At 55.4% G+C, this 107928-nt stretch overlaps 6 protein-coding genes and 1 long non-coding RNA gene across 14 annotated transcripts; 2 read left to right on the top strand and 5 right to left on the bottom strand.

Moving 5' to 3' along the window:
* Window positions 1-14857: 14857 nt before the first annotated feature.
* On the top strand, window positions 14858-17747 carry MANEAL (mannosidase endo-alpha like). Its single transcript, XM_059730318.1, is given in 6 exon segments — window positions 14858-14920; window positions 15791-15997; window positions 16424-16505; window positions 17122-17323; window positions 17325-17482; window positions 17485-17747. Coding segments are annotated over 6 exon segments (975 nt in total).
* Window positions 17748-20030: 2283 nt separating this feature from the next.
* Window positions 20031-23261, bottom strand: YRDC (yrdC N6-threonylcarbamoyltransferase domain containing). Its single transcript, XM_059729460.1, has 6 exons — window positions 23086-23261; window positions 22803-22998; window positions 22120-22234; window positions 21634-21753; window positions 20819-20961; window positions 20031-20411 (listed from the first exon to the last, which is right to left on the bottom strand). Exons 1-6 carry the CDS (start codon window positions 23222-23224, stop codon window positions 20348-20350), a joined length of 777 nt encoding a protein of 258 aa, XP_059585443.1. The 5' UTR covers window positions 23225-23261; the 3' UTR covers window positions 20031-20347.
* Window positions 23262-24251: 990 nt separating this feature from the next.
* Window positions 24252-25627, top strand: LOC102576453 (uncharacterized). The gene is made up of 4 exons (XR_363021.4): window positions 24252-24357; window positions 24524-24674; window positions 25061-25180; window positions 25387-25627. It is a non-coding gene; the product is annotated as an uncharacterized LOC102576453 (long non-coding RNA).
* Window positions 25628-27240: 1613 nt separating this feature from the next.
* Window positions 27241-53198, bottom strand: MTF1 (metal regulatory transcription factor 1). Of its 3 annotated transcripts, none has more exons than XM_019490254.2 (11): window positions 53136-53198; window positions 50996-51460; window positions 42205-42443; window positions 41651-41782; window positions 41048-41121; window positions 39931-40064; window positions 38863-38940; window positions 37082-37184; window positions 35874-36430; window positions 34851-34914; window positions 27241-33454 (listed from the first exon to the last, which is right to left on the bottom strand). In XM_019490254.2, exons 2-11 carry the CDS (start codon window positions 51407-51409, stop codon window positions 33075-33077), a joined length of 2175 nt encoding a protein of 724 aa, XP_019345799.1. In that variant the 5' UTR covers window positions 51410-51460; window positions 53136-53198; the 3' UTR covers window positions 27241-33074. The 3 variants fall into 3 exon arrangements, with proteins under 3 accessions (XP_019345799.1, XP_014463390.1, XP_059585444.1); XM_014607904.3 differs by having other exon boundaries at window positions 53069-53170; XM_059729461.1 differs by lacking the exon at window positions 53136-53198 and adding an exon at window positions 52005-52102.
* A 6230-nt stretch (window positions 53199-59428) lies between these two features.
* On the bottom strand, window positions 59429-83945 carry INPP5B (inositol polyphosphate-5-phosphatase B). Of its 6 annotated transcripts, XM_014607923.3 has the most exons (23): window positions 83743-83945; window positions 83393-83458; window positions 82924-83003; window positions 82469-82566; window positions 82232-82261; window positions 81641-81751; window positions 71758-71851; window positions 70506-70676; window positions 69630-69731; window positions 69173-69287; window positions 68662-68778; window positions 67924-68111; window positions 66990-67101; window positions 65988-66097; window positions 64980-65115; window positions 64197-64307; window positions 63164-63326; window positions 62743-62978; window positions 62168-62281; window positions 61647-61731; window positions 61147-61274; window positions 60817-60928; window positions 59429-60439 (listed from the first exon to the last, which is right to left on the bottom strand). In XM_014607923.3, exons 2-23 carry the CDS (start codon window positions 83447-83449, stop codon window positions 60315-60317), a joined length of 2595 nt encoding a protein of 864 aa, XP_014463409.1. In that variant the 5' UTR covers window positions 83450-83458; window positions 83743-83945; the 3' UTR covers window positions 59429-60314. The 6 variants fall into 6 exon arrangements, with proteins under 6 accessions (XP_014463409.1, XP_019345795.1, XP_059585446.1 ...); XM_019490250.2 differs by lacking the exon at window positions 81641-81751 and having other exon boundaries at window positions 83743-83942; XM_059729463.1 differs by lacking the exons at window positions 81641-81751; window positions 82232-82261; window positions 82469-82566; ... (1 more) ...; window positions 83393-83458; window positions 83743-83945 and adding an exon at window positions 81392-81458.
* Window positions 83946-85592: 1647 nt separating this feature from the next.
* Window positions 85593-89440, bottom strand: LOC109283785 (uncharacterized). The gene is made up of 8 exons (XM_019490228.2): window positions 89373-89440; window positions 89114-89176; window positions 88779-88840; window positions 88454-88552; window positions 88055-88220; window positions 87858-87928; window positions 87371-87466; window positions 85593-87093 (listed from the first exon to the last, which is right to left on the bottom strand). Exons 1-8 carry the CDS (start codon window positions 89407-89409, stop codon window positions 86833-86835), a joined length of 855 nt encoding a protein of 284 aa, XP_019345773.2. The 5' UTR covers window positions 89410-89440; the 3' UTR covers window positions 85593-86832.
* Window positions 89441-94038: 4598 nt separating this feature from the next.
* Window positions 94039-106314, bottom strand: SF3A3 (splicing factor 3a subunit 3). The gene is made up of 17 exons (XM_006264869.4): window positions 106190-106314; window positions 105373-105420; window positions 104479-104531; window positions 103339-103444; window positions 102695-102767; window positions 102237-102328; window positions 101740-101822; window positions 99683-99821; window positions 99334-99402; window positions 98920-98987; window positions 98437-98544; window positions 97990-98059; window positions 97151-97315; window positions 96939-97049; window positions 95307-95397; window positions 94774-94829; window positions 94039-94312 (listed from the first exon to the last, which is right to left on the bottom strand). The coding sequence occupies exons 1-17, from the start codon at window positions 106283-106285 to the stop codon at window positions 94235-94237; spliced, it is 1506 nt and encodes a 501-aa protein (XP_006264931.1). The 5' UTR covers window positions 106286-106314; the 3' UTR covers window positions 94039-94234.
* Window positions 106315-107928: the final 1614 nt, after the last annotated feature.

Consider the following 107928-nt stretch of genomic DNA (forward strand, 5'->3'; position numbering starts at 1 on the left):
CAGCCAGAGGTGCTTGACTGACGCTTCTGGAGGCTCGTGCTGCGGAGGGAAACGGTCCCTGGCACGATGGAGCGCATAAGAAACCTCCGTCAGGGCAAAAAGGAGCACGGGGTGCTTCTCGCTGTGGTCTATCCAGATTGCCCCGGGCCTGGCCTGGAACCCGGACCACACAGCGCTTGGCGCTGCACAAACATGGCACAAAATGGGGGTCCCTGCTCCGAGTCGGAGCCAGGAGAGGGGGCGGACGCTGGCAGAGAAGGGAGCACCAAGATGCAGGAGCCAGCAGGGGTTGGCACGCCAGCATGCTCGCTCCCTGGACTGCACACCCCAGGATGTCACCTCTGCCACGCACGCAGTGCGCTGTCCCTGCCACTGTTCCCCAGCAGTCCGTGGGCGCAGGAGAAAGCCGGGGCGAGAGCAGTGCAGGAACGCAAGTCCTGGCCAGGGCTGCAGGCATCAGCCTGGCACCGCAGGGGCTCCAGACCAGCGCTGCAGAGCAGCCCCCGGAGATGACCTATGACCTGCTGCAAGCGGCGGCAGAAAGAGAGCGGTGAAAATAGCCCTCGTGTCACAAAAATCGATGCCGGCCCCGAGGAACCGGGACCGTCGGTGCCCGAGCTCAGGGACCGCGCGTCTCAGCGGGGAGCAGGGCCGCCGCTGGCCTGAGGCACGCGCTCTGTCTGCTGCTGACAAACGCCGTTGTAGTTGGAAGGGTGAAGGAGCTGGGAGGACACAGACTTGGCACCATGATGGCAGGAGCTGTCTTTGGAGAGGAGGACCGGGCAGCCCCGTGCACCACCCCGTCGCTCTCTCTGGGACTCAGCGGGGAAGTAGCCAGGTGGTCCCGGGGCCTGGCCCAGTGCAGCCCAGATCATCGCTGTTCCTGCTCCAAAGAGGCAGCCTGGGATGGCAGAGGGTGCTGGGGGCAGATCAGGACCCGGGTGGACTGGCAGCGCCGTGGGACGCTGGAACAGCAGCGAGCCCCCCGGGTCTGGGCAGGCCGAGGGGGTGGCACGGCTGTGCCGGCTTGGCCGACGGAGGCGTGCGAGCAAAGCCAGCGCGGGCACAGGATTAGCAGGAACAAGGATGCAGATTTTGGAGGCGCTCCCCAGCCCAAAGACACCCAGCACCAGCCGTGACTCTCGCATCTAGCAAGCCTGACCTCCTTCCTAGGGGCCCGTGCACGGCTTTGCACGGCAGCACGGCCTGACCCCAGCAAGACGGTGCTGCCGGCAGCGCCAGCTCGTTGCTGCCACTCCTCGATCACAGCTAAGTGACAGAAATCCCGGCCAAAAGAAAAGCGAATGTAAAACGGGCTCATAAATCGGGGCTCGAAGCAGCACAGCTCCTGCCTGCCAGCTCCAGAAGGGAAAGGCACCCACTACGTATTAACTATTTTTACCTTCTCTGCTGTTCAGCTGGAACTAAAAGCAAGCCGAGCAATCTGTTTGTTTTTAATGACTTAATTTGCTGTCGGATGGATGCTCTTTGCTTAGGAATCTTTGTATTATAAATGTTTTGCAGCAGCTCTTCAGCTTTTAAAGTAATCATTTAAAAGATCCTTGACTGAGTAAAGGCAGCTAATCTGGGTAAATGCCTTTAAGCATCTTTACATCTCTTGCTAATGGATTTCTAGGCAGCCCGCAGGGACCCATGTACCAGAAAATAATGTAAAATACAGTAAGTGTCTTGTCGGGGCGGGGCGGGGCGGGGGGTTAAGTGCCGTGCGTTTGTCACCGAGCGAGAGAACCCCGGGCTGCAGGCGGGCTGGGATCGTGGCCCTGGTGTCATTAATGCTGTCCCGTGTCAGCCCTACAAAACCCGGGGCAGGGACCCCGCAGCGCAACACCTCAGCACAATCACCGGCGTTCTCAGCCGGAGCCGGGCGGGAAGGGCGCGCACCTTGCAGCCCCTGCTTGTATCTTCGGATGGGCGCTGGCTTCCGAGGCCCCGGCTGCCATTGATCCTGGCGGGAAGGCGGCAGAGCCAGCCAGCCGACCTCCGCTGGCCCCGCTGTGAGCTCTGCATTTCCCGGAGCCCCGCGGCCTTCCCTGAGCCCCTAGTCTTCTCCTTTCAGACGCGCCAGATGGGTGCAAGGTGAGCCGGCTCCGAGCCGCGCTGGCAGCCCGCTCCGGCTCAGGCCAGCGGCCCAGCGGCCCACTCGCAGCAGCCACCGGCCAGAGCTGGGGACTTCCAGAGTGACTTGTCTCATTCGCGACGCTGCCCGCTCTTTCCATGCCATCCCCGGCCTGCAGAGATCATTGCGCACATGCGAACAGCTCCTCACGTAGCCCTCATTTGTTCCACTAATAAAATCGTGCTTGCAGCAGTTTGAAGGCTAGTCCCCTCATTGCACAGAGCATGCACCTGCTGTTTCTTGTGTGTTGCATCCTGCTCCTTTCTGCAAACGCTTGCAAAGGTTTGGAGGGGAAGGAAGGCTCGCACTCTCCACCAGTTGGCCCCAATGCCCTGGCTGCAGGGCTGGAAGGGAGCTCCACTGTTGCATCAAGTCCAAACCCTGCCTGAAGCAGGATCAGCCCTGTCCAAACCACCCCATCAGCCGTGCTATGCAGTCATGCCCGACACAGCACCCCGAGCCTGCCACGGGCAAAGCAGGGGGACCACGGCACCCAACATCCTGCTGCTGCAAAGGGCGTTAATAGACACTCAGAAGATCCCAGGAAGGGACCGTGCCCCCTGCTCCTCAGAACAACCTCTGACCCCCTCAGCTGAACCCCAGAGCGGGGCGCTGGCAGACGCACCCAGAGCCGGCTGGCAGCTCCGGGCGTCCTGTGCGGCGGAACGATGCTCGGTGGCAGCGCCAACATCCAGCGAGGCTCGCTGAGCCTAACCAATCTTCATCGCCGCGGCGTCTCGTCTCATTCCCACCGTAATGGGCACATTTGTAATTCTCTGCCACGTCCTTCTGAAGCAGCCGAGAGGACCCAGGGAGGCTGCGGCAGCTGCTGGAGAACAGGGCCGTGGGTAAGCAAGGCTGAGCTGGGATACGAGACGCACGGAAGACCCCGAGCCGGGGAAGCAGCACGCTCCCCTCGTGTCTGGCTGGTGCTACCGGCCACAGAGAGCGGGTCACGAGGGCAGTCTGCTGCAACCCACGCTCTGCGCTTGGGAGTCGGGGGTGCTTGCGCTCCCACCCACAGCCGAAAGCCGCGGGTCCAGAAGCCAAGAGGCCGATTCTCCCTGGGACGCAGCGGGAACCTTCTGTTCCCAACCTGGAAGTGCTTTGGGCCCTGCTCCACGAGCCCAGGCAGGCCCTGGCCCTCCCTGTGGGCTGGGCTGTGGGTCCACTGGACAGAAGACTTCCCCGGAGTTGCGAACGAGTTAAACCCAGCGGTCAGACAGTCCTTGGGCTGCACTCGCAGGCTTTGTTCCCCTGTCACTTCGTGTCTGCGCTCGCGCCAGCCCCGCAGCCCCGTCTCTGCATCACCTTTGTTCTCTCTCCTCCACTGCCCTTGAAAGCCCGGCTGGAGGGAGACGGGCCGCGTAACCTGGCAGACGGCTCGTTCCGCTGCATTAGAGGCTGGGCGTGCGGGGCCCTGTCCCATCTGGTCGGGAGCGTCGCAGGCTGCGCTGGGTTTCGAAGAGGGTGGAGTGGAGCTGGCTCGGTGGACAGGGCGCTGGGATCCACCCTGCAGCAATGCTCCTTGCCATCCCTGGGGTCTCAGCAGGCTGGGCAGCCCCCAGGGAAGGCACAAAGGGGCACGATCCCCGGCCACACCTGCCCCTGGACCCCCAGCGTGCATGTGCCGGGGGTGTCAGGCCACGGTCATCCAGCCCCCGTCACTGCCAGCTCTCAGAGCAACACTGGATCGGGAAATGGGACCACGGTGGTGCCCAGACAAAAAGGACTGGTGCTAAAGAGTCTTGGCGTGGAGGATAGACCTGGAGCCTGCGTAGGTGCACACGCGTGGGCACACATGTGTGTGTGCATGTAATCCCCACCAGGCTCTTTCTCTGCTGGGGAAGCAGGGCTCAGCAAGGTGGACATCTGGGTAGAAACAGGCATTGAGTTTAACCCAGGTCTGGCTGTCCCAGGCTTTGACTCCATCACAACTGTCCTAGGGACAGTCCTTGACTCAGGCAGCTTGAACGCCAGCTTGTCCTGCGAAAAAGCGTCCTCTTGGATATGTCGCAGGCACATGAAGGGGGACCGTGGGCTTGGACCCAGGCTGTGGGATCCTAGGATAAAAGGTTTTGTCTCTAGAGAAATCCGACAGCCCGTGCTTAGCCTCCTTGTCCCAGCGCTAGGCTCCTCCGCGTTAGTATGCAAAACATCCCCTGCTTTCTCTGCCATACAATATATCAGCTCATTCGCTTCCCACTTTATCTGACATATGGCCCGTCGTGGCAGCCGCACGGCCCGAGCGCGGCCCAGGCTAATGCACAGCCGAGCGGTGATGAATGGAGAGCTGTGACAACGCGGCCATTTCTCTCCGCAATGTCTAGCTGTGCCTCGAGATGTCAGCCCGAGCGAGGGAGGCAGGTGAAGAAGGGATGTCAGTGCAGCCGGCCCCAGCCCCCGGCCTGCTTTGCACACAGCTGAGTTTCCCACGTGAGCAAGTGGGGTCCAGCCCAGCCAGTCTGCCCCCAGGCTCCGTCCCGATACCCCCGGCCGAGGCTCCAGCACAGCCTTGCACAAGCTGACCCTGGCTGAGCTGAGACCCCTCCAACCCCTGCAGCACCACGGCCTAGCGGCCCAGTCCGGGCAGGAGGGAGCTGCGAGGGTGATGATGAAAGCGGGTGAGCAGGAGCCATGGCGCTGCCACAGCCTCGCGGGGATGAGCGGGGCCGATGACGTGATGCTGCAGAAACACCAAGGGCCAGGACACCCCGCGAGCCCCCTGCTACCCGCAGGTGCCGTGGGACTCTGCAGACCAGCCCTGGACTCGCTGCTCCATGGGAATCCCAGAGGAGGAAAGCAAAGGATGGATGTGCGTGTGTCTGTGCACACGCAAGCATATGGGTGTGCACACGCGAGAGTGAATGTGAGCGCGTGACCTACCCCCAGGCCGTGGGGTCATTGAAAGCACCGCATGGCGGGGTTACGTCCTTTTCGCCTTGCACCTCCCAAGACCCAAGGCCTCTCCCTGGTGCCAGGAGGAGGAAGCAGAAGGAAGGACAAGGTCCCCGTACCAGCCGCCCCCAGCACCTCTCACTTAAATGCTGCTACCCGGGACCAGCCCCATGGCCCCCGCTGCCTCCGCCCTAGCCCTTATCCACTCCCGCCGCCCTGCCAAGAGCCACGTGCCCTTTCCTCCCCCGGCCGAGCGCCCCACCGCAGGGCACGCCAGGGCCTTCGCCAGGAGGCAGGTGGGGGACGGGGAGACCACGGGGCCCCGCCGAGGCATGCGCAGCCCACGGAGCTGGCAGGACAATGGAGGCCCAGGACAGATAATTAGTATCAGAAAGGAGATTTAGAGGATTAGGAATAAACAAAGGGAATCAATTATCTGATAGGAGGTTCAGTCAGCGCCGCACAATGGAATATAAATTACAGACGCCGGAGATCTCGGGCAGCCCAGATAGCAACAAAGCGAGACAAATCCCATTCCATCCCCACCCGTAATGGAGCGGCGGCTCCCGATACAGCCCTAAGTACCGGGGAAGGCTGCGATACTTGATTTATCTCCCTGCGAGGGAACAAAATGCATCGTTACACCTCAGCGGGCGCTGGGAACGCTCCCCGGCAGCCCGCTGCCTCCGCGCTCTTCGCTGGGGACGTGACAGCTCCCAAAGGGGGCTTGAATTTACTGACCGGCATTGGGCACGGGCGAGACGAATGCACAGGAAGGCATTTGGGTGAATTGATATCTTTTATTAAACCAACTTAAATAGTTGGAGAACAATTTTTAAGGAGGATTTTGGGTTCGAAAACCCTTTGTCAGGCTTCAAGGAACCTTGTCTGCCTATGTCCTTAGACCAACACAGCTACAATGAGGAAGTCTTTCGGTGCTAATAGACATGCCATTGCAGAAGGCTGATTTAGGGCCCGGCAAAGGCTCACTGCTGGGAGCGAACAGACTGGGGTTGGGCCCGCTGCAAGGCTTCCTGCGTGCACGGGGCCGGGAGCCTCCACCTCTTGCATTGCCAGGGTCAGCCCAGGAGCTGAAACGCCCTTGCTACATGGTCAGCGCTCGACGGCTCCTGGTGCTAATGATTTCACAGGGAGCTCTGGGCCTCCGGCTGTCGTGCCACAAAAAAGCAGCGGGCTCGTACCACCGGGGTCCTGTGTTTGCATGTCGACGAGCTCTCGAACCCGGCGTGGGGTGGAATAGCCCTGTCAGGCTGGGAGAACCGGGATGCGAAGACGAGGCGGAGAGGGAAATAGGTAACATCCCCCAGTACCTGAAGGATGGAGATGGACTGATCTGTGGCTGCGGGGGCAAGAGGAGCAGCAAAGGTCTCAGATGGCAGCGGGGGGATTTAGGGTGGAGGCGAGAAAGTGTGGCACCAGGAGCGTGGTGCAGCACTGCAGCAGGCTGCCAGAGAGGCTGAGGACTCTGTCCTTGGCTGTTTTTAAGAGCGATTTAGACAGACTTGTCCGGGCTGGCTCAGACAGGGATGATCCTGCCTGGAGCAGTGGTGGACTAGATCGCCTGAGCCCTGCCTGCCCGGCTGCTCTGTGATGCTCTGACCCTGAGAAGGGGCACGTCTACTACCAGCCTTTTCATATGAAAATCCCCGATCGCTGCTTTGTAGCCGGGCCGCTCTGGGAACGTGCCGGCGCAAGCTGCAGGACGCGCAGAGGCTCTGAGCTATCATCCTGCCAAGCTACATCTAAGGGCAGCTTTCAGCTCTGCCTCTGGGATGCGATCCAGTTTCTCCGACCCGTAAAAAGCTGGTAATTAGCAAGTCTCTTTCTTCCCGTGAAGCAGATGCGGAGGAGGTGAGAAGGGGAGTGAGTCCTGACCTGCCGTCCCGTGCAGCTCGGCGAGGGCCTGGGAAGGGGCGCGGGGGAGCGTGCCCCCCACTCGGTGACCTTGGTGCTGCAGTCAATCAAGCCATTTCACCGCTCCTCCCTTGCGCTGCTTTAATGGCACAACCTCCACCTGTGCACTGAGTCCTGGGAGAGCTCCGCGTCCCTCCTCAGCCCCTGCCAGGTGCCAGGGAACGGGCCCGCGGCCCTGCTGACGGTGCCCGTCTGGTCCCAGGCTCCTCTGGCCCCTCCGTCTTCCCGGCTCCAGCAGCCTCCATCGTGCTTCCCTCCATGCTTAGGTCCTGCTCCCACCGCGGCAGCACCCCAGAGGCTGGAAATGCCCGGTGCACCCCAAGAGCCGGTTGGGGGGACAACAGGCAGAGCAGCAGCAGGCAGGGCAGGGAGCAGAAAGCAGAGCAGCAGGATCCAGGCATTTTGATTTCTCTCTGTGACCCCTTAGCAGCAGCCTCCTCTGCAGAGACTCTCAACTTTCATGGGCCGGACTCTAAGCTCCAGACCCATTTACCCTGCTCTAACTCCTGCCTCAGATGCTAAGCTCCTCGCACGGCCGACTTTGGTACCTTGGATCTGGTCCCGGAGCCAGCACGGCCCCCAGCAAGACGAAAACCTCCCTTGACTGCTGGGCGGCTGCCTGAACCGACAGCCGGATCTGGCGTGTGGCGCTTTGATTTTGCTCTCACCTGGGATGGGATTAGAGGGGAAAACATGGAATAATGTTCCAGTGTCCTTCAGCATGGCTTGGCCCAGCGAGGACGTCGGGTGCCGGCGCTCGGGACTGGAGAGCAAGAGCTCTTTGCTTGCAGATGGTTGGAGACCCTTGGTGACAGCCCAGGCTTTGACACAATTATCCCGGGTGCAGAGCAGCTGCCAAGCAGCCGGACGTTGGAGCACGGAGCTGGCGAGCGCCTGCCTCCCGCGGGGCCCTCCATCCTGATTCAAAGCCGTGCGGGCGGGTGGGGCGCTGTGGCAGCACAACCCCCATCGAGGAAGGCGCCTCCGTGCAATGCAGGACTCTGCTTCTTCGGGCCCATTTGTATTTCCCGGCAGCGGGGGCTGTGGCGGAGCCGGCCTGCCTCCCCTGCAGCGTGGCTGGGCAGCGGGCTGCTCGGGCACAGGGTGGTGCGGTTCTGCGAAGCACCCGGGTCTCCCCAGGCTCCCCTCCCTTCCTCCCAGCCAGGGCCAGGCCTGAGGCAGGGCCAAAGGCTGGCGGACTGCCTCCCCACGTGGCCCCAGCACAGCTTTCCTCTGCGGACAAGGATGAGAACCACGGGTTGAAGGCTTCTGGTGCAGGCACTGTCCAAGAGAGGCCAGCTCTGCAAATGCGCTCGGGCCATCAGGCAATCCAATGCCGGTTCCTTGCCAAAACCCCGGGCAGTAGGAAAGCTGCCGTGGGCAAGCAGCTCCATGCAGACCCCGTGTTAGCAGGGCAGCGTCGTGCCCCTCAGGAGAGGCGGCTGGCAAAGGATCCCTCCTCTCTTGCTGCCTGCGGGTGGACCTGGGGGATCCCAGGCAGCCCAGGGCACCCGCAGTGCCCAACAGCCCCTTGCAGAACCGCGGCTGCGGGTGAGACAGAAGCAACGGGTCTTTCGGCGGGTGCTTGGACACGTCACGCAGCCCTTGGGGAGCAGGAGCCGCACTGAAACCTCGACTGCGAGCATCCCCGGGGTGCGCGTCGCATCCTGCTGCGCTCCATCCTCCCCGTCGACCTGATCCCTTCCTGCACCGTCGAGGAAGCTCGGTGCTGCCTGCTCTCCACAGCAGCCTCGGAGCATGCACCGGGTGGAAGGAAGAGGAGCAGTGTGAGGGGCAGGGGCTCCACCTGCCGCCCCCACCCCAGCCCAGCGTGGTCCCCCTCCCTGCTGCCCCTGGGCACCGTGCACGCGGCTGCGGCAGGGATCTGCGGTCATTTCATGCCACCTGCTGCCACGACCCGATTGATTCTGCGCTGCCTGGGTCCCGGTCCGGTGCCCCGGGAGCCCACACGTGCTTGGCTTCTGAGTTAGACCAGATTTGACCTCGCTTAGACCCCAGAAGACGTCAGTTCGGGCCTTGCTATTTTCTTTATGAAGGAGCACTGAGGCGCCCTATCAACCCAGCGCCCGTGGCTAGTTTGCCGAGACAGGACGACGTCTCGCTGCATTCGGCTGCACGACGCTGCTGCACACACGCGCCAGGAAGCCAGCAGCAGCCGGCCCACTCTCAGACCAACACCTTGCCAGCAGTAAATGACCGGAGGCACAGGATAAACTCAAGTCCTGACCAGCGCAGAGCTGTTTTGGTGGCGCTGGCAGAGCCGATGGCCTTTCCCGGAGATAAAGGATTGCAAAGCTTCGCCGGTGCCAGAAAGAATCGCAGCTAAGCACGTTTGCTGTGAAACGCGAGTGCCAGCACTGCGCTGCCGCCCCCACCTGAACCGCGCGAGGCCTGCCGGGGCCCTGGGCCAGCGGCTGCGAGATGCGGGCGCGCACGCAGGGCAGGGAGGGGAAATATTAATAGCTGCCCTCTTCCCTGCATCCAGACTCAGCCTGCTCGGGGGCTTCTTCCTTATGAGTCATTAATTCCTAATCAAGACAGAGCCTGTGATGGGCTTTGGATAGAAAGAGTTTATTGTATCAGAAACAATTCATGATCTAAATTACCCGCTATAAATCAGCTGCTGAAGTGTTGACATATCTTTAATAATGATAAATGAAGACTGGGTGGCCTCTGCTGAAGTTCATATCGCCAGCTTTGATTTATGAGCGTGCTGAGCTTGTGCGGGGGCATCCGCCCGACCCACGACCTTCCCCCAGCCCTGGGCAGGCAGCACCCTCCCGCGTGCCTGCCCCGGCTGCATCCTTGCCCCAGGGCTGGAGACCCCAGCTCGGGGGGTCCATGGCCGAGCCCCCTTGGCCCGGAGGAGGAGGGTGCACGAGTGAAAGGTGCTCACCCATGTCACAGCAGGCCCAGTTCTCAGCCCATCCTCCTGCTGACTGCGGAGGCTGGCAGCCTTCCTCCCCATCCTCACAGCCAGTGTGGGAAGCTACGATGGGAAAGCCGGAGCTGCCTGCATGCACAGCCCGGCCCTAGCCCACCCAACCACTGCAAGGCTAGCAGCGGGCAGCCTTGTCCAGACAGAGCCCATGCCACAGTTTACACACATTTACACACCAGGACCGCTGGCATCGCAGTAGGATCCCTGCCGAGACAGGGCCGGGACGGCTGGACCCTACACAGCCACTGGAGAGCCGCCCGGCCACTCGGGCAGCTGGGAAGTGGGGACGCCTTGCCAGTCGACACGGGGAACGGTGGCAGAGAGGGGCCAGGCAGCAGGCACCTGCCTCCCAGTTCAGCCAAGGACTGTGGGTGCAAGGCCCTGCACGTGCAGCACACGGGAACGACGTGCTTTGCACTTGGCCGTGGTTCCAGGGACACGTGCTGCTGGAGGCAGAGGAGCTGCTGCCTCCACGGAGCCAGTGCACACAAGGCCCTCAGCTGCTTGCCCCTCTGGGCAGCATCGGTTCATTACCCGGGCACAGCACGGTGCCCTCCTATCCTGGCCTCAAATTGGAAGCGCCGAGCAGCAGTGGCTCCCCGCTGCTCCCCAATTAGCCAGCACTTAAATCATCCGTTACAGGCTTCTCATTAGGGAGAAGCCACCCCCAGTGCCAGGCTAAACAGCAAATCACAGCTCAAACTGCTTTCCTCCCGCTAGGACACGGCCTCTGGGGCAGGCAGGAAAGGGTCACGGTGGACAACACAGGCAGACTGACCGGGCACCTCCGGGACTGCACAGAGCCACCCCCTGCCCATGATAACGGGGCTCTGGCCCCAGTGACTGCACAGCACCAGCTCCCGTCTCAGCTGGGATCCTCCTGCAATGCCAAGGAGGCACAGCCCCACCGCGCCGTGGGCTCCGGCTGCACAGAGGGACGCCAGGCTCAGCGGGTTTGGTGCTGTGTCAAACAGCCCCCCCCGCACTGACACTCGGGCCAGCCACTTCCCCACTCCGGCCACCCCACAGCCTGTCCTCGCGTGTCTAGGCTCGGCTCTGGCTGCGGCACTTGGCTGCCTCTCCCCAGAGCCTGGCCCAGCCAAGCTCGCTGCATGGTGACCCGCTGCAGCCCGCTGCTAGTTGGTTTCTCAAATCTAGACGTGTCAGCTTCCCCGCCGCACTCCAAGTCTCCATCGCAATCCAGTCCTGCCAAGCCTTATGGAGCCCTGCAGGGCCAGTAGCCTTCAACGAGCCCCAGGGAGTAGGAGTAGGCGGAGGTAGCACCCGGCCCTGGCTATGCATGCAGGCAAGCTCTGCCGCTTGCTGTGCCATCAGCCCCCTCGGCCTGGCCCGGTAACAGCGGCTTTGAGCAGGAGGTGGCTGATCCCCTCCATTGCCCCCTGCCCCTGCCTAGCTCCGGGTCCTCCCACCTCTTGGTGCTCGACCCCTGTGAATCCCAAAGCCAGTCCCTTCTCGTCTGAAGCTCTCAGCAGGCGTCACCGGAGGGTCAGTAGCGGCACCACAGGCAGGGACGCTGAGGCACAGACAGAGAACGTGGCTTGGGTGTGGATGCGGCCTGGGGTGCCGGGGCTGTGGCAGGCACTCTTGGAGGAAAGAGGACCCATCCTGGGCTCCGCGCTGCCTTTCAGAAAGTAATGAATAAAAGTTTCCTGGTCAGAAGCACAAGGCTGCTTCAGCCCGGCCACGGCCCTGACAGCTCCCCAGCTGACCACAGAAACAGTCATTAATTACCAAGCAAGTAATTAGTGGCTACAAAATATGACCGATACAATTACCCTGAGCCTTTTCTCCCATTCCCTGAGCTGTGGTACCGCATCGCCCTGTAATTAGATGACAAACCTGACAGGCGGCGGCAGGGAAACGGCCCAACCCTGCACTCATTTAACTTTGCGGAGGCCCCCGCTGTTCTGCACCGATAACTGCTAATCGAGTTATTTCTTCCACTATTAAAAGATGTCCTGCAGGTGATTTGCCCTTAACAGCATGGGGCCGTGGGCTGGCCAGTGGCCAAAAGGCTCCCGGCTCAGGAGACGGCTCTGCCGCAGCTGACAAAGCCCCTGCACGGAGCAGGTCTCCGCATCAGGGAATGCCGTCCTCTTTGCTGCGTGGTCCGGCTGCAATAAGGCAAAGGCCCAGCACACAGCGCCCAGCGCTACTGCACCCGCCAGCCCCGAGCTCAGCCTTTTATCTAGGTGCAGGGTGGCCCAGCTGGATGCTCTAGGCAAGGGACCGTGCTGCCCTGCATAAAACCAAGCCCTGGCTTCTCCGTGCTCCCGCGATGCTCAGAGGGCTCCGCAGGCTGCCAGCCTCTCCCCTACGTGCAGCATCCCTCCCCAGGCCCTGCTGCATTCCCTGCCTTCTCCTCCAAAGGTGCAACGTAACCAGGCCAGGACCAGACCATGGCTAGGCTTGCAGGGTCCTCAGGAAGTCACATCTCATCTTGCTCCTGCTCAAGGCAGGAGCATCCTTGTCTGAACCACCCCAGGCCCATGTCTGTCCAGCTTGCTCCTGAAAACCCCTCTGGCTGGGGTTCCACTAGTGTTCTCTCAGGACAGTAGCCACGGACAAGATCCTGTCTCCATCCTCCCTATAACCACCCTTCGGGTCTCTGAGGCCTGTTATCAAATCTCCCCTCAGTCTTCTCTGCTCCAGGTTAACTAATCCCAGTTCTTTCAACCCTTCCTTGTAAATCAGGTTTCCCAGGTCTTGAATTGCTGTTGTCACTGTCCGATGGCCTTCCCAATCTGTCCACATCTTTCCTTAAGTGCAGGGCCCAAAACTGGACATGGGGGAAGCCTCAGGAGTGCCAACCAGAGCCGGAGAACCTCGATTTGCAAGTGATCTCCGTCCTGTTAATACAGCCCTGCGGGCTATGGGCCTTTTTTGCAACAAGGGCAGCCTGTTGGCTCATATTCAGCTTCCGTCCCCTGCAACTCCCAGCTTCTTCTCTGCGGGCTGGCAGCCCAGCAGCCCTCCCCCAGGCCGTATCTGCACTTGCAGTGTCCTGCCCCTCGTCCTTGCTGAAATCCATCCGATCGATCTGGGAATATGCTGCCACTATTGCAGTTTTGGCACTAAACTGAGCGTCTTTATGTCCCAGGAAAGGCCCCGGTGCCTCATTCAGATGCTGTCTGCTCGGTCACTGTCCCTGCCATGTCTGCGAGCAGCAGTGCAGCTCTGACTGCAGGGGAAAAGGCATCTGAAGACCTGGCTCAGTGGGAACAGATTGCCCTTGAAGTCTGCATTTGATGCAGGTGTCAAGATGCTCGGTTGGCTCCATTCTGGGGTGAATGACTTGCTTTCCCCCTCTCCTCAGAGAAGGGACAATGGCACACACGATCTTCCTCACTCAGAGGGATGCTCGAGGGCCCCTTGTCCAAGCCAGAGGCAGACTGGAGAGCAGTTGTGATGCACGCAGCTCACGTGCATGGGGGAGGCCTGGCTCACCCTGTACTCACACCACCTCCGATGGGTGCAGCTCATTCAGATCCATGCTTTCCTGGCCAGAATTTGGCCCCAGGTCCTCCTCCAAAGAGCAGCAGGACAGATTGGCAGGCAGTAAATTAACACGTGAGCCCATGGTTGCTACTGTCTTGTTCCCAGCCTGGTCCCGTCATTCCCCGGATCTGCTGAGCCCCCAAAGGAACAAACAAACTCCTCCTGACTCTGGATGACTTCAGAAAACTCCCATTATCCTCGGATGCGGCTGCTGGAAGAACATCTGTCGTATGAAAGCCACTTTAATACGAATTAATTATGCTCCCCATGCTGTGAGAGTTTTTTCTTCTTATCGCCCAGTCAATAGCCCTGGTTTCAAAGGCAGGATGGCTTGTTCTATAATGCTTTATTTAAATGATTTACTGCAAGTGGCAAGAGATGGGCTGGCAGCCCTGGAGACTGGAGCGCTGCGCGTCCAGAGAGCAGGAACGGCACGTGGAAACATAGCGTGAGCACTCTCCGTGTCTCCAGCACTCACACGGTCCCACCAGAGCTCACCTCTCCAAGCTGGAGGGCCCTTCCCTGGAGACGGAGGGAGGAGCCCTGCCTTGGAAAGCTCCCAGCCGGGCCTCAGCCTCTCTGCTGAAGCTGCCAGGGCAGTGCAATGGGATGCAGTCGCTGCAACGGGATGCAAGTTGTTCTGCTGCAGAAGTGGCTCGGGGGGCTGCCTCCTTCCAGCCAGGCTGCAGGCAGCTGGAGGCAACAACCAGCAGCACGGCAGGGCCAGAGCGGACCCTGCTGCTGATCTGAGCGCTTGACCCTAGTGACCCCTGAATCCAGCAACACAAGGCCAGGCACCGTGCTGGCTTTGCCATCACAACCCAGGGTGTGGGGAGGAAAGCCTGAGCCCCTGGCTGGCTCCACAGTGTGCATGGGTACCACATGGGCCCGTGCCTGCCATTGCTCCCTAGGGAAAGGGTGCCCATGCCTGGCAGGGCAAGACCCTCCCCAGAGACATGGGCTGAGCGCAAGGCCCCGACAACCTGCTCCGACTGCAGGGGAGCACCTCCATACTGGGGGGGCACTTGAGGGTGGGAGGAGAAGCCCGTCAGCAGGGCTGCCTTCGCTCAGCCTCTTGCCCCTCCAGCTTGGCAACCTTCCCCTGCAGAGGGGCCACCAGCTCCGGGGGGGGGGGACCCCTGTAGACTGGGGAAGGCCCCCCCCCACCTGCCAGAGTTTGCAGAGAGCCTGCACCCATGGGGAAGGGGTTAACAGAGACCATACCACTGGAGAAAGGGAGGGTGCAGGGGAGCCCATCCTCCCCTACGTGCTGCGTTGTGGGCGCCCACCCTCGTGGTTGGCAGCCGGGTGCGGCTCAGGCGGGCACAGTAGCAGTGCAGGCGGTAGGGGCCCAGCCAGGCAGAGCGTGCCCCGTCTGCAGCCCAGGGGCTGGGGTCAACCTCGGCATGCGGCTGGAGCCAGGCTTCACCCCCGCTCCCCCTCCGGGCAGCCGCACCGAGCCAGGCCAGGCACGTTTCAGCACCGCGGACAGCACCAGCTGGGCAGCGCCACCACTCCCTGGGGTGCCCGCCTGACCCTTCACGCGTGGCAAAGACACAATCGCATCGTTTTTGCCAATGGCCTTAGGCCAAGGGGCTGGGAGGGACCTTACAGATCATCCGCACAGGGGTGGGAAAGGGTGCTGGGATCAAGCGATCCTGGTAAGAGGCATCGAGGCGTTTTTGGGGGGTCCCTCGTCCACTGGGGTGGGCAGCCCAGAGATTGGAATCAGCCCTAAAAGCCACGACCGCAAGGAGCAGGGATGTCTGTGCCCCTCAGGTGGCCCGAGCTGTGGGAACAGGATCCGATTTACAAAAAAAGACAACACCGGGGGGAACCCACTCAGGCTTTCTTTCTTCCCTGCGCGAGACACTGGTCTTTGCCCCAAACTTTAGGCCTTTGAGTAATGCCAACCGAGTTGCGCAGGGCGGCTTCTGCAGGACCAGGGGCCCACAAGAAACTCTGCCTGGTTGCAGCCAAGCTCTGACCCCAGGATAGTGCAGCTGATCCTGCCAACAATAACATCCTTCCACGTACTCGCTCACATGCTGGGCCCTGCCCCTTCTGTAGCATGCTCCTGGGGCCATTTAATTAGCAAGTAATTATTTGGGTAGACTGCTATTGAGAAAATGCATCCACTGCTAATCTATGGCTAGCGATACCCCAAAGGCCCCCCGCTTGTGGGTAGTTACAGCCATCTCCACCTACCTGAGTGACAAAGAAGAGGTCCATCGTTAGGATAGACCCAGGTTCAAATGTTCCTACTGCAGAGGGTCTCCCTCCCAAACCCAAGGCACCATTGCCCTCGACACCTCGAGGTAGTGGGTCCCTCACCGCAGGCAGAAAGACTAGAAGTCACTTCCAGGCCCAGTGCTGCATGGGAAGCAGAAGGCAGGCCGGGTCTGAACACAGGCGTGCGGTTGCCTTCTGCTACAGGAGTCCTGGTGCTGTCGTGGTACCCACCTGGCCTGGCAGATAATAATGGGGAGCCATCCAAAAGCCTGGTGCTGTTCATCCTGGATGCCGTGCACCGACACGCTATAAAGGTAGGACTTCTCCTGCCTGTTGCTGGAAGCGATTAAACAAATTGCTCAAATGCCTGCGGTGTTTCTGCTGCCAGCTCAGCAGCGCCGGGTTGTCTTTACCTGCTTGCTGCATGAGGCAGCAAAGGATTCTGTTTTGCAGCCATCGAGCACAAGCAGGAGCCCTGTGGGTGCAATGACAGCTTAGGTCTCACCAACACGAAAGCTGAGAGCCTGCTTTGTCCTGGCTCCAAAGGGTGGGCTAGGTGCGAGATGTGCTGTGCTGTTAGCCTGGTGCCTAGGAGGGGGATGCCAAGAGCTTCCAGCTGCTCCATGAGAAATGGGCAGGGGGACCTCTTCTAAAGGCCTGGGCACTGCTGGCCTGTCCCTGGAGCCCACCCTCCTGCACAGCACAGGCTGCGAGCTAACTCTCTCCGACTTGTTTTGAAGGTGGCCTTCCACATCCAGCTGTACAAGGGGCGGGATGACCACACTGTGCATGAGAACATCAAATACATCCTGGACAAGTAAGTGCTGCCTTGCCAAACACCAGTGCAGCTCTGCGCTGATGTGTGGAGCCAAAGGATGGACCTCCGGGGTTTATGCACCAGGTGCTTCGCCAAGCTGGAGAAACCTGGGCGCGGTTATGCTGCTGCAACTGCCACCTCCACGCCCAGACCACAGGCGAGCAGTTTTCTGCAGCTTTGCACCAAAATGCTCCAATTCTCCCCTATTCTTTCCTTTCTGACCTGTCCCTTAGTCAGTTATGCTGCAGGGCAGAGGGGTTCAGTAGAATCAAACCCAGAAACACAGCAAAGCCGAAAGCCACAATGACAGACAGTCCCTTAAGTGTTTATCTGCAAGCCCCAGAGGTTTAGTCTTTTCCCGATTGAGTACTCCACATCTCTTATATTAACCTAAGACCCAGAAACAGAGGCCAGCTGCAGAGATCAGAGCCAGCTTGGAGTTCAATGCTGGGGGACAAATTAGCAATGCAGGGAGGAAACACGCTACACATCTTACACTCCCCCGCAAAGCATTTGTTATGCCCGAGTCAGAGATGGGCTCCCAGGCTAGATGGACTGTTGGCCTGACCCAGCGTCAGTACCGACATGGCTTGTGCATGCTCTCTCCCCATCTCTACCTATGGCTCAATGGCGCTTTCTACAAGTACAAGACGAGCGCTGGCAAGAGCCTGCCCCTGTTCTGCATCTACGACTCTTACCCGACGCCCGCCGAGTCCTGGGCCAACCTGCTCACCCCGACGGGCTCCCACTCTGGCCGCAACACCCCTTACAACAGCTTGTTCATAGAGCTGCTGATGGAGGAGGGGCACAAGCACGACATCCTCTGCCGGCTATGACGGCATGTACACATACTTCACATCCAATGGCTTTTCCTTCGGCTCCTCCCACCAAAACTGGAAAGCGATCAAGGCTTTCTGCGACTCCAACAACTTCATGTTCATCCCCAGCGTCGGGCCTGGCTACATCAACACTACCATCCGCCCCGGAACAGCCACCACGCACAGAACGGCGTCAACGGGAAATACTACGAGACAGTCCTGCAGGCCGCCCTCATGGTGAAGCCGGAGACAGTCTCCATCATGTCCTTCAGTGAGTGGCATGAAGGCACCCAGATTGAGAAAGCCGTGCCCAAGAAGACAGCAACACACCTGTACCTGGACTACCTACCGCACCAGCCCAACATGTACCTGGAGCCAACCTGTTGGTGGGCAGAACATTTCAGCAAGGAGGAGCAGTAGCTGATGTGACTGCTGTGCACAGGCGGCTTCTGGTCTTTACCTTACTGAAAGGTCACGTTAAGTCTGCTCTGGGATCCAGTGCTCCAGGGGAAGCTTGAGAAAGCAGCTAGAGCCTCCGAGTCTGCGTAGAGCTGTTAGCTTGTCCAGGTGCTGTAACAGTGTCCTCCATGAACTGCCCCTACACTTGAAGTCACAGGAAGGTTGAACGAGCAGAGGGATCTCCACGGAGCAGTCTGTTCCGCTGCAGGTTAGCACAGTAACCTCTTCAATGCCCTCCTGGGGTCTGAACCGGGCTGTTACAGAGCAGGGCAGAGGTCTCAGCCTTTCCTCCAGTGCATTTGTTTTGTGACGTTTTATGCATTTGCTGGGCTCCTGCCCCCAGCATGCATTCTACTTTATGCCCTCAGCCAGTTGCCTGCAGCAACCATGTACCCTTTCCCCCCACTAATGCTCTGACAATGCATCTCCCTTATCAGCTTACTGTAGAACAGAATAACTCTTCCTCTCCAGTAAACCCTTCCAAGGAAACTAAACCACGCAGTTAAAAACCTTTGCTTCAGGGCAAGTGTGTTTTATACCAAGGGCTCCGCTTTGGGTGCCTTCCCTGTAATCCGCTGTACGCAAGCCACTAGGTGCGGCTAAAGCTGGAATGCTGGTGGCCATTTAACCTGTAACGTGTACGGGAAACCAATGAAATGCAACCGTCTGTACTAAAAGTTTGCAACTGACTGCTTCGTGTGTGTGTTCAAAGTTCACACCTGGGTTTATTCTCTCCTCTAGAGAGAAGAGCAAGCACTTACAAAAAGATCCCACAAATCAAACCTCGTTGTGGGAGAACACAATGGCAATGTTATTGCAACAGGAGAATGCTCAGGCCCTCTAAATCTGTTTTACAAAATCTGTTCGTACTTGTCTTTCTATCAATAAAAAGTGGCAGCTCCAGACCGAGTTGGCGCCATTAGGCTTTCCGACTACTACTGTTTGATTTACATGCCTTCTAAACCTCTGGAAAGAGTTAGCATCTGGATATTTTTTGTCATGATTAAAGGCTGAAAGCATCATCTACTCCTGTGGTTCTCAGCCTGTTTTAGACACCAGACATGCCTCAGAAAATGGAAGATCTTGGAGCTCTCGGTTCTCTGACTACAGAAAAACAGAGCAATTCTTCTGTTTCAAAGAACTCCAAAGCCCACAACGGGTCAGGATGTTTCTGACACTCTGGCTTCCTACTGGAAATCCATTTATCTTGCGAGTCACGTGTAGGTGACTGCACACCTAACAGTGCTGACATGGTGCTGCTGCAATTGGGAATCACTGATTTAGTTGGCAGGAAAGAGCATGCAAGTGCAAGAGAATCTAGTCTTATCACCGTATTTTGTGCACAGCAGCCAAACATCCATTGACAGGGGTAAGCAATGATCCTCTTCTGTCAGCCAGACTGTAAAGAACTTCTTTGCCTCAAAAGAGCATCTAGGCTCTGCAGGCATTGCTGCTGGGGTTTTGACATTACTCTGCACAGCAGCATCCAGATTAGCCCCCAGAAAAAATGAAAGGGCACCAATGGCCTGAAGCAAGCCCTTATGCACAAAACAGTTCATTCCAGAGGTCAAAGCATCTTAAAAAAATAACTATTTACAGCCAAATTAAATAGAAAGATTGGTCCATGGTACTAATAAGCAATACCCCCAAGAACAGACTAATGACACCCTAGCGATCCCACTATAAATACTGAATGAAAGCTGCCTATTCTCTTCCTGTTACATCCATCTTAATCCACTGAGCTTGTTCGTTGCCCTACAGATAGAGTTCAGACTGCAGTTGTTCTAAGAAAGGAAGCCAACAGTCTGTAAGGGATAGAGTCTAATATCTGCAGCTCAGGAAACTTCTGAAACATCTCCCTAGCACAGGAATTAACTCTTGCTCAAAGACGTACCTTCCAAAATGGATCTTTTTACGGTGCATAAAGTGCAACAAAAGTTTGTCCTGCTCATCTCCATTGGAAAGAGCAGGGCTTGGCTGGACTTTATGCAGAACACGGCATCCCGAGACACTGCTTCAGTCTAAAAAACCCCCACTGCTTCACACAGACACCTGCCAACCTGGGTGGACTAAAAGGTTCTCTCTACAAGAGATCTGAACAGGGGAGGATCGGCCGCTTCAAAGCTAGAGAAGATGCAGCTGTGCAGTCCTGATATTCACAGGAACTAAATGAAGAGCCTTGAAAAACCACGGGATGTTGCTAACAAGGCTCCAGTCAGCGTCACAGCCCATCGACACATTGCAAGTCTTGCATTCAGGGGTTTTTTCCTTTTTATTTCAAAGCTGAAATGTCTCTCCAATTTGGGCAAACACATCCATCCGCACAAGGGTGCTTGGAGATATTACAATAGTCCAAGGGAGATGACACAAACCCTGATTTGGTTCCTTACCAAAGTCCAGCAGACCAAGCGCCAGCATGCAGGCACTCAGTCACCGGCACTCGTGTAATGAGTTCGGACAGGAAGATGATGGGCCTTATTAAACAAGGCCATGACACTGGACTCCTGAGGACACAGGCACACAGTGCCCAGCTTTCCCGACCCTGCAGGGCTCCGGCAGAGTTCAGTTTCTCAAGAAGGTTCCAACGTCAAGCCGTACTTCTGCTTCAGGATTTCGACTGTAGGACCCAGAGCACTGCGGAAAGAAAGGCAGGGGGAGTGAAGACCAGAAAGGAGCTACGCTTCTCAGTGGGAAAGGCGTTTCCCTTGGGATGCAGGTGAGCACTCCAAGGGTGGGAGAACGCAAGGACAAGCTGAGCAGTCGCCTTCACCTTGCAGCAGGAAAGAAGAGAGGGACGGTACTGTACTTTTCAGAACTTGCAAAAACAAAAGTTAGCAAGTCCTCCCCTTCCAAGCCCAGCACCTAAGTGGGGTTCTCCACATTTAGGGGCTGCAGATACAGACAGTTAAAGAAGCCTTTTTCTATGGACACAATCTGGGCTCATGCACTGTAAAGAACTCAGGAAAACAAGCCCACCCTTAAACACGTTTTGTATTTCACCTAAAGCACAAAATGCAGCCACACTCAGCAAAGGGGCTTACCAGCCTGGCCGAATAATAGTGTATTTCCCAGACACAGACAAATCGACCACCGTCGATCCCAGACGACATTCTGGACTCTGAGTGTCTCCAATCGGACCGCCATCAACGACCAAGGATAGCTGAGGCCAAAGGTCTTGGAATTCCTGAGAGAAGGAACAAAAACCACGTTCAACATCCAAAACTCATGACGGGCTCCTGACTTAGTTTTTAAGGGAACTCCATGAGCCAGGTGACAGTTTCTAGCATTAGCTGAGGAAATCTCATTGCTTCGCTTCCGAGCAGAACTCCATACCCAGACACTTGAGAACCCGTGTGTGCGCGTGTTGTGAAAGGAAGGAAACCTTTATGGCTGGCCAGGGTTGGGAGCTTTTGCCAGAAGCAGTGCTGCAGCAAGTCGCTTCGAGTGTCCATTAAGCCTTAAAACGTTGTCCACATTCACGAGCGACTCGTGCCTCCTGAATCTGGGGAGGCATCCGCAGAAACTGCCAAATGGCAGCAGCCCTGTCAGGGGGGGCACCGACCTGACCGACAGCATCAGTGATGGCCATCAGCAGGGGCACCGTCCCCATCAGGGGGGCACATGCACCCCCGTGCACTCCCTACCAGTTGTTTATGTCCACGTTTATATGCAGCCAGTTCCAAGTCTCCTTTCTACAAGGCGCAGTAAGAGAAGTACCAGGGCTCAGGAAGAGGGACCATCACTAGAAGATCCTTGGTTCACTGCACAAGTCATCAAGGTTGTGCAAGCAATTTTCCCCAGTTCCAGTCCGGGAGCCAAGCATAAAAGCTTTCTGCAGCATCAAGAAAAGCCTTACCGAGACGGTGAGCGTGCTCGCCTGAGAGCTGACGTTAGCGCTCGTTAAAGCCAGGGGTCCTGGGCAAGCCTGCGCCAGCTCCCTGATGAAGGCGTGGTTTGGAATGCGAACTCCGACCAGCTACGAGAGAGAGAGAAGAGTAAACGTGTTTACAGCCGTGACCAGAGCTCCAGATCAGCTCGCTCTCCTGTTACATTGGGTTAGGGCCTCTTGGCTTACAGCCCCAGGCTGAAGGGGCGATGCCCCAGCACCTGCCGCGACGGGGCAAGGACATGAAGCCGAGACCCTGCGGCACAGAGCTGAGCATACCGGAAACCGCCGGTCCCACCGCAAGTGGTCACGTGCCCATCGCTGACCAGGCAGAACCAGGCTCGGGGAAAACCAAGCAGCACCGAGCGCACAGCAGATGCACGGCACGCAGGAGCAGGAGCGGGGAAAACCCTCCGCCTGTCAGACCGGAGATGCTGCTCATCCCCAAAGACTTACTGATGTGAACGGGTTCAAGTCCTTGTTGAGTCCGTCCGAGCGCTGCAGCACCAGCGTCACGGGTCCGGGGAGCAGGTCCCGCAGAAGCTGCTCTGGCACGTTGACGTGGCAGTACCTGCAATGCAAAGCGGGGTCAGACCGAGGGCTGCTCGTTAACGTCCGGACTCGAGCTGCCTCCAGGTGCGTTTCTAGGGCTGCAAAGCGGAGAGGCGCAGATCCCCCTCTCCTCCCCCCAAACAAGGACGGTTTATCTGCGCCGATGCTGCTGCATCCCCCCTCGTTTCCGCACCGGTACCTAGCCCTGCTCCCTCGAGACAGCGCCGGGCTGCGCGGAAACCCTCCCCGCCTAGAAACGCACCTCGCTCACAACCAGCGACAGACCGCGGCCCTTCCCCCGCAGCGCCGGTCGGCGGCCGCCCCAAGCGATGGAAACGCAGCCCATTTCATCGTTCCCGTCACGGCGCCGCGCGCCCGCCCGCGGGAGGCAGGGTCACGTCCGCTTTTGCACGGTGCTGCTCGCAGCCCAGTGCGGAGCTGAGGGGAAGAGGCCCCGGCGGCGGCTCCTCGCCGACCCAGCACGTGCTCTCCAGGTTCCTTGTTACACTGAGCCCCCCCCGCCGGGCTTCGGCTCGCCCCAGCACAGCACAGCGACCCCGGGGGCGGGGCGGGGCGGGGCCGCGCACCTGTAGACGTGCTCCACGCCGGCCAGGCAGATGGCGAGGGGCTTGGTGCCGTCGCGGCCCTTCAGGCTGTAGACGGCGCGGACGGCGCGCGAGTCCTGGGCCAGGCAGGCCACGCCGTAGATGGTGTCCGTGGGCAGCGCCACCAGCCCCCCCGCCTGCAGCGCCCGCGCCGCCGCCTCCAGCGCCCGCCGCCAGCCTGCGGGGACACCCCCCCCCCAAGACCGTCAGCCCCTCGGCCCAGCACCCCCGCTCGCAGGACCCCGCTGTCCCAGACCCGGCTCACCCTGCGCGTCCCCCGGAGCCCCGCGGCCGTCGGGCAGGGGCAGGGGCAGGACGCGGGGCGGGGGTCGCGGTCCGGGCCCCGCGCCGCCCTCACCTGCCCGGGCCCAGCCGGCCAGCACCGCCCGCCCCGCGCCCAGCATGCTGCCACCGCTTCCGCTTCCGGGAGGAAGTGCCGTGACGTCCTTCCGGCCGCCCCGCCCCGCCCCGCCCCGCCCCGCGGGCTGTCCTTAAAGGGGCAGGCGCTGTCAGCCCCCGGGCCGCCCCACGTGCTCCCATGGGGGGGGGGGTGCTCTGTGCCCCGGACGCCGGGCTCTCCCCCAGCCCGGGGCGGGGCGAGGCGGGGGAATCTCCCTAGAGCAAAACGCAACCTGGGCCCATTTCACAGCTGGGCAAACTGAGGCCGGCCACCCAGCAAGGCGCTGGCAGACACAACCCCGCTGCTTGGCCCCCGGGCACCCCCAGGACGGGCTCCCTGCTCCACCCACTAGGCAGCCTGCTGCTCCTCGGCCTGGCACCTGGCGGGCCTGCAGCGGGTCCCGGCCGCCCCCACAGCCAAAGGGCTGGCGCGGAGGAGCAGGGTCCAGCCCGCGGCTCGCGTCGGCCCGGCAGGACCCGGGCGTCCCCCGCCCCGCGGCCCTGGGACGCCGCACGGCGACGGGCCGGCTGCTCCTGAGCCCCCCGGGCTCGCCCTGCACCCACGACCCAGCCCCGACGGGCTCCCCAGCCCTGGACGGGGCCCTGAGCTGGCGTGCGGCGCTGGAGCCCGTGTCCCAGCACGCAGGCGGTGGCAGCCCGGCTCCCCAGGGCTCGCACGTTGGTAACGGCAAGGCCTCGCCCGCCGGCCACGCTGTAGCGACCCCGGGCGAAGGAAAGGCCGGCGGCGCTTGTCACCGGGAGCCCAGGGTTGCCTCCGGCTGGAGGAGCAAGCTCCAAGAGCTCCGAGTCAATGCGGCATCTTTTATTAAACCCACTCAAAGAGCTGGAAAAATGACTGTATTGAAACATTCAAATAGCTGGGAAAATCCTATTTATTACACCAGCTATTTGAGCTGGCGTGGTAAAAGCCGAGGAGCCTGGCCCGTGCCCTGCAGAAGCAGCAGGCGGAGGAGGGTGGAGGAGGCCCAGGTGCTGGCAATCCACTCAGCCAAGCTACAAATAAGAACCGGGGCTGGGGCCGGGGTCAGGGTCAGCAGGGCGGTGGGTGTTGGCTGAGGAGGGGCCTGTGCCGGGATCAGCCCGGCTCCCGCGGTGCAGACTTGCTGCTGAGGCAATGGTCAGTGCAAGCTGCCCCGAGCTCTGAGGGTGGATGCTGTTTTGGAGCCACCTTCTCTGCTCAACCCCAGCTCCCCCTCGTGATGCTGCCCCGGCTTCTGACCCCCCAGCAGGTGTGGGGGGGCAGGAGCCCCTAGTGACCACGGACCGTCTGCCTTTCTTTCCAGTGCTGCTTCTGAGGACTCGTGCAAACGACACCAGCTCCCAAAGCAACGCCTCTGCCCCCAGCACCCAGCTCTCCCATCTCGCTGAGCAATGGAGGCAAGAAAAGCCACCGGGCAGGATGATGCTGAGCTGCCCAAAACCCTCGAGTCCCTGGTTTGTGTGAATCAGGTGGGGGGAGGCTGCCTGGGCTTGGATATAGGACAGTAATTGCAAGCGCTGCTGCTCATCTTCAGGGCAGCTCCCGGGTGTCTGAGGGGCCCCAGGTAGAGCATCTCCAGGCTGCAGCTGAGGGCTTGGTGCATGGGTGGGAGTCGGCTCTGCCTTGTTCGCAAGCCCCGAGGCACCCAAGCTGCTTTACCGTCCCCAGAGGGTTTAGCACTGCTGCTGGCCAAGACTGCAGGCTCCCTTGGGAAGGCTGCTAAGGAGGTCTGCCCCACAGAAAAGCAGTAACTGGTGCCACTTGCCAGCCCCCAAGGCACCCCCAGCTCCTTGCTGACTTCTCCCCCAAGTCTCAGAGGCTTCCCTGTTTCTCCCCTCAGTCCGAACGCATCAGGGCCCTGCTAACGGTGCTGGAAGCCCAGCAGCAACGGCTCCAGGAAAAGACCGCCAGCCTCGACCTGCTGATGACGGAGCTCGCGGGCCTGCGGGCCTCTCTCAGGGTTGAGTATTGCCATCTCCATCCTCCCTGTCTGCAGGGAGCAGGGGTGCGACCAGCCACAGGCCACTGAGCTGCAGGCGGGAAACCTGCTGTGAGCCCCAGGGTGCAGCGCCCTGACCCCAGGGCAGGGCACCTGGTGAGGACACCCCATGCTACTCTAGCTAGCATTGGGGGAACTAATGCCCAGGCCTGTGCTTCGATTTCTAGGCACCTGCTGGGATGGAGAGCAGCTCCTTGGCTCTGCAGGAAGAGAAAAATCGCCCCTGAAATGCCGGCTGGGTTGGCCTGGCCGCCAGCCTGTTGCTGGAAGAACCCTTCACATGCACACGGTTGCTCTCCAGGAAGTGCTTAGCCCTTTCTCTCCTTGAGCTCTGCTAAGCTGGCTTTGTATTGTCCCCTGGCCGCCTGATGCTCACGGCACGGAAATAAAATGGTTTATGTATCCCTTTGCCACTCTGGGAAAAGCTGCAGCCCTGCTCCAGCTAGCAGTGAGCTAACCCACCAGCCCCTGTAACCTGTGGGCAGCAGAGACTTGCTGACCCAAGGCTGTACATGAAAAAGGAAAGGGGATTTCCCTTCCTGCCCATAATTTCACACTAGAAATGCAGCAGGGCTGAAGCTGTGCACTACAAGGACTGCCCCTAACCCTGTGTCCTACCTACACTGATTCAGCACATCCTTGTCCCTATCTCCTCCCCACCTTTCCTCTTCCATCGCAGGACAGAGCCAGCCCCAAAGACCAGGGGTGCTGTGCAGGGAGTCCTCCCTTGCAGCAGTGCAGGCCCTGAAGAGGAGCTCAAGCCACTGCTGCTCCCTCCCAGGAGCTGCACTCATCCCAGGGAGAAGCTGGAGGGCTAGGGCCAGTGGAGCAGAGCTGTGTCCTGCCTGGCGTTCGCTCCCTGCTTCCCAGCTGCACTAAGGCTTCTTTCCTGGAGAGAAAGACAGAGCTGGAGTTCTCCCTCCCTCTCTTCTGGTCCCTGCCTTTGAAAAGCTGTTTCTGTTTTTTGGCTAGGCAGTGCTGAGAGCCCTGCTCTGAAAGGGGCAGGATGCTAAACAGGCCAGTGCTTTATGATCCCCAGCAGCTCCTGTTGGCAGGGGGGGGCTTTGGATCCGCAGTCAAGGTGCCTGATTGAGGCCTGCATGGAGCCCGGGTGGGTCTCATTGGATCCAGCCCCTGGACTGCAGGGACCAGGGTCTTTCTGGTTTGACGGGGGTGATGGGGGAGGCAGAGAGGAAATCCAGGGGGATGACAGACCAGTGCTCAGGGCGCTGCGTGAAGATGCTGGTTGTCTGGGCTCAGACCCAGTTCTGCTGCATGCCATATGTTGGTGGGGGGTTGCACTCGGCCTCCATGCAGCAGGGACAGCAGGCACTTCCCCTTCTTCCTGAGCTATTCTGGGGTGCTCAGACTCTGAAACCCCAAGGCAGAGACTGGTCGAAGAAGCCTTTCCCTCCCCCTCCCTCCTAGCTCGTGCCCTGGGGAAGCACCTTCACATCTGGGGTTTCACAGCGAGTCTTGTTTTCTGAGCAAAACCCATTTAAAATCCGTAAAGCCTTCCCAGACAAACCAGGCAGTGTGCAGGCTGGTCTACGGCCCAGCTCATCCTCCCAGCTCCCAGGGGCATCTGCCTCAGGATCACCTGCCTCTTCTGCTTTCTATAGCCACCAGGCTCTGAGGCTCTTGGTCACTGAGCCGTGCGTAGCAAAGCACACAGGAGCCCCTTTTCTGGGGCAATGCAAAAGGCCCCTGCGCCTGTTTTCCTTCCTCGTTCCTCCTACACCTTGGAGTGGCAGAGCGCGTCCCTCTTGCTGGGAGCCAGAGGAACATCCCGTTATAATCAGTGGGTTTGGGGACAGTGAGCACAGCCTAAGGAGCTCCAAAGGCTGGGCTTATTCCTCTGTGTACCCCAGCACATTCGATGTACTGACAGCAGGACGGTGGCAGGTCCAAAGCCTCAGCTATGTGCACGGGCAGAGGTGTGGGGCACCCACCCCTGGGAAACCCCAGTGCCAGAGGGGACTCTCACCCACGCCCCAAGGAAGGATCCCGACACCACCAGGTTTAAATAAGCATTTAATTAGGATTCCATTAGTATTAATATTGCTTTCAATTCCAAAAAAGTTAATTTCCACTTCTTAGCAGATATCTCAAAGTACAATATTAACTTTATACAAAATGAGCAATTAAGCAAACACCGTTATTCACATTTTACATTCTTCAAAAATACAAATTCATATTTACTCTTTTTGGGGTTTTGGAGATGCTCTTCCTTTGGAAGTACTGTACCTGTAACTGACATCTTCACATCGCTCTGCACGTACATGTGTTCCCACGTTTCATAGTTAAATAAATGCCTTTAACACCAGACACGCGCTCTGGAAAAGCTTTAAAATCATCTCCAAGACCACTGCCCAGCTCCTACCATGTGTCAAACAAAACAAAAGCAGGAAATAACCCTCGCACGCACAACCTCGATTTCCCGGAGCGACGATTCTGCAGAGATCCATGCTGAAGAGAGTGCTCGGCAGCGAACCAGGCTTGCGGATAGCACGGCCGCCCGCCTCCCACGCGAGTGCCAGCCTGTGTAAGATGCAACACAACTGCAGCTCTTATTCTCTGTCGAAAATGAGGGTCAAACAAATAGCTCCAGTCTGTAAGCCGGTGAAAGGACGTGACAATACACAGCGAGGGGGAAAAAACCAAACAAACCCGACCTTTTACACTGAATACTGGCTACCGGAACTACGAGACTGCAAAAAACATCCCCTTGATTTTGCTGAAAAAGATCGTATGAAAACATTTCTGGTAAGAAAAAGTAGAAACTGCATTTCGTCGAGAAAGTGTACACTGCATAACGAACCAAATTTTGGCCAGGTTGCACACCACCGAAAGCATGGTGTGGGATTTTTACACTCGTTCCAAGAACACGCACACGCTCGCACACACGCAGACTATGTACACGACTACATAAATATCCAGTTTCATTTGCATTTCTCAGTGCAGACACAGAATCCAACTTCTAGAACGGGTGGGACAGACCAAGACACGATGCGAAAAGTTAAAAGTTCAGCCCTGTCCGTGAGTATCGACTACAGGTCACGTTTATAAAAACTGGACGTCGTTTCCAAAATATGTTAAGGAGGAAAAAAAATAGACCAATTAAAAACTAGGCTGTCAGGTATCTGAAGCAGTGTTAAAGATGCTTTTTTTGTTTTTTTCCTTCGTTCTTTTTTTCTTTGCCTTACAGCCAAATCTACTCAAAATAGCCACTGTTCCGCCCAGCTAGCTCTTGGTAATAATACTTAGCACTTTTCATCTGGAGATCTCAAAGCACTTTACAAAGATGAATAAACATCCTCCTCCCTTTACAGATGAGGAAACAGAGGCAGCGATAGCGAGATTAAGTGACTTGCCCAAGGCCCAACAGGTATCCAGTGGCAGAGCTGGGACTATTACCCAGTGTACTGCCCTCCGCACCGGACCATGCTGCCTCCCGTTGCAGTTGCCTTCTGAACGTCACTGTCAAGTAGAGAATGGTTTTTAAATCTCCAAGGAACTCCAAAGGCCAATCACAGCTCGAAGAGCTGATATCCCCCAGCAGTCCCAGATCCGCACACCGGGCATCAGTTCATTTTCCAAGCCTTCTTTCTAATTGATGCAGGAAGAGAATTGTAAACAGTTTAACAATGTTGCTGCAGTTTCCAAACACACAGCTTGGACTCCGCGGGAGAGCCCCTCTCCGTGAAATAAGGCAGAGAACATGACATCGAACGCGGTCGGGAGGAGAATCTGGAAGGTGCAACATGCCTGTCTAAGAACGGCTGCTTGTCACTTCTGCCGGGGGCTCGCTTGGAAACTACGGGACGGGACGACAGGTGGACCCAGCTGCAAATGCCTACCGCCTCCAGCCGAAGTGACACGCAGCTCATCAGAAAGCACGAGAGAACGGGCCTGCCAAAGTGCAGCGCTCTCCGTGGAGGTTTTGCATAGATCAGACGTTTGCTAAGGATGCATAATTTCGCTTCTGTACAGAGAAGGGCGACAGGTCACTGAGCTAATGACCGCACAGATTCAGTTCTTCAGACAGACACAGACAGACAGACAGACAGACCGACCACACGGGACAAAGATCTTTAGCTACAAGTATTGCACCGAGATAAGTGCTCAGTTTTGTACACCCTTGTTAACATTTACTCAGAGCAAAAATAAACTTTGGGAAAGTATATACAAAAGAAATTGCAGCAATCGGGTTAAAGATAAAATCACCTAAAGTGCATTGCAGATACCAGCATGAGGTTCCTCAAACTAGTCTCTCTGGACGCAGCCAGCGCGACGGGAAGTCACAGCCCCCTCCCTATTTTGTTCCACGCGATGCAGTACCAGCGTCTAACGCGGGCTGACTTCTTGTCCCCAGCTGCCTCTACCACCTACATGCGTGAAGAGCAGGCTCTCCAGCCCCCAGCTGCGCGAGGCGAGGTTGCTGGCACCTCTCCTTGGCCTCCAGGGCTACAGGTGTTAGTAGTTAGACCTGTTCTCTGTCCTATTGTCTTTTTACCCCACTAGTAGCTACAGGTAACCCAAAAGCAACCCCCCTCCCCCCCAAGCCATCAAACAGGAAGCGCTTTCACACACACGGACGCAGAGCAGTGCAGTTTTGCTTCACAGAGACACACACAGGGATTCGTGGCTGGGATGCAGGACATGGGCACGGCACTGCCAGCAGAGGCCAAAGCACTATCACGGGAGAACAGCCTCCCTGCCTCCACCAGACCAACATGGGGCCTGCCATCAACAGAGGGGAGCCTCCAGCCTCAGTTGGGACTGCAAGGACCAGCCCCTGGCCAGGCCCTCGCGGGTTCTCCTCTTCCCCAGCGAGCCCGCCAGGGACATCCCAGCAGGGTGCAGGGACTGGCAATGCAGCACCTGGAGCAGCACGGGGACTGGCAGGCACTCCAGCAGCAGGCTCAGACAGACAAGGCATGACTGTACATCTTGGCAAGCGGGCCAAAGGTTAGAAAAGCAAATGCATTAGCAAAGCAGTTGCATCAGAGCTGTGTGGGGACAGGCTACACCAGATGCTCTCCCCTCCTTAGCTCCACCCAAGCCGAAACTACACCCGGGTGTCAGATGCACGTAGACCCGCTAGCCCCACCTGTCTGGGCAGGGACGGAGCCTGCGACACACCGAGGACCCAGGGATGAGACGCCGCACTTGCCAAGGCTGAAGCTATGAACTAACAGCAGAGATGTTAGGTACTGCTTGTCTGAAGCAGAGAGCGCGCGAGAGGGAGGGTGCTCCTTCTCACTGCTGTTGCCCACTGCCTTTCTAGAGGAGTCTCCCATTTCAAAAGCCTCTGAGGATTTTCTTCTCGGTCTCTAGTGCGGGGGGATTTCCAAGGATGCCGCTAGAGCTTTATTACAAGTGCATAGGAGTCAGCCCAATTAAGCAGCCTCTACACTGCTGACTGCTGTTTAAAAGCAGAAGTGGACGAGACCTCTGTATTGCCCTCTTTGGAGCAGACAGCTCATGTTTGTCTGTCAGCTTGGCTCCACTCTGCCTGGACCACAGCAAAGCCCTCTTCAAGAAACTTGTCTCTGATTGATTCCACTGTGAACTGGAGCAGCTGAAGACAAGGCTCAGCTAACCCTGCTGAATATGGAAGTCCTTGGCTAGAGGAGCAAGAAGAAAGGCTGCGAAAGGGCTGCCAAGCCCCCCACTGTCCAGGCTCCCAGATGCAGAGCCAAAGCCAAGCACATGGCACAACTCTCACAACTGAGCTGAGGCAGGCAGGGGTGCAGTCCCTTGCTGCAGGCAGGTAGGCACTCCCAGGGTGGATTCCTGCTCCCCACCCAGCTTTCACCAGCTGCACAGCGGATGATAAGCGGAGCAGCAGCCCCCGCTCTCCCCGGCAGAGCCTGGAAAACACAGGGCTGAAACAGAAACGCCCTGTACATCTGCTAACTTATGTTGGACATGTCAAACTGTAAGCACTGCCATGCCCCACGCACTGCCCTGCTAGCTAGTGCCTGCCAGGAGGAAAAGCTGCCAGGGACTTTCCAGTTCGGCTGACTTCCTGGGAGCCCTTCCCGCCAGGAGCCCTAGCGCACACAGCACCCTTGCCCCGACGGGATGCTTTCCTCTTCCCACCCTGAAATGGGGCAGGCCCTCCAAGGGGTAAAAGCCAGCTCCCTTCAGCCCCCTTCTCGCTGCACTTCAAAAGTAAGGTCACCCATCTCACTTTGCATCCTCTGGTGATGACATGGCCCCAGCTAAGAGGTTAGTTCTGGCACTGGCTCTTTGGAGGAGGGCTTTCAAACTCCGGGGTCCTGGTGCAGAGACCCGGGAGAAAGGCTTGGCTGTGCTGACAGGGCCCAGCCAACAGCAGGGGCTGAGCCCCACTTCTGCCAGCCAGAAGCACAAGTGAGAGGGAGAGGAGTTTGCATCCCTAGAACTAAGGAACACAGCTGCTCCGCATCATTGGCTTATGGTCGTATCACTAATTCTCACTAATGACAACACTGTAAACTGAATAAAAACTATTTAATATTCTTTCCTTTAACACAAACGGACTGACAGCCAAAGCCAGACAGATGGATAAAATACTATAAAAGTACATCTTTTAAAATAATGCAGCATAAATAAACCATTTAAAATGAGACTGCATTTATTGCAACATTACAGGCTTTTTGGTGGAAGGGGAGTTTGTATTTTATTTACCCTGAGTAGGTTAGAATCTAGAGTTTCAGTTTGATATGAGAAACTACTAAATTGTGTAATGCATTTTAGTCAAGAAATAGTCCCACGCACAGAGAGCTGGCATTGCAGTAGGTTGGAGGCAGATTCAGGCAGGGATTATAGAGCTAAACAGAGAAAAGGAAGCATTTCCGGAGAGCAAAAGGACAGGCTCGCTGAATTCGAATTCACTGAACACTGATGAGAATCACTGGGAACAATTTCCTAGAATCATCCTCAACGTCAGGCCAGAGCCATCGGTCAAAGTGTTGTGCTCAAGGCTGATTCATGCTGCTCTACCTACCCGAGAGATCTTAGGTCATTCAGATCAGTCACAGAAGCAGCACGCACCAATACGACTACATTCAAAACTCACCGCGCTCCTCAAGAGGCGCGCGGGCTCTGACCAGGCAGAGACTTTGATCCCACTTCTGGCTCATGAAGCTTATTTTCAGCCCTCACTCACTCACTGGGAGCACAGGCACCTCACCCTCAAGTAAACTCCCCCTAAGTTCTTGCTGGCTTTACTGATGCTGTTAGCATAAAACACCCAGGCGCCATCCGCCAGCTAAGGAATGGGGCAGGGATCCCAAGCGTGGTAAAAGCATCTTAGAAACTCTCTCAAGTCGAGCTCCAGGGAAAACATTTCCTACTATAGTAACGCCGTCTTTTGCTACAGAAACTTCCTTCTCTGGGCCCCCATCATAGTGCAGGGTTAGTAGCAGACACGGGAGGAGATCACCGACCCAAGGAGTTGTAACAAAGACCCACTTGCTGCCAGTACCAAAACCTTAAACATAACAGTGATGTGCAATTGGAGACTGACTGGAACCTATTACCCCCTTTTCTCTTTCTAATCTGTATGCAGACGAGTAACCTTAACTTCCATGTTCACATATGACAAGCAAAAGTGACAGACAGTGCAGCCAAAACAGTTCATATATAACTTAGCTTTTTTTTTCTTTTTTTTTTTTTTTTTTCTTAAAGACAGACCCCCAAAGATGGATGCTTTTGGGACGTGACTAAAATGACATCTGAGAGGCAGAAGTAAGCCACAATGCTTCCAAAGAGGAAGGGGGAAAAAAGATGCTTGATCCTTCAGCTTCTTCTAAAAGGGAGGACGTTACCGTCCCGGTGCAAGGGAGAAGAACCAGGAGCATCTTCACTTGGAGAAGCTGCTGTTCAAACCCATTTCTTCCTCCCCCTGCAGTAGTGCTTCAATTGGAATCAGGTTGGGTGAGGTTACAGGACACTGGAGGGACAGGAAATCCGATACATCTATGGCACTTAACGTTTCATGCTGCGAGTCTGAAGGGTTAGCTACCTGACCGCTTCGCTCACGCAAAGGAGAAGAGGAGGAAGGAAACGTCTGAGGCTGCAGCTTAGCATCTGGCTTCTCTGAAGGTTTCAGCTCAGGTGAGGAACACCTCTTCTTACTCGTGGCTTTGTCCTTGGCAGCATCCCGGCAGGCACACTGACACTGGCAGGCCTCCTCTTGCTTGATGATGATGACAGGAACGCTGATTTGCTGCACGGAGTTTCCTGAAGGGGAAACAGGAAGCCCAGAAGAATTTACACTGCATGCTCTTCGTCGTAGGGTAACATGCCCGCTCTGCTCAAGCACCGTTCACACGGGCAGCATCACAGAAACAATAACAACATTGTGAGAGCAACAAAAAGGAACCCATACCACTAGCTTTCCAAATGATCCCCGTGATAAGCCATGGGGACCAGGGGAGGCTAAGTCATCGTTACCCGGTTAGAGCTAAGCCTTGGAAGCTGTAAATCTGCTCAGCCAGCCTTTTCAAATCCCACTAGGGTTACTGAAGGTGACAGGCAGACAGACCCGGGGCAGGATGAACTTAACCATGCTGATTACAAGAAGGAACCAAGCTGATTATACATTAAGTAAAGCGGCAGCGTTGCGACCGCCTGGGCTTCCAGGCGTTAATGATGGCCTTTCTAAACAGGAGAGCTGGAGAGACTCGCAGGAGGATGCTGTGCCCCTGCGCTGCATGTGCTTCTTTCCATGCTGGAACCAAGTCAGGTATCTCACAGAAACAGGCATCCACGTGTCCCAGCCAGCAGCTAAGAGAAGCCGCTTGGCTGAAAGCTGCCCTGGTCTGGAATGCTGAGGGCCCGAAGCCACCCACCCAGGCTTCCACCCCGCTCTCCATGCCTGCTCTCAGTGACATTTCCGAGTGCTTCCGCTCCACTAAAACATAACCAACCCCCAGGGATGGTTACTACGGCCCCACACAGACTCCCCCTTCTTGTCACCTCAAAGGCAGTTACCTGCCTGTTCTGCTTTTCCCCTTTCAAGGCTCTATGGGGACAGTTCCTGCCTTTGTGCTGCTCTGTTTAACACTTCCTCCCGCTTCCTCTGTTTAAATCTCACCTTCAGACATGCCTGTCCTGAAACATCTGATCCAGTGGAGGAAGAAAGCTACAGAAAAACAAACGATGCCTAGCTGTCTATTGTACTAGATGCGACTCAGAGAGGGCGTCAGCCAGACTGCTGCTACTAGACATCTTAAACTCATTTATACCAGCTGTTTCAGCTTCTCACGTATGAGGTTATCGTTGTTTCAAAATCTAAGTACACAGATCATTTAACCTAAATGAGACACTAGCTTTTCCATCTCATACATGTGTTACATTAAAATAGCATGTGTTTTTTTTGGGAAAACTGGATCTAATTAAGACAACACCATTCCCTAGTCTCTCCCCAGGAACTGCTGTATCATCTGTGGTCCCTTCTTTTTTTTTAATACAATGTAATGCCAACCTCACCCTCAGGCCATAGCTGTGAACTGTGCTTAAAACTCCTCGAGGAGGTCAAAAGCTGAAGGTTCCTTAGACATTTTAAGAAAGGAATCATGTCACAAGTCCTAGCCCAGGAGCTGAAGGGTAAGAAGCTCACTGCAGATATACATACCTGTGTTGCCAGCTACCGGTAATGCGGTGGTAAAAAAGACTTTTTCTACCTTCGGAACTTGTGGCTTTAAAAGATAAAACACATTTGATGCAATTAAAATTAGATCTTTGCTAATTAAACCTTGAACAGCTGTGAGCAAGAGAAATATGCATCCTAAAGAACAGATGGCAAAAATCAAATGATTTTTTTTTATAAGTTGGGCTGATATTGTGCTTTGGTATTGTGTTCTGGGTACAACAGAACTAGGGTTCTGGTTTCAGTGGCCCAGAAGATGCTGAACTGAGTACACTTCATACATGTTGCCAATGAAACGAATTCAACATGAGCCAACTGTCCTGCTTTTCCATACTGTTTAGATCAATGTCCCTTTATTCTTTATAATAGCTTCAACTTTTTCAGATGGCCCCAGTTTGCTTCTTAAAGAATAACACAAACTATTCTTGAAGTCCCAAACACCAAATTAATGGAACCCGAGATGCATCTCATTTTCCAGAAGACTTTCTGTTATCTTTACATACAAGACTACTCTGATTCACAAGGCAATAGGATTAAATCAAGGAAAGGGAAAGACAACAAAATGCCTGAACAAATTAATTATGGAGGTGTTTGTGCTTCTACACTGTGACAAAGATGATGCAAAATAAGTTCCTCTTGGACTGTACACAGCAGTATTACAGGTAAAGCAAGCTCACATTATCTCTGAGGCGCACAGAAGGGAGTGCATTGTTAGAGAGAAAGAAGACAGCAACCGCCCAGGAAAATCTTCCTGCCTTTGCATTTCCCCAATACTTTGCCTGCCATTCATCTACCTTGTGAGGCTGTCAGGGCAGTGACTACCTGTGCAGCACTACACACATTGCTAACTATAACCAGTACTGAAGCAGATGCACCTGGAACCAAGCTTATACCTCCAAAATAAACTAGCTCTGGTAGTTTGTCTTTTCCAAACCAGAGCTCCTGCACTGTGAGGGACAGGGATAAGTTTGAGCCATGTTTCAACAACAAAGTAAGGTACACACTAACCATTTGTTCTTGGTTTTGTGGAGAACCAGTGGCACCATTTAAAATCCATTGCAAGTTCTGTTCTCCCATGACTATGCTGGACTGTAGAATAGCAGTGCTCTGAGACGGAGTAATTGTTATCGTTGGGTTACTGGTCAGAACAGAGTTTGCACCCACAGGCACGGTCTGGACCACAGCTGGCAGGGGCTCCGTGGCACTCGGTGGTGCTGGGGCTGAGGCTCCAGCCACCACTGAAAGTCCCTGTACAATGGGCTGCGGTGGCGCCTGAGTGGGCTGCAGAAAGTCTTGGTGACTGGCTGCAAATGGTGTGCTGTGAGGAACAGGCACTTCAGGGGACTGTAAAACGGCTGTGGGGCTTCCAAATGCAACTTGCTGTGAACTGGGTCCCATGGAGATGGGGGCTGGAGGTGGTGCTGAGGCTTGTAGTGCTGGTTGCGAAGGCTCCGAAATGCCAAGCTGCAGGACCAGGGGGAGGGACAGAGATGCAGAGTCTCCAACAGAAGACTGAACAGTCGTTGCTGCGTCGTCTTCACCATTGAAACTTTCAATCAAGGCAGCTGCCAAAAGAAACAAAGTAAAAAATTCCATCCGAGACGAACAAGCCGCTTTCTGCTGAGCCTCACGACGTAGCCCAAATCAGCCTCTAGCGAACCGAGAGCAACGCAGGAAAACAACCACCAGCCTCTGCATCTCCAAAGCATCGCACAAAGCTCACAGAGTTAACCAGTGAAGCGTGAAGGACAGCTCAGGGAGCCAGGACACAGCCTGCCTAAATTCAGGAAGCAGAGCACATTGTAGTCTACACACAGGCCTCCAAGAGCTGTTAGCTCTCAGCATCCGTAAGGACTTCTAGTACAAATCCTCTACTAAGGTGGTTTCTTTCATTCAGCCAATATGTCTGTCTGCTCCAAGAGGGGAGCTCGGAAACAGAGCTTAAGAGACAAGAGTCCAGATGCTCCTGTCAACATGAGCTCTCACTTCTAGGGCCACAGCCTCAGCACCACACAGACGATGAATACTGGTTACGTTAAAAGGGCAGAAAGGTGACAGTCCCTACCAACCCTTCCCAGCACACACTCATCTGGTATCTGCTGAGGCTACAGGGCAGCTTTCTTCAAGGCGAGGTGTATGAATAAAGGGGTGCTTGCGGGGAGAGGGGAAGACTGCCTCGAAGGGCTCTCTGAGGAAACACAGATAACACAGCGTACCAGTCTGTTGAGAGTCTTCCTGATTTGCAGTATGATCTGGGCTCTGGAACATAGATTCAAAGATACTTGCTGGTGAGATTGTGCTAAGGTCTTGTCCTTGTGTCTGGGAAAACAGCAACAACAAGAGAGAGAGCAGGGTTAGGTAAGAGCACGTCCCAGGGTTCAATGAGTTATTTGCATAAGCGGCAGTCAGCCAGCTTCTAAAAAAACACCCTCAGAAAGGGAAGGGACCTTTGGGCAACTAGCACAAGAACAGCAGTCGCCTCTTAGCTACCACTGGGCACAAGGCAAAATCCCCAATCGATGCCTTTTAGGAACTGAAATGCCTGCCTTGTCCTTTCCACATGGGAAACCTTTCACTGTACTTTCTCCAGAACACAAGCCAACATGGCTCTGGTTAGTTTACTTCCTGGCTTGTGCAGCAGCCTCACCCCAGCCTGTTTTGGGAACAGGAGCTCTTCCCTGCTTCCACAGCCTGGGCCTACAGCCAAGCACAAAACAAGGCCAGCCAACTTACTACCCATACCAGGCAAGACACCACCCCCACTAGAGAATTAGAAACTCTCCTTTCAGATCCTGGAGACGTGCAGCAAAAAGCCAAAAGGTCTGTGCCCAAGACATCAGCAAACTGCAATTACTTCTTGAACAGACTGCAACAAGCACTTACAAGCCTCCTCCCAGATGTACCTGCAGAAGACGCAAGCTCTTTCAACACCACCCGGAGGCCAGTCTGTAGTAACCTAATTAAGTGAACGCAACACATGCCCATTTATACTAAGTATGCGATTCCACCAATTAATGCAAGCAGAAAAGGTACAGAGCAGCTGGGGAAAGGAAAGCCAAATGGTAGAAACTAAGACAGCAAAAGCACCTGGTGCTTAACTCTTGAGGCCAAAATATGGACTTCTTAGCTGAAAGTGCTGAGGACATAATGTAATGCAGCTGCACCAAAAAAAAGACAAATGCCCGTTTATGTTTCTTCTGTTGGGAGCCTTTGTAATGGATGCTAATCGAGATGCACACGGGCAGCCACCACCCCACAGAACAATGGACAGAACGAATGGAACACCCTGTATGAATATGTACACCAGCTAGCCATTTCAAACACTCCCCAGCTAACACTAGCCAGACAGCTCAGGGCGGTCACAGCTAAGCCTCTGGTTCCTGGTGGCTGAAAATGAAAATGGCAATACATATTATTTTTTCTACACTAACTAATTCAGCCTAATTCATCTATGCCCACACCGCACATTAACAATTTGCTGAAGAACAAAAGGATGCCCCCTGCTTCACACTAACAGAAACCGGAACAAGGCTGAAAAGCGAAGGTTAGAAACGTCCATGCTGTCGGGATTACCCCAGTGTGCCCCCGCAGGAGGGGTCTGAGTGCATCCCATTGTTACAATGCCCAAATTCACCCAGCAAGACTGCAGCAATATTTCATGCTGACAGACAGCAAGATCCAACTGGAGAAGGGGACCAACCAGGATGCATGGGAAACACATGCATTTGCCAAGACATGGTGCACTGCGTCCTGCTGATAAATCTGCTGGTATCTATTCTAAGGCAAGTTGCTTCAATGCCTCTCTCCCTGCTGCTGGCGAGGACATGCCCTCACAACAATATGCAAAAGCGGGACCCAAAGCAGATAATGCTGATGAATCAATTAAGTGGAACAGAGGCCACCAGTTTTAAACACCTATGCTGTGTTCCTCTACATGGGACATACACACTGTACAGAAATGGAACCTCTTGTTCTGGGAGGAGCACAAGAAACTTACTGTGTTTGCATTTTCCCGCAGGTCTGAATCTGTGGACATGAGACTTAAGTCACTCAAACAGAGTGAGTGGTTTGTATCCTGGGAAGGGGAACAAGGCCACAGTTATCCATTTACACATCAGCATTAGTCATATTCAGCACTCAAATCTTTCAAGTCACTTTAAGTCCCTTTAAAGACTCCACACAACCTGGAGATGATTTTGCTACCTTCATAAGGCCCAAATCTCAGTCCTCAAACCAGTGGAGCAATGTTAGCTCACAGTGAGGGATATCCGTGTTTTCCCCCATGTCACAAAGCCCAACTCTTCCCCTTTCAAAGATAATTAGGGAAAACGGGATTTTTAAATCACTGTACAGACAAACTGGTCTCTAGCACAGCAAAACTTGGGGCCTGTCTGCCCCACCTCTGGGCCAGGCTTGGGGCTCTGCCTAGGAGCACAGAGTGCCACTCTCAGCATCTGGTCTTGGTTCCAGCTCAGGGACACGCTAAGCCAGCTGCGCTGCCTACTTCCCAGGATTTGGCATGCTCTGAGCATGCAGGCATGTCACACTGCTTAAGGTATCACCAAAGGAAACTCAGGCAGGATAATGCAGCATGAGAATCTACATGAATACCGCTACCATTGACCTATACTGCTCACTGCATAGTGTCATTACAAGGCAGGCTACATTCAAAAGAACAGTAGCTCAGTCAAGCTGTGAACATGTCTTAGATTACCAGGTTAATTCAGAAGGCTGTTTCACCAGGAGGATGACAATCTGGCAGCACCTTGGTAGTTAAGGTCTGGAAGTACCAAACTCCACTTCTCAAAATCTACCAGTTGCCAATTGGGAGAGAGTGCACAAGCCTTCCATTTCCATCTTGAAACTTCTGGCTAAGCGCTTCAGAAAACACTGCAGGCTTTCTGTGGGAGCCAAGCACCCAACAGCCTCAACTTTGAAACTCTTAAATGTTCCTCTTTTCAAACCCTTCATTACCTGGGGAATTCTTTGCCTCCCCACTCCAGAACAAGAGAACATGCTTTGATGCACCACAGAAGCATTAGCTAGGAGAGAGAAAGCTACTGACCTCGGATACGCCGCTATTTGGAAGTGCATTGTACGAGTGTCCTTTCTCATGACCTTTCATGTGGCTCTTCAGACTATACTGAGTACTGAAAGTCTTCTCACAGCCGTCAGTGGGACAGAAGAAAGGCCTCTCCCCTACAGGCAACACAAACATCTGTGACTTCAGGCATCTCTTTGCTTTTCACAAGACACCAAAGCCATTTTGATGATGTGAGAATCGCACTCTCCTAGACACCCTAAGTGGGAAAGGGAACCCTTAAACATGCCCAACTATATTCAGCCCCACCTGCTCCCTCTAACACACACACTCTACTACAGACCTGAAACCTTATAAAGAACAATACATGCCCAAATCCCACAACATGCCCACAGTGCCACAGTCCAGGGCGACAGACTGAATGCCACCTTATAAAGAGTCTCCCATTTCACCCCACGCGGCAGAGTAAATAACGAATGGGACGTGTGGGAACATGTCTGAACAGCCTATTGCACAGATTTAGTGTCACTTCCTGGATGCAATATAATAGCCTCAAAAATAAAAGCTTCCAATTTTGTCAAGTGGGTTGATGGAAGAGCATAAGATTTAAGTTTTACGCATCGTTATTGCTGCATTTGTGTACAGCACTGGTGAAATTCAACAGCTGCCAAGTTTAAATTGAAGGGATATTGCTTTATGGCTCATTACCCCTAGACAGCTGCATTTCTTGTTTCCTAATTAAAATATGAATTGAATTATTAGCTGCCCACTACCTCTTGCACATTATGGTTCTATTTGTTATAGCTTTTGGAGAAGGCTGAGCGTATGTAGCTAGAGTTGTGAGGATCTAGGAAGTCATGCTTGGTAGCCAAGTCGCTGTCTGCTGAGTTAATCTCCTCTCCTTTTGAATGCTTGTTCTAATGCCGTCCTGAGCTATTTAACAATTAAGTGCAAAAGTGGCCAGTACTCTTGTATATGCATCTCTTTTATTGCTAACATCTGAATGGATAAAATCAGTAATCACAGGCCTGAGAGCCATGCCAGGTTACTAAATGCCCTTTCGAGGCAACTCTGTAATTAATGGGTATAGCCATAATTACACTGAAGAAGCTCAATTAGAGAAGAAATCCCTCCAACTTACCAGTATGTGTCCTAACATGTGTTTTAAGGTGGTGACTTGCAGCAAAAGCCTTTCCACAGCCGTCATGATCACACCTGAACGAACCGAGAGAGAGAAGTGTTAGTATCAGGCTTCTCAGAGGTATCAGGTCTGATGCTAAGTCACCCTTCCCAGGACCTTCCACTCCATGGAAAGACAGTGGAAGGCAGACCTGCTGCTAACCTGTTAATGGAAACTGTTTGCTGCACAGATGTGACAGCAAAACAGGACAAGTGTATGTACTTTTTGCTGCAGTGACCATTTGTATGGGTTAAACTCCCCAGTGGCAACGGAAGGAAACAATGGATTTTGCTGGTGTGTTCCTAATGGGATAGGTTTACCTTCCTTTGCAATCAGACCAGAGTTTGGCCCACCTTGTCAGTGAGAGAAGTGGCCCTACAGACATGCCCAAGCATCTAATCCCTTTTGGTTTCCATCTTGTCCAGACTGGTTAGTGCAGTTCGTTTCCAGGCTCTTACATTGAGTTCAGGCTTCCAGCCTCTCCTATGCACCACCACCTTGCTCAGCCCAGGCTGCCAGTGATAAACAGCATGCCAATCTCCTCATGGCTCCCCAGGGACTCACCTAAATGGCTTTTCTCCTGTGTGTGTGCGAACGTGCTTCCTCAAGTCACTGAGTGTGGTGAAGTATTTACTGCAGCCTTGTGTGTCACAGTTGAACGTTTTCCCTGTGTGAAGCCTCTGATGTGCTTTCAACCTGCAAGGCATGCCAAAAAGATTCTTCTTATCACATGCAGAAGAGCAGAGGCCCTAGCCAAGGCTGACAAGCCACAAAAACAAGAGCACAAAGCAGGTTCAGAAACTTAGGCTCCATCCACTAGATTAACAAGCAAGTTACCAATGTCAGAGCAGGGCCCGAATCAAAATATCTGAAAATGACCTGCTGTACAGGACTGTGACAGTGCAAATAACAGTCCTGGCTCGGGCACTTCTGCCCCAGCTCTTAGTACAGGCCAGAGTGGATCTTCAGGTTGACCTGAGCTTTACACAGCAGGATCAGTCTTGCAGCTGGAAGGACCTACTCCTTATCCCTGCTCATAGAGGAACCAAATGTGATGCCAGAAGCAGTAGTAAGCTTCTGCCACATGAGACTATACAGGTGCACGGGAGGGCACTTACCTGTATAGTGTATTGAATGCCTTCTCACAGCCCTGCACATCACACTCGAACGGCTTTTCCTTGGTGTGCACACGGACGTGGATTCTGAGACTGTAGGAGGTAAGAAAGGCCTTGCCACAACCTTCCTGATTGCAGACAAATGTGTATTCCCCACGGTGTGTCTTCTGGTGAGTGCGCAGGTTCCCGGCAGTGCTATAGGTGCGAGGGCAGCCCTCAAATGTGCACTGGTATCTCTTGACCTAGGAGAGAAATGCTGTATATATTAAGTCTACAGGATGTAAACAGAGGAACCAAGTCCCTGGCACCCTGGCTGCAGTACAAGGCAGGGGCCTAGAGAGGGGAGTTAGGGTGAATAACTACTAGGTTCTTGCCCTGATTAAACAGCAACCGCAAAGACAAGGAGCTAATTCTGATCCCAGCCTTATACCAATGCAATGTTAATTAAACAGGCAAAGTCACACGTTCCTATTTTGTTGTTGTGTCCTAGGGAAGCAAAGGTTTGCAAGGTTTAACTCAAACAAGCACAAGAATCTAATGGGATAAGAGAGAGAAGGGAAGATTAAGCCCTCCCATGCACCCTGAACTAAAATGTTTTTTAGCAACTGACATTTCAGTGAATTGCACATTCTGTACCAGTTTGCCTGTGTGAAGAGGCAGAGATGCGCATGCTTTTCTATTCAGATGCATGGTGCTGAAAACCCTCTGCTACTGCTGTCCCCTGATGGAAGCAGCAGTTACTGAGCGCCCTGCAGGACCCGATCCTAACCCTATTTAATACAAGCATCTGCAGCGTGCTTTGCTGTCTTCCAGTTCTCCTAAAACAAAGAGAGCTTCACAACTGCAAACTAAGAATCTAAAACGTTCAGCTGCCCGAATATTCACAAAACCAGGTTTCTAGTTTCAAAGGCACACTGACAAGTCCCCAACGATCTCTGCACACTTTACTGCACCAATAAATGGGTATGCAAGTGATCTGGACACAAATTACCATGGAGTGTAGATTGCTCTGGTCCATTTAGTCTACATTCTCATACCTATTAATACAGCTTATAGCAGCAGCACAGTAAAAATGTGTCATTTTCTCTGTCATTTTGTGTTTTAATAAGCAGCAATGTGATCACAGGAGCCCAAAGACTGCATGCCAATTGAAAATGTCAGTTCAGCAGTGCAAGAGTCTGCGGAGACCCAGCCAAAATTCTCACACTAACAGAGAAGCTTTCACTCCTCTGACACAGCCTGAAACTGCACTGCAATGAGATGATAAATGGGGTGTTTTAAGGCTACAGAAGAGTAGTCTAACTAGCTCTGTGGTCCAGCTGGAAACCCTGACTCATGTTAAACTAGATTTGGTAGAAAAATCATCCCATTCTGCACAAAGCAGGGAGGGGGGACATTAGCGACTCACACAGTGTGGAAGACAGAATGGTTAATTGAATCTTGTTCTCTCACCAAGTGGAAGAAATCATCAACCAGTCACACTAGACTGGACTTCTCCCCAGCACTAGTTATCAGACTGACAGCTCTCATCTGACTGACGCGGCTGGGAACCCTCACCAATCTGAAAAGGATTCCAGAGCCCCCAAGGATGCTGAGGACCTGGCTGCCAAGTGGAAGCGCAACTCCAAAGGACGACCAGCAATGCTCATAAAGACAAAGCAAAGTCACAGCAGAGCAGGAAGGATTCACTGCTTTTCCCTGTAGATGAGTTTAATCACATGGTAACTTGAGCAACACAGAAGTCAGCACCCTATTCACTTTTCCTGAAGTGTTACACTCCCCCTGGGATGGAGCCATAACCGGAACTTGTCTGATGCTTGCAGGGGCCATGGGTGGACACCCGGGGCCATATGTGCAATACAAACTCATGCTTCCTGAGCAAATTTTCACGAGCTTTTTCATGGCAAGCAGGAAGGGCATGAGAAGCTGTCAGCCAGGTCCCTCCCCTCAAACATTTCATGAGTCAGCACTGCTCCCAAGATTTCTGCTTCACACAGAGCAGATCAGTCCAAGAACTGCTGGGAGTCGATGGGGTGTCCAAAAAGGGAGCCAGGAAGCATTCCCTGGTGTGCTGTCAGGCTGCAAGTGTACACTGGTGCCGCTCTGGGAGATGCCAGGTGTCAGAAACACTGGATATGAGTGAACGTGACGCACGGCCCAGCCTTGACAAGGAGAACGCAGCAGCCTTACTAAATCTGGACAAGAACCTCCTAAATGTGCTTTCAGCCCCGCTGGGAAAGGTAGCATCTGGCTAATGTTTTGCATTGTATCTGGCATAAAGAAAAGGAGTGGCAAGTCTTTGGCACAGAGGCTGAGGGCTCTCTTCTGTAAATACCCTTTTCATTAGTCTACATATTTAGAGATGCCTTTACATTCTTGTGCAATCCCACTCTTAACACCCCAGAGGACTTTGAAACCCTTATCAGCAGAAAACGAAGTAGCTCTCAAGCAGATCGGCACGCACAGGTCCTTCAGAAGGTCTCAACAATGCAAATAATGACCGCAGAAGGAAAGTTCAAATCCATCTCTACTTAAAAGATTTCATAGAGAAATAGGGCTGGAAGGGACCTCCAGAGGTCAATGAGGCAGGATCGTCCCCATCAAAAGCATCCTACACAATCCATAATCTAAACTCTTGGTAAAACTGGACTCAACCCTGACCTGACAAGACATCATTTCCCCCTCTACAAAGGCTGCAACACAGCTTAGGGAGGAGCTTGCTACAGGAACCTGTGACTCGGGGTGTGTTGATTTTTTTCTTGAAAAAAATATTTTAAAAATAAAATTGTGGCATGGTATTTTCAAAAAACATCCAACACTGGCCTCTCTCTGTTCTCACTGAAGCCAGCTAGATTCTTCTTACTGGATTCAGGGGGAGAAGAGTTGGGCCAACACTGACCACTTTCAAAAAATCCCATTTTAGATACGAGAAGGGCAGGAAAGCTGAATGGATGTAGGCTGTCCTCACTGTTGTAGACCACAACACCCAAGGATTCTGCACTACAGCATCTGAGCACCATTTACCTTCTTCAGCAGTTGGAAAATGATGTTCATCTTCCCCAAACTATTCTTTTAAACAGACTTGCATCCTGTACAGAAAACCAAAACCCCAAATGGCTTCTCTCGTGCTGGGGCAGCAAAGGTCCACTGGGGGCTGGACAGGCCTAGCGTGGGCTTTGAACTCTCCTGGTATTTGCCCACGCTGTTAAAGACCAGACTCCAGCCACTAAGAACACACTGCTCAAAAGCAGCCAGAGATTTGTCATGCCTCAGGGTTTGCGTGCCCTGCTGCTATATTCAGCGGGCCTAGTTTTCAGAGACAAAAGCCCAGAGAATTTAAAGATCACTGGGAACTACACGCGCTCAGCACCTTTAAGAATAAGATGCTCAGTGTTGCAGGACAGGCCCCTGGAAACTGAGGTGATAAAAACCAGTGGCCCTTAGAGAACGTGGCCATTTCTTCTCTTGGCCACACTCATGCCAGAGGGCTCAGCTAGCCAGACATTTTGACAACTGGGGACTTGACAGCCCTAAGCCCCACGATGTGGGAGTGGAGCTCTGATTTCCTTTAATGGCAGAGGAGCATAAGCGCAGGTCCTGCTTGCCTGAGAGGTCATCATGGAAATTAAGTAACTCGGAGGGTGGCAGCCACTCACCAGAGATACAGCCTGACTGAACCAGAGGCACCATCCAATACAGCATTTGCCACTGGGGCAACATGGCACCATGCTGTCCCCAACACAGACACGCTGGGGTCCACAGCTGGTGCTATCTGGGACATGCTCATGAACGAGGCCCCTTCCACTGAAGGGAATTAAAAGATGAATTAGGTCTCACCCAAAACATCCTCTCGTCCTGTGGGCCTGTTTTTTGGACTGCACGTGTTCCCTTCTGTGTGCTGGGGCACTGGCAGAAAGGAAAGCCTCACTTAAAAATTAAAGTAAAAACTGGACAGTTAACCCCATGTCCTTACCACGTATCAGTGACCCGATTCCTTCAGGAACACCAGGTACAGGGGAACGGCTAACACCCGCAAGTTGTGTGAGTGAGGCCAGTGCATAAGAAAATCCTTTCATTTTAGGAGACTCGTGTTTGGAGTGAGGCAGGGTTTCTTCACCCCAGCCTGCCTATTCCCAGAAGCGAAAAGCAATCCAGCTCAAGGCTGGGGCATACTGTACTCGTGTTTTTCAGTAAGGGACCTCAATTGCACAAGCTACACATCAACGTTACCCAAGTCTGGAAGTGAGAGGCTTTTGTCACACATAGGTTGAATTACGTGCTAGCAGCACAGCAGAGTCCAAGGAAAGGGACAAGGAGGAAGTGTGCAGCATAATGGAAACAGTGATGGCATAGGAAATATTTAACGACTGCAAACAGCAGCAGGGAGAGTAGACTGTAAAGGAAAGAGGAAGATAACCCCAACAGAAGGAAAAGGTGTAAAACCCCAGCAGAATGCAAAGCATAAGAAAAGCAGCTCTGCTCCTACAGCAGGTGGGCTGAGGAGCCCTTTGCTTTTACGTGCCAGCCACTGAATGGTCAGTGTGGACCCACTGCCTAGGCCTTCCAGTGCCACGGACAAGGCCTCTCCCTTTCCAATTTTCTCCTCTTGGCAGCAGATGCTCCGCCAGCCCTCACCACTTTCAATCTAATATGCTCTTCACAAACTGCCCTTCCCTCTGGTGCTTTTACCAGCTGCTCATGGAAATAGAATAGGGAAATATCTCACACATTTTAACTGCTTTTGACACCAACAGGAGAGACCAGCCCCATCTCATAGCTGCTGCAGAACACTGATGTGTTCTAAGATATGCTGCTTTCCCTTGTTTAATGGGCAACCGTCTATGCAGGGGTATCTGCAGGTATGCCTCTACCAAAACAGTGCAATGCAGGGAAACCTGTGTACCTGGATAAGTGAGGTTTATACCAGGGTCATTCATTTACAACAGTTTTGTACACCTGTGTGAACTACAAGGGGTCCAGAGCGTAGCTGCCTGCAGCTAATACAGCACCTCAGGACCGTGGGGCAGGGGAGCAAGCAACAACCCCCTGGCGCTGAGCAGACAGCTAACCCTAAGAGACACTGATGAAGGCTGCATCTGTTACCAGTTCAATTTATAACAGCATTGTTCCATCCCAGATTCTTTCACTCAGGGTTAATTTCTTACTGGGTTGGGTGACATCAGTCCTCTGTAGGGATTTACATTGTGTGCATGCTCCCATTTTACACCAGTGTACACAAAAAGGGCCTGGAGATGTGACATGTTAAGCACTGTACACAACAGAGAGCTATGTGCAGACAGACACAAGTACCAGCAAAGTAACATTTGTGAGTTAACTTGCCAAGAGGACTATCCCAGCAGCTGGACAGGAAGGCTGCACTGTTATTTCTTGGTCAAGCACAGGACAGCATGCATGCAGGGAAAGGCAAAGTTGTTAAACCTGCTTATGCTGAACATGTACCACAGACCTAGACAACAGCCATGCAGCAAGTTCTAGACAAGTACAAACAGAGCGGTGAGGGCTAGCACTTTTAAATGCTCCCCAACGACAAGATAAAGAACTAGAAAATCCAGTATTTATGTGAGAGGAAAGTCAGTGTGGAGAAGGTCACACCCATTTTGCAATAAGTGAACACCCCACTATGCACAATGCAGTAATAGCATGATTAATGGAGACAGCTTTGATCACTGCAGAAAGGTTACATCCCTGCAAGGCAATAAGGAGGTGCCCTGATATTTAAAAAATGAAAGGAGCCAGAACACAAATGAGAGTACATAGCAGCAGATGGACTAAACAGACACTGGGTAAGAAAGTGAATTTTATTGCCTGGAAAGAAGTGTATTAACCTGACCAGGGACTATCAGCTTCAATACCACTTGTTTCTTACACACACCAGCACTGAAGTAAGCTGGCTCTCATGTAGGGTGTTACATACGGAAGTTGGTTGTCAGTGACCTCAAAACTCTCCCCATGGAAGATTCAATATCAGCTACCAGAGAATGTGACAGTTCTGCACATATGTGGATTACCCAAAAGTCACTTGAGTAAGCAATTCAAATATTTCCTGCCCTCCTTCACTTCTGCATACCCCATATATGTAGGCAGTGAACACATATATATGGCTCAAATGGTTGTTTTTCAAGGAAGATAAATGTCTCTTTTAAAAAAGTGACAGTATCATCAACTTGGTTTAACTACATGTCTTAGACTGCTTCTTCTTTCTCCAAAGCACTGGTTTGCTAGTATGTTTTCCAAGGCATTCTGGAAAGGTAGACATATACCATGCTATTTCAAGCAAGATGCGTCTTCTGGTACAATGGGCAAATGAACACTGAGCCCTCAGTCTAAGGAAAAGGTCAGTGCAGAAAAGACCAAACAAGCATGGAGCATACATCAAGAAACAAAGCCGACATGCAGAGTTTTGATGGAAGTCATAGCAGAAAAAGGCTTAAGGCTATTATTATGTGAATGGACCAGAAATGAAACATGTCAGGAGGACTCCAACACTGACAGCCAGAATACAAATTCAGAGTAATTCTACTTCTGTTGAGGGCAATGGCTGTAGGTATGGTACACATCTCCCTTGCAAAGAGACCAGGCTGGGCCCTGGCAGAAGTCTAGGTTAAGCAAATTTTCTGCAGCCAGAAGCTAAATGGAAGTTAGAACTATATTTGTTGTCCGCAAGGATAAGGAGAACCTGGCAACGCATGGGACTAAACAGTGTCCAACTCGTTCAGCTGTACAGACTGAGGAGCACCAGACCCAGGAACACCAGCTCCAGCAAGCAAGTGAAACTCAGGGTGGATAATTCCACCTGTAAACAGCACATGAATGAGGTGACAGCTAGTTGTTCTATGGGGTAGTAAGGTGGAAATGACCAGCTAGCAGGGCAGGTTAAGGGTCTTCACTTTCTCACAAAGCAAAAAATCAGAGCCAAGTCCTCTGCTGACGTTGTACGTTGACCCAAACGTTCAGAAGTAACTGCTTTGACATCAAATATCTGCAATATCTTGTCTTTCTTCCATTTCCCTAGGGCCTAAGAACCGGAACAGTAGCTTTTCAGATGTTAGAAGAAGGTGAAGGGGCATCTACTCTTTGAAGTTCCTTACTCCAGGCATTTGAATTAAACAGAATTTCCCCCCCTCTCCTCCCACCCACCCACTGAGATCAAAGTTTTGAACCAGCTGGTTGAAAGTCATTTCCCTCACTACCAAGTTATAATCTTTCTAGATAGCAGGAGAATTAATGAATCCCTCCAGGAATGCCAAATCAGCCACTACCTGACTTTATAATGTATTTGCAGCTTTATTATAGTTACTTAACAGTTTTCCAAGCCTTGTTAGCACTTCAAAAAATATAGAACAACCCCATATTTCTTTTCAGGTAACATTTAACCCATTCCAAAAATGTTCCACAGTGATTTAGCAAGCACATCCTGTTTGAAGAAGCTGAATAGAGCAAATTGAACGTCCTATAAAAATATTGGCAGGCGTGCTGGAATTCAGTGCAGGCAATGAAGCAGCAGGGAAGAGTCCAGGGTGCCACAGCAGCTGATACGAATAAGAACTGAGTAAGGAACTATTTTTCTGTCGGACTCCTAGGCTGACAGACTGGCTGAGCCAGACCTCTGCCCATCTCATCTCTCAGAGGCTGCTGCTACTACTGACCCACTTTTACTTTGCCACTTGAACTACACGCAAGGTCTCCTGCTCACCTGAATTATTCAGGGCTCTCAAACCTTGAGTCCATGCTAACTAAAGGCTTTTTTCTGCAACCCCGTCTCAGAGTTAGAATCAAATTACACAAATTGTTCCACTGTCTTCAAGAGAAACATGTACATCAGTGGTAGTGCATCCACAGGGAAAATTGCAACATGGGCCCGATGGCTAAAATACTGACAAGTTGTATTACAGAGTTAGCCAACTACCTCCCGCCCCACAATTCACTGTTTTTGCAGAAAAAAAAGAGTCAAGAAAATCTGTCCACACCTCCTTCAATTCCCACACAGCTAAAATTCATTATGCAAATAGTGCCCTGTTATCAGAACCAGCCCTGTTTCACCTGAGTGAATTGATTCAAAGTCTGTGCACTGACCAAGACCATCAGTCGTTGCCTTCCAGAATGTCACTTGCTCCTTGTTGCTCTAAGCAGCAAAAAGGTACAGACACACCTACTATGAGCAGTTTCTGTTTCAAACCAATTAGTACAACAAAGGTTTCACACTTTAGGAAAGTTACTAGACGGGCACTGGCCTAGAAGTTGGCACCAGCTTGGATGTAGAGGTTGTCCTAAGAACTGGACACACCTCAGGCTGAAAAGGAAGTTCAGATCCACTCTGGAGGTTTTGCTTTGTTTGGTTCTGTACTGAGGGGTTGTTAACTGACTAGGCAAGATCAAATGTCAAGTGGATGAAGCAAATTAAAGCACTCCTGCCTTGGATCTTAAGCTTTCACAGCATCACCCTTCTAGCACTAACTAGTCACAGAGCACCCACCCATGGAATCATAGCAGATCATTAGATCCCTCGCTCAGGCGATGAGTCATAGCAGGACTTTGGGCCCCTTGAATATCTGGCTGCTCTGAGGGCATGTAGATTAGTAGCTAAGAACGTTGGTTGAGATTTCTCCAGCAGCTCAGGAGATTTAACTGCAACATTTATCTTTAACATCAGAGAGAAGCATGTAGCTCTGCCCCCACGACTTCATCACAAATAACTTTCCCAAGTGCTCTGGGATCCCCCAGATCGAAGGCACTGGAGGTGGGCACCACTCTACCGCTACAGTCAGCTACTTACTTCTTTAAGCTTGGTTTCTGGGCATTCCGACTGCAAAGTGAGAGTAGCTCCTTCAATATTTCTTGGCATGGGAGTTGAACCAGGATTTATAGTTAGATGAATCTGATCTGGAGAAATAATGTGTTGCACATAACCCTGGGACATTCCTTCATGATCTGCTATTAGATGAAATCCTTCTTCGTGACCCTCTGGTAAAAAAGACAAATGATCTCCACACTGTCCTTCATCCTCGTCATCCTCCAATATGCCATGGTCCTGCTCAATTAGAACAGTTGTCCTGTCATAGACTGTCCCAGATGACGAAGGAAGCAGTCCATTTTTATCCACAAACCTCATCATCTTAACATCTTGGGTCAACTCGTCATCCTCTACTACATAGCAGATAACATTGTCGTCAGGACTATTTTCCCCCATTGTTCAATCGAATTCAGTGCAATGTCGTAAAATGAAAGTGTAACAACTCATCTGCAACAGAGAAGTGGAAAGAGTGAGTCAAAACTATTTGGACAGGGCGGTGCTTTTTCATTTCAGCTCTCGAGGGTGTCGGCTCCTGCAAGTTATTCCCTATCCAGGGAACATATCAAGACAACAAGAGGGCTCTTGCATCTGTCTCGACTGATACACAAACTGGCTTCAAAGCAACCCCAAGCCTTTAAAGCCCGTCACTTGAGATAGCTTTGTTTATACAAGTTTAGAGCACAAGAGACATAAATGCAACGCTGGCTCGCATCCACAGATGCTTCTCCAGCAAATCGTGGGACGTCATTCTCCCATTGTACTCTGCTCTGGTGAGGCCGCGGCTGGAGTACGGCGTCCAGTTTTGGACTACACAATTCAAAAAGGACACAGAGAAGCTTGAGAGAGTTCAGAGAAGAGCCACGCGCACAACCAGAGGTCAGGAGAACAGACCTTATGATGAGAGGCTGAGAGCCCTGGGGCTCTTTAGCCTGGAAAAGCGCAGGCTCAGGGGCGATCTGGTGGCCGCCTATAAGTTTATCGGGGTGCTCACCAGGATCTGGGGGAACGTCTGTTGACCAGAGCGCCCCAAGGGATGACAAGGATCAACGGTCACGAACTCCTCCAGGACGGTTTCAGGCTGGACGTAAGGAAGAACGTTACTGTCCGAGCCCCCGAGGTCTGGAACAGACGGCCGCTGGAGGTGGTGCGAGCATTTGGATGTTTATCTTGCTGGGATCCTATGACCGCAGCTGACGCCCTGCCCTGGGGCGGGGGCTGGACTCGATGATCTTCCGAGGTCCCTTCCAGCCCGAATGTCTATGAGACGCTCGGGTCAGAAGGGCCTCAGCAGATCGTCGGGTCCGACCCCCTGCCCGGGCAGGAAAGAGCGCAGGGATCAGACGGCCCCAGCCAGGTCCTTGCCCGGTCTCCTCTTGAAGACCCGCAGGGGCGGGGACAGCGCCACGTCCCACGCAGCCCGTTCCAGATCCTGGCAGCCCTTGCCGTCAAGAAATCATCTCCAATGTCCAACCTACATCCGCTCCCCGCCAATCTGTGGCCGTTGCTCCTAGTTACTCCAGGGGTGCCCTGGCAAATCAATCATCTCCCATCCCCTGCTCCCCCCATAAACGTATAGGCAGCCACAAGACCCCCCTCAGCCTCGTCTTGCGGAGGGTCCCTCGGTCTCCCCACGCCCGCAGGCCCCGACCCCGCGCGAGGCTGTCCGCGTCCCTCCTGAGGTGCGGCGCACAAACTGGACACCTGACCAGCGCCGCATCGGGGGGCGGGGGGGGGAGAGGCACCCCGTCCCGGGACCCGACGCAGGGCGAAGCGCGGGCGGCCTCGCCCACGGCTCCGTCGCGCTGCCGGCTGGCGTCCGTGCGGGAGTCGACCGCGACCCCGAGAGCCCTTCCCCCGCCGGGGCGCGTGGCGGGGCCCGTGCACTGGTCTGCACGAGCCCAGCGCACAAGACGCCCGCCGCGGCCTGGCTCGCCAGGAGCCCTGCCAACAGGCACCGAAAGGCCCCGCGCCAGGACAGCGGCGGCGGGGACCGGCCCCGTGCCGGGCCGCCCCGCGTCACCCCCGCCGCCCGGCGCCGCCCCGCCCCGCTCTCACCGAGCTCCCGGCAGCCGCGGGCCCTCCTCGCCCTCCCCAGCGGCACCATGGTTCCCAGCGCACTCACTTCCACTTCCGCTTCCGCCGCGCGCGGGGCACGACGGGACGCCGCCGCTTCCGGCCCCGCCCCTTGCCGGGAATAGCGTTCGCGAGGGCCGGCCCCCTCCCCTGCCCTTCCCCGCCCGGCAGCGGCGCCAGCGCTAGAGCGCCCCCTGGGGCCTGCGCCCGCCCCTGCACGGCCCGCCCCGCCCACCTTCTCCTCCTCCTCCTCCTGGCCCTTGCCTGGCTGCACCCCTGGCCTCTGTCCAGCTGCACCCCTGGCCCTTGCCTGGCTGCACCCCTGGCCCCTGTCCAGCTGCACCCGTGTGGCCGTGTTGCCTCATGCTACGGGGAAGTGCAGCCACCCCAAAGAATAGGCTGGCAATCCACACCGACCTCGAAAGACTTGCAAGTTGGGCAGATCAAAACCCGATGGCATTCAACACCGAGAAATGCTCCGGAGACAGAGCGCACACCACACGTATGGGCTCGGCGATGCTACGCTCGCTAGCCCCGCGTCTGAAAGAGACTTGGGGGTCACTGCTGACCACGAGATGAACACGAGCCACCGCTGCGACGCTGCAGCCGGCAAAGCGAGCAAAACGCTGGCTCGCATCTACCGCTGCATCTCGAGCAAGACCCGGGCAGTCGTCCTCCCGCCGTACTCGGCCGTGGTGAGGCCGCCGCTGGAGCACCGTGTACGGCTCTGGGCTCTGCAGTTCAGGAAGGATGTGGAGAAGCTCGAGAGTCCAGAGAGGAGCCACGCGCACGATTAGAGCACGAGAGAACAGGCCTTACGAGGAGAGGCCGAGCCACGAGACGCTTCAGCTGGGAGAAGCGCAGGCTCGGAGGGGACTTGGTGGCAGCCTGTACGTGTCTACGGGCGTGCACCAGGGACTGGGGAAACGCTTGTTCACCAGAGCGCCCCAAGGGACGACAAGGACAGACGGTCACAAACTCCTGCAAGACAGTTTTAGGCTGGACATAAGGCAAACTTTACTGGCCGAGTGCCCAGGGCCTGGAATAGGTCCCTCCAGGGGTGCAGGCACCTGCTCTGGATCCCTTTAAGAACCACTTGGATGCCTATCCTGCTGGGGTCATTTGTCCCCTGCTGCCTGCCTGCCCTTGGGGCGGGGGCTGGACCCGATGGCCTTGCGAGGCCCCTTCCAGCCCCCAGGTCTGAAATCTATGCTCTGCCCTGCTCGGGGCTCAACCCTCACTCGAGCCGGAGCCTGCCCCCGGCAGCACCCAAAGCAACCGCTGCCCCCAGGGCACTAATGGGCCCTGCGGGCACCACCCCTTACAGTCCCAGCCCGCATCACTGGTGCAGCGGTGCCAAACTGCAACCCCAACCATAAGCCCTCGGGGTATAACATAAACAGTCCCCTCCAGGCCCACCAACACCAAGGAACAGCAGCCCTCCGCGGGAAAACTTCTCCTTACCTGCTTGTCAGGATAATCTGCCGCCCGGGGTACGTTGCTGTGAGCTTCCCCAGCCTCACCGGGGATCTGAAGGTCGTGCAGTGTCCCCCCCAGCATGCTCCGGTCGCTTCCCGCCCCACCCCTGCGCCGTGCAGGGCTCCACCAATTTGCTAGCTCAGGCTCCAAACTTTTATGCCTTCCAGGCGCCCTGTTACGGGAACTCATGAGTCAGCAACATCCGGAGCCCTGGAAATCTCCCGCGGGGTTGCCAACACCTGCCACAACTGGTTTTGGAAACCCTTCACCATGCCCCACTTTACTTTTCGGGGGGAATAAGGAGCATACGATGAAAACCATTTTGTATTTTAAGCGCATCGCATAAATAAGCAATATTGAAAATCTCAACGTGTAATGTGCACTGTATTGTTAAAAAGCGAGATGCAGGAATGCGACTCATTTTTAAAAAAATGAGATTTAGGAATACAGCTCAGTTTTTAGAAAGCAAGATTCAGTAACGCAAGTCGTATTTTTTTTAAGTGAGAGTTAGCAATGTGACTTGTTTTTAAAAAGTGACGTTCAGCAACGTAGCTCGTTTTTAAAAATCAAGGTTCAGTAACGTGAATCATATTTTTAAAAAGTGAGATTCAATTCGGGATACTTTGCTTGTAAATAAGCATTTAAATGTTTGTGGGTCTGTGTGTATTCATTTAAAAATACAGAACGTTAAATAACAGCCTAATACCGTTATAAAATGACGGGTACAGCAAAACCTCATTCACTGAACTCTTTTTTTTTTTTTTTTTTACAGTACCTTTGGAGCTGTTTTGTTTTGAAGGGCCCTCACCATCAGCCATTTCTGGGTTTTTGGGGGGGTTTAAAAGTGCAAGGCAGGTGCACTGTAGTGTACTTAGTAGACTAAAGAGGCAATGCCAGCGCGCCTGCAACACACAATGCCAATGTGCCCGCAAGAGACAATGCCAACGTGCCTATGTGCTTGTGTATAAATTACAGATTACAGTGCATAGGCTTTACATCAGGAAGGCAAAGGCACGTTACTATTACATTTGACGCATCACGCCGACATGCCCGTGACACAACACCTACGTGCCCATGTGCTTGCCTGTATCAGTTAGGGATTACAGTGCATAGACTTTATGTCAAGAAGGTAAATGCACATTACTATTACATTTTAAAAACCCATTGAATTAATGTATACATTAGATTCAACATTTAATATTTATTTTAATGAATGCCCTATCATTCATCTCCCAGGAGACTCTCGGCAGACTCCTGGAGATTTGTATCCAGTTCCTGGAGACTCCAGGATAATCTTGGAGGGCTGGCAACGTCCAGGCCACGTCCGACCTTGCATTGTATCGGGAATGCTGCAGTTTCCATCCATCGCGGGAACCAGAGACAGGCAGCTTGTGATGTCTACAAAGTCCATAGTATGTTGAGTCATCGTGCCATAGTTGTTAGGAGCTGGCAGGGACCTTACAAATTCTTGCAATGAAGTTTTTCCTTGCACAGGACTGTCAAAGCTGGCCAAGCCAAGCCATGATATTTCTTAGCAAAGTTCGGTCACATCACCTTTCTAGCACGCAAGGAATCCTGCCAAATGCGTCACAGCGACTGCTTTCTGCAGAACCTCGTTGGATGCTCGTTAGACTCACCCGATCCTCGTCATGCCCGGCAACCGGCCAAATGCCCTTTCGTGAACCGCGGCATCCTGCACGTTCTTGTGCATCGAACGGAGCTAGAGTTACTCCGAAGCGAGGCACATGCAGAGAAACGAGGCGCGTTTTATGAAGTTTGGATCTTGTTGGATGGATCTGGGAACTAACCTAGATTTCAGACTATTTGGCTTCCCCTCTTTAAATACCGGGGGACAATGTTGTACACAGGGCAAGGCCACTGACACCAGCGCTTACAGCTTCAGGGCAGGGAGACAGGTGCTATTCCAGGCACTAGCAGTCTCAGAGTAGGGCTTGTAAAAATAGCGAAGTAGAGCTGGAAGGGGCCTTGAGAGATCATGGAGTCCAAAAGACTGAGCTGCCTTTAGGTAATGAGTCAAGGGAGCTTCCTCTTGCCGGAACGGACAGGCACTGAAATTTCAATGGAAAAAGTGGGTTAACAGAAGCTGGCACCGACTGCATAGACCGCGGAGGGGATCCTGCAACTCGCCACTTTGCCTGGGCACAATGCCAGGCTGTCTGCAGGGCTGCGGTTGTCCCCAACGCACAGGTCACTGACCATCTGGCCATCTTTTCATTTCAGGGCTCAGAAGGAAAAGCAGAAGGGAAAAGGAAGCCAGGGCAGGGGCAGGCACTGACCGGCCAGGAACCGGTGGGGAGAGATGTTGCATTTCTTGCTGAAGAGCCTCGGCCGACTTACTGGGTTGTTATTCACGCAGCAGGACTGCCCATCTGCGGTAAAGAGCTTGCAGGGCTGAGGCCTCACAGTGCACGGGGCACGCTGCCTGTCTGTACTAGCACATTTGGAACGACGCGAAGACCCAAATGCCTGGTACATAAAGCAAAAGCACACCCAGGCACTTTTTTTTTTCCGGAAGATTTTTCATATTCCAGGCTGCATTAGCCAAATCAGTCCCGAATCCTTTTGACTGAGCAAAACTCAATCGTTCAAATGCCATATGTGGCGCTACAACCGGCAAGTATCCTCCACCCCAACTTTTCAGTCTGGCACTTCACATACTCCCAAATCCATTGGCGGGCATCCTGCACACATTCATTTCAGGATTAACTTTAAGCTCTGGTCTCGCCGTAGCTGTGGAAGCTGCTCTCCAACACCAGCCCTTCTATCAGGCCTCTCGCTTTCTCCCCCGAGCTGGCAATTAAACGTGTTGCCCTGGTGCGTGTCCGCAGGCAGCTGCACCTTGACCCTGGCACTGGTATTAGCAAAGCCCTTAATGCAATTGCTGTGTTGCCCAGGAGCTTATGCCCTTTCAGCATGGAAACCAGAGGAGTGGGCCAGGTTCTGGGTCATCCATACGCTGCCTGTGAACACAAGCTCTGCTACGGACCGGTGGGTTTTGCACGTCCCTTTAGAGACGGACAACGTGAGCAGAGCAGCTCCCGAGCTCCTCTGCTTCTTTTGGTTTTGCAAGGAAGGCACAGCATAGGGAAAGGCACCATCCAGGCACCGGGGAAGCCACGATAATGTGTTTCCAGCCTGTCATCCCCCTCTGCTGGCCAATTCCAAAATATCCAGGACTTCTGCTGCTGAAGTTAAACTCCTAATCACCAGCCTGCCTACACGTCTGCTACAACCAGCTGCCAGGAACAGGCGCCCCAGCGCATGCAAAACACACCAGCCGCTGAGCACCGAAGCATGAACCGAGAGCGTATTTAAATACCGGCACGATTGCACAGAGTGTTTTTTCATACGGGTCTCTCCCAAAGAGCAGCCTGCAAAGAGACTAATGGTGGCTGCTCTTGACCAAACCAGCTGTGACGGCTGACAATTCGGTAACGATCCACACTTGAGCAGCCGCCCTGAGATTCATCATTACGCTATGCCCTGCGACAGAAGATGCACAAGCTGGCAGGGAACGGGGCCTCCCTTCTCTTCCCCACTCCCCCTCAACATATACCAAGGCACCAAATGTTTTGGGAGGTGGCCGGTTACATAAGCTAACCGGACACATTCGGTCAGCAAGAAACGGCAGCTCCATATGTCCCACTCAGGCTTGAATTCAGCACTTCCAGTCTTGTGCTGAAAGAGCATAAGCTCTCGGGCAGTACAGCAATAGTATGAAGTGCTCTGCAGTGACGCTCTGTTCTCCTTACTGTAACTCTACATGTGCCTAGTATGTTTTTTCCTATAAAAAAACCAACAAAAACCAAAACCAAACCTGATAGAGAATTCCAAGTTTAAAAACCTAAAACGTCAGGGGAATGACACGACTGAAAACCTACAAAAAACTTGTCATTAGAATGGGCAACCAGCAAGCCGTTTGGTGGTTTGCCTGCAAGACTTTTTCCTTATGAATTTGAAGAGCGCTGCGTTTAGATGCGTTATCATTCTTTCACTTTTGGCTTATTTGATAACAGCTTTCAAGAACCTGAAGGGTGCTAATAAAGAGGAAGCAGCCCACTTATTCTCTGCGACCACAGGTGACAGGACAAGGAGCAATGCCTTAAATTGTAGCCAGGAAGACCTAGGGTGCATACAAGAAAGAACTTCCAGTCTTGCTTTTCTATGATTCTCTGCGTAGGCTTGACAGTAGGAGGAAGTTTTGCAATCAAGGCAGCTACAAGTTGCGACACTGCCTCCTTAAAAACTTCCTGAAAATGGAAACATGTTTCTCTAAAAAAACATTGAATATATATATTTATATTTTTAAGTATGAAACGGTCTTTCCTGGATATTCAACCGCAAAGCTGTTAATTGCTCTTACGGTAGAACTTGCCGTAGGCAAGTTAAAAAGCAGTTTTGAGGAATGTGCATCATTTGAGTGCGACCGTGCGTGCGGCAGTCTCCAGAAGAGGGAGATGGCAGACTTGTATTTTAAAAACATAAGCCACATTTTGTGCAGCCGTATTAGAATCATTCGGCCAAATTCGCCACCAGCACGAGCTAGTAAGGCGTTAGCACGGTAGTGAAACAGTGAAGTTGGCCTATGCAGGTAACAAAGTACAGGCTTCCCCGAGTCTTACTCTTTGAGAGAAGTGTAGACACAGCTGTGAAAACACCAGCAGGACGAGGAATTCCTCAAACTAATGTATGCTCAGGGGAAATGGCATCTAGAAGGGGAAGGTCACAAGGTGGAGAAAACATTCACTCCAAACCACAGCAGAACTGGACAACCACGTTACACAGACCAGTGGAAGAAGCTGCACCCACAGAGGAGGAAGCGTGACAAGCACTCGCTGCAACCACTGTTAAAATAGATTTATAGCATCAAAATAGAATTACACAACAGAAAGTCCTGGCTAGGTACAGTACGCTGGAATCTGCTGCCTAGTTCACCGACGTTTGAACCGGACTGCGCAAAACTTAACAGTTCTAGTCGATACTGCAAGTGCACCTCCCAGGTGTCACGGGCACGGTATACTCAGGGTCCCTGCAGTGCCATCTCAGGTCACAGGGCTTGCCAACGGTCACTGCCCTGGCAGCATCATGAACATCTTCAGGCAAGGAGCTAATCCACTTAGGCCTGGACTACAGCACGTTCACAGTCCCTGCATGCAGAGAGACAGAATTGCTAATGTCTTCTCTTCTGATTTTCTGCATCGTCACCAAGGCCCTAAACGAGGCTCTCTGCAGCCGCCAACGTGAATGTGCTTGTGCAGAGGCTGAGACACACCGGGCAATGCTCTGTGGCTCGTGTCTCGCTTGGCTCTGCGCCATTGAACAAATGAGATTTAATCCAAATGAACAGACCCGGAAGCGCAAGCCTGTCACCAGGGACACGGGGTGAAGGGCAGGCCGAGAAAGTGCACTAAGATGGCTATCGCTTTATAAATAAAAAGGAACTTTAAAACTCCACGGTTTAATACAAGTTAAATAATTAAAATACAGTATAAAATGTCAGTTCCTGCGTGTCTTTGCTGGTTTCTGTCAAGCTTATTTAGAAATTCAGTGTTCTTTATAGTTTGTTAATACAGTGACAACTGGTTCTAAACGTCTGATCTGTATTTAATAATAGATTGTGCTCTATATAAAATACTGTAAAATCCTGAAAAAAGCTGATACTCTGTACAAAAATATTTTACAGTAACTCAATATCTTCATCTAAAAACAGATTAGCTGCAACTGGAGTCTATGGGGAGTTATCTTCTCTCAAGAGGAACTGATGGATGAATTGCTGGGCCTTCCTCTTCTCAGTGATGTCAGGCTTGGGCTGGCCGGGAGGAGGGTGAAGCAACAAGCCACCAAATATACTAGCTGCATAAAAACAAAAAACAGAAGAGCCCGTCAGTCACCAGGGATCAGGCATTACCCCTAAAACAAAAACCAAGCCTTTGCATGCGTGGTACAGGGGTCCTGATTGCAGAAAGGGAGGGGGATTGAGAGGGGCAGAGTTGGCCATGGGAACATTTCCCTTGCTGGGAAACACTGAAGACTCTTCCTACTGCTGGGTTTCTGCTTTCTGGAAAGAAAACACACTGCTTTCTGCTGCTCTGGCCACAGTTTCCATTCCAGGGAATTGCAAAACGCGTGCCAAAAACAACAGAAGCCACTAAGAGAAACATTCAGCGAGTTATATGACACGCTGCGCAGCGCGCACCCCGGGAGCCGACTCGACGCTGTCTTTGCCTCACCAAGAATGTTTGTGTCCAAGTGGTTTTTCCCTGAATTTTTCAGTAGTTCCCGCAGAAATGCCATCAGATATTTGAACACGTTCTTATGGCACTCGGGCAGCCTGGAGATAATCTAGAAAGAGAGAGAGCAGAGCGCCTTGCTGTGAAAACACGCACCAGAAATAACACTCTAGATGCCAGCCCTAAGAGTCCACACAACTAGGAAAGCCCCAGTGCTAAGAGCCTCCCTGTGCCATGAGACGGTGAATTGTTTGGCGCTGCACAGGATAATCAAACTCCGGCTAAAGCTTTAGAAGAGTAATCCCCCGGCCCTGGCAGCCCCTGCGTTACCTGTCTGCCCAGCACGTAGTTGCTGGCGCTCTCTAAACAGAGGGCGTAGAACTCGTAGCAGATGACAGGCTCTGGCAGGCTTTCCAGGAAGAGCAGCAAGGCTTCGGCTACAGAATGGTTGCTGCCAACTGAGCCAAGGATGGTTAAAGGAAAAGGTCATAGGGTTGGATCCGGTCTGTTAACATCCCTGCTGCAGCTTTCATCACTGCCAAGGTCTCACCTGCTGGGCTGTGCGGAGCGGAGTGGCTCTGCAGAGCACACTGACCCCATCAGCGGCCTGGCATTCCTAGACCAAGCACCGTCGCTGGTCCAGAGCACCGCCCAGGCAGAAACAGGGCCACATGTTCCAGCTGTTACTGAAGGGATACGCACCTCAGTGGCCAGAGATGAGGGGGCTACGTTAGCCAGGGAGCCCACAGGGCCCTACCGGCTCCAAGCAGAAAGCTGCTCCCTGCCCCAGACACAAAACCAGCCGCGCCGAACGCTTCCCCAAAGGATACGGAGGGTGTCGTGCATGCCTTTGTCCAAGCAGTCGCGGATGTGCTCGAATTCGGAGCGTAGGCCGGGCTGCTGGAACAGGTCCTCCTGCAAGGGCACCGCAGTGTTACAGGGAGCCCCGAGGAGCGAAGCAGTCCTTTCCTGGCTGCCTTGGGCTCCCCACGCGGTACCCACAGACCACCCACAGCTCCCCCCACCAGACGAGTGCAAGGCAGGCAGTGCCGGGTGTGTTGTAGGTCGAGCCCAGGCTACGGTGGTGCCACACAAAGCTCAGACGCAGGAAACAGGTGCTTTGGGCACGTCAGGGTGGTTTGTACAGAACCCCATCGCAGCCAGGGTGAGGGAGCAGATATGGTACCGCCTGTCCCCCTTTTTCCTGTTACACCCATGAGGTAGCACTACCTCCCGAGCCCTTCCCACTTGGGGCCCCAGCCAAGGCCGTTCATTCCCAGTACGTTTTCCCAAAGCTTAGCTAGGTGCCCATCGGCAATGAGGGCACGTCTGTGGCACAGAGGCTGCCCACCTGCTGCGAGGCGTTGCGGTACAGATGATCCACCATCATCCACAGCTCTTTGGGGATATCCAAAGGCTTCTCGCCCCGGAAAGCTTCACCGTTCATGAGCAGGGGCATCAGGGTCTGGAAAGGTGCAAACCAGCTTATTCAAGGCAGGCAAGTGTCCCACGGACATGCAGTTCAGAGTTACGGTTCAGTACAGAACAAGGCCGCCTGGTCCAGGCACGGGCTCACTTGTCATGCATCTGACCGGACAGGCAAACACCCAGGCCCACGCAGACGCCAGCACCCAGGACACACAGCAACACCAGCCTGTGCCTGCACAAACCCTCTTACACGGGGAACTGGCCCAAGATGGAGAGCTGAGGGGAGCCACGAAGGTGCTGCCTTAGAGCACCAAAGGCATGCTGCTCAGGTGCACTGTCCCTGGGCCTATGGGACCAGGAGACTTCAATGTAATCGGTGTAGATAAATCCCGGGATAAGGGAAAAGAAACCCAGACAAATGCTTATTAATGCTATATGACAAGGAGATGCTGGGACACTTAAGTACCAGACCTCAAGTGAGCCCCGTCACTAACCCACCAGCTCTCGGATGGACTCTGCCGACATGTCCTGGATCGGGTCCCTCATGTAGCACAGCGTGTGGATGGGAGACCCAAAGCAGCTGGGCAAATAGTTTCCAGTCACCGACAGGAAATAATCCTTCCCCCTGTCGAGATGCAAAACCAGGATGTCTTCGAGCTTATCCTCCCCAGAGTTTAAGTTCGTAGCTGTTGATTTATTAACAAACATCTCCAATTCAACCGTCATCTCAGAATCTGCAGGGAAGTGAAACACAGGCTTGGTAAATACATTAAACTAACAAGTCCTTCCGGACAGCAGACGTGCGCAGGGGCCGAGACGTGCCCCAGACAGCAAGGAGAACAAGCCGGGAAATGCATGTTACCGGTGGATGCAAAGGGGGCGAGCACATGGAAGCAAAACTTTCTGAAAGATGCCTCACCCGGTAGCAGGAACCCCTTGCAGGGGTTTGCGATCAGCCACTCCTTGCAGTAGGTGTCTTCGTCCGGTTTGCTGATGAATTCGAACTGACAGGGCACCTGTCCGTTGCGTATGGTCAACTTCTCCACCTGCAGCTGCATGTACTTCACGTCCTTGAAAAAGAACTGGGAACACACAACGTCCAGGTCAGCCTCTTCCGAATCATCTTCACGAGACAACTGCCCCCAGCAACATCCTCCACGAGGAGGGAAAGTTTTCCCTCGGAGCTCCCTGCACTGCCACGTAGTTAACAAACCACCCGGATGAAACACCCAGCTCCCGAAGCTGACTGCGATTCCACCTGTCCTTCACGGGACACAAGATCACGTGTCCCCGCTGTGCATGCTCGGGACATGTCCTCCCCTGAACCCAGAGCTGCACGCGGGAGGCGCTACCTCTCCATGCCCCGCTGGAGTCTCACCCTGCAGCTACAGCTGCTCAGCGAAACTCCTCTCCGTGCCCTGCCAGCTTGGGTTTGTAGGTCGTACCTTTTCAAAATCAAGTCAAAGCGATAGCTATTGTGATCCTGTCGCTACCCTGACTGGGGAATGGCAGGGCTGTGCATTTTTGTTGGGGCCTTGCTGGGAAAGTATCCGCATCTCAGGACCTGCCCAGCCCCCTGCAGAAGTAGTGGGTCGCTGCACGGTTGCTTTTATCCAGGGCCCAAGAATCACAACCCCACGTTGCCTGCACTAGTCCAGCACCACCGAGCCAGTCTGCCAGATGGGCTAGCATGATCTCTGCCATTTGCTGCGAGGGAATATAGAGGTGAAAGGCAAGTGATTCACCTCAGGCCTCACCACACATCTATGAAACAACTAAAAAGCCCTGATACCCAGCCTCTGCTCAGTCCTCCGAGCTACACAGCTGCCTGGAAAGAGACTCGAGGAGTCCTGGCATCCTGCTGCCTGTGCTGACAATTCACTGTTGGACTTCCTCTTGGACCTAGGCTTCCCTTCAAGAAGCGAGAGGGGAAGCCCAGGAATGCGTCCTACCTCCCTCTGGGACAGGGTCACCGACGGGATGTTGGCGTTCTCCATCTTATCCAACGAGCGCACTATTTCTTCAAAGGCTTTCCGGTAGAGTTCCTCGTTCACGACCTTCGCCTGAAAGGGACACACACATAGCAAAGAGCACCCGCTGAGTCTCTGCTGGAGAGTCAGGACTACGGGGCAACCTGACTTCGCAGCGGGCTGGCGTGGAGAGCGGAGAGCGACGCAGAGCACTGATGCAGAGCTGCTGCTGCAAGGAACCTGAACTGAATCCACAGCCAGACTTCACCAAGAGACTTGTTCGCATCAGCGAGGAGCAGGCTCACAGTAGGACGAGAAAAAGATGGGCTAGCACTAACGAGCCAATATTTGTCCCCTCCTGGGCCCCGCTGCCTGCCTTCGCGAGCAAATGAATCAGCCAGCCGGCCCCGGGATGAGCTCTCCAAGGCCCCTCAGTCCGTTACTCTCCTGTCAGCTAACGAAACATTCCTGCCCTGCGAGTCTCTTGGGAAACGGGCAAAACAGCGGAAATGTGCAGTGCGAGGGAAGGCCCGTGAAAAGCCACTGGCTGACATTTGCAGCTGATTTCATCTGCGCGTTACCAAGAGCAACCGGCTGTTATCAAACGGGCGCTCTGCTAAGAACAATGCCCCCGCGCACGGCGCAGTTATCGGGGCAGAGCGCCAGGAAGCATGAGCGCAGAAGAGAAGGAAGCAGCAGAAGCGACTTCACCCATCGGAGGGACCGACCTAGCTCAGCTATCGCTGGCAGTCGAGAGGCACCTACCCCAATTTCAAACATGGAGCTCACTGGCTTATGGTCACTGATCTTCAGAGCCATGTGGCTGCGATAGCTCAGCTGAGTGATATTCTTCCCCTTCCAGAGGATCCGATCACACCAGGCTGGGGCACGACACTTCTCACTGAAACCACAGCACGGCCCACGTGAGACCTCCCCCAGGAGAAAGAGCACCATTTACACAACAGGGCAGAGCGTGGCCTGGCCGGGGGAAGCTGCCGTGGGAGAGATGGAGCTGGGCTTCCCCAGGACCCACATCCCATTTTTAAAGCATCCTTGTGCAAAGCTGCAGAGGGTAATTTGCATCAGTCTTGGGCATTTCTGCCCCACCATTCCCCTTGTTCACCCCAGGGCCCAGGGCTGCCTGTCCTCAGACACGGCCTGAAAGCCAGCACTTGGAACCGCGCTGATCACAGGAACTTTACAAAAAGTTTAAAATCCCAATTTTAAACTTACAAGTTCTCCCCTTGACACGTCTAACTGCTGCACAGAATTAATCATTCAGGCTCTTGTGGCCAGTGTCCACGGTCCAGCCAGAACCACCCCCAATACAACAAAGAGCATCCACCGAAGAGCTTGGGTGTGCGGGCAGTGAGCAAGCGCTCTGCGAGACCAGCCAGGCCACGGCAGATGGGATTCTACAGCCAGCCCCCAAAATAACCCCCCAAAGTCTGCCTGGACAGGGCGAAAACAAGCTCCTCATATAGGAAGCTTCTTCCAATATCTCAAAGAATGTTATTCCTGGCAAGAGTTAGGGAAATCCAGACGGGATCAGCACCGGTGCCCTCAAACCTGGAGACGGGATTCTCATTCATCCAAACAGCACACAAGTAAGACCAGAGACGTTCATCATGGAAGCAGACTCGCATCAGAAACGCTTTGCCTTCCTCCAGTATGTTTGGTCTAAGGCCCCTTTTGGCTTGTTTTCACCGCCTCAAGGGAGACGTGGACACGAGCTAATGAAGAGGAGGGGACACCTGTACACAGCTCACGTACCTAGTGTCCCAGTCATCACAGCCGGTGTCGTATTTGTAGGTCGGCTGGAAGGAAATCTCTCCTTCCGTGAAGCCTTCAAAGACAGCTTTCTCATCCATCTGCCTCTTCAGCTAGTACAGAAGGAAAGCCAAGAGAGATGGGAAACTGAAATGTATGCAATCATAAGCCTTTCTGGAGCTACAAAAAGGGCAAAGGCACAACTTTGTGGGGAAGCGCGCGCGCGCGCACACACACACACACACACACACACACACACTCTTCATCTAAAAGGTGCTGGTCAACCTCACCAAGGCCATTCATAGAATCGTAGAAACTGAGGGAGGGAAGGGACCTCAGGAGGTCACATCGAGTCCATTACTCCAAGCAGGACCAGCCCCAAATACATCATCCCAGCCAAGGCTTTGTCTACCCAGGTCTTCAAAACCTCCAAGGATGGAGACTGCACCACCTCTCTGGGGAGCCTGTTCCAGTGCTTCACCGCCCTCCTAGTGAGAAAGTTTTTCCTAATATCCAACCTCAACTTCCCTTGCTGCAGACGGAAACCATTGCTCCTTGTCCTGTCATTGCAACCATGCTGTGCAAGCCAGCTGTGAGGAGTTACAGGCCCCCCTTTAGCAAGCCCTTTCCCTCTCTGAGCAGTTTTTACCCCATGCCCTAGAGAGGAGGCATCTCTTCCTAAGCCCCGGTGCCCTGCCCACAAACCTCTATCAAGGAGGGGGTGGATGGTGACCTGCCATACAACGCATGTGCAGAGGCTGGCTGAGCTGCAGGGATGATTCTGGCCCACGCTGAAAACAGGTGCTGGAGGCACCGATACTATCAGACTGGTCCACAGAATGGATATCACACCAAAAAGTGTCAATGTCCCATACATTGTGAGCACAGCACATACAACACCTAGGGCCAACCATGCAGCCACAGGCTACAGGGGAATCAGCACACAGGGAGGGAGAAGAATCTCCCAGAGCACGAGGCAGGGGCTTGGGGGAGACCCATCTGTACCTGGTCGTGTTGATAAAGAGCTAGAAATGCCTTCTCTTCCACGAGCTTCTTCACCTTCTCCATGTCCAGCTCTTCTATCCTGTAATTGAGGTCTCCCAGCCACAGGATCACACTGCGAGGAGAGAACACGCAGGGGCCAGCATGAAGAGGCTGACACTACGCTGCCCAAAGCGGCCAGAGTCCAGCTCTGCCCATGTCTGCAGATTGTATGAATCCGAGCAAAATGCAAAGAACCACCCTTCCTCTGCTGGCTTTTGAAACAAAGACCTCAGAAATGTTCATTGTAATCGCTGTTGAGACACAATTGAGCCCTTCTGGCACCAGAGCATCCAGCCCTCCAAGGGACTGGGGCTTTGGAAACCCAAATCTTGCCTCCAGCTCTGCCCCCTGCTAGCCCAGAGAGCTCGGGCAGCCCACTCATGCCTGCTTCCCCCATTTGCAAGCCACACTGACCCACTAGTGTCACACGCAAGAGACTGCCCCGAGACCATGGATGGAGGCTCTCACACACTAAGCACAGCATTGGGTACAAGAAAGGCTATGTCCAGGTGAGAGCCCCACAAATTTGTCTGTTAGCCCCACGAATTTGAGAGGCAGCCGCCAGCAGACTGAATCAGAGAACAGCCCTTAGCGCTCAGGTCATGGCTTTGCTCTTCCAAGCAAACTAGCAAACCCCTAAAAACCCTCTGGGGAAACGGCTACAGGCTGTCTCTCTTTCACAGCTGAGAAGAGGGAGACATGGAAGGCGCGGGAGTCATCAAAAGCCTGTCACAGCGGGGGTCAGAGCAAGGAGCTCCGGGCTCCCCAGCGCCTCCCAGACTCCTGCCGGCAAGCGGCTAACAGCAGCGAGCGCAGAGCCCATCTCCCCTCGCGCCAGAACCCAAGGGCAAGCGCGAACTCCGGCGGGCGCAGGCACGGAGCCCTGGACACGTACTCGTGCTTGTTGATGGTGAGGGGGGGCAAGCTGGGATCAGCCTGGCAGAACTGCATGCGAGAGCAGATGTCCTTGAAGTCCTGGTTCCTCCGCTCGTACTCCTCGGTGTGCGCGGCCAGGTGGGAGTTCACCACGCACACGCCCGTGTTGTGGAACTTGAACCTGATCGCCACTCCGCCTTTGTTACCCTGCGGGGAAGGCAGCGGAGCTGGTCGCGGGCTCCCCAGCACAGCAAAGCCCCTGCACTCCTGCACAAGCCCTGGGAGTCACCTAGCCCGGGCTGCAGCTCTCCCTAGACGGGAACCGCAAGGACTGGGCCATGCATAGCGCAGCTATGAAACAGAGCGGAGGTGCAAAGAATTCAGCGGCCACTTCAGGAGCCGCCTCTTACAAAGGCAGATTGTGCCGTGCAGCGCCCGCAGTATCAATGGGGACGAGGTTCCCGGGGCAGAGAGATGGGCCACGTGATCCTGACGGCCAAGGAAGCCACCTCCAGGGAAGGGAAGTCACATCGGTTCCCCTGATCTACTTAGTATGGGAAAAGCTGCAGCCTACTTCAGTCTCACTCAGCAGGGACCCACCGGGGAGGTAGCCCCCGGAGCTGCGCTTCTCCCTGCAAGCTGCACCTTCTTCTGCTGCCATATGGGGGATGGATGGGGAGAGCCGATAATTAGAGAGCGGCATGCAGGGAGTCACTGCCATGTGGGATCAGGGAAGAGATTACTCAGCCCCTCCTACCATTCTCCCCATGATCCCAGTCCCCACGGTCTCCGCTTCCACCTCCGAGATGTTCGGCGCAAGGTCTGCCTTCACGTAGAGCAGGAGCATGATCCCAACGAGCCGGATCAGCTTCACCTGCAAGACAATCCCTGTAACATTCAAGCCTGGAAATGGAGCCAGAGCCAGGGCTGCTTCTGCGAGGCCCCTCACCCCATGTGGAGCCGAACCTGGAGCAGCGTGCCATGAACCAGACCCCATGCTGCTGTACCAAGCTGGCAGGGTGCAGGAGCCACCCCTGGGCATCTCTATGGCATGGCTCAGCACAGGACAGGAGAGACTGGGCTGCTTCCCTGGAAAAGGGACCAGTGCCTGAAACCCTGCCTGGGGGGCAGGCAGCCCTAAAGGCACCAAGCCTCCTGAGCAGGCCCTTGCAGGCACCCCAGTCCTGCCAATGTCCGGAGGCTGGAAACAAGCAAGGAGCAGGCGAAGGCAAGGAGACGGGATCGGGCAGCCTTCCCTTCACATTTACCTTGGCATACTTGGCACCGGGGTGAAGACTATCAGTTACAGCTTTAAACCACTCTTCCTCCTTCGGCGTGTCATTGAAAAAGAAGGCTTCTTTGCTCAGATCGAGCTCCTGGAAACTGCGTTAGAGGAAGGAACACGTGGATGCATGCACTTGGCTTGGTAACTCTCCAGCCTTTTCCTCCAGGGAAGAGACATATTCACTGTGGGATGGATCAGTTAAAGAACCAAAATCCTAACTAGGTGCTTAGTGCAAAGCTGAATTCCCATTAGTGTTACACTAATTTAACCATAGCAGAGCATGCAGGGGTCCGAGCCCCACTGGGTCTCTGGGGAGAGCAAACATGCCTGGAGTAGCAGCCAGTGTCGATGATGCAAACGCTCACTCAAACCCCCCTTGCCCATCACCAGACTACACACATGCACCCTTGGGTGGGGGCTGGCAGGGAAGACGCACTCACCCAACGCAGTAAATGTCCGGAGGCTCGATGTCGTGGCTCAGCCAGGGCTGGAGGCTCCCTCTGGGCGACTGCCCGTTGACATTGTACGTCCCGACAAAAAACCTGCAAAGGGGCTTGGAGTCACGGAGACCCTAGACCTGCAGGGCCAAACCGCAACCTGCCGGGACTGCCCGAGGCTCTGAGCACAGCAGGGAAGATCCCTTAACTACATGGCTTTGCAAATATGTTTAAGAGGAACTTGCTCCTGTGGGCAGTGTGACAGCCCAGGGTGAGCGTCAAGTCACCAGGATGAAGGGATAAGACTTACAGCAACTCTTCTGCAGCGTTTTACAGAGCAGTGCATTTACAGTCCACAGGGAATGCATGCATTTCACAAAACCATGCCGAACATGGTTGGGAAGATCACCACAACTGCTCTTTCCCCCACAGAACAGCTCTTTCAAAGGGAGTTTAAGCAAAATAAAGTGCTCAGCACGGATCAGCCTCTTCCATATGAACCGTCTCTTCAGAACCAGGCACTTACAAGGATACCTCTGACCACTAACAGACAAATAAGCAACCAGCAGAAAGCAGAGGATGCGCCCCGAGACGGGATCTGGAATGAGACCAAGCACGGACTGGAGCACAGAGCGTCGTGAATAAAAGCACTCTTTTCTGCAGCTGGGTGAATTAATCCATTACTAAGTAATCCAACTAATCCGAAAGCAGGAAGGCTCTGCTAAGTGGCAGGGGATGAAGTGTACTTTCTTCCAAGTCTCCCTTCACTCTGGATTGCAGGTAAAATTGCAAATGCAGGAGCTCTGTTGATTTTAGACGAGGCTTATGACTAAATACATGCTCCCCAGCACCATTTTTATTCCCAAGAGGGGTTGTTACCTGAAGTTCTGGATGGAGGTATACGAATCCTCCTTCTGCACAAGCTGGGATTTAACGATAGTATCTCTTAGTTCAAATTTCTTCACGGATAAGAGGGAAGCCTTGTCTGAAACCATCATGGTGGAAGACCGCACCATCTCGCTGGTGACTTCAGTTTTGGGTTTACTCTGCCTGTAACAAAACATGAAACAAGCCCCTTACATGCTCTGCCCATCACTGCACAGTTGAGAGTCTAGACCTTAAACACGCGCGTGCGTGCACACACGTGCTCAACGCAAGGATCACTCCTGCTACAGAAAACCCGCTTTGCATAGGTCAGACTCTCCCCAGAGGGTCACTCAAGCTGCATACGAGAGTGCAAGGCCAGGATTAGCCCTTCTTGAGATCGCAGTCCCTGAGTACACAAGAGAGTTGCACCCGTCTAACTAAATGGATTTAAAAGCTGAGTTAAGTCAATGCAGCCGGTGAGTCTAGATGAGACCTCACACATCTTGCTGACAGAATTTGAAGTGCATTTCCCACTAGGGCAGGGAGGTGAATCCATCGCTGGCCGGCCGCCTCTGCCCAGAATCCCTGACTGCAGCAAGAGAAGGAAAAGCTACTTGTTCAGCCAGCCTCTGGCCTGAAACCCTCCCATGAGGAAGGCAGGGGGAAAAGAGGGTGGCGGGATGGCATTTGAAATGCAGGAGAACTGGGCTTTATTTAGTTTTCTGCATTTTTTGAAGACAGACATACTAGCGGTGGTCTAGCAGGCGGGTTTTGCTCTGCATTGCATATTACCACTAATAGCGCTGTTCCAGCGGGGACCCAGGGCTCCAAGGGGGATTGTCTCAAAATTACCCCCGTCCCACCCTCAGCCTTTGGGAGCGATGGAGGCACTGGTGTGCACACAACTGGATCCACAATCCCACCAGGGGTTGCACACTCAGAGCCTGTCGGGGGGAGGTGAGAGGTTCTTCCTCCTGGCCACAGCAAGCCAAGAAGTCACTGCAGGAGCTTTCTATTTCTTCCTCCTCTGCCTCCACTGATACATAAGCCATTTATCTGGCTTACACCCCGCTGGGCCTGCCATCAACTAGTGCAAAGCACCCCCTCCCTGTCTGGAGCAAACCCCTCGCTGTCGGCGTGCAAAATGCTCCGTGGCCACGGCTAAAAGTCCACGCACACAACCCCCCCATGTTCTGCCCTTTGCCACCTCCTGCTCCTGCAACCTCCTTATCAAAGAGGGTAAAGAACGGAAACCCCGCTGTACCTGAGGGCAGCTTTATCGACACCGTCATGGCTCCAGCTCTGATTCACTGCCAGATTTTTCTCGTTCTGCTTGATGTCTTCAGACCCAACAACTCCTGAAAGAAGAAGCACAGAGCAAGGGAACCCTCCCTGAAATGCTTCAAGGCTGAGACAAACGCAAGGAAACCGCCAGCCAAGTGCCTTCCCATGTTCCCAGGGAGAAAAAAAAAAAGGCTTTTATTTTAAGAGCACTGAATTCCTCAGGGTGCAACAAGGCTAAAGGATCTCTGCAAATATCAGCTACGATCCCTGAGCACAGCGAAGTTCTGCTGATTTAAAAAAGCATGGGGATATTTGCTTCTAATTTGGAAATGTGCATGAAAGTCCCCTGGACAAATACAGCTGGAGCTGGAACGTCGCATTGGGAGAATACCGCATTACAGCCAGGAATCAAACTTCTCATGGGAAGAGGGAAAAGGCAAGGCAGGGCGGCAACCTAGAAGCTAACCGGCTCGGGAAGGCCGGAGCTGTCACGTTTCCATCCCCCAGGAACCAAGCCTGGCCCTTTTACTTGTTACCCAAAGATCCACAAACCTGGCAAACCAGAATACCCCGCTGCCTGCGGCACCATCACGAGGGCGTTTCTGGCTGTGCCAACTCTATTCTAGTCCCGTAAGCCCTGCGAGCTGCCACTTATCTCAAGGACACCATGAATTTCCTCAGGAAACCTGACTGCTGACAAGCTTCCAGCAAATGCAATGCTCGCTACCAGAGACATCAGGTCTCCGAACACCACCAGCCCCCGTGAAGACAGGGGACGAAGGGGGGCTCGCGTTAACCTGACTGTCGATTCTCAGCCCATCACCTGGAGCAGGTGCCAAGTGCCCTGTACATCCTAATCGATCTAATCAACCCTGCTAATCACCTCTCTCCCCTGCATCTTTCCATTTTACACAAAAACTTTCTTTCTGCCAGCCCAGCCCCAGCATCCGACTACAGCAGCCTCCCTGAACCAGTCCTCCAGGGCTGGGGCTGCCTCTGCCTGACTCAGCCTAGCAGGGCACACCACCTCCGCGCAGGGATCCCTGGAACGAGGGAGCCAGGTGCTGCAACAGCAGGCGGGTTAGCACCACACCCAGCGCCCAGAACCGGAGGATCCGCTTCCCATCCGCGACTCCAGGCAGGCAGGTCGCCGGCTGACTTGCTGATGAGGCTCAGAGCAGGAAACGCAAGTCGCTCGAGCAAACTTTGCTCCCAACCCCTACCCGCCTGCGTCCTCCTCCACACCGTGCTGGCTCCCACCCATATCTAAGGCCTCTGTGCTCTAAAATAGCCCGACGCTGCAGGGAGCGCAGACAAGCGAAGAACGTGGGAACTAGATATTTGCAACGAGCGCACGTGACCGGGTTGGCCCCGGCTGTCGGACTGCTACCTGCTGCGTGGAGGGGAGTCGAATTGTCCTCTGTGCCGGGTGCAGGCGGCGAGACCCGGCTGAGCGTCGCTGCTCGTGCCCAAGAGCAGGCTGGAATCAACCCTGGGGTAACGCAGCTTGCCGGACTCGGTGCTATCTTCCCCGGCTCGTAACTGCGGGCTGGCTTGCAGAGGGTGGCACCGCTTGCTGTCACCTCTCTGCTGAGATCAGGGCTGCTCCCGACGCCTACGCAATCGCACCAGCAGGCACCAAAGTCCAGGAGTTAGCTGGCCTTGGGCAGCCCTGAGCACGCACACCCACCCCGGTCGGTGCAGGAGGGCTTCCTGGGGCAGTGTGGAGAGCAGGCCCCGGGTATCCTGGCCATTCGCAGCAGTCGGAAACCTCTGCTGAGCCCACCGCCAGGCAAGAAACGGCGAGACAAGAGGCACAGCCATGCCCCTCGCTTCCAGAGGGCACGTGCATCTGCCGCCAGCACCGGCTCACTCGTGTCCTGGCCCAGACCCAGCTCTGGAGCAAAGCCAGTCCCACCCCAGGGGAAGCAACGTCTTACCTGCCGGACTCAGCCTTGCTACCGGGGAGCTGCCTCACACCTCGCTCACAAGCCGCGCAAGCTGCTGGGTCTTTGCCACTCGCTGCAAATGCCTCTGCGCTGACTGCGCTCAGCGCTTGCTTGAGTGCCCAACTACTCTTAAAAGGGAAGATTTTCTCGCGGTTTGTTTCTTTTGCTGCAGGCCCAAGCGGGCTGGATGTGTGCAACTCGGCTGCACCCACATCTCCTGATAACACGGCTTGTTTCTGAGATTACACATCAAATAAGCACACAGAAAGACCAGCTCTGCTCACTCAGAGGCAGAGCTCAGCTCTGCAGAGCTGCAATCACTGGCGGAGAAGCTTAAGATATTATCAGGCTTGCAATCTGCTCCCCAGGCCCTTCATTCAAGCCACAAGCAGGGTGGAAAGGGCTTCACCTGGGTGTTCAAAACCGGCAGACCAGAAAACCTCCGTCCTTGTCGTGGGAAGCCTCCGTCTGCCCACAGAAAAAGCCCCCACACCTGGCAGGAGGATTTACTGGGGTTTGATTCTCATGCAAACCCTTTACACTCACACAGCCAAAACCCACGTTGCATCCGAGCGGGAGACGCTCCTGAAAGGGGCCGAGCGATGGCTCGCCTGTCAGGAAGCCAAGTAAGAAGAGACACCAGCAAAGACGTTCTCACAGGGCCGCTCTCTTTGAGGCACAGGTCAGGTCTGGATTGGTGCCTTTACCCCTACAGAGCCGTGCAAACAGCCCGGCTTGCGAGGGAGCAAAGCCTGCTGCACGCAGGGTCAAGCCAGGAGCAGGACCTTGTTTCCCGTCTCCAACAACAATCCCTCCCCTCATCTGCACGAAAATGGGCCAGGTTGGGGACACACCTAGGGGACTCTTGAAAAGCTGTTATCAGCCCAGGTTGATAATTAGCAGCTGGCCAAGGAGGCGCCTCCGCACCCTATTCTGCCTCCCCTGGGAGAAGCCTGGAGGAAGGATGCAGTCACCTGTTGGACACTTCAGAGAAAATCCAAAGCATTTTATCCTCCTTAAAACCGGACAGGTCAACGCTGGGGAACAGCGGACTTGGAGCAGCAATGCACACTTGCCCTGGTGTGGGCTTACAGGACACCAAAAAGTCAGCGGTGCAGCTTGGAGCCTTTTAACCACCCCCAAACCAGGCCAGGGAGAGGTGGCAAAGGCTCAGGTGCTCCCTGGCGCCAGACAAACCAGACACACATCAGCGACGAATTAAGCAGAAGCACGAGTGAAAAGTCCTTCGGTTGTTCTGGGGCAGGGCTATAAGTCTTCTCCCTAGGCTGCAACTCGGTCACTCGGCGCTGCCGGGGGCCCTGCATGCTTTCCCAAGGAGACCCTGCAGCCTGGTCTGACCGTGACGCCAGACCCAGCACCGGGGCTGCGCCGCCAGCCAGCTGCCACTTTCAGTCTCTGGGTCACCTCATCCCCTTGGCCAGCACGCGCGCAAGGCACCTGCAGAGGGAAGCCACAGCTGGGAAAAAAAAGCACTTCAAATTCATCCTGCACCGAGACCCCTCTTCCCACGGCGAGCCCCTGAGACTCGGCGAGCTCACCGTGCCCTGCACCTTCCCAGCCTCCATCCATCCTGCCGCTGGCTCCAGCAAACCCTTCCAACAGCAGCATCGAAACCACCTTACGCTGCCAAGCTGCAGGCACGAACCAAACACCACCTCAAAGGCCTCGTCTATCTTGACCTTCAGTGCCCGGCGGGCTCCGGCGATGCCGGGAACACGTGGCCGGGGCAGGGACCCACGTGCACGGTGCAGGCAGAGCGCTCCTCCTGTGGATGCTCTCTGTGCGGGTGGGATAAAGCCATCCCCGCCGCGAGCAAGGAGCCACATCAGTACAGAGCCGCGTTGCCAGTATTGCAGCAGCTACAACAGAGATCCCAGCCTCTTTGTGCCCTGAGGAGCCGGCAGACATCCCCAGGGCAGACCTTGACCCAAGCAGGAAGCGTTCACATCCTTGGCTCGCCTGGCCGGACAGACTTTTGAGTCTGGGCAAGGAGGAGGCGGCTGATGCCGGGAACAGGCAAGCGGCTGAGCGTGCGACCACAGTGCAATGCCCCGTGCTTCCCATGCAAGCCCTGCGTGTGAACAGAAAGTTGCTTTGCAAGGTGAGAAACGTGCACGCGGCCCGGACGGCAAACAGGATTTGCAGTTAAATGGATTTAATGGCTAAAGAGGCGCTTTCTATTAAAAGGCAGTAAAGGCGCAGTTCAAAGACTGTCCTGCAGCCAAACAACTGAGCCTGCATCTCAGGAGATCAGCCTCGGCTCCAAACTCTGCGCATTGAATTGAGTTAGCTTTGCCAACACCTCCCTCCGGTCACCACGAACCCTGAATAGCAAAGGAAATGGGGCTGGACTCGATGGTGCCTTCCAGCCCTAATGTCTAATGCCAATGAAAGCAAGCAGAGGAAGTGCCCAGTCCCTGAAGGGAACCGGGGCAGCTAAGGGCTGGGAGGGTCTGCTTGGGCTGTACCTGGAGGTTTCTCCAAACCAGGACTCCAGACAGCATGCTGACAGGGGCTTGCCACCCACGCAGTGACTGGCGGAGGCTGTGCTAGCTCCATGCCCATCCAGACCCCGAGTATATTAGCATTCTCCACCGGCATCACCCTAGCTATTAGGAGGGAGGAGAAGAACAACCCTTATAACTCTCCGACTCGAAAACAACAGAGCGAAACCTTGAAACAGCAACTTTGTCAAGGTCTAATCCCTGGCTCTGATAATAAACCTCCTCCCAGGAGTCACACAGGCAGGGACGACAATGTTGCCGTGCTTCAGAGATGGGGGTAGGGATTTGCACCGAGCCAAGGGATGCGTGTCTGCACGCAGCGGTACTTCCCTCTCCAAAATATCTACACCAAGATTTCTCCCAAAGCAGCAACGGTGTTTTCTGCTTCAAGGCTGCCCAGGAGGCAGGTCAGACCGGACATTTCAGTTTCCCTCGGCCCGTCCCGTGCTGTCCTACCAAGCACAGGCTATCACATGCAATTAAACCCGGGTGAGAAGGAACGGAAGAAAAAGAGGATATAAAACTTAAAAACAGAGAAGGAAAAAGAAGAAGGAGTGTGATTCTGAAGCAATGTCATCTGGAAGAAATAAGGACCTCCACGAAACCGGAGAGGCACGATCGGCGTTCAGAGCTAGAAAGGGGGTGCAGGCATGATCCGTGTCTACTTCTAGCTCCCGGTCCCTCCCCGACCTCCAACGAACCAGGCCGGCCCTCACCTGATCACCTTCCTCACTGCAGGGGAGACCGAGCGCAGGGCTCCCTCGAGGAGGGCACGGTGGGCTGTAACAGGAGGGTCAAGCCGGGGCTGGAGCATGCACGTGGCCAGCGATGACTGAAAACAAAACCAGCCCCACAGCTCTTCCCGTCACCCCTCTACGTTCCTGTAGCGCCGAATGGCTTCTCTCGCAAAACACGCTCCGACTTACAAGAGTCCGGGGAGGAGAGGGAGCCTCAGCCTGCTTTGCTGGACCCTCCCGACTGCAAAAGGCTCTTTGCAAAAGTTCCTGTGCTCTGCTTTGCATAGCCTCCATGCAAATGTAGCCCTTGCTTCCTCTTGCATGGCAGACGTGCTGTGCATGTGGGTCAGACTCCGCAGTGGCCAACCCTCCAGAAAAACCACGTCTCTGGCAACGGCAGGGCTTCCGCCAGACCTGAGCAGAGGTCGCAGCAAACACCGGGATCCGCACCAGGGCCCTACGCCTCTAGGAGAGGGACTGGGCCACCACCACCAAGCGACACCCAGGCCCAGCCCAATGCCCGCAGGTGTCAAAAGAGTCCTTCCACTCAGCAGGCACTGATCCAGCACACAGGGACCCTTCTCCTCCTGCAAAGCACCTGCTCTGCCCTGCCACCACCCTGCCCCCGGGTCACAGAGGGCCCCAGGATGCGAGCGACGGAAGCGCTGTGCTCCAGCGCATGGTGCAGAAGAGAACAGGAAGCTGAGATGCAAAATGTTGCACAGAGAAGCAAACCAAAAACCCCAGCGCTGCCCGACTCCCGAGAGCAGCTCAGAGCAGGGCACTGAAAACAGCCGAGAAACTGCGCCCAGCGGGCTGCCCACCTACCTCCGCAAGGACCGTCCTCCCCAGCAACACCGTCAGCCGACAGAAAAGGAGCGGTGATCTCCTTGGGGGGCTGGCAGCACTACACCCCTCCCCACGCCGGGGAAAGTTCCCCGAGAGGAAACAACACGGGTCAAACTCCAGGACTGAAGTGGAGCATGTGCAGCTCCGGACACCGAGAAGGGAGATGTTTGCAAACACGCCTCCCCGTGGCACAGTCCCTCCCTCCCGGTTGTAACCGGCCTGATTTTCAGAGGTGCCGAGACCCGGAGCAGACCAGATGTACGCAGCCACCTCCAAGGGCTAGAACAGGGGGTCGCCGAGAGCCCGAGACACCCCTCGTTAGACTCAGGGCGGCCAGCTCTCAGGTGCAGGGAAAAACAAGAGCAATGTTTCTTCTGCACGGATCTCAGAAAGCCCACGGCAGGGTGGAGCGTGTTTAACGCGGGGGATTCCTGTTTGCAACCTCTGGGTGGATCTCGCGAATCGTGTTTGCGCAGCTAGCAGCGCTCACGTTATGTAGCGCCCCGCTGCATCCTTGAAAGGACCTCGGGGTTCAAAATCACCCTCCCTCCATCCAAAATCACCCCTTGCCCAAGCGTGGCTGTAACTAGACCAGCACAGCTCATCCCTGTCTGGGCAGAAGAGTAATCTGCTCCAGCATGAGACAGTTTTGTCCATTCCAGCCAAGGACGTGCTCCGCGCTACAGACCCAGCCCGAGATTAGTCATACCTTTTTCAGGGAGGAGTGAAGGCCCAGAAATGCAGCTCTGAACCTTATGATGAAATGACCCCCTGCAAACAGGTTCTCAACACAGCAGCCTGCGAGACAGGAAGGCAGAAGGCGGGAGGCAATTAGGAGATGACACGCACGTGACCATCCTCCCAGCCACAAGCTCAGATAAGAGGCTGCATGCATGAGAAGGAAACCACGGCTTATTAGGCTCTAACTCCCGAGACGCGCAGAAGCGGCCTGTCTAGGACACAGGCTGACCCAGCGGCAGGAATCTGCAAAGACAATCCAGGGCTCAGCGAGGGGCTGGCCCAGAGACAAGGCCATGGATGGGGCCTGCAGGGCCAGGGAGCAAACCCCCTGCATGATGCAGTGCTCCTAAAACACCCCGAGAAAATGCCTTTGGCGCTCTTCCCGAAAACCCATCCCGCTCCGACAGGGTTGAATCTCAGCCTGCTTTGCCGCAGTGCGGACCTGCCGCTCCCTGCCCTGCCCTCTCCGAAGGAGCACCATGATCCGCCCTTGTCCTTAGGGCAGCCTGGCCTGCATCTGAAAGCTCCTGCCGTGTCCCACCTTAACCTCCCTTCTTCCAAACCAAACATACCTCGGCCTCTCGAGCTCCCCTCTCTCGGCTGGATGGCACCCCTTGCTTTTGTCACCTGCCTCTGGGTCTCCACCTCCTTAAAACACAGCACTCAGGACTGGTCTCAGTGGGGGCAGATGACAGGACAAGGAGCAATGGGCTCAAGCTGCAGCAAGGGAAGCTGAGCCTGGATATTAGGAAAACTTTTTCACGAGGAGGGTGGTGAAGCGCTGGGACAGGTTACCCAGAGCGGTGGTGGAGTCTCCATCTTTGGAAGTATTTAAGACCCAGGTAGACAAAGCCTTGTCTGGGATGATGTAGCTGGGGCTGGTCCTGCGTGGAGCAGGGGCTGGACTAGATGCGACTCCTGGGATCCCTTCCCACCCTCGTTTCTGTGACTTCTATGAACTGCACACAGGACTCCAACCGAGGCCTGGCCAGCACGGCGTCGAGAAGGACTATCGCTTTCTGCATCTTACATCTGAGGTTTCTGCTGAAGCAGCCCAAAACTGCATTCGCTTTTATTGCAACTGCAGCACGCTGCTGCCTCGCGTCCAGTTGGACCCACCGAGACCCCTGGATCCTTCTCAGCAACACAACTGCCCGGTCGACATCTCCCATTCTCCAGGGGGGTTTCTAGTGTGCGGCTCCCCACTCCTTTCAAGGGGCTGCTCCACTCCTTCCAAGGGCCCGCAGTCTCTCCCGCTTGTCACTCGTTTCTGCATCTGCATCCAAATCCTTCACAGAAGCACGAACACCAGACCCCTGCGGAAACCTCCCGCCAGCCTGATGCTGATCCATTTATCACCGCGCTCTAATTGCAGTTCTTCAGCCACTTTGATATCAAGGATACATAACCGGCTTTTTGATGCACAAGCTATTTGCTTTCCGTTTATCTCTGCAACTCATCAGAGAACGGCGTGTCTAATGCAGCTTCTGGAAAGCATCAGTCTAAGTGTGTTAAGCAAACAGTGCCTCTTAATTCTATTTTCTTCCTACATTTACAGGCTTTTGTTAAAGATCTCTGCTGCCTGGATAACTTCCAGCAGAAAAAAAGCCTCCAGGAAGAGGGGCATTGAAAGGCAAAGAGCTCCTGAAACCTGCAGCCCTGGCTCAGGTCGGGTCTGGTCTGAGCGCGTTGCTAGCTCTGCTAGCTGGGAGCAGGATGAGCAGGGAGCCCCATGTGCAGGTGCAGGATGGTGCTCCTGTTACTAGAGCACTTCCTCGCTTCCTCTGTGCTGCCGCCCAGCACCACGCGCTCTTTAACGCGCTTACCCCACAACGCTCCAGGCCGGGAGGGAACCACCCCGTTTTAGCGACGGGAGATCAAGGAACAGCAGCTAAGTGACATGCCAGAGGCCGTGCAGGAAGTCTGCTGCAGCGCAGGGACCTGGATCCTAGGTCCCAGGCTAGCGCCCTGACCAGCGCAGCGCGCTGAAGCTCGCCTGTTACACTCAGCTCAGCTCCCCGCCCGCCGGGCAGGACCCTCTCGCTGCAAGAGACCTCCGGTGTCAAACGCCCGCCACCGGTCTACTCGAACGCATACGCCTGCTCCCACTGCGGGCACCAATTTGTACAGACCCTGAAGGCAGCACCTTTCAGGGGAAAATATTTTGCTGCAGGTTTTCACTGAAGTGGCAGCGAGCGGGAAGCTGCGAGGTCAAAGCCGCTGCAAGGGCAGCCCAGCCCCCTGGCTCATGCTTGGCGCCAGGGAGGTCCCGCAGAGCAGCGTGCCCCGGGGCAGAGCACTGTGGTCCCGATGCAAGCTGCACCCGCACACGGGGCCCTTTGCTGGCAGCTCTGGGCACGGCACGGCACGGCGTGCTGGGTCATGCCTGGACGCGGCGAGCCCACGAGAGGGGGAAAGCCATAGGCCTCCCAGAACCAGCAGCACCCGGGCGCACGCCTGCTCCTCTCAACCCCCGCTCTCTTCCCAGGCTCCCGTTCCCCCCAGCGACCCGGGCACCCATCCAGCTGCCACCCCCGCGCGGATCAGGTGTGCAGGGGCCGCTGCACGCCGTGTCCCCCGGAGATGCCCCGCAGCCTCGGGGTGCTGCACCCGCCCTCGCCCGCGCACACGGGGGGCAAAGCCCAGCGCAGGGTTTGCTCCTGGCCGGGGCACGGGGCTCTGCCCCACTGCGCTGGCTGCCCTGCACCTGCCCCGAGCTCCCCCCCGGCCCAGGGGCAACCTGCCCGGGGCAATCGCGGGAGCCGAGCCGAGCCGAGCCGTGCCCTGCCCGGGGCGAGCGCGGCTGCGCCTACCTCCGCCGAGCGGCGCGGCCGCGGACATCGCCCCGCTCCAGCTGCCGCCGGGCCCCGCCCCCGGCCGCCCAGCAGCCAATCGGCGGCCGGCCCCGCCCCCTCCGCCTCAGGCCGCGCCCCTCGGGCGCTGCGCGCTAGGCCGGCACAGCGGGGCGCGCGAACACACGTGCAGCGGCCCCGGGCGCGGTGCGGGGAGGCCCGGGGGCTGCCCCCTGCCCCAGAACCGCCCCCCCCCCGGGCGGTGGGTACCTGGGCAGCACTGGCCGACGTCCTGCAGGAAGGTGCGCGTCTGCGAGCCGAACGGCAAGCGCACCAGCAGGCCCACGTCGCCCGAGCGGATCTGGACTGTCACGTCGGAGCCTGCGCACAGCAGGAGGAGGGAGTCGGTGCCACCGGTCCGTCCCCAGGACCAGCCTCGTCCCCGCCTGGGGAGGTCTTCCCGCGGCGGCGGTTTAGACGGACCGGATCCCAGCCCCCGGCCCCAAAGCGTTTGATAAGCACGAGCCCACGGTCTCGCACGGGAGCCCGCACGTGCCAGCCGCACGCGGCGGCTTCGGCACGAAAACGGGACGAGCGTCCGGCACGCGAGACGGGCCCCGAGCTGGACACGGGGCCCAGGCTTACGACCCGCCCGGGCCTAGCAAGGCCAGGCCCCAAAAGCACGTCCAAGCCGGAGCAGCAGAGTCCCCGATGGTCCGGCGGCCACCCGGACCCCCGTCCCGCGAGCCAGCGCTGGGCTCCTCCAGACCGCGGAGCCCGGCTGCGCCCCGAGGCTCTGGGCGTCTTTATCGCACCTCGGGGCTACCGCAGAAGTTAGAGCAACCCCGGACGGAGACTCACCGATGACACGAAGGTCGCTGTCAGGCGTCACTGTCAGGAAAGGAAAGGCGCCGGGTTAGGGAGCGGCGGTGCCCAGCAAGAGCAGGCAGGCAGGCCGACCGGGGAGAGAGCGCGCCGGCGAGTCGGAGGTAGTCACCGAGAAAGGGAGCAAGCCCAGCTTTCGGGGAGCGGAGCCGCACGCAGAGGAGCGTTCACCGCGAGCGACCCAGCCCCCTTCCAGGCAGCGCGGAGCCGTACCTTCCTCCACAGCAAACCCCTCGGCGATGGGCAGGACTGTCTCCAGGCAGACGTCCTCCGCCGTGATCGCCATCCGCCGGTGGGTGTAGATGAAGATCCTGCGGGCACAGAGCACCAGGTAACGCCACCTCTGCTGCAGCCCCAGCAGGATCCCAAATTGCCCCGTCCCAGCAGCGTGGTGCCCTGCTCGCGCAGCCGCCTGCAGCTCCCACCCATCCCCTGGCCCGCCGGCCTGCTTAACCTTTGGTAAGCGACCCCATCGTCTGCTGCGGAAAAGCACCAAGCAAGGGCCCTGGAGCCGGGGCTTCTAGATCCCGGAGTGAGATGCAGCTTCCTTCCCCATTGCCCCTCCAAAACCCAGCCCGAGGAGGTGCATTCGCACCGCTCCACGGCCTTTCGGCTTCTCACGCAGCCACCCAGAGGGTGCTCAGGCCAGCGGGGTCTCAAGCACCTACGCGTGCTCTCCGTGGCTCCGGACGAGGCCCAGCAGCCGGCTCTCCACGCTCTCGACGCCCACCAGGACTCCCTGCACCGCCTGCGGCTCGTGGTCAAGGAATCATCAGCGCAGCTGCTGGAGCCGTGGGAGGCGGGCTGGGCTCCTGACTCCGCAGGGGCTGCATCACCAGCCTCTTAAAACGCCCCCTGCTATTTCAGCTCTGTCCTGGATCCTCGGCTCTGCCCCGCTACTCTGCTTCCTCCGCCTTGCTCTGCACGCAGGGAGCTGCCACGGCGCTGGGGTCTTTGCAGCGGGCGGAGGAGGCTTTGCTCAATTTGGGGACCCCAGGGGGTGGGTTGATGCTGTTAGCACCGCGCCCATGCCAGCGCCCTACAACAAGAGCAGGGACGCGGAGGCTGATTTGGTCCCCGCGGCCCTGCGTAGCATCCCTTTCCCCTCTCTACGGGCCAGGCCCACACAAAGGATACGATCAGGCAGGTCTCGCCCTCTGCCAGCGTCTCCTGAATAGCAACCGACTGGTCCATCCTCCGGCCCTGGAAGGCAAGGGGGGGAGGAAGCCTGTGCACGAGTTTTGCCAGTTCTCAGACCTGGTCCCCACGGCGCTGTCACGAGAGGCCACAAGAGGGTGCCCCGCCACTGGGATTGTGAGAGCACGGGCAGCCCCGGGCACCCGGCGGTGCAGGCCGTTGCATCAGCGCAGGCCCAGGGACCCGGCCCCTGCCAGCCCAGGGCTACGGCAGTGCAACGTGGCCCCGCGTGCTACCGGGAGCCTGCCGAATGCGGGCCTGCCCCCATGCAATGCAAACCACGTCCCTACCAGCTGCCGCCGTCGTGCCAAATCTTTCCCGGCTGCCCCGTTCCCGCAAAGGACTAAGGCTGGCGATGCCCCAGCTCTCGGATGCTCCCGCGGCGGCCTGGAAGAGCCAACTCCGCCGGCCCCGTTGTCTGGAACCGGACAAGGAGAGCACAGAGACCATGTCCTTGCTGCAGCTGGAGCCCCCCTGCCTGCTGGGCCCCCTCCCCGCTTCCTCTGCCGCGCTCTGCTCTGGCTGCTTTCCCACTTCCTCTCTGGCCTGCTCTCCTGCCCGATCCGCGCCGGCCGCGCTCCCCTCCCGGGCGTCCCGGCTCTGCGTGGCTGGACGGGGGCTGCGGAGCGGCTTCCCGTGAGCAGTGCCACTGTCACGGGCTGAACTGGGAGCAGCCCCCAGGGCTGGCCTTTCAGAGAGGAACAGGCTGGCCTTTGTTTCCGCGGCCAGCTCGGTGCTCAGCCCAAGGGGACAAGCTGCAGCCGTTTGGGTCCCGTCTAGGGGGCTGTTGGCACCGGCGTCAGGCATGCGGCCAGCCATCCAGGCAGCTTTCCCTTGCAAGGACTGCGCCCCGCGCGCCCACCTCCCCAGCACTGGTCGCACCAGGCGAGCTGGCACCTAGGCCCCTTTGCTTCCCCAAAGCTAGGCCTGTCTCTGCTTCGCTAGCTCTTTGCTGGGTGCCTTTCCTCAGCCGCAGCGCTCCCCCGGGGCTGTCACTCGCACACAGGGGACCAAGGCAGCTTGCACTACGACGGTACCTCTCTGCAGCCTGCCGTCAGCGATCTTACTTCAACTCCCAGCGTCCCCGCTGCCCCGTGCTCCCAGCCTGCACTGAGGTCCTCCACCCTTAACCCTTTACTCCAAAAAAAGAATAAAAAACAACCACTTCTGGTGGTGCCGCCCCAAAGAAGGGCAGATGGACATCTCCATCCTTGCTGCTAGCGAAGCCGCTCATCTACTTCCCGCCGCGTTTGCAGTTCAGCCTGCGCCACGAGAACGGGCTCGCAGACCTTTTGCTGCCCCGGCTCTGGCGGGATGCTGCAGGGCTGGGTTTCACAGGGCACAGCTGGGGCGGTCAGGCCACGACCACAAAGGAAAAACACAATGGCACCCCAGCCCTTTTTTTCTCGGGCCTAACCTGCACCCGTCTCTCGAACGAGGGGGGCTCTGTGGTGCAGCACAGAAATCCAAACCGCAAGCCCCAGGGCTTGTTTCTGCTGTTTATTTTCCTACCTCACATTACAGACCTGAGGCACCTTTTTTTCCAGCCTGCTGCCATGCCGTGAGAGCAAACACTGGGAGCTTTTGTGTGCGTTTATTAACAGCCCGGAAAAAACCAGGCTGGAGGGTGGAGGCCTCTCTAGCCAGGGAGCATCTCAGATCTGCAGGGCGTTTTGGAATAAGCTCGTCCCCAGAGCCACGAGGACCGGGCAAGACCCTCTCCTCCACCAGCGCTGCGAGCCATCCCTCATTGAAACGCAGCCATGCCTGGCGCTAGCAGAGCCCAGCTGGCACGGGCGAACTTTGGAGCTTCTGTCTCGTTATGCAAATCAGCGCCCGTGCGGCCCCCACGCGAGCAGGTGCCAGGAACTGGGCCCTGCGCAGAGCAAAGGCAGGACGGTTTGGCTTCTACCACCACCGGCTGCAGCGACGCCGTGGGTGGCCGAGGATCCGGGAGTCCTGCAGCGACGCATGCATGCGCTTGGAGCAGCCTCTCTTGGGCCCGTGCTACCCAGACCGCCGGCTCCTGGAGACGGCCCAGCAATGGGGAGGGAGGTGGCAAGGTGCAGGGAGACCTCCAGGTGCGAGGTGACAGGTGCTGGACGCAAACCAACCCACGGTCATTAAAAACACTGGGGTTGACACACGTATTTATTTATAAAGGACGTCTCTGCAGGGGAAGGGGTCCGAGATATAATGGCAACAGCAACAGAGCACGACAGGCCCGGCGGCATCCGCGTCGGCACAGCCGCGAGCAGCGTTGGTGCTGGCGGGGTCTGGCTCCCACCGGGCCGGGATGGGTCGTGCATCGTCAGCCTCAAGGCAGGGACAGGTGGCACCGCATTTCTTAGCAACAGGCTAAGCCCAGATTAGCACAGCCCTACAGCGAACCACCTCTGCACCAGGGATTTCCAAACAGGGGCACCGAGGACCTGGGCAGCCTTTGGAAAAAACCCATTTCCTCGACTAAGATGTCAGAGAGGAAATACTGCATCCTCCATTTGACCCTGCCTGGGCTGGGACTTGCAGAAGGATCTTGTGAGGCTTCCTCCACCCCGCTCCAGTCACCCCGACCCCCGGGAAGAGAGCGCCGTGCTGCCGCGGTCTACAAGTCCCACGAGGGCCTGGGTTTCGGCAGTGACACGTGCAGCTTTCCCGCCTGCTCGGTGCCTGGGCTGCACCTCTGCTTTGGATCGCACCAGGGCCGGGCGCAAGTTTGAGGGCTCACGGTTGACGGTGCTGTGGGACAGAGCTAGAGGACGTGGGGCAGGACTGGCCCCAGCGCCACTGGTTTTGGGGGCTGAAGGCACCAAGGGAAAAGCTGGGGGGAGGTTTTACAGGCCTGGTGTTGAAGGCCCCTGGCAGCACGCAGCTCGGGGCCGGCAGCTCCTCGGGCCAAGAGGATGGGTGGCTTGGATGGCAGCTGCAGCCTCAGCCCCAGAGCCTGCCTGCAAAGAGGGGCACCCTTCATGCCAGCGACGACACGGGGGCTCCCCGCTGCACAGGTCCGGGGACCCCTCAGGCGTACGTCTCCCTGCTCCCGCCCTCAGCAGCCTAAAGCGGGGCTGGCCGAGCGCCCGAGGGGGTAGACTGGGCTTTGTCCCCAGCCGCACTGCAGCCCAGGTGCAGGAGAAGCGTTCCTCTGGGACAGCCCCAAAATCCACCCCCCAGGCACCCTGCGCACGGCCCTGGGCCGGACCGGCGCGTGCAACAGCTGGGAGCCGTCCTGCGGGGATGGGAGAAGCCCACGGGCGCCGTCCTGCCTGGGCACGATCGAGCAGAGGGAGTTTCCTAGCAAGCCTTAGCCGAAGGGAGAGAGCTACAGCGGTCCTAGCGCGTGCCCAGGGCCCCCCAGCCCCTAGTCCGCCTGCAGGCCCTGCTTAACCCTGGAGGGCAGCGAGGACGCAGTAGTGGAGGATGAGGACCGCGCCGCCGGCCAGGAGCTGCAGGATCGGGGCCAGAGCCCTCCGCCCAGCACCGTTGACGTGCACGTGGCCGTCCAGCTTGAGACAGCTGGCCTTGGGGCCGGCGGGGCAGCACTCCTGGTAGCAGGTGGTGGCCACTCCGCCGGCGCACACGGGCTTGCCCGTCTTGCAGGCTTTGCTGCACCCAGCGACATAGCTCGAGCCCGTCTTCTTCATCTGGCAGGAGGAAGGACGCAGGGGTTAGTGTGGCCTGGCCCTGCCCGCCTCAGGCTCGCGGTCACAGACCTGGCTGGCTATGCAGCTTCCTGCTGGAGCCTGGGGAAAACGAGCACTGGGCCCCTCTCCGGAGCACCCTGGGGTGGGACAGGAGCCACAAACACCCACATAAGCGCTACCCCCAGCCAGAGCAACTGCAATGTGGCTGCACCGCCATGCCCAGAGCTGCCCGCCCCGCTCCCGGCTCCCCGCGGCCCCTTTGCTGCAGCTGCGGTACCTCGCAGAAGTTGAAGCCGACGATGCACCGGCTGGCGGGCTTCTTGCCCTTGAAGCAGCCGTCCCCGCGGCAGGAGAAGGTCGCGCACACTTTGCCCTGCGAGAGAAGGGGGGAGAAGCCGCTGGTGCACCGGGGCCAGGACTGGAGGGGGCAGTCGGCGCTGGTGCCATGCTCCCTGTTTGGGGGGGAACTCGCACAGCGGGCGCCAGTGCTGGCTCTCAGCTGGGTCCTGGGCTCTTGTCTGAGCTGGGCTGAAAGAGCAGCTCGGGCAAAGCCAGCGTGGTCGAGACAGCTGCATCGTGTGGGGTCAGAGCCCCGTGTCACATGCACCCCAGGGGGTTTCTAGCAGGGGCTGTGGGATGCCCAGCTGCCTGCCTGCCCCCTCCTCTATCCTGGCACGGACGAGAAGCAAACCCCTTCGGGAATCTCTCCGGAGCGTCGTGGGGAAGCAGCTCCCCAGCCTGCCTTGACCAAGGGTGGTACCTACGTTTCTCGGGGGGGCCTTGGTGGTGGTGGTGGTGGTGGTAGGTGCCGGCGTGGTGGTGGGTGGCAAGTCACCTGCAGCAGACATGAGAAAGGGCAGGTGAGGCCAAGCGCGGGACCTTGGTGCCCGCGGGGGACCCCAGCGCCCACGGGGGACCCCAGCGCTGCACGAAGCCCCTGCCCGGCGCGTGGGCTGGTTACCGTAGGCGGTGGCGTTGAGCTGCAGGCAGAGGGGCGAGCTGCAGCACTCCAGGGCGCACGGGCTGGCGCGCATGCTGCCGTTGGCCATGCACATCTCCGTGCCGTTCACCCCCCCGCACGCGCTGCTGCACCGGGCCGTGTAGTTGGCGCTGGTGACGCGGTGGAGCTGTGGAGATGGAAGAGACGTGGCACCGGCTTCTCGTGCCCTGCCAGGCCAGGGCCACGCTGCCCCGCTCGAGAGCCAGCGCCTGCCAGCACCCAGGGGCCACGGTGCCAGAGGCGGCCGGCCCCTTCCCCTGCACTGTGCCAGCTGTTAGGGTGCTGGATCCGACCAGACCTGCCTTCCCCGCCCCTGGAGCCCAGCAGGATTGCAGCCCAGGGCTTCAGGGACCCCCATACCTCGCAGAAGGAGGCGTTGTGGCAGGCCACGGTGTCGTTGGCATAGGCCAGATCCTGGTAGCATCTCTCCCCCGCGCACTGGAAGCTGTGGCAGGTGAGCTGCGGAGACAGCATGCGCCCGTCAGCACCGCCAGCCCCGGAGCCTGGACAGCCTTGCCGACCCATGCACCGCTGCAAGACGGCTTGCAGAGCCAGGCTGCACCCCTGATCCGGCTCGGGCTGCTGGCATGCCAGGCACCCCCGGGCAGTGCCCGTCCACCCCGCCGAGCTGCAGCCCCCGGCCCTGGCCGAGACAAGGAGCTGAGCAGCGCCGGTGCATCCTTACGGGGCTGTCTGCCGTCTCGTTCATGCTGGGGACCGAAGACGTGGCATTGACCAGCTCGAGCTCTACAAGACAAGGACGCGAGCGCTGCATCAGCACAGGGCACCCCTCGCTACCCACGCGCCGCACGGGGAAAGCGAAGGGCACGCGGTCCCAGCCACGTGCACAGGGCAGGGCATGTGACAGGCCTTTCCCAGGATTGAAAATGCCCCCTGAAGGGGCAGGGGGACCTGGAGCTTTCCAGCTGCCACGGGCGGGACAGCCAGGGGAGGAAGGACTCCCCAAATCCAGCTCTGCCAAATGAGCCGCCTGTCCCCACCGGGTCACCCGCATCTCACCTGCTGCGGCGAGAGGGCTCCGGGGGCTGAAGCGCGGAGCCAGAAGGCAGAGCAGGAGCAGGCCTGGAAGAGACCGAGATGCACAGGGCAGCGTCAGGGACCCGCCGAGGCCCAGGAAGAGCCGCGTCTTGGAGCACCCCACTGAGCTCCCGGCGTCCCGTGGCCGACGCTGCACCCCAACTCACGGAGGAGGAACAAGACCTCCGAGCAGGCTGGGACGGTCCTCAGCACCTCGCTCCAGAAACGGAGCTGCTCTCACCTGGGACGGGGCTGACGCGGTGCGGGAGACCTGCCATCTTCAGCCGGGGGCAGCTCGCTTCGACTGGACCCTGGGGAGAGAGAGCCAGAGTTGGGCTTGTGGCCACGGGCATGGCCGGGTGTCAGCGGCCGCACCTGGGTCCTGCCAGCGGGCTGCCCCCTTCCCTGGCTCATGCTCCAGGGGTGCGGCAGGGCTCCAGCGAGGCCAGCTCCCACCGCGGCCCCAGCGCCGTCTGCAATGAAACCCGGGGTCTCCTTGCAGCCACATTTCATGCCGGGAAACAGCCTTGCGAGCGCCCGCGGGGCAGGCCCAGCCGCTCGTCTCAACAGACCTGGCTGAGGACAGACGTGCCCAGCTGCTGCCCCGCCAGGAGGCTGCCCCTTGCCCGAGGGGCACGGCCACGCTCGCCCCTGCAGGCCACCGCCCTGGCCCCGAGCGGCGACAGGAGCCTGCCGAGCCGCAGCGGCGAGTTAACGAGCTCCGAGCCAGGCCTCGGGGGCAGCTTCGTCGCCATCCCAGGGCCCCGCGGCCCCGAGCCAGCCAGCTGGCCCTGGCGCCCGCGGGACTCTGACTTCCTCTGCCCGGCGGCACTGAGCGTCCACTCCTGAGCCCACTAATGGCCCCGGAGAGCTGCAAGGGGAAGCCAAGCGTCCCAGGGCGAGCGCTGCAGCTGCCTCTGGTCACGCCTTGCCCCGGTCTTGCCCGGCAGCACCCCGCCAGCACTGACCCCCGGCTCCGGCTCTAGGTCTGTGCCCCAGATCTCAGCAGGGGAAGCTGCCTTCCTGCCGGGCATGTGCTCGGGGGCTTTCCCCGGTGCTCGACTCTTCTCCCGGGCAGCCTGGGCCCCTTTGCTCCAGGTCATCGCTGTGCAAGAGGCAGCGCCGCGAAGGCTGCACGCTCAGCCCGGGGCGTAGGCAGCGCGGACCGGCCCCGGCCCCTCCAGCCTGGCACGGCTCTCCCGACCTGCCATAGCAACCAGCTGCAGGAGCCCCCCCCGGGCCCGCGGCTCCCTGGTAATGATGCCCGCGGGAGCACGTTGACGAGGCAACGCTGTGTTTGCCGGCGTCCGCGGGGAGCGGAAGCACGCGGGGGCTGCTTGGCACCGAGGGGGCCCGAGCTGCCGGGAAACCAGAGCAGGGTCAGAGCCAGCATCGCCCCCCGTCCTGCCTCTTCTCAGGCTGGGCTCCCCCAGGGAACAGCCCCCCATCGCCGTCGGCGCCCCTCCAGTCGCAGGGAGGGGTGAGCACAGAGCATCCCCACCTTGCATCCCCCCTTGTGCAAAGGCGCCTCTTCTAAGCACGGCGCCTTTTTGGGGGAGCATCGGAGCCACAGCAGCCCAGCGCTCCAGGCAGGAGGGGCGCGTGAGCCCCTCGGCCCCGCGAGCCTGCTAGGGCAGAGACCCGGTGAGCAGGATGCAATGACCTACCTGGGCGTGGCGGGCTCCAGGACCAACGTCCCAGTGCCCGGGAGAGGAGCGAGGGGGACGGGCGATGCTGCGGCCGGTCCTGGCTGCACCCAGGCCTTGTGCCGGCTGCTGCAGAGGAGCGTCTGCACCTGGGGCTGGGGCAGGGGGTGACCTGGCAGACGCCCGTTTCCAAGCCTCCCCGTGCAACGGCCCCTCAGGGCTCAGCAGCAGCAGGCACAGCCCATTCGCTTGGGTGTCTAATTGGCAGGGCACGTAAACAGGCAGAGGCACCGCTCACCACCTCCCCTTGCAGGAGACGGGGATGCTCTGGGGCTCGGGTGGATGGGGCAGGTCTCAGGGTCAGCGGCCACCTCTCTTCCACATCATCTCCCTCCCCAGCATAATGCGTGAAGTCAAGGCCGCCAGTCCCTGGCAGAAGCAAATGGCCTGGGCAACGTGCAGGACATCCATCAGGCAGCCTGATGCAACAGGGAGGGAGGCTTTGGCCAGGACGAGAGACTGCATCAAGTCAGCATGGCTTCATCCTGGTCCGAGTCAGTGCCAGCATCGGGAGATACTTGCACGGAGCCCCAGGACCAACGGGCAGTGCCCCCAGGCCGGCCGGGCCTGGAGCTTATGGAGCCTAGCAGCACCAAGCACGTCCAGAGGTCGCCCGCTTCCCACCCGGGACCACACTGGCAAGGGCAACTCAGCCCTGGTGCCCACAAGGGCAGGACCCCGTTCTCCTGCATCAAGCAGGCGCTGGGAGCTGGGCCTGAGGTTCTCCAGCAAAAGCATTGCATCTTAGGCACCGCTGCCTGCCTCCGCCCTGCAGGGAGCCCCTGGCTCTCAGCCCCGCTCTCTCCTTGCGCCTGGCCTTTCCCACCAGCTCCTGGAGCCGTGGCTCCTCGCCCCCCCAGCTGGAAGCAAGACCCCGCCAGGCGCAGCGACCCGAGGGAACGGGCTGACAGGAATAGCAAAGTCACAAAAGCTGGCTGATGCCGAGACCCTGGCCGTGCCCTGAAGCTGTCCTAGTCACTCCCCCGTTGCAGACTAAGGGGGAAGGAGCATGGGGTGAAGATCCAACCTCTGGCCATGGCAGCAACAGCCTTCGTCCCAAGGGGCTCCCACAGCTGGGCCAGGCAAACAGGCCCCTCCATGCAGGGCACTGAAGCCCATATTACGGGGGCAGCCCAGAGCCATCCCAGCTTGGCCCCTCTTGGCTTTGGGCTCACGCTGGGCTGGCCTGGATGCAGAATCAGGCAAGGTCCCAGGGCCGTCTCCCCCCGTCCCTGCCCAGGCTCTCTTCTCCGTCACGCTCACTCACCTCCAACAGCTCTGCAGCCAGCTGCCGGAGCCGGGGTGGGTGGGTCGTCTGTGCTCAGCCGTGCTTGCTGCCCGAGGGACACGCAGCTCAGGTGTGACGTGCCGGTGCCAGGCAGGCAGTCCCACCTCTCTGCCAACAGCCAGCAGCTCAGCCCATCAGCCAGGGAGAAGCATTTGCTACCTGCCCTGTCTGCCAAGGGAGGTGCCTGCTGCCATGCAGGGGGGCCTTCACTGGCTGGACTGGCAGGTCTCTGGTCAGTGCCGTCTCTTCTCCACCGCCTGCTGCTGCCATGCTCCGGCGTGGGGAAAGAAGGGATGGTGGGGAACACAGGATGCTCCCTGCGGGGCAGAGACCCCCAGAAGCAGCAACACCTGCTGCAAAGCCCAGCAAGGCTAGAACCGAGCAAGGAGTCTGCCATCTCGCAGCTCTGTGCTTCTGCCGCCTTTGCACCCACTTTGCCTGGGCAGAAGCAAAAGCACTCGCTCTGGCAACTGCATCGCCATCCTAGGGCTGCAGGCAGGGATGGGGTCACTCCACACAGGGCAGCTGTCTTTAGCCCCCTCCTGCTGTCCTGCTCAGCGGATGAGCCACCCCTGCTCAATTCCACCAGCCTTTCGAGGCTAAGGAGAGGGCAGGGGTAATGACTGCAACCAGCCTGCCTGCCTGATCAATTAGCCCTAATTACACGCTCTGTCATCCCAGACCCGCTCTCCCACAGGAGCTCTGGCCACTGGGAGTTTTGAGTAACACGCCGAGCCAAACAACTTTGCCAGGCAGAGGAGCCCAAGGGAGATGGGGCCTTACAGCAAGGGCAGTGCCCTGCCCCGTACAGACACTCACCACAGTGACCCATTTAGGGAGAATTACGGGATGTCCCCAGGGGGGGAGGATAGGGGCCCCCCCGAGATCACAAGGGCAGCTTATGTTGCAAAGAACAGGACTTAATGCAGTAACCCCCCCACCCCCGTGCCTTCTGCCTGCCTCCACCAGACCCTGTGGGTGCAGGGGCTTTGCTCAGTGGCTCCAAAGCTCACCAAGCAGTGGAAAGCCCTGCCTGCAGCCAGGCTCACGTAGGTGCACCCCTAGCTGAGCTCCTACAGCTCTGCATGCTTGCTCAAAAGGAAGGCAAATCTCGCTGGCTTGCTAAGTCACTCCTATTCCACTTCTAGCACCCAGGTAGAGCAGAGGGAACCGTTTGACAGCCTGAGTGGGGACTGACCCACACACAGAGGGACAAGCAGTGCCTGTTGAAGGGGACAGACCCAGGCTAGGCTGTGGTGTGGGTGCCCTCTGCCGAAGAGTTCTGCAAAAGGCAGCCGAGACCCACCCAGTGGCAGGGGCTGGTAATGAGCACGTGTGGATGACAATGCTCCTCAGCCACGAGAATGGCAGGAGCCATGCCTGCCGCCTCTCTGGGACCGAGCAAGGAACGACAGCATTGAAGTGTGGGACTTCCAGTGCAAATAGGACACCGACACAGAAGCCAGGGGCCATGGATGGTCAGGCTAGGCCTTTCCGTGCCAAGGTGGGGTTTCATCAAGCGTAGGCTGAAGCCCCCATGGAGACATCATGTGCTTTATTCTGCATCCCAGGCAGAGACAGGCCAAAGTGCTCCCCAGTGTCTCCCATTGCCCTGCCCCAGCAACACAGCTATACACAGAGCACATGAGAAGGGCCTTTGCACTGGGGCCAACCCAACCCTTGACCAAATCGGCACTGCCCATCAGACACGGGGAGCCACCAGGGTCCCACTGGAGCCAAGTGAGACCCCCAAGGAACATGCGCACTGGACTCAAAGGCATGTTCACATGCACTCTGTCCCACCAGACCTGGTGGGTGACAGAAGTGTGGGGCTGGGGTGGGATGATGCTGCTCAGCAGGGAGACAACAGGCATTTCCTTACCAGGCTGCAAAGGAGACCAAGCTACTCGGCATTTCCTACAGCAAAATCCGTTTATTTTTTGCAGCATCGCTTTAGTATAAAACACACTGAGCTCTCCCAGGCTCGCCAGTCACCAGCAGGAAGGGGCTCTGCGAAACGGATGTTCATGCAGAACACAAAACGCGCACACGGAGAGGGGAATGAACAGCTCCACCAAGTGCCTCGGATGCAGATCTTGGAGCAAAGGGCTACAACAGCCCCTGGCGCTTCAGGTCTTCATAGGTCTTTTTGTTCACCACGTTCCCACTGGAATCCTCGTATTCCTCCTGGAAGGGAAAGGCGAGTTGCAGTTACCTGGACGCAGCATGAAGGGGCCCAGAGAACCTGGGCTGAAATTCAGCTGTACCTACATACTCAGTTGCCCCAACTCCTGCCAGGAGACTGTGATTTCCCCCAACCCCACACCTCTCTACAAGTCTCCAGACTGCAAGGAGAAGACATGTCTGTCTGCAGTAAGGAGGGTGAAGCATGCTGGTCTGACACAGGGCTGCCCTGGGGAGAATTTCAGCTGTAGTTTAGCAGATTGCCTGTTATTTAGATGAAAGTCTCTCCCTTCCCACGTGCTAAGGATAGGAGGGCAGGGCTGCATGTCCCCAGCGAGGAGCCAGCAGCATGACCAAACAGGACTTCTGTAACAAGCAGGGCAGGCAGCAAGCCCTGGTGCTAAATTCTGCAGGGTAACAAGGGAACCGCTCCAGAGACGCCCAAACACGCGACCCCCGCTCACCTCTGTGTCAGGCTGCCATCTCTCTGAAGCTTTCTGTTGCTTCAGCTTTGCCCACACTGCAAACAGAGCCAGCAAGGACAAGAAGGTCACTTTCTTTGAACACCAGCACTTAGCATGCTGATGCCGACACGCACCACGCAGGTCCACAGCTTAAAGGAGCCAGAACACAATGGCTGAGCCGCTACCTGGGAAGCTCCCCGTGTTTCAGGGAGAGGTCTGGGCTCTGAACAGCACGTGACCAGACTGTAACTAGGGTTACATCTAGGTCTCCCCTGTTACTAACAGACAACCAAGGTGCTGACCCAGAGAGAAGGCCTGCCATTCAGCATGCAGGCACAGTGAGCAGTTCCCACACGGGCCCTGAAGAACAGCAGAGGAAACAACTCCATCTCCTCCCAGTTCTGACCAGAGAAATGGGGCGACATGACTGTGGCACCCGTTCCTGCCCAGGATAGGGGGTCGGACCCGATGATCTGTTTAGGTCCCTTCCAACCCCAAGCACTTTGAAACTATGAAATGCTGACATCACTTACATGAGACCGCGTCCTCGATCTGTGTGACGTTGGCAAAGTGGGCCGTGTTGGGAATGCCCAAGCATCTCATCCCATGAGCGTGGCGCCACTCCTGGAGGCAAAGTGAGATTGGTGAGCAGGAGAACAACACAATGCTCCTGAAGTCAGGCAACATCACCCCTACATGAGAGCACTGAACCTCTCCCTTCTCCGCCCCCCCCAATCTAGAATTTGGAACACCAAAGCAACCGCTCTCCAGACTTTCCAATCTCGTCTCCTATTCTGGCATCACTGTGTCCACAAGCTGTTTCCTTTGTGAGCCTCTTACAGCACAAAGAAAGGGCGAGAAACCCATTCTGAATAACTAGGGAAGTGTGACTGCAAAGCCACAAAGGAGCAGTGGCAGCCCCCAAGAGCACAGGTTTAGAAACCAACCACCCACCTATGAAAGAATCACAGAAAACGAGGGCTGGAAGGAGGTCACATCTAGTCCAACCCCTGCTCCAAGCAGGACCAGCCCCAACTACATCATCCCAGCCAAGGCTTTGTCTACCCGAGTCTTGAAAACCTCCAAGGATGGAGAGTCTACCACCGCTCTGGGGAGCCTGTCCCAGTGCTTCACCACCCTCCTCAAGAGAAAGTTTTTCCTAATATCCAACCCCTCAACTTCCCTTGCTGCAACTGGAGCCCATTGCTCCTTGTCCTGTCATCTGCCCCCACTGAGAACAGGCCAGCTCCAGCCTCTTTGCAGCCCCCCTGCAGGGAGGTGAAGACTGCTATTCAATCCCCCCTCGGTCTTCTCTTCTGTAGCAGTTGGGCTCACAAGGACCTCCAAATCTAGTGCCCTCAGAGCTTACAGCTGAGCTACAATCATGTCTATTAATATTCATTTAAAATCTGTCCTTCCATGAGGACAGCAGAATGGCAGAAACACAGAACTCATGCCAGAGATTCTCAGTGGAACCGCCTGGTCCTGACAGAGGCTCACTGACAAGGCAGGAGAGGAATTTCCCCAAAGCAAACAGAGGCCGCACACAGAAGGTTTGGTCCTGCCCACCCCAACACTGTCTGTGTAAAATTCACCTTCATGTAAACAGCACATGTGTGAGATGCAGAAATGCACAGTTCAGGAGCCCCATCCCTTCATACCTTTTATAATTAGGCTTTTATGACCCACAAGCAAATTCCAAGAAGAGACAGCCAGGTACACAGCATTTCCACTAATAAATGCAGGTACCTGAGCACGTGCATGTAACACCCCAAAAGGCCAATTACTGCCTGAATGTGCTCTAAAGATTATTAGCAAGAATCTTCCAACTGAACCAGGCTTGATTGGATCCATCAACCAGGCTGCTGCAATAATGAGTTTGCCAACAAACTGCCCGTAGCTAATGCAGCATCCCTTCCCTGCTCGGCACTGGAATCCCTACTGCCCGGGGGGGGGGGACCTTCCACAGATAAGGAGAAAGGATGCTTAAATGCTGCCTTGGAGAGATCCAGACAGCATCCCCTGAAAGCAGCCACACCAAGCAGGAGCTCAAACGTTATACCATCACCTCTGGGCCTGAAGGCATCAGGCCCTAAGAAAGACTGTTCACTCACAAGAACAACCCAGAATACGAGTTGATGTTTCAATGTCATGCTGGGACTTACTGCAAAGTGCCGTTGGAAGGCCTTGGGCCCCCGGTAGGTGTAGTTACCGCAGATCTCACAGTTATAGTTGATGTTCAGCCCGTGCAGTTTGTATAACCAATAGGGGATTGGCTACAAAACAAAAAACCAGGACAGGCACATCTTAGGTCAGAGGGCAAGACAGGCTCACACTACAGGGCAGTGGGGATGCAGCCCAAGAACAGTATCCTCACCTTGCCATCCCAGCCCAGAGGCAGGTTTTTGGGGTTGTAGATGATTTCGTTATCCTCATCTTCGCTTTCACTCTCACTGATCTGCTCCTCCTCCTCCTCTTCCCTCTCCTCCCCTGTGCGCGCTTGCTTCCGCTGCACATTCTCGTGGGTGAGATGTCTTTGTTCCTAAGATGCCGGGAAGCACACAAGCATAAAAACTGCAACAGGCTGGCAGTGGGCGAATAGGAAAAGAGGATAGCTTCAGCAGCATCTGCTCCCAACTGCTCTGCTTTGCAAACACAGAGGTCTCTGCCCGTTCTACTTGGAACAGCAGACTGGGCACAATGCGTTTCTGACCAGGAGATGATCGCAGTAAGCCTTAATTATGATTAGCATGAGCAAGCTGCTTATCAGCAGTGGTTGCTGCCTGGCTGAGGGACTGACATAAGAACAGAAGGCGAGTGCAAAGACACGGATGCACGCTCGCTCTCAATCTCCTAGAGATAAACCATTCTCCCCCTGCTGATACAGCAGACACCCAGAAGTGAAGCTGTCTAAAGGGTCATGACTTTCACAGCAGAAACAGCCTCCCAATATGCTGCTCACAGGAGAGAGCCAATCCTCTGCACTACCAGCTCAGGGACGTGAAATCCAATCCACATGAGCTTCTAATTACTGCTGACAAGAACATACCATTCAAGCCCCTCTTGTGAGAGGCACCAAGTGTTTAAGGCACTGGGCATAAGAATCCCCCATTCCCACACAGTGTTTAGGAAAGGCTGGAGCGGAAGACAGGAAGGAGCTTCCAATAACTGCTTGAGGGCACCTGAAGCTCAAAGGGAAGAAGTAAAACACCTTACCCCGAGGATTTCTACGTACTCGTAGATCTGAGCTTCCAGGAAGGCAAGGTCCTTGTTCCTCTCTGTGTCCCTACAGATAGATAGGAAGATTGGGTAAAATCCCTTCAAGCATGACAGATGCCCTGCACACACTCAGCCTTTACAGATGCATGTGACCAGCAGCTACTAAGAAAGCAAGAATCAAACATCCCATATGGTGTTGCTTGCAGGAGGCTCAGGCCTGCATCTGCCCGCTTAGTGCTCATTTAACCCCAGGTGCACAGCATCCTAATGCTCTGGGAACATCTCGACCGCATCACTTGTAGCTACAAGGGTTAGGAGGTCTCTTACAGAGGGACAACAGCAGCAAAAAATGAAATAAAACAAAGGAGGGGACAAACAAGGGAGTGGGTCCAGTCCCAGCAAAGGGCCCCAGTCACCCGAGGAAGGGAATCCTTGGGGACTCACCGTTTGCTTCCTTTTGTCTTTGGGTTCTTGGCAAACAACGAAGGATCAAGTGCCTCCAGGGACTTGCCTTTTGTGCTGAACAGCCTCTGAGCCCGCTCCTCCAGGGTCCTGAGGAGACACAAGGAAGGAAAGGGGAAGCCAGGAGGCAGCTTTACCTTAAGTGTGTTAAGCGCACACAACCAATTACATTCCAGATCAAACTAGAGGTGTGGAGTTTCCCACAAGCACCACGTTCCAATGATCAGAGAGGAGCAGGGCTTAGACTCTCGCATTAGACATGCTTTCCCACGTGCTCTTTCAGCCTACTGCTCCACATTACAAGCTAAACTCCAGTATAATTCTCAGAGTTCATGGCATGACCAGTTATTAGAGCGCTCTAAACAGCAAAATGCTTTGTCTTATGCTGAAAGAATTACTGCACTGATCTTTGGAACGAGAAAGAACAGATACTCCACGCAAAAGGAGACAAAGCGGAATACTTACCCTCCACATTTCAGACCCAAAGCCAGTAACGCAGATTTCAATCTGTCCAATCCCAGCGAGGCCAATTCCTGCACAATTACAATAAATTAGAATGTACAACAGCCTTGCTTCCAGGGGCTGCTCGCAACATGCCCTGAGCAGGGGTATATGCCCCATCCACTTTAGAACAACAAAGCATTAAGTAAAAGCAACTCACTCCTCCATAGAGCAACAGCATCTATGGCAGGAGCCTGACCTGAAGTTCCAAGTTATCCCACCTCAAGTGACAGAAGCCAAAGGCCACCTCCTGTCCCTTCTCCACTGAGTGGCCGTGAACCCATTATGACATTTCAACAAACAAAAGCTCAAAGAGGAGCAGAGGGGAGTGGGTTCCAGCAGGGATCCCATGGGATGAGCCCCGTACTGAGAACATACCTCCCATGAAGAAAACGCTGAGAGATCCAGGTGGGCTCCGGCATGGGTGAGGGCACTGCTGGTCTCTTTCTGCCAATAAAAGGCACGTACATTGCCTAGTTAGTCTCCAACAGAACTCAGTAAGCAGAAACTCAAAAAGTATCCTAAAGCCCCAAGAGCAGCTCTTCCACTCTTCAAAAGGGACTTCTTAGCATTAACCAGTGCAGATGGCTCTGAGAGAGCTCCCACATGTTAAAAAGTTTGCAAGCGGCAAGCTGTGTGTGAATTGCCGTGGCACACAGCTGCACTCTGCTGCCAAGCTCCTAGCCTCTACGGCTTTTCTACACAGGCAGGGTGTACGTGAGCTCACCGGCCAGCCAGGGAACGTGCCGTTGTCCCACTTCTTCTCAAACTCAATCTGAATCTTTCCAAAGAGTTCGTTCTGATCCAGCAGCGGCTTCACCCGATCCGAGTAGTCCTGCAGGTACTCGAGGAGCATTTCTAGATATCTAGAAGACGAGTCACCCGCACAGATCAGTCAGTATCACTGCTGGTCCAGGCCCTGGTGCATCACACACTATGTCCCTCAACCCACGATTTACTATAGTGTTTCCCGATACCTCCCTTCCTCAAAATACATCAGTCAAGCTGCTTTGAACAATTTCAGGGATTACTTCAACAGAAACCCCAGCCTCCCTGAAACTGCACCTGTTTCGCGTTTGTAAATTACCGAGACAAAATACACAGTTGACAAGTGCAGGCCACTTAGGCTGTATGCGTTTAATCACACTTGCAATTTAAGCTAGGGGAGCCCTAGCTTTGTAAACAGCAGACAATTTGTCAACGACAAAAGAGGCTCAACATTCACATGCAGCAACTTATCTAGGAAGCAAATGAACTCAGGAAAAGAAGTGGACAAGCAGCTGTAAGGGAAATAAACACACTCGGTAGCTGTTTGTACACAGATATGAAGCAGTGAGAGAACAGAGTGCGATTCTTGTTCCTGCTTGCATGCACTCCTCACATATTCAAACACGCTTCTGGCCAGATCTGCGTTATTCCTATCTTGTTGGACCTTCCCTGGCAGCGTCATTCTATATGCTATCTACCAAGCTCAACACATTGCTTTCAAATATGGGATCTGCAGATGGCAATGCCATGATGTACATCTTGGAGACAGTTAGTCTCCAACAGAACTCAGTAAGCAGAAACTCAAAAAGTATCCTAAAGCCCCAGGAGCAGCTCTTCCACTCTTCAAAAGGGACTTCTTAGCATTAACCAGTGCAGATGGCTCTGAGAGAGCTCCCACATGTTAAAAAGTTTGCAAGTGGCAAGCTATGTGTGAATTGCCGTGGCACACAGCAATTCACTGTGAAATGCTGAAATGCTTATTCCAGTGGGATCGATACTGTAACAGTACACCTCTAAACCAGGATGGCTTCGTTACATAAAAGTTATACCTGCAGACGGCAAACAGGCCTACTGCCTGCGCCCCTGCCACCTAGCTGGGACTCGCAATAAGAGCTGCTTAGCAAGTTACCAGAGACAGCTGCATGTCTCTTCCTGACGCTGATTTAATTTACACAAGGATACAAAACGGATGTCAATTCAGCTGCGATACGTGTTCATCTTTCCACAACCTTTATAGTCAGGAACTTCCAAAGTGCTTCCAATGTAAACACTGGTTCAGCAGTATGAGCAGAAGCCCAAGACCAGGACAAGACCTGGGTAGCTTCCAATACTTCTGCCTCATTACACAGCCATGTTCAAAGACGGAGCAGAAATGGGCGTTACATTTTTATTGTCATCCTGACAAATGGGAGTTCTCACATCTCGGAGCTGTTGTTCCCAGCTCTGCAAATTTTGCTTTAAGCAGTTTCAAACATTTTCTTCCCAACCATAAGGGCAACGAAGATGGAGAGCACCACTCTCAAGAGTGCTCAGCATGGAGCTAAGCCCGCTCCAGCTGAAGTCAGTAATAATTCTGCTATGGACTTCCAGCAGAGCAGAGTTAGGCCAACACTGGCATTTTTTTTATTTTTATTTTTTTAAATATCAGCAAACTGACACCTTGATCTTCTTGTGCGTTTGTGAGAGGTGGTGGGCCCTGGCGAATCCTGCCTTTATGAAGTATTAGAACAAATTACTTACTCATCTTCCCTCCTGTGATCACTTTCCCCTTCCCCTCACCCTGCAAGCAAGCACTTTAGAGGCTCTTTTGTTGGTGCAACTGCAGCCAGATCCTATAGAACAAGCCCACACAGAATCGGCCATTTGTTTAAAGATATAAAATCTTACGGTTGCCCTTGCAACCAGTCTTGACTTGTGACGTTTGTGCAGTTTCCTCCAGGACTTGAAAGAGCATTACAGAAATGAATTCCTCCCAGAGGTTGTTGTGGCTGAAGCTGTATTTATACAAGGACCCACCTCTTATATTCTGCATTTTTTCTTTCCTTGGGAATGTCGAAGAGCTGGTCAAACGTGGACAAGTATGTGATGTAATCCAGTTTCTGCACAGACAGAGGCCGAGTTAGATTTTATACACAGGATGGCACAGTTAGCAGGTTTACAGTTGCATACTGGACCACAAGTGGCACGTTCTTTTGTCTCTGTTCTGGGCTGCACACTGCCAGCAATCCCCATCTGCCACCTTAAACACCATTGGGTATTTGGCAGGAGGAGGCAAAAGATGGCACAGCCTCTTTCAGGACCAATGCCTATATTTCTGGAGAGGCTTTGAGAGCAGTTGTGGACCAAGGGGGCAAAGGGGAGAGCCCAGGCAAGAGGCCCTTCAGATTTAAAAGCATTTAAGGTGCAGCCACCAGCCAGCAGAGTTCTGTGTAGCCATCTGTAAATGCCATCAAATGCTGTGCCCTAAGCTTTCAAGAACAGACATGAGCATCTCTCAGACTACTACAGCTTACCTCAGATGACTTCAGGTTAATATACTTGAGGTAACAATCGTGCAGATCCAAGTACCGGCCATATCCTTCTTCATCTGTAAACTCTACTAGATCTAAATAAGACAAATGATGAAAGGAGAAGTATTAAAGATACAGGAGCTCACTGTACCCATTTCTGAGAACCTGCAAATCATGATGATTCACGGGCTTTGCTCCAGTTACAAGCTAGGCTTGGGGCAAGATGTTTCTAGTGTGTGACCAGCCAGCTAGCTGCTAAACTAGAATAACGGTCTAGAACCATCCTCCCGTGAAGCAGCTCTACTACAAAGCACTGGGCATAACGGGCAGAGGAAATGAAATGGAATCCAAAAGCAGTTTTCAGAGTTCTTAATAGAGATGATTCAGAGATAGGCAAGGCGGAGTGTAAACTCACACTGGCCTTCCACTACAGGTGGGTTTAAAATGAAGCTGGGGCTTACTTTGTGCCTCTTCACTGGGGTTCTCTCTGGCCTTCAACAGCTCCTCAAATTCCACAGACATTGGAACACAGATCTGCAGGAAAGAGCACAAGTTACAGTGAAAGTTATTTAGCTGCTGTCAGTGAGAGCGGACTGTGCTTTCCTGGGTGAACCCACCAAAAAGCATCTAGTCCCATGTTCGAGATCAGCTTGTCCCAAATCGAATGCTCTATGCAATGGCAAGGGCAGAAAATAAAAACTCTACTGATGCTGATTTTGGGTGCTCTTCAGCTTCTCTTGGAGAGCAATTCATCAGGACATTCACATGTGCCATACCAACACACATGCACGCGCCAGACATTTAAAATCACCACATGGCAAAAGACAGAACCTAGCTACAGAGTTGAGAAGAGCCAGGGTTGTGGGATCTGTGTAGCTTGGGGTAGAAGGCGCAAGATGAGAAATACCAACAGCTTTAGAAAGCAAATGCTTTGAATGTCCCCTGCTAAATCAGCCGAGACCACCTTCAAATTCCAGGTGCTCCTTGGAGCGAATGGAGCTGGATGCCACAGAGCATCCCTTCCCTCCCCACAGCAGGGATATCCTCCCAGACACTTCTTGCAGCCCACGTCTCTTTTCCCCACACAAAGCGCAGGGCCACTGACCTCGTTTGGGTGCTTCCGATGAAATTCTTTGATCTGCTTCAGCCGATTATAGAATTCTGCAAACTCATTTGGCCCCGAAATGGCGCTGAGCTCCTCCTTCCGTAACCTGAGGTTCCGCAAGAAACAAGTTGAATCAAATGAGAGGGCAACAGAGGATAGGATAAGGAGCATCTACAAAGCTGATCCCATTTCTTTTCATCTCACAATTACACGAAAGATTCCCCCAAAACCGGCCATCTGCCCTCAACTAAATTTCATACGCTTAACAGTTGCACAGAGATCTCATACTCGGAAAGGTTTGGATTTGGGAGTCCAGCTCTCCTGGTCACCTATAATGCGGTAAGGTGCTCCCCAGTTACGGGCCTTCGGGTCTAGTCCAAGAAAAACACATCCATTTCACATGATAAAGAACCCAGCTCGGCAGTAAACCCAGAGCATTGGTTTAAAACGTTCAAACACAGAAGTCAGATGCCACTGGCGTGTATGATTTTCTGGAAAACCTGAATATACTAGGTCTTAAAATGAACCCGGAGAGTTTTATTAGCACCCACACATAACCACTTTGTTGGCTTTTGGACTACAATTCTCTCTGTTTGGGGTTGACTGACTTCTCAGGAGAGCAAAATAAACCTGACCTTTTGTGCACCTTCACTAACTGAATCTCATCAAGCCACTACTTCTCCAACAGGGCACTTTAGAAAATGTATGCTACAGCTGAATTGTCTCCCACCCCACGAAACATTTTGGATCAGACAGTGTTCAACAGCCCTCCGTAACAACATGCTGCTCTATGGTACTAATCAGATTGCTCTAGGATTCCCAAAGATATCCCCTGTTAATGATATATAATCAACACAAAAGTTTCCCTCCCGTCTTGGCAAGCGAGGTCAAAATCCAGGAAGGAAACTTAAGTTTATTATGGAGAAAAGAAGAAGGAAAAAGCAGAACAAAACCTCTTCTTTTTTAATCCCTAAAGGTGCGCTGATTTACATGCACTACAGCCCTGGCACTTTTTGTTCCAAGTAGGCTTTCAATACCATCAATTCCTTTGGGATCTTTGCAGAGCACAAAAGTGAAATTTATTCTGCAGAGCTTTCAGCTCTAGGAAAGGTCAGACAAGGCATTTTGGCAAACACTCACCCATCTTTGTCATCATACAAATCTCTCAGATTGCCACTCACTTCCATGTACCTCTGAGAAAAGAGCACACTACATGTCAATGCTCTGCCTGCACTTCTGCAACAAAGTACCGCGCAACAAAGTAGCTGAAAAGGCTTCCTTGAGGGCTCTCATTAGACAGAATTATCCGCTGCTCCTTTGGTACCAACAAATAAAGGCTCATTAACGAGCAATAAAAGCAACACTGGTCCATTTAGCTGCTGAAGGTGTTTCCAGGAACAGCATCACGTTTCCAAGTCATTTTGTGCTCTTCGGTGGAAGTCAGCTTATCAGTAAGGGGCTACAATGTAATATTTATGTAACTGTAAACAGCATCTCCTTCAGCTTGTTTGAGCCCGATTACCTCCTGCCCAAGGCAGGGGACCGGGCTCAAGGATCTTACAGGTCCCTTCCCGTCCTATTCTATTCCATGCAAAACTTACAGCAGCCGTACAGGTGCTGGGGCTCAAAGTAAACGCATCTAACCCACGCTCCATTTGCCCAAACCCAGGTCAACAAAATGCTTAAGCACCCTCAGGAGAACGCAGGGGAAGAGACCTTGGGGCGTCACACAAAGCACGTGCAAGAAGAGCACAAGCCCTTTTCCATTTACACTCAGAAACAGAGATGTCCGGGTGTTTAAGCGCCATCGTGGTCGGTCGTATAACAGCGCGCCGCTGGACTCCGACGGGCTGCCCACAAGGCATGGCGGGACGTCTCCCTTTTACCGCGCGTCCCGCGCCCCGCTCTGGGGCGTTTCTCAAGTATCCCCACAACGTCCCTGTCGCGCCGCGCTGCGCCGTGCCCGCTCCCTCCCGCCTCCCCCCCGGCCAGGGTGGCCCACGGGCATCGGGACGGGGCGGCGGCGGTACTCACGTCCTGCATCGCGCGCGTGCGGTGATCCGAGTTAATCTGGTCCCGTAACTGCAGCCCGGCACAGAAAGAGACACAGGGAGGGAGAGATGTTAGCGCGGCTTCACTCCCAGCTAGGAGACGCGGCTGGGCAGCGCGTGCACTCGCACACAGGGAGACGTGGCGGAGAGGTGTGTACACACACACACACACACACCCCACCACAGACACACGCGCACACCCCCATCCACAGACCCCCCCTTGACATACACACGCACGCTCACACATACCCCCATCCAGACACACCCCCTTGACGCGCACACCCCCATCCACACACCCCTTGACACACACGCACGCACACACCCCCATCCAGACCCCCCCGCTTGACACACACGCATGTACACTATACACCCCCCCATCCAGACACCCCCTTTGACACAGCACACGTACGCACACACACCATCCACACCCCATCCAGACCCCCCCACTTGATGCACACACATGCACACTATACACACACACTGCCCATCCAGACATCCCCGACACACGCATGCTACACACACACCCCATCCACAGACCCCCCCTTGACACACACACATACATGCACACTACACACACACCCCATCCACAGACCCCCCCACTTGACACACACACACACACACACACGCTATACACACACACACCATACACCCCCCATCCAGACCCTTGACACACACACACACACATGCACACTATACACCACCCCCCATCCACAGACCCCCTCTTGACACACACGCACACTATACACCCCCCCATCCACAGACCCCCTCCCCCCTTGACGCACGCACGCACGCAGGCGCACCGTGGACTTCTTGGTGAGCATCTCCTTGACCATGACGTCCATGAGCCGCTCCTTCTCCTCGTGGTAGCGCCGCTGCTGCTCCAGGATCGTCTCCATCTTGGCCCTCCCGCCCGCCGCCCGGAAGCAGCCCCGGACCACTTCCGCTTTCCCCTCCTGCCGCCCGGAAGCCGGTTACGCCACTTCCGCCTCCCTCCTTGCTGCCCCCGAGTTTACCGCCCTCCTCCCACTTCCGGCGCGCCGGCCGGAAGTCACGTGGGGTGTCCTATTGCGTCCGGACGGAAACTGCTGCTGGCGCGAAGGTTCCGCCGCAAAAAGAGCCCCCTCCCCCTCCCGCTCCGCAGGGGCTCGGCTCCAAACCCGCCAGGTGTGCACACGTGAGCGTGTGGGTGGGACACACATGCACACACATAGTCCCGTGTGGGCACATGTGCACATACACGTGAGCATGTGTGCATGAGCATGTGCACATAATGCCAGAATGTGTGTGAGTGTGCACATATGTCAGCACGTGCAAGGGTGTGCGCGTGTGCGTAGGTTCAGTGCACGGGTCCAGCGCGGTGAGACGTCTGCCACCACCGCTGCCCACGACTCGGCCCGGCCCTCTTACAAAACCGGGGGGGGGGATTCTTGGAATTTGTTAAAATTTGGGGAATTTGCAGAAAAAGACCGCGGCTCCAGCCCAGGACGTCTGAGAAACCTGTCTGAGCCTCGACACGCCCGGCCCACGAGCGGAGAAACCCGGTGTGAAATGTGAAATGTAAAAGAGGAGCAAACGATAACGAGGGGTGCAGGATGCAGAGGAGCGACCTGGCGACGGGAACCACGGAGCGACTCGCAGAGACCGAAGGACGCCGAGCCAAGGTGCCTGCACGTGCCGACGGGTGACGGCAGCGCTCGCGGAGGCGATAAACACCTCTCCTTATGTGCATTTTAGGAGCTTGGATGCATCTAGAAACGTGAAATCTCTTATTTGATCATTGGGATTCATAAACAAATAATATATATTTTTTTAAAGCAGTGGTGCCCCCCCCCCCCCCCCCCCGGCATTTGAAGCTGAATCTGGACGTTCAGGCCTGGACGCGCGTGCTCGGGTGAGCGGCGCTGGAGAAGGGACGGGCCCAGGCTCTGCCCCAGGGATTTTCCAGGCTACGATGAGAGACGGGAGAGAGCAGGGAGCTGCAGCAAACAGACGCTGGGAGCTGGAAGGATCGGTGCGGCGCCACTGCTCAGCAGGGCTCTGCGGGCGCAGCATGGTTCAGGGCAGCGCCGCCCCTGCGTAGCCGGCGGGATGCACTGACGTGCAAAGGTGCTTACTGGAAAACCCCACAAAGAGGTGATGGAAGCTGCGGCAGCGGCAGGGCAGTCAGGAGTCGCGGTGTCGACGGTGCCCATGCAGCGGGGAGAGCTCGAATGGCCTCACGCGTGTAGACGAGTAGCTCGTGTGCGTGCGGTGGCACTGGGAAGCCCAGCAGCAGCTGCAGCAAGATAGGCGCACGAGCCAGCTAGGAACATGCCCTTCGTGGCAGCATTTCCAGTTGATGCTTGAAGGGCCCTTTGTGCCTGAAGCGGTCTCATGCCTCTCCCCACAATACAGTTGGTCCAATAAAAGGTATTATTTAAAAAGAAAGAAATGCTTCTCATATATTTCCTTGTCTATCGTGGCTGCAACAACTTTAATAACAACGCCGTTTGAAATGTGGGGACGTCTCATTTATGATCAGCTGGCAGCTCTTCCCTGG

The sequence above is a fragment of the Alligator mississippiensis genome, chromosome 6, assembly GCF_030867095.1.
Source record: "Alligator mississippiensis isolate rAllMis1 chromosome 6, rAllMis1, whole genome shotgun sequence".
NCBI classification, from domain to species: Eukaryota; Metazoa; Chordata; order Crocodylia; family Alligatoridae; genus Alligator; species Alligator mississippiensis.

What these genes read in the sequence shown, in the direction of transcription:
- YRDC (XM_059729460.1), bottom strand. Translation starts at nt 23,224, where the DNA reads ATGCTGGGCGCGGGGCGGGCGGTGCTGGCCGGCTGGGCCCGGGCAGGT. An exon ending in CGAGCACGCTCACCGTCTCG is followed by an intron (nt 20,962 to 21,633) that starts GTAAGGCTTTTC and finishes TCCTTCTCTCAG; the next exon opens with GAATTCCAAGACCTTTGGCC. An exon ending in ACTATTATTCGGCCAGGCTG is followed by an intron (nt 20,412 to 20,818) that starts GTAAGCCCCTTT and finishes TTCTTTCCGCAG; the next exon opens with TGCTCTGGGTCCTACAGTCG.
- MTF1 (XM_019490254.2), bottom strand. Translation starts at nt 51,409, where the DNA reads ATGGGGGAAAATAGTCCTGACGACAATGTTATCTGCTATGTAGTAGAG. An exon ending in ACAGGAGAAAAGCCATTTAG is followed by an intron (nt 41,122 to 41,650) that starts GTGAGTCCCTGG and finishes CGGTTCGTTCAG; the next exon opens with GTGTGATCATGACGGCTGTG. An exon ending in ACCGGTAGCTGGCAACACAG is followed by an intron (nt 33,455 to 34,850) that starts GTATGTATATCT and finishes TTTCCCCTTCAG; the next exon opens with GAAACTCCGTGCAGCAAATC.
- INPP5B (XM_014607923.3), bottom strand. Translation starts at nt 83,449, where the DNA reads ATGGACCAGTCGGTTGCTATTCAGGAGACGCTGGCAGAGGGCGAGACC. An exon ending in ACCGCAACGCCTCGCAGCAG is followed by an intron (nt 61,732 to 62,167) that starts GTGGGCAGCCTC and finishes GTGCCCTTGCAG; the next exon opens with GAGGACCTGTTCCAGCAGCC. An exon ending in CTTGGACACAAACATTCTTG is followed by an intron (nt 60,440 to 60,816) that starts GTGAGGCAAAGA and finishes GTTTTTATGCAG; the next exon opens with CTAGTATATTTGGTGGCTTG.
- LOC109283785 (XM_019490228.2), bottom strand. Translation starts at nt 89,409, where the DNA reads ATGGCAGGTCTCCCGCACCGCGTCAGCCCCGTCCCAG. An exon ending in GCTCAACGCCACCGCCTACG is followed by an intron (nt 87,929 to 88,054) that starts GTAACCAGCCCA and finishes TGTCTGCTGCAG; the next exon opens with GTGACTTGCCACCCACCACC. An exon ending in CCAAGGCCCCCCCGAGAAAC is followed by an intron (nt 87,467 to 87,857) that starts GTAGGTACCACC and finishes CTTCTCTCGCAG; the next exon opens with GGCAAAGTGTGCGCGACCTT.
- SF3A3 (XM_006264869.4), bottom strand. Translation starts at nt 106,285, where the DNA reads ATGGAGACGATCCTGGAGCAGCAGCGGCGCTACCACGAGGAGAAGGAG. An exon ending in GCACGCGCGCGATGCAGGAC is followed by an intron (nt 104,532 to 105,372) that starts GTGAGTACCGCC and finishes CTCTTTTCTCAG; the next exon opens with AGGTACATGGAAGTGAGTGG. An exon ending in AGTACGTAGAAATCCTCGGG is followed by an intron (nt 97,316 to 97,989) that starts GTAAGGTGTTTT and finishes CCGGCATCTTAG; the next exon opens with GAACAAAGACATCTCACCCA.